The following is a 144,179-nucleotide window of genomic DNA, read 5'->3' on the forward strand; positions in this document are numbered from 1 at the left end:
GATTAAGGGTTAAAGCAACTCACAATGTTTAGTTCCAAAGACTTCTTGAGAATTGTTAAGCCAGCCATTCATAAAATGAAAACATGTGGACAAAAGCAAACTATATAATTTATTTTTATGGGGGGAGGGAACACATGATTATTGTGTGTTTATTATAATAAATTAACAATAAATACAATATAATAAGTTAAAAGAATTTGATTTAAAATCAAATACACCTTTAAGCATTTGCCTGGTCCTTCATCAACCAATAGGAAGATGATGCGATTTGATGGTGACTCGTAGCTTAGGAAAGAGTAGGAGATATGAAAAAAGTCCATAACAAATAGACAAGAATGCAAAAATGTAGGGAGAAGCACCTGTTTCAGTCGCAGCAGTCCATCATGATATAGTTCTGTTGTTATGCCAAAGAGAGATGCCAAAAAGTACATTCTGATCACTTAGATGTCACCCAAACTTAACTAAAGAGTTTATCCTATAGATGGTGCTAATCAGTGCTAATGTACACAGCTGACAGGGTCAATCTTTTTTTCCATCAAATTTTTGTAAGTGTGAATTATTTTATGTTTGGTTTGAAGATGAACAACAAATGATATATGTACTTCTATGGATGGATAAATGGCACATAGTTGCTTTCCTTCAATCCTACCTTCTAATGAAAATAAGTTCTTATGCTTGCTTGTACTACTCAAAGATTGACTATGAAGCCTAGTACCCAGTATCTTCTCATGAATTGATAACTAAAACATATTAGCGAACAATTATAGATTGCATTATATTCTACTTATTAGAATTGAAAAAACCAGATTCACTAGCTTACGTCATCGCCTTGTGGTGAGATGGGCGGCAAACAAATTTAAGAAATGAAAAATAAATATCCCCATTCATTTCTTTTCATGATTTTAATACAGCCAATATTGCTCAGCCTAACCTTCATTAGAAGTTTGTGATGGTGATAAAATGAGGTAGGGATGGAGGTTCTCCTACATTGACTTACATGTCTTGGGGAAAAAAAGTCATAAAAATACATGCACTGGGGGAAAAGCAAAATCATATTTGGATCACTTAATTCTAGGGAAACATAATTTGACATTTGTTCCAATTTCATTTTCTTCTAGAGTACAGCTACATTTGAGTGCATCGAAAACTCTACCGCTGTTCCTTTCTTGAGAATGGGCCCAGGAGATTGGGACATATTTTAACGTACACATTACACTGAAATTTTGTAATGAAAAATTCATAAGGCTTATCATTGCCACCATATTAACTTAGAAATATTTAATATTCAACTGGGAACTTTCAAGAGAGGTACAAAAGAGCTGCACCAAATTGTTCTTCTTAGAAAAATTGATTAAAAACATAATGGTGTTTCCCTACACAAAGTAAATTATAAAGGCTTGCAATTCATCCAAGAATTTACTCAATCTACAGTCATTGTTTTATGCCTGAAACTATTGACAGTCCTGTCAACTGTTCAAATAGCATATGAGTACTCTATGTGGACAGTAAAGTGAACCATACACATCTGACAATTAACAGTATGATGGGATGGGATAGGATGGAATGGGATAGGATATTAAGGGTATTAAATTAATATAAAGAATTTTTGATGTCTCTTCTCTGTCCTGCCCATGACAGATTGTTCAGAATAACAATTCCAGTTTCTAGATCCCTTTTGAAAATTTGCAGGTTGCTGAATTTAGGTTCCTAGCTTGGATAGAAAACTTCTCTTCCATAAACCTAAGTTCATCTGAAGATCCAAGCTACTTTTTCTGAATACCCAAAACCAGGAGTCCTGGTTGTGTAGAAAGAACTCTTGCTCTTCAGGGATGTCTATATGGAGATTCTTGCATTACTCATCCTCTGCATAATTATTCAGTGAATAAGACAGCCATTGTTGCTCAACCTAACCTTCATTATACTTATGACTGCTTCATGGTACTTATGACTGCTGCAAGATAAACAGATGATAAGAATGTATCAATCTAGACACCTTATAGATCAGTGATGGCGAACCTTTTAGACATCGAGTGCCCAAACTGTGCATGCACATGCCCAAACTAAGGTGTGCATACATGAACGTACGCGTGCATGGGCATGCATGCATGTACAGCAGAGACCAAATGCAAGCTGGCAGGGAGCCCAGCAGCGATGGCTCAGCCCTGGTTTGCCTTCTCTGGCATCCAGCCGCAGGAGGAAGGTAACATCGCAGGACAAAATAAGAGGCGTTCATCAGGGTGGAAGCTGGGAGATTGAGTAAGGGATGGGGCTTCTGAAGAAGGGGAAATGGAGTGATGCGTGGCGAAGGGAGAGCAGGTGGTATGCAGGAGGAGGATTTTGACAGATTCTGAGTTTAGCCACCTCAGACCCTGGGCAGAAAATAGGTAGAAAGGCTGCAATAGCTGTAAATTCATTTTTTTTTTCCGACCGGTTCTGTGGGCATGGCTTGGTGGGGGTCATGTGACTGATCAGACGTGGCCAACTCGATGTCACTCATAGCAAGGTGCCGCCCCACCTTTCCGTGAGTGATGTTGAATTGGCCACACTCACTCAGTCACATGACCCACCCACCAAGCCACGCCCACCAAGCCATGCCCACAGAATTGGTAGGAAAAAAATTGAATGCCAACACTGATAGGATTGCCTTTAAAGAAAATGCAACACCTTATATGTTGACTGGCATTGAACGCTGCAAATCTATTACATTTGTGCTATAAACCTTCCATTAGCTGCCAGTAATTTTGTAGGGGCAATCTAAATGCTAGTTTTAACTTCTAAGGCCCTGTATCGTTTGGCACTCAGATATTAGCAGGTCTGACTCTTTAAAGCATAATCAAGCCATCTTCTATAGGCAACTCAGGGGGAAAAAAACCTATGACTAGTTGGCAGATTAGAAAGTTTGGCTCTGATCATACATATACCGTTGTACAAGCCCCAAATCTTTCTAACTTTGGTCCTTGTATTCAACCTTCACTATGGGAAGGTTTGTTTATAAGAAGGAAAAAAAGGACATTCAGGTTTCTGTAAGAATTCTGTAAACAGTCCAAAAATAATGTTTCTATTAATTAATAATACTATTCCACACCATGGCTCTAGCAATCATCTGAAAACACCATTGCAACTATGATCACAATTATTATGATGATCATGATAAAAATGATGCTATCCAAGTTATAAAAGAGTATGTTGCATAGTCTGTAAAAGTCACATCTTTCTTGCAAGCTGGCGTTAAGGAGGAGAAGCATAATCAAGGTAGTTTCTTCTTCAGGAACGTAGGTGACTGTACGTAGCAGAAGCTACAGTATGATTAGGCAGGGCTGAAGGACACAGTCAAGACTGGTGTTTCTCAGTCTTGGCAACTTTAGGAGATGTGGACTTCTGGCTGGCTAAGGAAATCTGGTTATTTATTTATTTATTTATTTGTTTAGTTAGTTAGTTAGTTAGTTAGTTAGTTAGTTAGTTAGTTAGTTAGTTTACCACCAATCTCACCACAAGAATTGATGTCCACACCTCTGAAAGTTGTCAACGTTGAAGAACATTGGTCAAGAGGGATAAGACCTCACTCTAGCGGTGGCAACTCCTGAGTATTCTTTCATTCCAATAATCTATTGGAAGCAAGTTGTATCTATAATCTATAATCTATAATCAAGCAAGTTGTATCTAGACTTCATGGCTAACATTCAGACTACGTCTCACTGAAAATAAATGACACTTTTTATTAGTCATTATATTTAAATGTCTCTTTGATTTCAGTGTTACATCTCATGAGTAATCTCACACTGAATGCTACTCCCTAATGAATAAGAATAACATTTTTTTAAAAAAAAGAAATAAGAAATAAAAGGAAACAACATGTAATAATGGAAATCTGAACTATGTAAGTTAAACTGAAGTTGCTATTTGCACTTAGAGTTCATTTCTACCGAGAAAAATGTACCTTTCGTTAACATAAATTAAATATTACATCTTAACCACTAAATAAAGAATAGTGTCTTGAAATATGGTACAGGTGGACAGTTTATGGGGAAATTTGTGCATCTGTGCACCTTTCTTGTATGTGCAGCTGTTTTCTGAGATTCCTCATATATCAAGTCTACTCATAGAAAGGAAGAGCAACACATGCTTCAAAACTGAGTTGGAAGAAGCACTTTAGACCAATTTGCTATTCATTAGTTGTTTATCTTTTCCCAGACTTCTGTTTAAGAAGAGAGGCAGCTGCTTTATGAAATATATTCATCAAAATTAAAGTGATTCTTAAAGCAGCTACCCCATTCTCAAGCTCTCATGGATGCCTGAAAAACGTTAGGCATTTTTATGAACTGTCAAGAAATATTGGTGTGAAGGTTGAAGTAATTCTTCTAACTCGTTTTTGGAACCTTTACAGTCCTACTGAAAACAATGTTGTCTACTGTTGAGCCAGGAAGGGAAATCCAATGCTGACTTTCTCTTTGGAAAAAAAAAAGTTTTCCTGAATGAAGGAGAAATTATTGATTTAAAAAAAAAATTGTCAAAAAGGAGTATTGGGCAATGGCTGATTTTCTTGGCATAAGTTCCATGAGCTTTTGCATAGCATTAGAACCATTATCATGATCAACTCTTTCTCAATATAAATTACAAACATTTCAAGCTGTGAACTTCAGTAGATAATAGTTGAGAAACATACTTCCTACATTTCTCTTGTAAAAAAACAACAACCACAGAATGTAACACAATGACAAATCAAAAAGAGTTTGACTCTTGCTGCACAACCATCCAATTTATGTATTGTGTAAAAATCAGCATCAATTCAAAAAGGAACTTTTGAAATCCAAGCTCCATAATTCAGGTAAGATGATTAGATAATTTAAAGAGTCATTAAAGGGTATCAAAACAAATATTTGTTAATTAGATGAGGTTGTTTTGATGACCTGGATCTTTGTAGAAATTTCTGCTTTTTTACTTTTTTCAATGTGTAGTCTTAATAAGTAAATCTTTGTCCATATTTAATTGGAGGATTTTCTCAGACTAAAAAGTGAATTTATTACAACTGACCTATAACTGACCAGGCTTTAACAGATTTTGTTGAATATATTTTGTTAAAGTGGCCTTATTACTAGCCTTGTAAAAGTATTTGTTCTGCATTCGGACAAACCTAATCCAACTGATCATCTATTTATAAGAAGAAAGGATATAAATATGGAAATATGGAATTTATCTATGTAAATTCAAAGGCAGAAAGTTGAACATTGCCACAAAAAGCAAAAGTGGAAAGATGAGAATTTATGAAGAGTGTCCATAACTCTCTATTTTTAATTGTGCTGATGGTGATCATATTATTTTACACCGCAGTCTGGATCAGTTACCCATTTTTGTATTGCTTTTGCTCTTGCATTAGAAAGGATTGATTTTTCTAAAATGCTCTAAGCTTTACAATTTCCACTTTCTGATTAACAGTTTTCACTTATAGAAGAGAATATTTGTAGCTCAAGATTGAAATGTGGGTTCCCTGGTGCTCTCTGATCTTGGTTGTTTTCTTGCAGACGTTTCATCACCCAGAGTAGGTAACATTATCAGTGCTAGTAGGGAGTGGATTTGCATGTCATCTTATAGTCTAGTGGCTTGCACTGTCAGTGTTGGTGGGGGTAGTTTTGGTTGTTCTTTGGTGTGTTTTCTGTAAGTTTGTTTGGGAGTTCCTTAACTTCTTCTTCATTATTAGTCTGGTGTTCATACTGCTGTTAAATTCTGCTCATTGTGATGTTGTTTGCTGTTGTGGAGGATGTTTAGGTTTTTTTGTTCCTTTTTTGGCTTGTTGTCTTTTTTCAATGGTATGTAGATGCTGTTTACAGTATGTCTATATGCTATTGATAGCCAATTTGCCATAGGAGTTCCAGGAGTTCTCTATCATTTTTGGATTTGGCTTGGCCACAGTTTTCCAGTTAAAACTATGATTAAGTCGGTTGTGAAATTAGGGAGTTTTCATCATGTCTTCTGACTCTTACTTGGTGTTTGTGATTGCACTCTACTAGACTTCATCTGTTTGTCCAATGTAGAGGCTGTTGCAAAGATGACTCCTGTTTTTGGGGGTTTGCTAGATCTTTTGGTTTACTTAGGATGTTTTGGAGGATTTTAGTTGCTTTATGTGCTATGCTGATCAGCAGACAGAATACAGAATGAAAACCTGCATCAATCAACACCTAGATAAACAGAGACTAATACCAAGATTAAACAATACCGCAATCAAGGAGCTGCCAAACAAGCTAACAGAAATCAGGCCAATCCAAGAACCCCCCAAAGACCACCCCCACCAGCTTCTAGAACAGGGATCCCCAACCCCTGGTTTACACCTGGGCCACGCGAATGGCAGGCTGGGGCACACACATGCACATGCAGCTTGAGTGCACGAGCAGAAGGCTGGCATGTGTGCACTGCACACATGCGTGCAGCTCAACATGTAAATCAAGCTGCACACGCATGTGCTTGCCCGCTAGCATGCCCCTCAAAGGGCCTGGTCTCCTTCTCCTCTCGCCAGGCCACTAGGCTGCTTGCAAACATTGGGGACCACTGCTGTAGAATATAAAATGAAAGCAAACCCACTCCCTACCAGTACTAATGATGTTACCTAGTTTGGATAATGAAATGTCTGTAGGAAAATGATGAAGCTCAGAGAGCATCAAGGACTCTTCATAACAGTTTTCAGTCAAGCTGTCCAATAGTATTCAGTCTCATTAGGAATAACAAAAGGAAATCTTTGTACTTAATCCAATGTTCTGTGCCTGAACTTTTATCTTTCAATTAGGTATAACACAAATTGTAGTAAAGTGGACAATATTCAGAGCTAGTGAAATGTAAGGGATTAAGGCTCTTGGCAGTTTGCCTTGCTGACATCAGGTAGGTGTAATAGATTTGTAAATGCACACACCTAATGACACGGTGGCTGAGTGGCTAAGAGGCTGAGTTTGTCCATTGAAAGGTCAGCAGTTCAGCGGTTCAAATCCCTAGTGCCGCGTAACGGGGTGAGCTCCCGTTACTTGTCCCAGCTTCTGCCAACCTAGCAGTTCAAAAGCACATAAAAAATGCAAGTAGAAAAATAGGGACCACCTTTGGTGGGAAGGTAACAGTGTTCCGTGCACCTTTGGCATTTAGTCATGCTGGTCACATGACCACGGAGACATCTTCGGACAGCGCTTGCTCTTCGGCTTTGAAATGGAGATGAACACTACCCTCTAGAATCAGAAACAACTAGCACATATGTACGAGGAGAACTTTTACCTTTACCTTTAATCTCAAACTCTGAGTTATAGGTTGGATATGCATTGGGACCATCTAATAGGAAAGCTGCATAAATGTCTCCAAAGTCCTATAAGGCTAACAAACCAATCTTAAAATTGCTGGAAAATATCCAAGTAACCTTAACATTTTGACTGCAGTGGCTTTTCTCTACGATAGTATGCTGGTCATGCTTTAATTTGTTGTGGGTATCATCTGTAATGGATTTTTCCCCTAATTTATATTTATTTTTTTCAATAAAGAACATTTGTTCCCTGCCTTCCCCATTTCCATTTTGTACTAAAAAAGGATAAAGATAACATGGAAAGGTACAAAAGCACAAAGAAAATGTGTAGATAAAGAAAGGGGAATGAAAATTTGAAAGCCAGAATAAAATGGCAGGGAATATTGAAAAAAGTAATCTTTTGTTCTTTAAAGCACAATTAAGACACATAGAGAATAGGCTGAATGTCTGACATTCAATAACAGAGGAAATAAATAAATCTGTCCTGGAAAATAACAATGTAATTTGCAGAGTAACATTGGATTTAGATGGATTACTCTGCCTCTAGAGCCATTTTCAGAGGTTTGTTGAAGCATTCGTATTGGCAGAAGGGTAGGGTGATAAAAAATCAGCCAGATGATAGACATAACATCATCATGGAAGCCATCTGTTTTATACGTGTCATGCCTGCATATTCCTCACTCCAATAGACATTGCTGCCCTGAATGATGGGCTATTCTCCTTGACTATAAGGACTATTAAGGAATGGAACAGCCTGTCTCCTGAAGTTGTGGGCCCTCCAAACCTTTTTTGGTGGTTTTCAAAAAAAAAGACTGGAGACTCTTTTGTCCAGAATGATGTGAAGATTCCTATCTGGGCAGGAGGTTGGACTAGAAAGTTCCTATGATTTTATGAATTTTTTCTATTGTTCAAGAACTCTATCTAAAAAGATGAACTGATAGAAAGAGGAAAGCAAGTCATCTTTATTATTAGGTAAAGGTAAAGATTCCCCTCGGACATATGTGCTAGTCGTTCCCAACTCTAGTGAGCAGTGCTCATCTCCATTTCAAAGCCCAAGAGCCAGCGCTGTCCAAAGACGTCTCCATGGTCATGTAGCTGGCATGGCTAAACGCCAAAGGTGCATAGAACGCTTGAGCCTTGGTAGTACAAGGGTTTAAGGCACCCTGTTATTAAGCTGCTTAAGACCAGCTGCCTGCAATTACTGCAGGGTTCGAATCTCGCCAAGGCTCAAGGTTGACTCAGCCTTCCATCCTTTCTAAGGTAGGTGAAATGAGGACCCAGTTTGTGGGGGCAATAAGCTGACTTTGTATAAATATACAAAAGGATGAAGGCTATTGCTGAGCACATTGTAAGCCGCCCTGAGTCTTCGGAGAAGGGCGGCATATAAATCAAATTAAAATAAATAAATAAAAATAAAAAACGCTGTTACCTTCCCACCAAAGGTGGTTCCTATTTTTCTACTTGCATTTTTATGTGCTTTTGAACTGCTAGGTTGGCAGAAGCTGGGACAAGTAATGGGAGCTCATCCCGTTACGCAGTACTAGGGATTCGACCCACTGAACTGCTGACCTTTCGATCGACAAGCTCAGCATCTTAGTCACTGAGCCACCACATCCCTTCTTTATTATTAGTTCATCACATGTTCAGCCAGGGTTTGGCATTTTTGTCCACCTCTCAAGACTTTCCCAAGGACTTCGGATAGGCAGATATAGATGTTTGATGGTGTTTAAAGGTATCATCTCAGGATGTAAATTCTTCCAAGTAAAGCTGTCTTTTGCAGTTAACTGGTGGTAAATTTCTTCATGCTGATCAAGAAGTGTTTCAGTTGTTTTGGGATTGCACCCAAGGCACCCATTACTATTGGTACTACCTTTGCTTTCTTTTGCCAGTCATTCTATTTATATTTGCAGCTCTTTTTATTTTGTTATCTTCTTGATAACAAAATATAAAGCTGTCTCCAATTATCATTATCCAGAGGTTTTTGTCTTCTTGTTCACAATTGTTAAACCTGTAGTGTGATGGTGCCTGTCTGCTAACATTCTAAAGTCCCTGAGCACTTTAGTTTCTTTGTTTTCTATGACTTTCTATATTTTAGTTCTTGCCTGCAGGCAAAAGATATTTCTTGCAGATCTTCCAATACACCATTGTTGCTACCTTGTCATGCCGTTGCTTGTTGTCAGTCTGTGTGATCTTCTTCCAGCAGCTATCCAGGTGGGCCAGTGGTGGGTTGCCCCTGGTTCTCACCAGTTCTATAGAAACGGTAGTAAAACCGGCGGGAGGCTCCGCCCACCGACCCTGATGTCATCAAAATGCTTCTGCACATGCACAGAAGCTTCTGCACATGTGCAGAAGAGTGCATGCATGTGCTCGCACACGATCCCATTGCGAACCGGTAGTAAAGGTAAGTAGAACCCACCCCTGAGGTGGGGCACTGTTTCTTCAGTTTCTTTGCAGAGGCGGCACTTGCTGTCTGTTGCTATCTTCTCAATTCTGGCTTTCTATGCATTTGTTCTTAAGGCTTGGTCTTGTGCAGCTAGAATTAGCCCCTCTGTGTCTTTCTTCAACCTTTCCAATCTTAGCCATTGCCAGGTTATTATCTGCTTTGCCTACTATTTTATTTTTTATTGTATTGGCCATGTAAATACTTCTTGTCATATCTATTTTCTGTTTTTCTTTCGTTCTTTGTTATAAGCCAATTTGGTTTTATAAGCCAATGCCAGTGCTCAGTAAGCCTTCTTGCTATACTAGTTTGAGTGCATCTTGGAACTCAGTTTGGCAAAAGCACCCAGTGAGAAAAAGGAAGATGGGGATTTTTAGTCATTCCTTAGGCATGAAAACCAGCTGGGTGACTTTGGGCCAGACACACCCTCTCAGCCTAACCCACCTCACAAGGTTGTTGCTGTGAAGAAAATAGGAGAAGGAAGGACCACTAGTTATGTTAACAGCTTGAATCATTTCTAAAAATAATAAAGGTAGGATAAAAATAAATAAAATGAATAGTTAGAGGGATTTAAAAAAGTCATAGCCAACAAGTCTTATTTACATTTCCTCACCCAAGCAGGTACCTATTACTGTTTATATTCCCACTAATCAGCAGATGACAATAGCCATGAAAGAAAAGCAGTGATAATAATAATAATAAAAAAAACAAACCATTAATACCATTGCCAACTACTTTAAACTCTGCTTTCTGAACCTTTATAAAATTTTAATTATTTTATACTGAGGTTCATGGCAGAAATGCTGATAACAAAAGCAAAAGTCCAGGGAGAATAAGAAAATGGATTGATAGGGCAGCTTATAGCAGGACAAAAAGCAAAAAAAGATCCACAGGTACTCTGTACTCGTACGTGCTAAATGCTGCATGACAGACACCTAGGATAAAAAAAAATTATTAATTAACTAGCTATTCCCTATCTGCAGCAGTTAAAAAGAACCAAGCAATCTGCTGGCATATGCCTAACTTCAAATGATAGCCTAGTTAAAATATAATGTAGTACATTGATAGCAGGTCAGTATATTAACAAGAGGCCACAAAGTAAATGATTCCTTTCACAGAACCATCTAGCAGTCTTTCATGAAGGAAACCAAGAGCCTTTAAAGGTATGCATTAAAAAATCATATTGTTCACTTTCTTTAATGTTCTAAGTAGCCAATGTGCACCTCTGTTGGCATAATCTTCATAAACAGAGAACGTTCATGTATTCCTCTTTTATTTGAAACTTTGAGAATATTGTTTGGTCACCAATAGCCATTTTCTACAGGAAATAACGTAGCTGTAACTTGATGCCACACTATCTTTTCTTCAAAAATGTTTTTAATATTTCATGCTTTCAGTCTTGCCTTGTGAATAACCTAACCTATAGAAAAATCTGCATGTTTATCAACCATAGAATTTTTAAAATTTTTATGTTTATATGCTTAGAAAATGAAAATCAAGGGAGGAGTGTACTAAACCAATCAAAACTCTGTTTTGCAATTCTTTGAGGAGGAAATATATGTTGTAATAACAAGAGCAGGAAATTCTCTCCACGTCCAAAAGTATTGTGCAACTTTGCTCTCTGTTATTCTAGGGCTACTGGCTCTGAGTTGCAAAAATCTGTACAGCAGCAGAGACAGACAGAAAATTCTACCACTTTACTTCCAGCTTGTGGTGAATCAGAGTTTTACAATCATTAATAATATCCTAACTGGATACTGAGATGAGTTGATGGAGAGAAAAAAAAGTTTGATCAGAAATTGAAGACAAAATAAATTGCAGGAAACAGAAATGAAACTGTATTTTATTTATTTTTATTTATTTATTTGTCAAGAACGTATTAGGTAATAAGTATAAACATGGATTGGATACATAAAATAGATACAAACAGAGGAAACATTAGGACAGGGACAGTAGGCACACTGGTGCTCTTATGCAGACCCATACAGACCTCTTAGAAATGGGGTGAGGTCAACAGTAGCCAGTCTAAGGTTAAAATTTTGGGGGTTTGTGATGAAACCACAGAGTCAGGTAGTGCATCTATATCTATATCTATATCTATATCTATATCTATATCTATATCTATATCTATATCTATATCTATATCTATATCTATATCTATATCATCTCTATCTTTATCTATCTATCTATCTATCTATCTATCTATCTATCTATCTATCTATCTATCTATCTATCTATCTATAGGTTCAAAATTTCCCAGGGCATCTGGAAACAGTCAGGTAGTGCATTCCAGCATTGACTACTCTGTCTCTGAAGTCATATTTTCTGCCATTGAGTTTGGAGTTTGTATCTATGGTGTGTAAAAAAATAATATAAAACTATTTTATGGAAGTGTATACTGTTAACTCAAGTTCAGAAAACTATTTACACCTTGGTCAATAATTTACTTATGATCTTTAAACCGCTCTTCACAGTTGGTAACGGTAACATACAATTCATAACAGTTTGTAAGTATAGCCAAACTTGGGAGGAAGGAGGGAAAGGAAACCACAAAACTAATATATTTATTTCATTGCTGAAATAGTTAAACATTTGGAATGTTTTAAAAACTAATTTAAACAAAGTTGGATAATTTGTCAATAACAAGCAAAGAAAAATGTAGCTCCTCTTACCTTACTAAGAAAAATCAAATAAGGCAAATGGTAACCTAACTGATTCCTTTTTGATCTAAAAATGCTTGATATAAGTATGAGTGGGTTGTAATGCTACTTACTGTTAAACACTGATTGTGCCATGTTGTTGTTTTTTATAAGGTTGAGCAGATGGCTGAGGAGCCTACCTCTTGGAAAGATAGTTTGTCAGTTATGGGCATAATTCCTAAGATTACTAATCAATCCTTGTCCTTAAGTACTGTATTTCAGCCAAGAGGAGCAGTTGCTAACATTTATTTTTTATAAATCTCAAGCTAAAGGGTCATGGTGGTGCAGTGTTAGAATGCAGTATTGCAGGCTAATTCTGCTGACTGCCAATTGCCAGCAGTTTGGCAGTTCGAATTTCACTAGGCTCAAGGCTGACTCAGCCTTCCATCCTTCTGAGATCAGTAAAATGTGGACATAGATTGTTGGGGGCAGTATATTGACATTGTAAACTGCTTAGAGAGGGCTGTAAAGCACTGTGAAGCAATATATAAGTCTAAGTGCTTATATATATTGCTATTGCTTTTGCTAAAGGTTTTTTCCCCTCATTGGTAGATTTATTCTAGATTCTGGTTGGTCTATTCTGTTTCTATGTATGTGTAATGTGTGCATGTGCATTCAGTAAGTTTTTCTTCAATGATTATCAACTGAAGAAAGGGACTAATAACAGGGAAAAAAAACCCTACACATATAAATGTGATTTTGCTTTCACTGAAAGAAGAGGTCTACATCTTAACCCTTGAGAGAAGCTTTAGAGATTAAAAATAAATGTGTTAAAATGCTAGTTTGAACAAAGATAAATTCATAATAAACAAAATGTTTTCTTGCAAGTTCTGTAGTAAAGAAAAACACAGGTTTAGTATTGTTGGTTATGTTTTGATTATTTGGATGAAAGGAAATATGTTTTGAAAGCAAGTGCTTGAGATGATTTTATGATGCATGTTACACACACACACACACACATGTTAATATCTATTTTTCTCTTTTCCTCTCTAGATGGGAAAGAAGAAATTCACTGGATTAGAAATCTCCCTGATGACTTTCTTCCTTTTGCTACTCATCGTAACCATCGCTTTGATTGTACTTCTAGCAACAGGTTATTCTGGTCTTAAAGGTAATGTTATTCACAGTTCCTTGACTTATAGCCAGAAGAATGCTTCAATGGCTTCAATGGCTCACACAAGATCTTTTAAAAGAATACTTAAATATCTCTCACATGTTTTTCAGATAGGTGTGAACATCTAATCATGCCTTTGGGAGAGCTTTTGTGTTTCTTCTGCCTTTGACCATTTGCCATTTTGAAATATGAAACCCATGGGAATTAGAGTCGGGTAGATACAGGGTGAAATGCTCTCGGTTCGGACTGGATTGCCTGATCCGGTAGCAATAGCAGCAGGTGGTTCGGAGAACTGATAGCAAAAATCCCTGCCCCCCCCCCCATGCCCAGCTGAGCCGCACAATCATCAGAGGCTTTTTTTTTTTTACTTTTAAAAGCATTTTTTCTTCAGCTGAAAAAATGCTTTTAAAAGTTAAAAAAAAAAAGCCTCTGATGATCGTGCGGCTCAGCTGGGATCATCAGAGGCTTTTAAAAGCATTTTTTCTACAATCTCTTCGGCTGAAGAGGTTGTAAAAAAATGCTTTTAAAAGGCTCTGACAATCCCAGCTGAGTTGCCTGATCATCAGAGGCTTTTTTTTTCCTTTTAAACTTACCCACCCACCAAGCCACGCCCACAGAACCAGTAGTGACAAATTTTACATTTCACCACTGGGTAGGAATATTGGGGTTACAAATTCAAAAAAAACCCACCAAAATTCTTTCCAAGCCCCAGTCTCATGTAGGTATGATGCAATTCCACCCATTTCATGACTTCCCTCCAAGAGTTAAATGGAGTCCATAAAAAAAGTGGTCTTATCCATTCTAAGTCATAGAATGGACAAGGATATTTCTCTATTTGCACCTAATCAAGTTACATATATCCCCTAGCTATTCTTTTTTTTTTTCTGCCAAGTTTCCATATGGTTGCCTTACCTGGTCTTCAATCTGTTTCTGAGACAGCCTAAAATACTGTTTTCCTTGTTAAATAAATAATAAACTATGGCAATTTTACCACAAATACAATCTGACACACTTCCTGACCATTTTGCAATAGCATTACCTAGAGAGTTGGATCAGCTTGGCAGCTATTAACCAATTTAGGTTGACTTTAAGGTATCATCTAACTTTCTAGTTCTTGGGTACTGCCTCTGGTCATTATATACTGAGCAATGGAAGGATTTGGGTATTTCAAATAAGTTATCTATCAGTAAATATCAGTAAAGTCACTAGCTAATCCTCAACTCAGGGACATGAATGGTAGCAGATCAGAGGGAGTGATAGGGATTCTGCAGGAAAAAGAGTGATTTTATTTACCTCTGCTCCCATGTTTCATCCCCACCCACATATGGTATTCATCAACTACTACTCAGAGGTTATGTTGTTGTTGTTTTTTAACATAGGCTTACTAGCTTGCTAGAAAAACAGCCCAAACCATAGTTGATGGCTGAGGAACTGCATAGTAAAGCAACAGAGATAGAATTAGCTCATGCAACCCTCCCACAATTTGGTTGCCAGCTGTTGCACAAGGTGCTTTTAAAATGTGCATTTACCCTTCTGGCAGAAGACTACAAACCCGGTATTCCAACTGTAACACTGATGAAGACCATTATAATATTTTCTTGCTTGAAGTCAATAGAGTTATTAAACTATATGTACCACTAATCACCACCAAAACCAGGAAAAACAAATTACCCATATCAATAAGAAAGCTCCAATCCCAAAAAAAAAAAAAAAAAAAAAATCCCTTTGGTGTAAAAACAAAACTACTATGTAGCTTTAAAAGCCGTTACAAAAATATATGCCACCAAATAAAGACTGAATGCACCAATTACCACATCAAACAAGAAGAAAACCTTCTGTGCACGAAATCCAATTGCGCCTTTTATAATTTTGTAAAAAACAAACTTAAAGACTCGAGATCCATCCCACCCCTAAAAGGACCTAACGTTAAAGAATGCAATGATGAAGCAGTTAAAGCAACCTCTTTAACACATTCTTTGGCTCAGTCTTTGTTAACAGCAATGGCTCATGCCCAACAACCCCTAGTTGTACTACTAATGACTACAATGATCTAACACAAATAGATTTCACAGAAGATTAGCACTCCTCTGGAAAAACAATAAACACATGTTCAAAAGCACCTCAGATAGAGGCTGACAAACCAAAAGTTGCTCTCTGCAACCATATATATCATCAGGTATATTTGCTCTGATAGCTATTTGGTGTGATCCTACTCAGGTGCACAGATCTGATGGGTAAAGTCTCTCATTTTCACCTGTTGCTTTTCAGAACTTTGTTTTTAGACTGGGTGAAGAGGTGGGTGAAGAGGTGGAGGGAGTTTTAGAAAAAAATTTAAACTTGTGAGTCCACTCATCCATCAAACCGTTGACATTACAACAGTGCTGTATTGATGGATCTGTTTTCCAACAACTGATGACAGTGAAAATGGAAGGGTGGGGGAAGCTGTCTTCCCTGCATAGAAAATAAGGACATCTTTAACAGCTAGCCAGAACAGAAACCACATTAACTGAGCTTTGGAGATGAGCCCTTAGGTGCAGTTGAGTTAGTAATGCCCTTGTATGAAACAACTTTCCAAAAATAAATAAATAAATAAATAAATAAGAGGGGGGAGGGCATTTGCCAAAAGGAATGTAATGCTTACTTACTATTTACTTGCTTATTGTTATAATTTTCATAATAATATAGAATGCATAAAAGGGACACGGTGGCTCAGTGGTTAAGATGCTGAGCTTGTCGATTGAAAGGTCGGCAATTCAGCGGTTTGAATCCCTAGTGCTGTGTAATGGGGTGAGCTCCTGTTACTTGTCCCAGCTTCTGCCAACCTAGCAGTTTGAAAGCACATAAAAATTGCAAGTAGAAAAAATAGGGACCACCTTTGGTGGGAAGGTAACAACATTCCGTGAGCCTTTGGCGTTAAGTCATGCTGGCCACATGACCACGGAGACATCTTCAGACAGCGCTGGCTCTTCGGCTTTGAAGAGCCGAGCACCGCCCCCTAGTGTCGGGAACGAGTAGCACATATGTGCAAGGGGAATCTTTACCTTTACCTTATAGAATGCATAAAGTTATATTCCTGTAATTAACCAAAGGAACCTTTGAGAGTTAAACAATATATCTAAAGTTTTCTGGAAGTTGAAGTAAATAACTAAAATATTGCTTGACCATAGGCCTATAGAAAGAGTGTCAGATATAGATAAAAAGGATAAAATAACAATTTTCACCCATTGGGCATAGAAAAGCATTTAAAATAAAAGAATAATAAACAATATACTGTGGCAATTTTTAGTATGAGTTAAATATCAGAACTTTATTTGTAATTTTACTGTGATAACATTTAAAATGCTCACATCTCATTCAGTTATTACATCATTATTTATATATATTGTATATATATATACAATACACTATAACATTGTGTGTGTGTGTGATGACATACTCACAAATTTTATAAATACTTATGATTAATTATTTTACAAAAACTGTTAATCTGGTTCATTGCATATTTCAGACAAATTGCTTAAATGCAAGTCATTTGTTTCAACTATGCAGTGAAACAGTTGCTAGTCTCTGCAAAAGTAATGTATCATGGTAGAATAAACAGATTATGATAAAATGCTCCCTAGATGAAAGTATGTACAAAATACTCTGGGACAGAACCAAGTTATTTATTTGTATAATTGCTTTAAAATGGGTAATCAAATTATGCGGACATGTGCTTATGCTAACATTAGAATATGTAGACTTCAGAATAACATTATTGCATTTTATTAAGCAGGAAAAAAAAAGAAAGGTATATTAGACAATCGTAACATTCATTTGTTTATAACATTTATTTCAACTATTTATTTCCAAAAATGTAATCAATAAAATAATACATTAACCCACATTTTCTGTGCACTGTGTATTATGTAATTGAAAATAGCCTGTAAGGGTAAGAAGTGGAATTTGTTTAAAAATAGGCATGATAACAGTTATTAATAGAGTGATGTTATTTATTTATTGTGATGGTACTGAGATCAAAGGCTGAGTTAATGACAGGCTGTAGGAGTAGTTGAAAACTAGTTTGGTGTAGTAGTTAAAGGCACCAGAGTAGAAACAAGAACACTGCAAATTCTTATCCTGCCTTAGGCACAACGGCAACTGGGTGACTTTGAGCCTGTCAGCTCTAGAAAGGAAGCAATGGCCACTTCTGAAATCTTACCAAGGAAACTTCAGGCACTAGTCCAGCTAGCCAGAGAGCTAATACTGACCAGAAGGCTACATAAAAAATGAAGATTGTATGTGTATGTTGATGTGAGCTCAGGAGGCCAGAGTCAATGTTGGAGATTGTTGAAGCCACAAAGAATATTGGAGTTGCAAATTTATGTAACAGAAATTGGACTGAGAGTTGAACATTGACTGAAATGCGAAGAATGCCATTTTTATGGCATACTATGTGGTAAACCAGTGGTGGAGCAAGAACAGCTGTGTACATCTGCATGTGGTATTGGACTGCAGATGGTCCACTGTTAAAGACTCTCGCAATAGGGCGCTCTCACTAATATAATTAAATATGGTTCTTGTCTGGATGGACATGGCATTTTATATCTGATCAGGTTCATTTTTCAATAAAAAAAAGTGGCATCTGGCAGCTTTGCCTTTGGCATGTTGGAGGGCTTGAGCACCAGGTTGCAAGTGGCTCCAACCCTGTTGGTCTTTTGTAGACCATGAAGACCTGGATTTTCTCCTCAGCATCAGGTTGGGTTGGTGAATGGAATGGCTTTAATACTGAATGATTCTGGGCTGGGACTTTTGGGAAGCTGATTTTGTATTAAGAATATGTAAACTGCTCAGAGTTGAAATTTGAGAGTTGGATTATTTTCTAAATGGAAATAAACAAATCAGCAAACAAGCTTAGTCTGCAATCCAGAACTAACTTAGGTAAAGTCACTCAACATACTGGACTTAATTCAGATTTAGTATGTTCTGCAAAATAAGGATGCTAATAAGGCATGGAGATTCATAGATAGAAAAGAAAGTTCCATTAACCTATTTGATTCTCTTCTAAAAATTAAATGTATTTTCTGTCTGATATCTGTATATACTGATACATGAACAGTCTCTGAATGAATCACCACAATTCTAGTAAGCATCTGAATATCACATTCAAAGTAGGGTTTGTTTTGTACAGTGCCTGAATCTGGTTAAAATGAATAATTGAAATAAACACTATTTTTTGCCATAGCACCTAGTGAGGATTACTCAGATTTGTTAACTGACAAAATACTTGATTGTTGCATTTGCATTGCCTATTTATTTCTATTGTTGTTATTCTATGACTGATATAATACATTGATTTATTTCTAGCCTTTTCACCTACTTGTCCAGTTATTCCTCTTCCTGAAAGAATAGATTGCATCCCGGATCAAGTGGCAACAAAGGTAAGTAGTGTATACAAGTAAAATAATAATAATAATAATAATAATAATAATAATAATAATAATAATAACAACAACAACAACAACAACAACAACAACAACAACAACTGATTGATACCTAGGACGCTGGCAGCAACTCGTATCAACCATTAGCACCAGTCAATAGTAATTGTGATGCATTTTTGAATGTTCAGTTGACTGAGTTTCATGTTTAATGAATAAAGTAAATAATAATAATATTTTTTTAAAAAAAACCTTGGTTGATACCTAGGATGCTGGCAGCAACCCGTATCAACCATCAGGCCCAGTCAATCGTATTTGTGATACATTTTTAAATGTCCGGTTGACTGAGTTTCATGTTTAATGAATAAAGTAAATAATAATAACAACAACTTAATGATTAAGAATGATTAAATTATTAAATTTCCATCCATTTTAGCTGAGTACCCAGCTGAGTATGGATACTCCTCAGCTTACAACAATTCATTTAATAACCATTTGAAGTTACAACTGCATTGAAAAAAGTCACATGACCATTTTTTACACTTACGACTGTTGCAACATCCCCATGGTCATGTGATCAAAATTCAGATGCTTGGCAACTGACTTACATTTATGATGGTTGCACTGTCCCTGGGTCAAGGGATCACCTTTTATAAACGTCTGACAAGCAAAGTCAATGGGGAAGCCAAATTCACTTAACAACCATGCGACTACCTGAACAACTGCTGTGATTCATTTAACAACTGGGGCAAGAAAGGTTAAAAAACTAACTTAACAACTGTCTCCCTTAGCAAAAAAAAAAAAAAAGGGCTCAATTATGGTTGTAAATCGAGGACTATCTGTAAAACTGTAGACTACCCATAAATAATAATTGGATGGCAGAATAGAAGAAAAAGAACTGGAGAAAATCAGAAAATAGGAAGACCTGCAAATAGAAGTCAAATGACTGTGCTAAAAGAAAGCAAAGGTAGCGTCACTAGTAGTAGGTGCCTTGGGTGTAATCCCAAAACCTCTGAAGTACCATTTGAACACCATCATTAGTGATAAAAAAAGACTAACCATCAATTGCAAAAGGAAGTTTTATTCGGCGCTGTATTGATACTTTAACACCATTCAAGAACAATATTTGCCTAACCATGTCCTTGGGAAGAACTCAATAGATATATAAAAATGCCAAATCCATCCTAAACATCTGGCTAATCAGAGGTTCTTTTTGGATAAGAATTGCTGAAAATATAAAGTTAAGAAATATGGGTTGATATTTTTTATATATAAAGGAAAAATTGCTGTCTCTTTCTCTCTTTCCTCCTATGTAAAGCAATCCTAAGAAAATACTGTACTTTGCAAGGGTGCAAAGTGGTTAAGAAAGGAAAACAAAATGCATGCCATTGGTCAAGGCAGAGTAAACATTTTCTGAGTACTGTATATTGTTCATTGGTAACATTATGGTTGATGAAAAATATTTATTTCTCACACTGGTGAAGATTACAGGTCCACATTTTTAAAGGGAATATTTGCAAAGAGTTGGAATGGTCAATGGAATTGATCACGCTCATTGAAAAAACTTGGCAGACTTACTCATTTCTTGATGCATGTGTGTGATCATTTCTAAAGGCTCAGGAAGGTTTACAAATGTCATGTTATTAAACCATATCATGTGTCATGATTGAATAAGCTAACACACTGAGTTATTTGTTGGCACTCAAGTAGAGCATTTATGCAGCTTTTTGTGCCTTCACCAATATGCCTCCCCATTTTTCCCCAAGTTAACAAGCCTATGCAGAGGAGTTTGAAATGCAGTAGGAGAATTTTGAGAAAAATTAAAAAGAAAATAGAAAAAAAAGTGTGGCAATAGAGGGAAAGAGGCACCAAGAAAGAAAAGGAGAAGAAGAAATCATTGTCATCATCGTTATTGTCATGATCAGATAGTTGGAAAAAGTTGGAACTACTATCATAAAAAATACTTTAGGATTGCTTGGAGAGGAGAGGTGTTTGGATAAACCCCAACAATTATAAGAGATGGGGAAGCCAATTAATATACATTTTTTTCATGAATTTGTGGGTGAAAATCCTGATGCAGTTTAATAAAGACTGAACGCAAATAAAGGCAAATACATGTGTCACAGTATAATGTGCAGGATACAATCTGAGTCAGTCACCAGGACCAGAGATTTAGTATCCTGAGCTTTCAGACTCATGCTGGAGCCCATTCTCAAGAGAACTTCGCTCTATCAGAATATGTGCTTTGGGTTATTCTATGCTTTATATTTATGTGGTGCTTTCCTTATGTGGTTGATTGATGTGTTGATGGCTGGCAATTGGCTGTTGTTTCCTTTTGCTGTTGTTTCCTTTTGCTGTTGTTTCCTGTGCTTCTAAGTCCTTGGCACATAAGTACTTGATTAGTTGGTGTTAAAATAGCACTCATGTTGATCGACAAAGGGCCTGTTTCTCAGGCTTCAATCATTTCCCTGGCTATCTTTGTAACTGCATGGCCATCAATCTTAGTAGCTGTGAAATGTATGACCTTGTTCATTGCAATATGAGTCTACTAATCAGTTTGTGTTTCCTTTATGACTGGTCAGACTTTGAACAGTTTTCTACCTATTATTACCATATTTTTCAAAGTATAAGATGCATCGGAGTATAAGACACACCTTAATTTTTGGGGAGGAAAAAAATTCTGCCTACCAGGTATTCATCTGGCTAGTCCCAGCACATTAGTTTGCTTGCTGGTTTTGAGGTTGGGGCTGGTTGGGACTGTGCTTCTAAAGCACAGCTGATTGTCAGAAAAAGCAGCAATTAGAAAAGCAGGCAAAGCCCGGAAGATCACTTTGCTCACATTGGGGCTGGAAAACAGCTTCAAAAACACAGCTGATCCTCGGAGGGAGCTCCGGTGACTAAAGCAGACAAAGCGCAGAATTTATTTTATTTATTTATTTATTAAATTTTTATACCGCCCCCTCTCCCGAAGGACTCGGGGCGGTGAACAGCCAAAATTAAAAACACACAATACAAATATTAAAATACATTAAAACAGAATTAAATTATCTTAGGCTTCTCCAATTTAAAACCCCATTACCCATAAAATTCACCAATTAAAAAATTTTTTAACCCAGCCCGGCTTGCTGAAATAAAAACGTCTTCAGGGCCCGGCGGAAGGTCCGGAGATCCGGGATTAGTCGTATCCCTGGGGGCAGTTCATTCCAGAGGGCGGGTGCCCCCACAGAGAAGGCTCTTCCCCGGGGGGTCGCCAGCCGACATTGCCTGACAGACGGCACCCTGAGGAGACCCTCTCTGTGGGAGCGTGTTGGCCGGTGGGAGGTTATCGGAGGCAGAAGGTGGTCTCGTAAATAACTGGGTCCTAAGCCATGGAGCGCTTTGAAGATGAGAACCAACACCTTGAAGCGCACTCGGAAGACCACCGGAAGCCAATGCAGCTCGCGCAGGAGAGGTGTCACGTGGGAGCGCCATGCCGCCCCCATAAGTACCCGCGCGGCCGCATTCTGCACCAGTTGGAGCCTCCGAGTGCTCCTCAAGGGGAGCCCCATGTAGAGAGCATTACAGTAGTCAAGGCGGGAAGTGACGAGGGCATGAGTGACCGTGCATAGGGAGTCCCGATCCAGAAAGGGGCGCAACTGGCGTATCAGGCGAACCTGATAGAAAGCCCCCCTGGCCACGGCCGTCAAATGCTCTTCTAAGGACAGCCGTGCATCCAGGAGGACACCCAAGTTACGCACCCTCTCCGTGGGGGCCAATGTCTCGCCCCCAATAGTCAGCGATGGCACCAGCTGACTATATCGGGACGCCGGCAGCCACAGCCACTCAGTCTTGGAGGGATTGAGTCGGAGCCTGTTCCGCCCCATCCAGACCCGCACCGCCTCCAGGCACCGGGACATCACTTCAAGGGCATCGTTGGGGTGGTCTGGGGTGGAGATGTACAGCTGGGTGTCATCAGCGTACAGATGGCACTGCACCCCAAAACCACGGATGATCTCGCCCAGCGGCTTCACATAAATGTTGAACAGGAGAGGCGAGAGGACCGACCCTTGTGGCACCCCACAAACCAAGTGCCTTGAGGTCGACCTCTGCCCTCCAGCCAACACAGACTGCGACCTGTCGGAGAGATAGGAGGAGAACCACCGTAAAACAGTGCCTCCCACTCCCAACCCCTCCAACCGGCGCAGCATGATACCATGGTCGATGGTATCAAAAGCCGCTGAGAGATCTAATAGGACCAGAACAGAGGAGCAACCTCTGTCCCGAGCCCTCCAGAGATCATCAACCAACGCGACCAATGCCGTTTCCGTGCTGTACCCGGGCCTGAAGCCGGACTGGAACGGATCTAGATAGACGGTTTCCTCCAGGTACTGGGGGAGCTGTCGCGCAACCACACTCTCAACAACCTTCGCCAGAAAGCGAAGGTTGGAAACTGGACGATAGTTTGCTAAAACAGCTGGGTCCAGAGAGGGCTTCTTGAGGAGGGGCCTCACCACCGCCTCTTTCAAGGCGGGAGGCAAGAACCCCTCACTCAAGGAAGCGTTTATAATCCTCTGGAGCCAGCCTCGTGTAACCTCCCGGGTAGCCAGCACCAACCAGGAGGGACACGGGTCCAATAAACATGTGGTTGCGTTCAACCTCCCCAGCATCCTGTCCACGTCCTCGGGAGTCACAGGGTCAAACTCATCCCAGATAACCGTCTCAAGACAGACCTCGGACAACCCGCCCGTACCTACCCAGTCGGAGTCCAAGCCTTCCCGAATCTGAGCGACTTTATCGTGCAGATAATGCGCAAAATCCTCAGCACGACCTTGCAAGGGGTCTTCCCGCGCTCCCAGATGGAGAAGGGAGCGAGTCACCCTAAACAAGGCAGCTGGGCGATTTTCTGCCGACGCGATAAGAGCGGAAAAGTAATTACACTTCGCCGCCTTTATCGCCACTAAGTAGGTCTTGATATAAGACCTCACTAGTGTACGGTCAGATTCGGAGCGACTGGCCCTCCAACTACTCTCTAGGCATCTTTTCCGGCGTTTCATCCCCCTCAGCTCCTCGGAGAACCAAGGAGCTGGGCAGATTCGGCGCCGGGTCAGAGGCCGCAAAGGCACGACCCGATCTAAAGCACCAGCGGCCGCCCTATCCCAGGCGGTCACCAGGTCCTCAGTCGAGTCGCGTGCCAGAGTCTCAGGAAATGGCCCAAGCTCCATTCGGAACCTATCAGGATCCATCAGGCGCCTGGGGCGGAACCACCTAATTGGTTCCGCCTCCCTGCGGTGGGGCATAGCGGTCAGGAAGTCAAGTCTAAGGAGATAATGGTCTGACCATGACAAGGGTTCAATAACTATATCCCCTGTATCTAAGCCATTCAACCACTGACCAGAGACGAAAACCAAGTCCAGCGTGTTTCCTCCTATGTGAGTGGGGCCCTGAATTAACTGGGTCAGGTCCATGGCCGTCATGGAAGCCATGAACTCCCGAGCCGCCTCAGATGCTTCACCGATGGACGGCAGGTTGAAATCCCCCATGACTAAAAGCCTGGGGGTATCAAGAATGGGTAAGAGAAGGCAGCAGCTATTCCGGGTAGCCATTTTGGGCACCGCGTAGGATTGCATTCGGAGTATAAGACGCACCCAAATTTTCAGCCTCTTTTAGGAGGGAAAAAAGTGTGTCCTATATTTCAAAAAATACGGTATATACTACTTATTAAATAGGCAGAATGGAATTTTCGTCTATGGATCTGTAAAAGAAATGATTTGGAGTTTACTTTAGTAAACTATCACTAAAGGTAACAGCAGCTTGTCAGCTGTTGAGCACACAAGGTTATTTAAGCAAAAGTTTCAGAATCTTTCGCGGCCTCTGAGTCTGTGGAGGAAAAGTAGAAACGTAGAAACTGAAGGATGGTATAACTATGGTTTATTATAACCTTTCCCAGTTTGATACTTGCCAGATGTGTTCAACGATAATTGTCAAAATTCCCAGGCAATCCTTCTTTAATACATTGGAAGAACCTGTGGTAGAGGAAATTAGTTTATTATGATATTGAAATGCAGCCAGTGATACAGAACTTTGGATCAATAGACTGCATGACAAAAATCTTATTTTGAAAGCCATTACTTTCTTTTTATTAAAAACCTTTAAAAGAAGTCAAGAAAATAAAAGTTTAATTCTCATGTCAGTTTCAGCCTTATGTAATTTAATACTTATACATAAATTCCTGAACAGGATAGTTTTCACATACCAGGAAATTACCAATTTGTATACCTTAAGCCACTTGTCAGCCATTGCAGGTCAATTTTTGTTGTGCTTCAATCTTTTCTTCTTTCAAAGCAATGAGTTCACATAGCTAGACTAGTCTTGATCAGTGATGATACTCTTGCAGAAGGTGCCCAAAAGAAGTAGATGGTAGTACATGCTGTTGGTTTTTAGATGGTTCTCTATATATTCAAAGTTCTCTTTTTTAATCCTGTAATTGTTAGAAGGGGAAATGTAAGAGATGAATCTAGTAGGCAGAAACTGGCAGTGCATAGTCCACATGGAAACGTTGTATGAACATTTAAAAGTGTCTGCCAATCTTAACACAGAGAAACAGCCCAACGACTGTTAATTCAAAAGGTTAGGAGAGTAGGGGTAAGAGGATTTTTGGGTTCCCAGAACACAGCAATTCCATCTGTCTATCTGTTTGTTTGTCTGTCCATCCATCCATCATCATCATCATCATCATCATCATCATCATCATCATCATCATCATCATCTCTCTGTCCCTTTCCCCCTCTCTTATCTATCATCTATCTATCATCTATCTATCTATCTGTTATTTATGCCAGGATTGAAGTTCTGGAGAGGAAATATTTACAGCTGTTCCTGGCCTCAGCCTGTGGTTCCAGTGGTGGTAGGAGCATTTGGGACTGTGATTCCTCTACTGAGACAGTGGTTCCAACAGATCCCAGGGATGACATCAGAGCTTTCTGTATAGAAGGATGCAGTGCTAGGAACAGCCAAGATGATGATGATGATGATGATGATGATGATGATGATGATGATGATGATTTATTTATTTATTTATTTTGTATTCCGCCCTTTTCCCGAAGGACTCGGGGTGGTGAACAGCCAGCAGATAAAATACAGAAAATACAAAAATTAAAACAATATTAAAAACCGATTAAATTAATTTGGCCCACAGTTAAAACACCCCCATATTAAAAAAACCCATGATTTAGCAATTTAAAATTAAAACAACTTAAAAAATATGGTCAGGTTAGCCCAGCTTGATGAAACAAAAACGTCTTTAAGGCACGGCTGAAAGTGCACAAATCTGGGATCCACCGTATCTCCGGGGGCAACTTGTTCCAGAGGGTCGGTGCCCCCACAGAGAAGGCTCTCCCCCTGGGGGCCACCAGCCGACATTGTTTGGCTGATGGAACCCTGAGGAGCCCCTCTCTGTGGGAGCGTACTGTTCGGTGAGAGGCTACTGGCAGCAGAAGGCGGTCTTGTAAATACCCGGGCCCTATGTCATGGAGCGCTCTAAAGGTGGTAACCAAAGGTGGAAGACCACTGGGAGCCAGTGCAGGAGAGGTGTTACATGGGAGTGTCGAGTCGCCCCCATCACCACCAGCGCAGCTGCATTCTGGACCAGTTGGAGCCTCTGGGTGTTCCTCAAGGGGAGCCCCATGTAGAGAGCATTACAGTAGTCCAAGCGGGACGTGACGAGGGCATGAGTGACTGTGACTGTGCATAAGGCATCCCGATCCAGAAAGGGAAGCAACTGGTGGAACCTGATAAACCTGATAAAAAGCCCCCCTGGCCATAGCCATCATATGCTCTTCCAAGACAGCCATGTATCCAGGAGGACACCCAAGTTGCGAGCCCTCTCTGTGGGGGCCAACGACTCACCCCCAAAAGTCAGCGATGGTACCAACTGACTATATCGGGATGCCGGAAGCCACAGCCACTCAGTCTTGGACGGGTTGAGCCTGAGCCTGTTTCTCCCCATCCAGATTTGCACGGCCTCCAGGCACCGGGACATCACATCAAGGGCATCGTTGGAGTGGTCCGGGGTGGAGATGTACAGCTGAGTATCATCAGCATACAGATTACACTTCACCCCGAAACCACGGATGATCTCACCCAGCGGCTTCACATAAATGTTGAACAGAAGGGGCGAGAGAACTAACCCTTGCGGCACCCCCCACACAAGGCGCCTCGAGGTCGATCTCTGCCTCCCTGTCAACATGAACTGCGACCGGTCAGAGAGGAAGTAGGAGAACCACTGCAACATGGTGCCCCCTATCCCCAACCCCTTCAGTTGGTGCAGCATGATACCATGGTCGATGGTATCAAAAGCTGCCGAGAGATCTAATAGGACCATGACAGAGGAACAACCCCTGTCCTGAGCCCTCCAGAGATAATCCACCAACATGACCAATGCCGTTTCCGTGCTGTGCCCAGGCCTGAAACCTGACTGTGGAGAAACCTCAAACTCCCAGGCCTGAGGCTGAGGAAGACACATACTACCCATAGGTTGAGAAGAGATTTTTTTTTAATAATAGTGATGATAGTTATTATTTAATGTGATAATCTGGAATACCAAAATATTTGTTCATCAAAATGTTAGCACCTCTTTTCTTTCATATGGAGAGCCCTTCCCTTCTGAAAATGAAATACTTTTTATAACCACTTCCTACACATTTTTTTTTTTGAGAAATTGGGTAGTGTATGGGGTGGGGGGAAACATTTGCTGCTTAGGCAACTGGCTTGATACTTCAATTCAGTCAAATGTGTCAAAAGGGAATGGGAAAGTGTATTCAGTTGCTAATTTGATTGTGTATAATAGTCCACATTTAGTCACGCCTAACTGCATGTGATTCCTCTTGGACTATATTTGACACTGAACCTCCAAGTAGAGAATACTAAAATAGTAAATCCTTATAACTCTTTATTATGCTTCTCAAGAGAAAACATGGGAAAACTTTCCTTGCAATCAGATGTTCGCATTACTAATTCAGAATTATGGTCCTGCAGTGTTATTATGTTAACTATGGGAATCAAGTGAAGGGTTGGAATTGTTCAAGGTAAAGTATTCTTTCTTTAAAAACAAAACAAAAATAAACAATCACAAAGTTAAAGACTATCTAGAGCAGGGGCCTCCAAACTTGGCAATTTTAAGACTTGTGGCCTTCAACTCCCAGAATTCCTCAGCCGGACAATTTTAACAAGCCTCAAAAAGCTAAACAGGATTAGGTCTTGTTAGGACCTAGATGGGAGACCAACAGAACCAATATACAGTAGGACAGTCTGGGAAATAAAAAAAAAAATCCTGAGAAAAAGTAAAAGATAAAACAAAATTGAATGAACAATGTAACGGGTACGGTTGAATTCAATTTCAAAATGTATCAGAGGTGGGTTTCAGCAGGTTCTGACCAGTTTTGGAGAACCGATAGCAGAAATTTTGAGTAGTTCGGAGAACTGGTAGTAAAAATTCTGACTGGCACCACCCCCATCTAGTCTCTGTCTCCCAAGTCCCAGCTGATCGGGAAGAAATGGAGATTTTACAGTATCCTTCCTCTGCCATGCCCACCAAGCCATGCCCACCAAGCCATGCCCACCAAGCCATGCCCACCAAGCCATGCCATGCCATGCCCACCAAGTCACGCCCACAGAACCGGTAGTAAAAAAATTTGAAACCCACCACTGAAATGCATGTTGTTGTTTTTTCCCTTTCTTTGAAGAGCAAATTATGGAAACATTAACAATATACAGGTTTTTTTTTTTTACAGTTTTTTACTTAAATCCTATTACACCATCCCTTTCAATTAAAAAAAAAACTTTTCCTGAAATTAGAAATAGCATAATTTAATAAATATGTGCATGTTGGCTGTGGAAACCATTAGAATTAATAAGCATATTTACAACCAAGAGAATAGTTTTGAAGTTAGTCCTGGAAAAGATAAGGTCATGTATTTAATAAATGTACACAGGAATTTAGCTCCCAAATGTTTTTTCCCCTTCTAATCTATAATTCTTTTGTGATAAGAAATCAACCTTTCAGTGAAGAAACATTTACATTAATGATTAAGAACTTTTATTTAAATTCATTGTTTTGTAATGTCTTATAAGATGAATCACGTAGATTCTGGGATAACATTCAAATGATGTTTGGTACTTGATGCTTGATTAATACACGACCCTCTTTAAAGATCAGTTATGAGAAAAGAGATAACTGAATCAAGGGAATAGAAAGGAATGAGTGAAGACTTCATCTTTGAATGTATTGCCAACTTCATTTTAGCAAAAACTTTTGCAGTCAATAATTTACATATCTGTGTGCATCATTCTTGTATGGAAGGATTGATTATATAAATGTATATAAATGTGAATGCTAGAGGGAAAATGTTACGTCCTGCCGATGTACTCATGATGAAGATACACAGCTGATTGGTCCATCAGCCAGCCAGCAACTGGTGGGAGAACAGGGAATGCGGATTGGCTGAGCCGCTGATAGCTCCAGTATAAAAGAGCTGTCAGCATTAGAAAAGACGCTCACACACGGTAGTTAGCTCAATATGTTAATTGTCCTTGTTAGCTAATAAAGAGCTCTTAACTGTTGCCTGCCTCACCTCTGTTTGTACCCACATTGTTATGAGAATAGAACAGATAAGAGTTGGTTCCTGTAACTTAGATGATGAACAGAGATATCATTTGTAAAATACCATCAATGTCTTTCTATTTCTGCTTTAGTGATGAATGGAACCAGCCCAATTTGCTTCAAAATTAATCCAGATGCAAAGTAGTTTCTTACATATGAAAAATTCTAAGCATGAAAGAACATGTTGTTCTGATTTAATGGGAAAACAGTATAGCATTAGGAGCTTCTTTCTCTTCTAAAATACTTAATAACTAAAGTGCTACTAATTAGTTACAAGACACTCTTTTTTTATTGAAAAAGTTTTACAAATACATTTTCTCCCGTTTCCCCCCCTAACTGTCCCTAACCCCCCTAATCCTCCCTAACCCCCCTAATCCTCCCTAACCCCCCCTAACCCTCCCTAACCCCCCTAACCCTCCCCTCCCCCATGACTTCCACAAAATATAATCCAAATCAAAATCACATTTTATAAAACTTGAACCCCTCCACCCCCTATATACTGTTTATACCTTCATAAAACTCAATTATTCTATCCCTATATAATACATTCAGTTAAAAGCTATCTGATATTTCCTAGTTTGATATTTATTCTGCACATAATCTATCCACTTTTTCCACTCCCATACATAAGTCTCTTGAGTTCGATCTTTTTAAATATGCTAAAATCTTCGCCATCTCTGCAAAACTGGCCATTTTCAAAGTCCATTCTTCAACAGTGGGCATAGCTTCATTTTTCCAATATTGACCTATCAGTAATCTCGCTGCTGTCACCATATACAATATCAGCTTTGTTTCACCCAATGTAAAACCCTTAACTAAAACCCTTAACTATACCCAGTAATAATAATAATAATAATAATAATAATAATAATAATAATAATAATAATAATAAAAACAATTGTGGAGAAAACTGAAGTTTTTTCTTCAAAACATTTTGCATGACCCACCAAATTTTTATCCAAAAGGCCTTCACTTTCTTACAAGTCCACCACATATGATAATATGGCATCTCAAGACACTTTTTATTTCTCATAAAAAGTATATATGCTGCTTATGAAATTAATCATTTCAAGTACAGGTTTAAATTAATATTTCTACTTTATATCCCCGGCAAATTTAACATTTTTCGGGGTAGATTAAAAAAATGCTGCAAAAAAGGTATTACTGAGGGGAGTGTACATGCAACCGTGGCCTTTTTTCTTAATTTGCCTTTGGGCAGTGGTGAAATCCAAATTTTTTTACTACTGGCTCTGTGGGTGTGGCTTGGTGGGCATGGCTTGGTGGGTGTTGCAGGGGAAGGATACTGCAAGATCCCCATTCCCTCCCCATTCCTGGGGGAAGGATATTGCAAAATCTCCATTCCCACCCACTCTGGGCCAGCCAGAAGTGCTTTTTGCCGGTTCTCCGAACTAATCAAAATTTCCGCTACCGGTTCTCCGAACTACTCAAAATTTCTGCTCCCGGTTCTCCAGAACCTGTCAGAACCTGCTGGATTTCATCCTACCATTGGGATTTGAGAGAGTTAAAGTAGGAAATAGTTATTTAATATTTATTTCCAGAAAAATCTGAATGAATAATTCTTGAAAAGGTCAGACACCAGCTAACTGCTTGCTCAAATTTCCCTCTTTAAATCAAAGATTCCTTCAGCATAGTTTAATGTCTTGGCACTCCTGAAAGATAAGTTTTGCAACATTCTGACATTGGATTAGGAGTCAGTAAAATAAATCTTCTGGGACATGTAAAGTTGTACTCGTCATCATATAAGGACCATTATCTATTTATACAACCTCTTGCAGCAAATATTAGAAGATGCATGGTTTACTGTGATCAGTAAACCCACAAAAGTCATCAATAACATTGCACAGTTCTATGTGAAAGCTAAAGTATTTATTCATGGTAAATATAAGCCTCAGGTGAGATGGACAGCAAACAAATTTAATAAATAAAATAAAATAAAATTATAATTCCATAGTACTAAAAATTAAAAAAGAGAAAAGAGAAAGGGGAAAAAAACAATGAATAACTAAATTCAGAACAATCAGAAATAATTACAGAAAGCCAAAATAATTCTCAGATAAAATCCAAGTTAGCTGCCCACAGCCAGCTGGGACTTAAAGTTCATGGAAATGCAACAGTCTTAACCTATTTATGGAATTGCAGTAAAGTGGGAACTGCCTGTACTTGATGGTGGTGGGTAGAGTATTCTGTAAGATGGGAGTTATTACAAAACAGGCTAGCTGTCTCATTCATTCCTTGCAAGCTTCATGAAGGAATGGAAGTTCCAGCAGGCACTCTCTTGGGAACTTGGCCAGATTGATAGATTTGCTTGTGGCAAGGTGTTGCCTGATGTGTCCGAGTTCCACACCATTTATGGTCCTAAAGATGATGAATAGCATTTGAAATTGAGATTGGAGACCTACTGGCAAGCAGTAATAATATAACTGGAGCATAGTGATAATAATAATAAGGGGACATGATGACTCAGTGCCTAAGATGCTGAGCTTGTTGATCGAAAGGTCGGCAGTTCAGCAGTTTGAATCCCTAGTGCCACATAATGGGGTGAGCTCCCGTTACTTGTCCTAGCTTCTGCCAACCTAGCAGTTTGAAAGCACGTAAAAAATGCAAGTAGAAAAATAAGGACCACCTTTGGTGGGAAGGTAACAGCGTTCCATGCACCTTTGGTGTTTAGTCATGCCGGCCACATGACCACGGAGACGTCTTCGGACAGCGCTGGCTCTTCAGCTTTGAAATGGAGATGAGCACCGCCCCCTAGAGTCAGGAATGACTAGCACAAATGTGTGAGGGAAACCTTTACATTTATAGTTATAATAAAGTTTTTACACCTATACTACAGTTATAATACCGTTTTATACCTGTAGTATAGATGTAGTATAGGTGTAATTCTTCATTGCTGGAGCTCACCTGCCAATTATATTGTTGCCATATTTTGTAGAAATAAGGTCTCTGTCAGGTCCCAGATATTTCTACAGGGACCCTGGCATACAGGGAGGAAGGTGGGAGGAGTGGAGTGATCTGTATATGAAGTTTCTGTTTCCTGCATTACTGTGTTAATCTCTATATGAAGTTTCTGTTTCCCTGCAATGATATAGTGTGGGAAGGTTTTGGTTAGCATTGCTTTAAATACCTGGTTTTAAGTGAGAACCTTCAGTTCTTGCCTAGATCTTTTGTTATCACAAACCTTTCAATAAAAGCTCCTTTTGGAACAGCTACAGTTTCAAGAGTCCTGCTTGCTTGGGAAGATTGGAGAGGCAAGATCTTACAGTCTCTCCAAAGACAGCCTCACATACAGTACAATGCAGTATTTCAAACAGGTGGTGAGGAAGCCATGAGTTACTGAGGTCAGGACATTGTAGTCATAGAGTCATTACTAGTACAGTAGCCAAAGCTGGGTGGACCTGGAATTGCAGGTCCAGAAGGGCCCACAAATCAACAGCTCAATTTCCTATTATGATGATCAAGGATGAACCAAACATAAAATACTTCAGTACAAAATATAAATTAAGAATTAAAACATGAACAACTCACCTCAATGAAGAGTAAACATGATTAGTACAAATTTAAATCCAAACAACTTATTGTCTAGCTACCTAAAGTATTATTTTTATGTTTTGTGTCAGCAGGTAGCAAAGAAGCAGGAAAGGAGGCAGATTTGCTCAGCCTCATGTGATATGTGGGTTCAATGGTATCTTCAGGAATTATGAAATTGAAAGACAATGCTCAAATGTTTGCAAAAGTTGGTCTACTCAATGTGTTGTTCATTACTTTGCCAATTATTTTTTATAACAACTTTTGAAGACTAGAATATTGATTTTTAATTAATGTAAACAATTTGTTTCCAAATTTCCCCCTTGACAGATTAATGCAGGGGTCCCCAACCTGTGGACCACAGCCCACTACTGAGCCATGGACTATTCACAACTGGACTGCATGAGTGGCACTTGTTCACACAGCCTGACTCACATGAGCAGTGGGTGCCACTGCTCACAGCCCAACTTGTGTGAGTTGTGGGTGCCATCACTTGTAGCTCTATTCACGTGAGCAGTGAGCACTGGTGCTCACAGGTCCATTCTCATGAGTGGTAGGTGCACACAGCCACCACTCCCACAAATGATGGTGTGCTCACACATGCATGTGTGCATGTCTGCCCTTCGCCACAAACCATCCTCACTCCATGCTGGGCCGCCAACCCGGAAAGTTTGGGGAATGCTGGATTAGTGCATATTTCTAAGAGCTCTATAGAAGGCTCTTAAATTGAAAATCAGAATATCACTCATATATTCCAGAGCTGAGATGGTTTGGATTTGTAGCAATCTTTGGAGAAATCAGATTTATGTAAGGGAGAAATTAGGGAACTAATGAAAATGGGTCAAAATTAAGTCCTGCCTCACTCCATATTAAACAAATATATGTTTGTTATATATCTATATAGGGGGAGACTAATATAGATCTATTTCAAGCTATTTAGCTCTCATCAGATAGCCATACTCTTACTCGGATTCGAACTTGGGCTGCCTGCATATTAGGCAGTTGTATTAACCTCTGAGCCACAAGTTCTCCTCCCTTTATCGGCTTGAGTGTTTTTCTGTCGAAGCACCTGGTCTATCCCAATATGGGAGGGAGCATACTGCTTCCCTTTCGCCTTTCGACTCCAATCCAGGAGCCCTCAAGCAGTCGCATTCACGACAAACCATTTTATACCAAATTTATACCAAATATATATATATATATGTTACCTAATTAAGATAATAAAATGTTTGCAAGAAAACAAACAAGCTCAGACAGCACGAAGGACCCCTCAAATCTATTTTTGATCAAATGTTCCCAAGAAACATATCTTATTCACATAGAGTTCCTGTCATAAAGGCTTCTGATAAGAATAAAGAGCCAATGATCCATTGAAGAGGTCTCAGGTTTTTGCCATTCTTTGTCCTTTATAATATCAAAAGCCAATTTAAACTCTGGAGAGGGTTCTTTGTCCATGTCATGCATCTATTAGTCAGATATCATAAAATCAAGCCTTCTCTGTCTGTTCATCTGCAATGATTTCCTCATTATCCAACCAGTCCCTGAATTTATTACAGAGGTGCCCTGTGCAAAGCTTTCCCAATTAGGCTTAGGAAGCTAATGTAGTAATAGTTAATTAGATCAAATGTGATCCCTTTCTTCTAAACCAGAACAATTACAGTCATATCAGTCTTCTGAAAACTATCCAGAAGAGTTAATAAATGTGAAGAGGACAGCCAGAATTGGAGTCCACTAGTCAGCATTATTCTTTATCATTTCTACGGGAGTATAATTTATAGCGAATGGCTTTGCCAGTCGTCAACTGGCCTGTCGAGCCTTTCACCTTCTGAGTTTATTTATTTATTTTATTTATTGGTTTGTCAAACATGTACAGGATAGCAGGTGTGAACATGAACATGGACATGAACGAAGGAAATGAATATAAATAAATGGTGATAGTAGGACAGGGATGGTAGGTACACTGGTGCGCTTATGCCTGCCCCCTTTATGGACCTCTTAGGAGTGGAGTGAGTCCATGGTAGACAGTTTAAGGTTGAAGCTGTGAGGGTTTGAGGATGTAACAACAGAATCAGGTAGAGCATTCCAGGCATTAACCACCCTGTTGCTGAAGTCGTATTTTCTGCAATTGAGTTTGGAGCAGTTTACCTTGAGTTTGTATTGATTGTTTGCCCATGCATTATTGAGGTTGAAGCTGAAGAAGTCATTGACAGGTAAGACATTGTAGCAGACAATTTTGTGTACTATGCTTAGATCAGACCACAAGCAGCACAGTTCCAGATTGTCCAAGTCCAAAATTTCGAGCCTGGTGGCATAAGGGATTCTATTGTGAGTAGAGAAGTGGAGTACTCTTCTCATGAAATACCTCTGGACCTGCTCAATTGTATTAATGTCTGATATACAGTGTGGATTCCAGGCAGATGAGCTGTATTCAAGAATTGGTCTGGCAAAGGTTTTGTATGCCCTACTTAGCAATACAATGTTGCCGGAGAAGAAGCTTCACAAAATTAGGTTAACAATTCTTTATGCCTTTTTGGCAATGCTGTTACAGTGAGCTCTGGGGCTTAGATCATTTGAGATGAATACTCCTAGGTCCTTGACAGAATGAGGGTCATCTACGAGGTCGTTTCTGCCCAACTTGTATTTGGTGTTCTGATTTTTATTGCCAATATGTAAGACAGAGCATTTATTAGTTGAGATTTGGAGTTGCCAAATGCGCAACCATTCTGACACATGGTGAAGGTAGCTTTGAGGGCAGCAGCATTGTCAGTGGTCTTAAATAATTTTACATCATAAGCGAAGAGGACACAGCTACTTTTAATATGATCGCATAGGTTGTTGATGTAAAGCAGAAAGAGTGCAGGTCCTAGAATGCTGCCTTGGAGGACACCGTTGTTAACTGGTGCCAGATTTGATAGGGCCATCCCTATTTTGACTACTTGTTGCCTGTGTGACAGGAACCCGACTATCCATTTGTGCAGGGCTCCGGAAATGCAATAGGAAAACATCTTGGGAACTCTCTTTTGGTGGTGAATTTCCAAGTCATGACCCTGTTTAGAGTAGCTACTGGGATCAATATCCACTCCCAGAATGTATGGTGAAGATATTACTTAAACTCCATCATCGAAGCAGTTTTGTAAATTGTACCACTCCAAAATGGTATCCTCTGTCAGGGCATTGATTAATCCCATATTTGGCTCTGGGACAAATCACCATGATTTAATTAGGGGATGGATCAAGGCCTCTCCAAGTTGTAATATTCTGAAAAGAAACGCGAAGAAAAGTTCTCTAATAAAACTCATTTATTTGTTATAAAGAAAATAAAACACCTCACTAACTAAGAAAAGTAATTGCTACATTTTGAAATAGTTCTTGCCGGCTATTTCTCAGCTGGACCTTTCTGGCAAGAGACCAAAGGAAAGAGTGTGTGAAGGAATGTGAAAGAATGTGGACATGCATAGTAAAATACTGATAAGGAACTTGGCAAACTACGGAAAGTCAGACAGTCCAGAAATGATGAGTTCAGCTGGCAAATAAAATAATGCACTGACATCCTCATTGTATGAAAGGAATAGGATCTATTCCTGTTTTCATCCAGCTATTAGAAGAAAGTGAATTTCCATATTTCCCTTTACTAAAGGCTTGTAAGGCTTTTCACAGCTGACTGAACTGAATGCACTCCCCCCCCAGTTCTCAGAGTTCCCTTTTAAAAAGTGCATTAAGTTTAGAAAAGTAGCAGCACACATTTTCCATCAAGTGAATTAATTTTAAATTTAGAATTAATCCCAATGTATATTAAAACAGAGACTTTCTGAGTTCTAAGTAGGAAAGGAAATTCTTTTTAGTAGTTCTTTATGTAATAGTTGCTTGAATGCTTATAAGTCTGAAAAGCAACTCTTACTGGTAATTTGGAACATCTATAATTAAAAATCTGTTTTCAAAAGATATATGTGAACATTACAAATCCACTTAAAAGGTCAGTGATAGTTGATTTCAAATTGTGCAGCTTGCATGTCATTGATTAAAGGTAAAGGTTCCTCTCACACATATGTGCCGAAGAGCCAGCGCTGTCTGAAGATGTCTCTGTGGTCATGTGATCGGTATGACTCAATGCCAAAGGAGCACAGAACGCTGTTCCCTTCCCACCAAAGGTGGTCCCTATTTTTCTACTTGCATTTTTATGTGCTTTCGAACTGCTAGGTTGGCAGAAACTGGGACAAGTAACCGAAGCTCACCCCGTTACACAGCACTAGGGATTCAAACTGCTGAACTGCCTACCTTTCGACTGACAAACTCAGCATCTTAGCCACTGAGCCACCGTGTCCCTTTCATTGATTACACACATGCTGTTGTCCAAAAATTAATCTGGAGTTTATTTTGATGGTCACAGTTCTAATTTCCTTTTTAATGCTGATGATACAGGATCTCTGTGTACTCCGTGGCTGTTGCTGGGATCCTCAGAATGAAACACATGTACCTTGGTGCTACTTTTCAAAAAATCATGGGTACCAAATTCAAGGAAGAATGTCAGACACAAATCCAGGTAAGCTGAAGAAACCTAAACTCCAGACTTATTCGATATTTATAGACACAGCATGAAAATAAGGAAATGAACATAAAATGTAAAATAAAAGTATTTTCAGCATGTGGATAAACTCAGTGCTTGATTTCTTTCCTACTAATAATCTTAAAATCGGATAGATCAAGTATCTGCTTCATGTCTGCACCATTTAACATGGGAAAGAGAAACAGCCATTCCTAAATTCTTAAACTTTCTGAGTCAGGAGGCTAAGTTAGCATGTTTGTTAATAAACTTTTGCTATTTAATAAGAAATTGGGGTTTGTAGTTATTTTAGTTAGGAGGTGGGGTTAAAATTAAGAAGTTGTTTTTTACTATTTTTGTCACTTCTACTTATAAAATTAATACATATAAAAATAAATTATTTTTCCAGTATTTTATTATGCATTTTAATTGTTTACTATGACTTCATCTTGGACCATAAAGAAATAAATAAAAATAATTGTTAATTAAGTGCCAGAAAGATGAGATATTAATGATTCATATGGATCTGAGAATTCACAAGTTGTGACAGAACTAGGAAAGCATCTGAGAATGTTTCCAAGAATTAAGCAGATCTTCCTTTTATTTCATGTACAGATTCGGTGTTTTTTAGAAGCAAAAACTAGATTAAACTTCGTCCAGTAACAAGTTTAAGTCAGTGCAGTTCTTTCAATCATTGTGCAATTTATCAGTGGCTAAGTGCAATGCAGACAATTCTTACAGCATTTTTCAGGGGCATCAGCTTCCATGCAATGGAGAAGGCGAGTATAGATCAGAGGTGGGTTTCAGCAGGTTCTGACCAGTTCTGGAGAACTGGTAGTGGAAATTTTGAGTAGTTCAGAGAACCGGTAAATACCACTTCTGACTGGCCCTGCCCCTGATCTATTCTCTGCCTCCCGTGTCCCAACTGATCAGGAGGAAATGGGGATTTTTCAGTAAACTTCTCCTGGAGTGGGATGGGAATGGAGATTTTACAGTATCCTTCCCCTACCATGCCCACCAAGCCATGCTCACAGAACTGGTAGTAAAAAAATCTGAATCCCATCACTGGTCTAGCTGCTTCCAGAATGAAGTGGATCAACTAAAAGGACTGCACAATACAGAGAGACAGATTCAAAGCCTGTTTTGCTCTACAATTCATTGGCTGATTTTGGCTCAGAAGTTCACCCTAATCAACCTCCTTTATTCGATATAACCATCCTTTATTCGATGGTTTTATATATATATAAAATAGATGCTGGATTGAAAAATACTTCAGATATTTTGAACACAGATTTAATCTAAAGGTCAGAATGGACAGAATAGTTTATCAGTAAACTGCATGCCTTATTCTCTTACTTTGCTTTGTCCTGAATGAGGATTACCTCATATTACTATTGTTATTGTCAATATTGGAAGTAACACCCTTCCTTCTTTTTTAGGATTTGAAGCTACTCTAATAAGACTACCTTCTCCATCCCTATTTGGAAATGATATTGAAAAGCTTCACCTCACTGCAGAATATCAAACAGCAAACCGATTTCATTTTAAGGTTAGAATGCTTTTTTTTTTTAAAGAAATGAAATATTTTCAACCAGAAGATCAAGGAATGCAAGTGGGTGGCAACTAAATCTAATAAACTTAAGTTAATAATAACAGGGAATGAAAAGATGAATGAATGACAAGCTGATGCCATAATGTATCACTGGGCTAAAAGATTACTGTGCAGAAATTGGAAGAAAATTTTCAGTCTGTACAATGTGATTATTTTTGTTAAATATACTAGATCTGGATTGGTAAATTCCAGATGTCCATTAGATAACAGCAAAGAGACATAGAAAGCACTAAATCTTTGCTCGCATATGGTGAACACCTGGTATTTTGCAGCTTAGATCTATTCTGTATCTTCAAAGCAGTGGTGAAATCCAAATTTTTTTACTACTGGTTCTGTGGGCGTGGCTTGGGTGTGGTATGGTGTAGCTCGGTGGGCATGGCAGGGGAAGAATACTGCAAAATCCATTCCCACCCCACTCCAGGGGAAGGATACTGCAAAATCTCCATTCCCACCCCACTCTGGGGCCAGCCAGAGGTGATGTTTGCTGGTTCTCCGAACTACTCAAAATTCCCGCTACCGGTTCTCCAGAACCTGCCAGAACCTGCCAGAACCTGCTGGATTTCACCCCTGCTTCAAAATAAAAATAAAATATTCATTTGAAAGGGTGTGTTGTCCAATGATAGAATATTGTATATAAAGCAAAACCAACCTTACAATTCATCATCTTAAAGTAAAATGTTCTGCAAACGACCTTAAGGCAAATGAGTATAAGCATAAAAATAGGCATTTTTCATACCTATTTAGGAACAATCTCCTTAAATATATATATTGAAGGATACTTTCTATGAAAATATATTCCATGAAAAACTGTCTTAAGGTCACCATTCTCATGTTGATTCACAGGCAATATGAAATTTCTCAGGACATTTCAGATATTCATTGAGAAACCCATCTGTCTGGTTTGCAAGTTTTAACTATTAGTAAAAAGCAGGCATGAAACCTTTATAAACTTTTGAATTGAATGCTTGTAATGATGTAACAATGGCAATAGCACTTAGACTTATATACCACGCCACAGTTCTTTACAGCATCTCTGGATGATCTACAATGTCAGCATATTGCCCCCAGCAACCTGGGTCCTCATTTTACAAACCTCGGAAGGATGGAAGGTTACATCAACCTTGACCTCTGTTAGGATCAAACTCCTGGCTGTGGGCAGAGTTTACCTGCAATACTGCATTCTAACCCCTGCACCATGGGAGCTCAATGTAGGGTTGGGTATTGAAGTATGAAATATTTAAAACATGGTCCACAATGATGAAAACAGTTTTAACATACTTTAAATGTTATAAAAAGACATTGCTTTGAATTTCTGATAACAGGATGATGAGACAACTAAAAATGATTTTGATTTTTGAGAACAGAGAAGGCTTAGTCAATCTAAAAATCTGCAGCTGTAGAAATTTCTCTAACAAATGCCATCTTTTACAGGACAGGGGACCGTAGAGATCAGATCATAAATACATTGAAGCACAACTTTTGATATCAGAATCTGAAGCTTAAAGGGATGGAATTATAAGCCTTCTTTATGGTCTTACACAAATCATATTTTATTTGATTGGTTACAATAGTATGCATTTTATTGTACATAGACAACACCTCAATTTAATCAATTATGGGAATTCTATATCTTTATTGAGTAGCTGGATTGATTGATACATAAAATGAATAATAGGAGATGTGGAACATGAAGTAATACATTCTTTATACTTACATGTAAAAGAAAGGCCCTAGAATTTGTTTAAAACTGTTATGCTCTCTGAAAGACTGTTGCTTCCACGACTAAATGTTAATTCCCTGGGACCTAGGCTTCCATTCTTATAGCTAAGCTGTTACCTATCTTATTAGTGCTTGCTATATTATCTACACCTGAGGATTCTCAAAGTATAGTTGCTTTCTGGCATCTTATTTGGACCAAAAAATATAAGTGAGTTGGGTTGATGTTGGAACCTTATTTTCTTTTATTACAAGACTAATATAATTGATTACATTTATTAAACCTGAAACAGGTTTACCACCAATTAAGAATATTTCAGATGAGGGAAAGTTGTGCATTTACTATGTCAAAATTTATTTCATTTTAAAATTTTATGTTACTGTTTGGTTTGAACAGATTACAGATCCTGCCAACAAAGATAGATATGAAGTCCCACATGAAAACGTTCAACCTTTTCAGGGATCTAAAGCAACCAATTTAATGTATCGAATAGAAGTCACAGAAAATCCTTTTGGAATCAGTGTGATCAGGAATAGCAATAATAAAGTTCTGTAAGTTACCTTCTTGTTATTTGAGTTTTTTTTATAGGTACCCACAGTTCATAATTGTTCAACCACTTTCCCACCCTATGATGAATTGTATATTAATTGTATTTTAATTGTAATGAAATGAATCTGAGATGAATTCTCAAATATTTTGATCTCAGGCTTTTTTTAGGTTCTTAAAAAAGATTGAGAATCTCAAACAACTTTGATTTGTGTGGGCTATATCTGTCAATATTTACTGTATTATAAATTTACATTGAGAGATTATTTTTATCTTTACAGACTCTCTGAAAGGGTCTCAGGAACTGTCAGAGGTCCTCAGACCACATTTTGAGAACTGTTGCCAATATAGCAATAGCACTTAGACTTATATACCACTTCATAGTGCTTTGCAGCCCTCTCTAAGTGGTTTACAGAGTCAGCATATTGCCCCCAACAATCTGGGTCCTCGTTTTACCAACCTTGAGTCAACCTTGAGCTTGGTGAAATTTGAACTGCCAAATTGTAGTCAGCAGAAGTAATCTGCAGTACTGCATTCTAACCACTGCGCTACTGAGGCTCCTATTGTCAATATATTGACAATTAATTTTTAAACATTTTTTTTAAAAATGAAGTAAATGCAGTAATTTGAACTGTACACATCTGTAATAAAAAACATTGCATAGCCATAAGATGCTTGCATGTTCAACAGCATCCCAGAAGATCAGAAGATGCTTTTTGCACTGTTCATACCAGATTTTGTAATCTGTTCAACATGAAATGTAAGTGTATCCATTAGCACCGTGATGGCGAACCTATGGCACATGTGCCACAGGTGGCATGCGGAACCATATCTGTGGGCACACGAGCATTGCCCTAACTGATTTTCGGGCCTTCCGAGCCCACCAGAAGTTGGGAAATGGGCCATTTCTGGCCTTCAGAAGACCTCCATGGGTGTGGGGAAGGCCATTTTTGTCCTCCTCCGGCTCCAAGAAAGCTTCTGGAGCCTGGGGAGGGCGAAAAACAGGCCTACCGGGCCCACTGGTAACCTTTTACCGTCGCGTGCCAAGCACCCGGGGGGGGGGGTCATGTGCACATGCACGGGGTGCAGGGGGCATTGAATTATGGGTGTGGGCACACACACACATGACCCCCGCCCTGCGCTCCCCCCGCTTTTGGCACGCGACATCGAAAAGGTTAGCCATCACTGCACTAGCATATTCATTGTTGTTGCACATTTTAGGCAAGAATCAGAAGTAATCATCCTTCTGGGAAGTTTGACTGCCATCATTTATTTATGTAATATCCTTATCACAATATTGAAAAGGGGTAATTAAAATAATACATCAGCAGCAGTCAAGAAAGTGAGCAATGCCTGTTAAGGAATAAAGACCTATTATCTATTCTTCCAAATGTTTCCGGTGTCCTGTAGTGTCGTATCTTGGTGACTATAGCTCTTACTGGTGACCCAATTTTGAGCTCTTATGTCACTTGAGACAAATGCTGGTCTTTTGCTTAGCTTTTTTTTTCTTCACAAGGAATGCTTAGTATGAATACAATGTGAATTGAATGCATTTCTTTTTTAAAAAAAATCCAGTTTATGAAAAGCATAATACCTTTGATCATTCAAACAGCTTCAACACCAGTATAGGACCTCTGATATATGCCGATCAGTTCTTGCAGCTTTCCATTAGAGTGCCTAGCTGGAATGTTTATGGGGTAGGAGAACATGTACATCGACAATATCGGCATGATTTTAATTGGAAAACATGGCCTATTTTTACTCGAGATGCTTTTCCTAATGGGGTAAGTATCTTCTGATTCTGTATCAGGTTTGGTCTTCTGAAGTAAAACAAATAAAAACATAATAGATTCTGTATGAATGAAATGAAATGAAATGAAATAATGAAATGGACAGAACAGAACAGAACAGAACAGAACAGAACAGAACAGAACAGAACAGAACAGAATAGTTGGAAAGGACCTTGGAGATCTTCTAGTCCAATCCCCTGCTTAGGCAGGAAACCCTACATCACTTCAGACAAATGGTTATCCAACATCTTCTTAAAAATTTCCAGTGTTGGAGCATTTACAACTTCTGGAGGCAAGTTGTTCCACTGATTAATTGTTCTAACTGTCAGGAAATTTCTCCTTAGTTCTAAGTTGCTTCTCTCCTTGATTAGTTTCCACCCATTGCTTCTTGTCTTGCCCTCAGGTGCTTTGGAGAACAGCTTGACTCCCTCTTCTTTGTGGCAGCCCCTGAGATATTGGAACACTGCTATCATGTCTCCCCTAGTCCTTCTTTTCATTAAACTAGACATGAGGATGAAAGAAATGAAAGGAGGAAAGCAAAATAAATAAATCAAGAAGCATGATTCTGACGTTGCTGTGAATAAAATGATAGGACAGCATTACTTAAAATTCAGGCAAGGCATAAAAGAAGTATCACAAGGAAAGAAAGCACAGTTTGCTTGCTAGAAATACAGGTGGCCCAGAACTTACGGCCACAATTAAGTCCAACATTTCTTTTGGTAAGCAAGATAGTTGTTAAGTGAGTTTTGTCCTATATCATGACCTTTTTTTGCTTTAGTTGTTAAGTGAATCACCGCAGTTGTTAAATTAGTGACATGATTGTTAAGTGAAGCTGGTTTTCCCATTGACTTTGCTTGTCAGAAGGTCATAAAAACTCTCACAAAAGATGGGACACTGCAACTGTCATAAATACACGTCAGTTGTCAAGCATCTGAATTTTGTTCACATGACCATTGGAGATGCTAAGTCGTGAAAAACAGTTGTTGTTTTTTCAGTGCCACTGTAACTTTGAATGATCACTAAACAAATAGTTGTAAATTGAGGACTACCTGTACCCTAGTACAGTATTATTATTTTTTTTGCAATCCTTTTTTTCCTTTCTGTAGAGAACTGGTGGTGGAGGAGGAGGGGGATGAGGAATTATAAAGATATAGTTATAGGTCCTGTTCCAGGTGTTTTGTTTTCTTTAAAATTTGGACAAAGAAGACAAATGTTGTGTATTTTAACTTTCTTTTACTTTATAACTTTCGCAATCTGGTCTTCAAAAAGAGTTTTCCCAATAGAACTTGTAGCACATTAAATCAAATAACACCCCTCTTCCAGAATAAGTAAAAATTAGTGCAGAAATGTGCACAAATGTCAGGGATGAAATGCTCCCGGATTGGACTGGATCGCCCGATCCGGTAGTGATTTTTCCCTGTAGTTCAGTGATCCGGTAGCGATTGCCACCCGGGTGTCATTACTTCCTGGTTTTAACCAGGAAGTAATGTTTTTTACCTTCTGCACACGCACAGAAGGTGTGCGCGCGGCGCATGTGCTTCCGAACCAGTAAGGAAGGTAAGTAGATTTCACTCCTGACAAATATGTATGAATAAACTGAGAAAACAAAGGCAGCAGACATAGTTTAGATTAGAAACTTAATTTATAGCACCCATTTATAATATCGACATATTATATTAGAAAATCTTGAGAAATTTTTTTAAAAAAAACTATTAAATTGGAAACAGAAAAAATGCTCATGAACAAAAACAAGCAAACTGAAAATTTTTGCAATGGAGTGAGTGAGTTATAATAAGGGAAGGGTTGGTGGTAGCAGCAAGAATCTAGAACTGAATAGGCTACATTTTAGACCCACTGTAGCTTTTGGATGGTCTTCATAGACAGTCTTATGTCAAGTGCCTGAATAAATTATTTATATTGTTATAGAACCAGTAGATCCACTGATTCTAGACCAAGGGTGCCAAACTCACATTGTCACAATGTCGTCACGTGTCATATCACAACTCCCTCCCCTTCGCTAAATTGGGTAATGGCTTGGCCAGCGCAAGACACATCCGATCCACAGGCCGTGAGTTTGATACCCCTGTTTTAGACAGTAGGGTAAGAAGCAGATTAACAATAGATATTGAAAAAGCAGAAAACACTGGATTTCATTAATTATCTTTGGTCTAAATTCAAGGACACATGCTGTGTGGTTCTTCATTCAAATTAAAGGCCAATATCTAATTATGGATCAATTAGTCTGGATTACCAAGCCACCAGTGTTACCAAGTCACATATACTATTTAGCAGTATGACAACTTGATAGAAATATTATACATGTTCAAGGCAGTTTAAGATATTCCATTTCAACACTTAGGGATTCTAATGAACTTTAATATTTATATATGGTTATTGTTTCCTTCAAAGGATATGAGCAACCTGTATGGTGCTCAAACTTTCTTCTTATGTCTGGAAGATAAGAGTGGACATTCATTCGGAGTGTTCCTTATGAACAGTAATGCCATGGGTAAGGAAATTATTTATGGTTTTGATAAAAATCACCTGCCTTTCTTAAATAATTTTCTACACATGTATTTATATGATAAATGCACAAGAGTTAATCAGCAGGTATGTTTTATACTACACATTTTTTCATCTAATACATGTATTCTGAGAAAGTTGTGTTCCAATTACATTCTTCTAACTAACAATAGTGAAAATCTAATTGTGAAACAGTATGATCCTATCTATTCAAAATTAACCCCTTAATCTTGGTGAGGCAATGCCGTGGTAGATTAGCAGATATAAAATTACTGCTTTTCCTTCCGAAATCATACTGATAGTTCCATTTGTAAGCATTCTATCAAGGCAGTATAAATACGTATGAAGAATTCCATATTGTTTCTATGTTGTTTTTCTTTCAGATGTGTTTCTATGCAGCTCCACTGAAAACTGTCATTACAGCTTCAGATAACGTTCTCTAAAGTAAATTTATAGATGTTAAAATGCAATTGACCTCTGTGTATGTAGTTACATTGGAATCCTCAGCATAATTTTCTTCTTTAAATTACTCAGTCTCCCTAAACACTGGTGGTCGTCCATTCAAATTTATGAGATTCTCAAGAAACAATTAAGAATAGTGCATATTTTATTAGACAGTTAAAAGGATATTGGGATTCTGAGAATTCCAACAGAAATCTGAAATATGCAAAAACTTTGAAAGGTACATGCTAGTCCTGGGAAGATTCCTATTCATCCATATATTAAATTTACATAATAATTTAGGAGTAAAAATAAAGACAATATTCTTGTTTTTAAGTCTCAATTAATTCTAAGAATTTCTCCTAACAGATTTTGCTCTTCAACCTGCTCCTGCTGTAACATACAGAACAATTGGTGGAATTTTAGATTTTTACGTCTTTTTAGGAAATACTCCAGAACAAGTAGTACAAGAATATCTATTGGTATGTTTTTCTATCGTATTTCTACTTGGTCCTTATAGAGTAGAGCTCTATACAGTATGTTGTTGTCTATGCTGGCAAGAGCAGATCTGCTTTTCTTGAGAAGAAATTCTAGATTAGGAGCACTGTAAGTGAAAATACTATCTGTATAGTACTTTCTGCTCTGTTTCTATCCAATAATAAGAGATGCAAAGAAAATCCCCAGAAGAAGAGTGAAATTGTCATATCAGTTTATATTAAAAGATTTATAAATTATCCTTGTCTACAGTCATAATGTCCAAGTCACTTCAACTAATCAAAGTTAGTAACAATAGTTACTGTAATTGTTAGGACTAGTATTAGATAATCTGATGTACAAATCTATATATATAAAAGCCAAATACCACTCACTCATCACGAAACCTCCAGAACGGGACAGCCTACAAACTTGAAATTTGGCACGTATGTTCTTCTTGGCTTCTAGGTGCTCGCTAAGAAAGGATTTTTCGAAATGACCATCAGATCATTAGTATTTCATACACAGTATTATATTCACACACTCTGATGCTAAGGAGTTGGACGTTCTACTCCCCCTCCCCACCTGAAAGGAACTCTGGCCCAACTGCCAGTTGCTTTATATTAACATGCTCTGATGCTAAGGAGCTAGACATTCTACTCCCCCTCCCCACATGAAAAAAACTCTGTTCCTACTGCCAGTTGCCTTATATTAACACGCTCTGATGCTACTCCTTCGCTAAACTGGGCATGGGTGTAGCCAGCGCGTCACTCATCCAGCCTGCAGGCTGGGACATTCTATTTCCCCTCCCCCTCTGTTCCAACTGCCAGTTTCCTTATATTAACATGCTCTGATGCTACAGAGTTACACATTCTACATTAAGTTTCAGGCTTTAAGTGTCAATTTATCATACCTGATCACATAGTTTTGTAGCGAAGCGCAGGCATTCAGCTAGTTCTAGATATAACTATAACTGCCTGAAATTTAATCATAAAAATCCAGCTAAGTTTAAAGAGCTTTGCAGAGCATGTTACAGTTACATTTTATTGAACTAACAATAGAAAATATTCATAGACATTATATTATGAAAGACATATCAGATGCACAAGCAAAAATTATAAAAGACACCCCTGGTTGTCACTTCCATATGAATATCTCTCCGAATTAGATCAAATCCCACATCTCATCTCAGCCAACCTCTCTTACTAGTTAATGAAAATCCTTAACTAGTAGTTTTGGGGCATTATCCGAAGGAAGGTTTCTGTTGCTATTGTTGTTGCTGCTGTTCAATCTCATGCAACCCCAAAGTACTACCAAACATTGATACTGACTCCTGTATCCCTAGGTTCAGGCAATGGAAAACAAAAATCTAAATTTCTTCTGCATTCTGGTGGCATCTTAAAACATCTATGAAAACCTTTTTCATAGATAACTAAATCAATATGAATATGTCTTGTCCAGTAGCATGATGGTACAGAGATTTCAGTAGTCTTCCTCTCTGCCTTCATTTCAAGAAAATATTGTCCTTCTCTATAAACAATACAATGCAAAAGGAAATGCTCCCCTCTTAAATTTTGTTTTGTATTTTAATTGTAAAGTTAATAGGACTTCCATGGATGCCTTCCTATTGGAATCTTGGCTTCCATATCTGTCGATGGAATTACACTGATCTTAATGATGTGAAAGCTGTAGTAGAAAGGAATCGAGCAGCTGGAATACCTTATGTAAGTAGAAATATACGGGTGGAGAAGGAGTGGAATCACTGTGTGAGAATTGGGTGGCTGCATACATCTGTTTAATTAATTTAGTACATTATTGATTGGAGGGGAAAATCAGTTATTTTGAAGACTGGGATACCATTTGACTGTGCTACTGTGTTCAGTAGAAAGATACATAATGTTGAAGGTAGAATTTCTACCACATAGCTCCCAGCGACCGGTAAGATCCCACAGAGTTGGTCTCCTCCGGGTCCTATCAGCTAAACAATGCCAGCTGGCGGGTCCGCGGGGAAGGCCTTCTCTGTGGCTGCCCCAGCTCTCTGGAACCAGTTACCTCCTGAGATCTGGACCATCCCCACCCTATTGGCCTTCTGAAAAGCGGTGAAGACCTGGCTTTTCCGGCAGGCCTGGGGCCGTTGATCTCGCTGTTGCGATCTTGTGAGATATGGCCATGAATGGTGTGAATGGGTTTTAATGTTTTAATTTTTAAATGTTTTTATAATGTTTTTTTTTTTAAATGAATTGTAAGCCACCCTCAGTCTCCAGAGAAAGGCGGCATATAAATTGAAATAATAATAATAATAATAATAATAATAATAATAATAATAATAATAATAATAATAATAATTTGATGGCTAGTTTCCCTTGAAGTATGAGCATGGGAAGCAAATCCATGCTCATTTAATAAATTTGATTTTAATCAAATTAAGGTCCCTTTCTTACCTATATCTAGGACTTTTGCTATTTTTATTATGAGATCTCATTTTCTTATGATATGCATGAACCGTCTGGTAATCTTTTGTTTGTTACTCTGATGGAAGAAGAAACTATGAATTATGTGGGAATTTTTAATGTCATTGTTCCAATTTTAATTCAGTGACAACACCATGTTTTGGAAAAACAAGCCAGCAGAAATACCAAGTAAGGAAAGAAGTTGTAATCTAGGAATGGATACATTTTGGGTTTGGATACACTTCAAATTTTTTGGTAGAAAATAGGAGGTCACAAAGAGTAGGTTGATTTACAAAGTGGACAGGGTTAGGATATAATACCCTTTATTTCCTGATTGAGGTAGCTGGATTTAAAAAAAAAAAAAAAGTTTGTAACTAAAATGTAAACATATTTTAGGACTTTTTAAAAGGATATTTTGTATTTGATTTTTATATTTTTCAGTGTCAAGTGCAGGAAATCAGTAATTTGTGCAGTTTATTGCATGCACTCTAACAGAATCTGAACTACTAACAGTCAAAGCAAGTGATAGATAAGTGGTAGATAATAGTCAGTGGAATTCAAGAGGAATTGGACTTAAATCTCTTGTGGGCATGAAAGGACTCAAGACTGATATACATTTGATCCCTCAGCCTGGTTATCTTCTACATTTAGGATATTTTAGGATTTAGTACAATCTTTATGTGCTTCCTACTTTAACACATTGGGAAATGTTTCCATTGTCCTTTAACTATGTTGTTTACTAGAAAAGACATTGGGACAACATACAATTTTGGTAGTAGGTTGCCTATTCTTGATATAACTGGTAGATTTCACACTGGCTAAGGAAATTACAATGCTTTTTTGTTTTTTCCACATCAGCTATTCTGAATCTCGATCCAATCAGTGGAAATGAAATATTTCTATAAATATCTCCTAGAATCCTGGTGTTTTAGTAAAGGATCATAGTTAGATAGGGTTTCAATAAAATTGTCAACGTTTAGGCAATACAGAGAGGACAAAATCAAGAATGTCATTTTACAATAATTTTTAGTTGCTGGGAATCTAGTTTAAAAAAATCTATCCTGGACCCTGCAGAATTAAAATGAGAACAGGTGCTGAATTTTGTCATACCTATGAATATTTAACTTAGCTAATGCAAGGAACAGTTCCTTTAGCTAAAACATCAACGTCATCAGATAACAACGTATACATTTCTTTCCACCGTTAAAATAATGTGTTGGGAGAAACCAATTTTCTTTGCAATATTAAAGGATAAATCAATGTATTTTACTTGTTTATATACATTACAGAAAAAATTAGGGTGGCTACATAGCAAGTTATTATGGTAATGAAAATTGGGGATGGGGGTATTGGCTTTTATAATGAGCCAGAGTTGCAGTTTCAGAGAAAATATAATTTTCTGAATTGTTAACAGGATGCCAGAAACCAAATGAACCTTTATTCTCAGTCAGAATGAGTTATATTATAGACAGAACAATAATCATATTTTATATACCCTTATGTCCAAGGGAGACTTAGATATGATATAGAATTAATGTTTCCAATCATTTTATTTGGATTAAAAAGCTCATCAGCACCAATTCTCTTTCCTTTATGCTTTTCTTGGTATTCATCATATAGACTATGATGATCTTGGTGTTGGTGATAATGATGATTCTTCACAGTTACGCCTGGGTTTCAATAGTGTAAAAATTCAACATTTACAATGACTGCAATTTTCTTTCCAGGATGTTCAATATACTGATATTGACTACATGGAAGATAAGAAAGATTTTACTTATGACAAGATAAATTTTGCAGGCCTCCCTGAATTTGTCCAAGACCTTCATGACCATGGACAGAAATATGTCATCATACTGGTAACTCTGATTAATTTAAACAGTTCAAAGACAAGTGAAACAATTATTGAAACAGTTTATCAGCAATTATTTGCATCAGTGGTGGGTTTCAAAACTTTTTACTATCGGTTCTGTGGGTGTGGCTTGGTGGGCATGGCAGGGGAAGGATACTGTAAAATCTCCATTCCCACCCCACTCCAGGAGAAGGTTACTGCAAAATCCCCATTTCCTCCTGATCAGCTGAGACTTGGGAGGCAGAAAATAGACGGGTATGGGGCCAGTCAGAAGTGGTATTTACCGGTTCTCCGAACTACTCAAAATTTCTGCTACCGGTTCTCCAGAACTGGTCAGAACCTGGTGAAATCCACCTCTGGTTTGCATATAGCAATAGCACTTAGAGTTTTATACCACTTCACAGTGCTTTACAGCCCCCTCTAAGCAGTTTACAGAATCAGCATATTGCCCCCAATAATCTTGGTCCTCATTTTACCAACCTCAGAAGGATGGAAGGCTGAATCAACCTTGAGCCAATGAGGCTCAAACTCCTGGCAGTGAACTGAATTAGCTTGTAATAGTGCATTCTAACCATGGTGCACCACAGTTCATATATATTATAGCTCATATGCATTATGTTATAATGCCAAATATCATGTCTATCCAGATCATTACAATTTCTGCGCCTTCCTGAAACTTTAAGAAGTTTTTGTTATTATTACTTATAAACTTCCCTATTTTTCTTCCTTATTTGTACTAAAATTTATCTCCATCTCAACTGTTTCAGTAAAAGTAATGGGAACCTGATGAAACAGTATTATTTTATTCAAGAACAGAGGAGTCTAGTAATTGTTTATCTAGTCCCTGCAACTTTCTATAAACCTTCCTTGACTTATCTATTTTTTGTTGCTCAATGGATCATAGATCAATTTTAAAACAAAAAGCACAAGAAATGTGTGATGGAAGCGTTACAATGTTTTTAAAAAGTTAAAAATGAACAATTTTTTGCCAGCACGGACTCACCTGTTTTACATCTTCATCTTTAATGATGGTCCTTGATTTTCCCACACAATTAAATATACCAAAAGGTTGCTCACTCTCTCTGCATTATAATCAATAGACAATGGATATTGTAATTCCATTCCCAGATTTTTTTAAAAAAAAAAACATCCAACAGATGGCAAAAATAAACAGAATGTTAATTGGTCCATAGCAGCTGGCACCTGGCAATTTAGTGGCAGAAAGCAGGGCTGCAAACAAGAAACAAGATGGCTTTTACAGGACCAGAGCATGTTCTGTGATGTCACCTTACAAGTCCTGCCCTACAGTGTCATGATGAGGGAATGTAAAAGTAGGGTGACATCACTGAGGAGTAGAGATTATTAACTTTTTTATGCTTTGTTGCACAGCAAAATACTCCTGCTTTCTCCTACAGGGTGTACAATCAGTTCAGTGGTGGGTTACTACTGGTTCGACCTGGGTTGGACAAACCGGTAGCGGCAGAGGCAGGAAGCTCCACCCACCCACCTGGATGCTTCTGCGCATGCACCGAAGCATCATGTGTACACATAAGCGCATGCGTGCCCTCGAACAAACTGGTAGCGACAGGATTTTCAACCCACTACTGAATCAGTTACATAATTGTGCAAAGGTTTAGAAGATTTAACATTTTTAATTCTGTTTGTTAAAGGATCCAGCCATTTCTGTCAATAACCTCATGAACAATACCCCTTATGAAGCCTATCAACGTGGTGAACAGATGAAAGTGTGGATAAATGAATCAGATGGAATAAGCCCTCTTATTGGGGAAGTAAGTTGCTGTTTTTAGAAATCAGTTGTGGACCACTTGAACATTAACATACAGTGTCTAAACATAAGACACTTAACATAAGTGTCTAAAATGGGGAAAGAGAAAGGAGGGGGAAATTATACTAATCCAGAATCATCTGCAAAATTGGAATCTCTTCTCCACTCCACTTATTTTATTTATTCAGTACTCTGAAGAAACCTACTATATTTTTTCTCTCTGGCATGAGAATCTTAAAAAGAGAAAGGCATAACTCCTTTGATAAATGTTATCCATGTTGATTGTTCTGACCGTGTAGTGAACCTACTTTTCTTTATCTAATTCTGGAATGTAAATATTGGCACAATCATCAAATTGAAAATAAATCACAATGTTGAAAATAGTTATTTTATCAGATATATTCCAAAAAATAAAATAACTTTTTGTAAATCTAAGAAAATGACAAGAGAACACCTGTCTGATCTTGATGAATATAAATCATGGGGGCCTGATGGATTATATCCCAGAGTTCTGAAGGACCTGATAGATGTTATCTCAAAACCATTATACCATATTTTTCAAAAAGTCCTGAAGCACCAGGGAACTATCAGAGGATTGTGAAAGAGCTGATGTGGTTCCCATCTTCAAAACAACAACAAAAACAACAACAAAATCAAAAAAGAACCAGGAAACTATAGACAAATTAGCCTAACATTAATACCTGGGAAGACCTGGAAATAATAATAATAAAACAGATCTGTGAACATCTAGAAACAAAGTTATAACTAGTAGCCAACACGGGATGTTATAAAGCAGATCATGCCAAACCAATCTTATTTCATTCTTTGGCAAAGTGACCAAATTAGTAGACCAGCAAAATGCTATGGACATAGTATACTTAGACTTCAGCAAGGCATTTGACAAAGTAGACCATAAGCTACTTCTTGGTAAACGAGAAAAATGTGGGATAGGCAGCATTATCACCAGATGGACTTGTAACTGGCTGACAAACCATATTCAACAAGTAGTTCTTAATGATACTACATTAACATGAAGAGAAGTAAGCAGTGGGGTGCCATCTTAGGTTCAGTGCTCTTCAATATCTTCATAAATCTTAGATGAGGGAATAGAAGGGGAATTCATCAAATCTGCAGATGACACTAAGCTGACACTGCAGAGACAAGCTCAGAATCCAAAAAGATCTTGACAGACTTGAACAATGGGCCCTATTCATCAATATGAAATTTAATATAGAGAAAAACAAGGTTTTACACCTAGACAGAAAAACCAAAGGTACAAGCTCAAATTAGGCAAAATTTGACTCAAAAACAGAAACTGTGACAGGGAGTCCTGGTGGATGATCACTTAAAAAAGAGCCAGCAGTGTATAGCAGCAGCCAAAAAAGCTTGTCCTTGGTTGTACAAAAAGAGGCATAGAATCAACATTCCATGACGTATAAATCCTTAGTAAGAATCATTCCTGGAATATCACATCCAGTTTTGATCACCACATTACAAAATAATAATAATAATAATTTGTTGAGACTTTGGAAAAAGTACAAAGAAGAGCAACTAAGATGATTAAGGGTCTGAAGACAAAAACATATGAATGATTGCAGGAATTAGGTATGGCCGATCTAGAAAAAAGAAGGACTAGGGATGACATGACAGCAGTATTCCAGTATTTGAGGGGCTGCCACAAAGAAGAGGTGATTAGCTTATTTTCCAAACCATCAGAAGGCAAGACAGGAAATTATGGATGGAAACTAATCAAGGAGAGAAGAAACTTGGAAATACAGAGAAATCAGTGAGGACAATTAATCAGTGGAACAGTTTGCCTTTAAAAGTTGTGGGTGCTTCATCATTGGAGGTTTTTGAGAAAAGACAGGACAGCCGTCTATCTGAAATGATGTAGGGTCTCCTGTTTGAGAAGGGTGTTGGTCTAGAAGATGCCCAAGGTCCCTTCCAACCCTATTCTGATTCAATAGAGCTTACTAAGAATCTTCCTGCTCTGTTTAGTAACCTACAAGTTATTTTATTATATTATTAGTAACTTCTTACATAATGTTCAGGTCTGTCACTATGAAGGTATAAACATTCCATTCATTCTATATCATGCTCAATAAGTCATGAGGAATGGCTCCAGGCAGAAGTGTAACAGTCATATAAAATATTTAAATTAGTATATCAATGTTATCTTGCATTTGATAGTAACAGATTCAAATTTCTTCACTCCCTCAGCGCATTTATTTCTTTACATTATAGTGAAAATATTTACTAGATGAAAAATTTGATGTTTTGAACATTGTCTTCAGAAAAGGAAAAAAAATATTTACAAATTAATGCAAGCAGAATTTTCTACCTACCTACCTACTTACTCGTCCTGGAGGATGAGATTTTAAAAAGTTGGTTTCTTTGATGGTAGCCATTTGCTAAGAATTAACTGATTTGCATTGCCTTATAGTCTATGATTTCTAGGTCTCTTTCACTCCTCCCCCGTCTCTATATACATACCAAAATATATATGTACACACACACACAAACACATGTGCATGTGTATGTATATCTATACATATATGCATACAAAAATTATGTAAAAAAAACAGATGTATATGCATGTGACAGATATATCCTATTATGGAGACATATTTAGATGTCAGTGTTTTGTGGGTGTTCTTAAGAAAAACTAACTCGAACAGAACTCAGCAGTATGTTATATATACCATAAATAAAAACACAGCAAAGCCGAATGTCATTTATGATATCCTCTAAGTTGTCTAGATGACAATTTCTTGAAGTAGTACAGTTATGTGAAAAAGAAACAATTCAATAAAAAATGTTTTTATTCTTTAGCCTTTTTCTATTTTGCTATCTTCCCATACACATAAATAACAAGTTTTGGTTTTAATAAAGATTACTCAGATATTCCACTTGTTTCACTTTGCTTAGAATCTTGCAAAACCATTTTTAAGGAAATATTTATATCCTTTGGTAGACCAATTTTATACTTTTTTTGTTTAATCTGCAGGTGTGGCCAGGAACGACTGTCTTCCCTGATTTTTCTAGTCCTGAAGCTGTTCAGTGGTGGGCTAGTGAGTGCAACCATTTTCACAAAACGATCCATTTTGATGGACTTTGGATTGTAAGTACTATTTAGCACAGTGAAGAAACAAATATTTAGTAGCAAAAATACTTAGCAATAAGCAAAAAATATGCATTTCTAAGTTCTTTTCATAGGCAACAATAAATTCTTTCCATAGGAATATAAACATTGTATAATGTTTTGATTTTTTAAATACGTGTTATCCATGCCTAGCGCATTCAGACATGTTCAATTGTCTAAGCAAAGAATAGAAATGGAGGAAAGTATGCAATTCATGAGCCTGAACAACAGTAAAATGTTGCTGGTAAAATCTAGTTGCTAAATCTAGCTCAGTTCAAAGGGATTACATGAAAACATCCATTTTGTTTTTCTAGCAACAATATAGCAGTATAGCCTTGTTCCAGGATGTTATCTTAGCTTCCCAGTCTAAGCCTGAAGGTTTAGAATTTTCTTGTGGTTTATCAACCCAAACACTAAGAAAATTTGATTTCTGGTTACATATAAAATCAGCCAAAGTCTGTTGTTGTGATTTATTGCTCATAGCAACAGAAGTCTCCTCTTGAAGGAAGAAGGCTGTCTCTCTCTTGTTAAAGAGCTAGAGAGCTGAGACGGACAACAACATTTGAAAAACTAGATTGATAACACCATTCAGTTCTGCTACTCACTACAGAATTTGATAAGCAGACATTGAAAATTCTCTGTAACTGGCTTACAGATTCAAAGATTAAACTTGCCTACTCAGGAAAATTGTTGCCACGATGGGCTTTGTCAGTCACAAAACACCCATTTATTAGAAAGAGGGTCATACTTTTAGAGAAAAATATTTGTAGCTCAGGGTTGAAATGGCAGGTCCTTAGTACACGCTGAGCTTGGTTGTCTTTTTGCAGACATTTAATTATCCAAATTAGGTAACATCATCAGTGCATGGATGATAATTACCTAGTTTAGATAATGAAATGTCTGCAAAAAAAAAAAAAAAATCAAGTTCAGATAGCACTAAGTACCTGTCAGTCATATACTGTATCTCAGGGGTGAAATTCAAAAATTTTCCCTACCGGTTCTGTGGGTGTGGCTTGGTGGGCGTGACAGGGGAAGGATATTGCAAAATCCCCATTCCCTCCCCACTCTGGGGCTAGCCAGAGGTGATATTTGCCGGTTCTCTGAACTACTCAAAATTTCCGCTACGAGTTCTCCAGAACCTGTTAGAACCTGCTGGATTTCACCCCTGCTGTATCTTCTCTATTAACCCATGGGTACCTTCGCTGGGCCGAAAATTATTATGGCAGTTAAATATGTTACTAGGAGTGGTTGCTTTTTAAAATTATTTTTTAAAAACTTGAACAGAACATGGGTCCTGATGACATATGTGTGAAGTCCACAATTACTAATCTATGAATTTCTATGAATCTTTTCTCATAGGACATGAATGAAGTATCCAATTTTGTCAAAGGATCAAAAACTGGTTGTGCAACAAACAATTTAAACTACCCACCTTTTACTCCAAGTAAGTTCTCAACTGAAACAAAAATTATTTAATTTCTATGCTAGATTTTTCATATATCTGTGTATATAAGATTGTTACATAGAATATGTTATATAGAATAATTAAAATTATTATAAATAATTATAATATTCTGTTTTATATATAATAAAATAATAACAATATATATATAATAAAATAAAATATAATAATATTATATTTATTATATAATAAAATTATAATAAATATAAAAATAAATTAAAAATTATTTAGTTTCTATGCTAGATTTTTCATATATCTGTGTATATAAGATTGTTACATAGAATATGTTATCCAATACATGCTTGACAAATAAATAAATAAATAATCAAACGAACAAATTTTGAGAAACAGATTCCTTTACCAATTGTTAAAGAAATCCTATCTGCTACAACATAGTCAGTGGTGGGTTCCTCCCGGTTCAGCCCGGTTCTGCCGAGTCGGTAGCGGTGACGATATGTCATCACCGAACTGGTTCTGCCTCCCTGCCCCCCACCCCCGCATTATTCTAACCTTTTATTTGGCCCCACCCCCAATCTATTGCTGCCTCCTGAGTCCCAGGTGATGGGAAAAAAACTGTTTAAACTCTTGCCCCGGGGCTTCAAAGGGCCGCCCTATAGCTGATCAGTGTTAAAAGAAAACAAATGAGTAGACCGGTGCCTGCAAAAATAAATGGGTAGACCAGTGCCTGCAAAAATAAATGGGTAGACCAGCACCTGCAAAAATACATGAGTAGACTGGTCCCTTCAAAAATAAATGGGTAGACCAGTGCCTGCAAAAATAAATGGGTAGATCGGTACAGCTCTGCAAGCAGTTAAAAGCCTGGTAGACCAGTACCTCTGCTAAATCCTAAATAATTGTCACATGACCATCAAGCCACGCCCACAAAATAAGCCATGCCCACAGAACCGGTAGTAAAAAATTTTAGAACCCACCCCTGAACATAGTGATTCTTCTGGAAGAACAGAAAGAACTAATTGCTAAATTGTCAGATGACTGTACAACTTGTCACTTTATCTCTAACTAAAAGAATTTTATTTGGGGATTTTAAAATCCAAACAAATAACTTCACTTACAGCAAAAAGTGCCGCTATAATTTATAACTATATGAATTAAATCAAGTCTAATTTGATACAGAATACAGACTAACAGAGGTAGAAGCAACCTGGGAACTCTTCTGGTCTAACCCTCTGCCCAAACAGGAGACTTGATACCATTGATTCAATCTAACTAGAAAATTTTATTCCTTTTTATTCAGATATAATTGTGTTGCAATTATTTGTAAATAACATTTCTTCTAATAAGAGAAGTATCTGAATTAATTAGGAAGCATCTGATTTGATACGAGCTCTGATTGTATTCAGAAAACTGATTTAGAGATTTGATCAAGTAATTTTCAATTAGCAAACTCAATATTGAATATTAACCTTATTAAAAACTAGCCTAGTGTAGTGGATTAAAGAAAAGAGAAAAAAAGGTAACTTTAAAAAAAAATGGAATTTTTTGACATTTGTTTGTCTATTCTTCCAGAAAGCTAAACATTGAAATGTTCTATAGAGATCTTTTTAATTTAATGGGTTTTTAAAATCTCTTTGTTTTACAGAAATTCTGGATGGAGTTATGTATTCAAAAACACTTTGTATGGATGCAGTCCAAAAGGCAGGGAAACACTATGATGTTCACAGCCTCTATGGCTATTTCATGTCTATAGCTACTGATAAGTAAGGAATTATGCATTCTTTTTTCCCTTTAATTCATCCAAGCTAATTTGTACCAGATTTCCTTTGTTTCAGTTTGGACTGCAACAGCTAATCAAAAAGAATACAAATCTAAGAATGTGTATTAGGGGAAAAGTGATTAATTTACTACACAACAATTCCACTGATCTCTCAACTAGTATCTCTGGTAGATCTTGTTCCCTTGTGAAGCCTAAAACCATCCGGGAGTGAAACCTACTTTTAAAAGTTTTGCAATTTGGACAAAACATGGTTATTGACATATGTTGTGACCCAGGCCCAAGTAGTTAGTATTAAATACAAACAGTTCGAAAACAAACAGACTTTATTAGAACAGCTGAGAGTTAACTCATTCTCAGCGTAGTCCAAACTAAATTAAAACAAATTCTTCAAAACACCATTTCTCAGTTTATCACTGACCTTGGGATAATTAGGCAAACTGCCAAAAGCTTTTCTTGGCAAAAGTTCAGAAGCAGAAGACGCTGACAAGAAATGAATACAGTGAAACAAGAAGCAAATCTCTCAACGGTGTTTTTCAGCAGAGAGGCCAAGAGCCGTTGCTGGTCTTTTAAGCCTTATGGGAGGGGCCAATCATCTCTTGGCCCTAGTCCTGAGTCATCCTCTCTGCTTTATCTGCTCCTGCCTTCTGGCAGCTCTTCTCATATGTGCACTAGGAATAGGCTCTTCCTGTTCCTCTTCCTTTCTACCGTCAGCCTCTGGAGGCTCCGAAGTCCGCACATCACTCCCCGATGGCCCTGGCCCCATCTCTGCCTCTGATGCAGATCCCTCATCCAGGCTTTCCCCAGCCTCCAGGACTGGGCCATGTTCTTCCTCAGCCTCATTGCTGTCCAACTCCGCTGCGAGCTCTGCAGGCTGTGGGCGGACCACAACAACATAATCCTTCTCGTGGATTGAAAGGCCATCTATTTACTACACACAAATGATAAGATGTGATCTGAAAGTCTGGCCCATATTTTAGTCTATTCATAAGTTAATTTTGCAAGAATTTGTTGGATTTGTTGTAGGCACAAATGCTATGTTGAAACCTGCCTTTCATTTTCTCCAAATTTTTCCTCCCAACAAAATAAAGCTATTCCTTAATGCTATACATTTGTATGTTGTTTTCAGAGCACTCAAGACTATTTTCCGTGATAGTAGAAGCTTCCTCCTTTCCCGATCAACATTTTCTGGTTCTGGAAAATTCACAGGACATTGGCTGGGAGATAATTTTGCAACTTGGAATGATATTAAATGGTCTATACCAGGAATATTAGAATTTGGTCTATTCGGATATCCTTTTGTAAGCTATTTTAACTGTAATAGTAGGTTTGGTCCAACTGTTAAATTTTGGCATAGTAAAGTAAGAAAAAGTTTTGGATTAATGTATCCCTTTAGGTGAGATCTATGCATACAATTCTTTAGACTTGCTTTGCACAACATATGATTTAGTAAACTTCAACTATATACTTTGGAGTGCCTCACTATCTGTTTTCTATTGGAGTAATCCTTTGGTAAGCTGTATGATTTGAGGAATTCTTGGTCCTCTATCAGGTTGGTTGTTTACTTGCAAATGTTTCATTACTTGACTATGTAGCATCATGCTGATAATGTCACTTAGTTGGGCAATGAAACATTTGCAAGCAAGTTCAAACAGCACTAAGGATCCATAATTCAACCCTGAGCTACATATATTCTCTCCTGCAGTATGATCTGCAATTCCAAAACAGTACAGCTTCGCAGTTTGGCAATCCAAAGAATAAAGATGAGACTGAAAGATGTATTCAGAAAGCAAAATTATTTTTAAAAGCAAAAATATGGATTTAAAGGTATCTCAGAATAGATGGGGCAATAGATTTTTTTATAAAACCGCTGTTATTATTTTCTTTCTAGTTTTAAAAGTGGCTCAGAATCAAAGTTACTGAAAGCAACAGCAATGTGATATGAATTTCCTTCTCTCTTAAGGAAAGCTAAAGTAGATTCTTCCTCTTTTTTTTTTTTTTTTACTCTGAAATGAGGCTGATTGTTTGTTTGTTTGAAGACACATTTATTGCAATGGCTACTATACCATGCAATTCTTTATAGCCTGAAGCTTGTCTTCTTTTTGTACTTGTGCTTTTATAAAAATATGCATTGAAAAGCTGGCTGTCTCTTATAACTTTGATTGATTTTTCATAGGTCTTAATCATAGAATGTATATGTATATACATTCATGCATATACATCCATATATGTGTATATATGTACATACACGGTGGTTCAGTGGCTAAGATGCTGAGCTTGTCGATCGAAAGGTCGGCAGTTCAGCGGTTCAAATCCCTAGTGCTGTGTAATGGGGTGAGCTTCCATTACTTGTCCCAGCTTCTGCCAACCTAGCAGTTCGAAAGCACATAAAAAATGCAAGTAGAAAAATAGGGACCACCTTTGGTGGGAAGGTAACAGTGTTCCGTGCGCCTTTGGGGTTTAGTCATGCTGGCCACATGACCACGGAGATGTCTTTGGACATTGCTGTCTCTTCGGCTTTGAAACGGAGATGAGCACCGCCCCCTAGAGTCGGGAACGACTACCACATATGTGCGAGGGGAACCTTTACCTTTACCTTATATGTGTATATGTATGTGTACATATACATATAAATATATTTAGAAAAGTTAGATTCAAATATTTACATAGAGTAGTGGCTGATCTCATTGCTATTCTATTCTATTTCTCTTTGCTCAATCATCCAAACATGATTTAGATTTTTTTAAAATCTCTATCAAAGACCAATATAAATCAATTTATATTGGTCATCTGAGAACTGATTAATGTAGAATTTGTGAATACATTAGCATCACAGCTTATGCAGATATATCATACAGTATGTCAATGATTTTTAATATGCTTCCGTTTTAGATTGGAGCAGATATTTGTGGCTTCATTGAAAATGTCTCAGAAGAACTTTGTAGACGATGGTTGCAACTTGGAGCATTTTATCCATTTTCTAGGAACCATAATGCTGCTGCACATGCCGTAAGGCCAATTTTAAAATTAGATCAAGCTTCTAAAATTGTTTGAAGCCTTTTTTTTCCCCCAGTAACTTTATAAATATTTATTTCTAGCCTAAAGATCCAGCACATTTTGGACACAACTCACTTTTGGTGAATTCAACAAAACACTACCTGACAATACGTTATACTTTGTTGCCATATCTCTATACCCTGTTTTATAAAGCACATGCTCGGGGAGAGACAGTTGCAAGACCTGTTCTACATGAGTAAGTTCTTGCTTTTAAGATTTTGGATGATGGGAAAGAACTTTGCACTTTGCATATTTATGTATCCCTGTTTTTATATTTATGTCTTACATGCACAAACACATAGACAGACACACATATGCACAGTATTTATTAGCAATAGCAATAGCACTTAGACTTATATACTCATAGTGCTTTATAGCCTCTCTAAGCGGTTTACAGAGTCAGCATATTGCCCCCAACAATCTGGGTCCTCATTTTACCAGCCTTGAAAGGATGGAAGGCTGAGTCAACCTTGAGCCGGTGAGATTTGAACTGCAGCTAGCAGTCAGCCAAAGTAGCCTGCAGTGCTGCACTCTAACCACTGCGCCACCTCAGCTCTTATTAGCCTTTATAGACTCCAAGTAGTTGATCCCAATACTATTTCAGATTATTAGAAAGTTAAATTCTTTAAAAGTCTTGTCCCAGATGAACGTTTTACAGATTAAATTTTATGAAGGTTTCCAAACAAGAAAGTAGGATGCCTCTATTCTGCTGCAAATTAGAACAATGAAGTGTTAAATATTATCAGGTCTGACTTAAGGATTTAAGGAGGCACAGTGCGATGCTTGAGACTGGATACAACAGGTTCTTCAATTGGCTAGCTTCAATATATATATTGCAAGCAAGTAAGCAAGCAAGCTTTGGAATTCTGAAGGGCGTAGCTGGAGTTCTAGATTCCATTTCCATGGAGGATTATAGCAAGGTATAAGGCTTATTCTCACAGGAATAAATAGACAATTATCATAATTAATCATTATGGATTGTGTTAATAAACTCCAGGAGAAATACTCTTAGTTTCCAGCAAGCTAAACTGCTGAAAAATAAAAACCATCTGTATGCCTAGAGCTCACTGATGCTTGAAGATATCTGGAATTTGTTCACAATAATCCAAGCATTTCCTAACATTCTAGGGATATTTTTGGAGATACTAAAGCTGTGTTAAAATCTGACTTTGCAATTGCTCACTGGAAAATTTTTTTCCAGTGCAAAATAGCTTTTACCTTATTCTCAGAAGGAGGAAGGATTTTTTTCTCTCGTTTATTTTGATAATATATTTAATCTGATTTTTTTTTATTAAGGTAGTAGATAGTGCTGTTGCTTTTGCAACTTTCTGACACATAGGCTTTCTTCATTCTTATGTCTCCTTACTTACCTTTGCTTCCTATACAAGAAAACAACTTCCTTTGTGATGCCTTGTATCTGGATTTAATCAAAGCAAGGAAAGGCAGATAGGTTGCAAAACATTGGTGAGATAATGGTACAATGAAAACCAGACATTTACATACATAAAATAGAATATGCATAATAGAATGCCGATGTATATGCATACACACAAACACAATTGCATATTTAAAGTAGCTTATGACCTTACAGCCGTCAGTAAGAAAGAGGAACAGTATAAAAACCTGCTTATATCAATATTTATGCATTAATCCAAAATACGGTCTGAGTGACAAAACTAAAAGTGTCTCAGCTTCATTAAGGCATGGGATGTTTAAAAGCCTTAATAGACAATGTTTAAGAATATATTGCATATTGAATCCAACTGCGTTGATTTCATCAAAGCATAACTAAGTTTCTAATCATACTATTTTTCATGTGGCAATGTCAACTTGTGAGTTGTCTTAAAATCTGAAACCTTCTCTTTACTCTTATACTTGAAATTGTCAATAGTGTCCCCAATACATAAATAGTTGTTTAAGATTCAACAGTAAGAAAAACATAACTTTAATTCTGTAATACTTCTTTAGATTCTACTCCGATGAAGCCACCTGGACTATAGACAGACAATTCTTGTGGGGACCTGGACTACTTATTACTCCAGTCTTAGATCCGGTATATTTAATTTTTTATTAAGTTGCAATATACATAATTGTATGTTTTGCAGTGAGTACATACTAACGTGCACCACAATCTCCGTTACATGATAAATAGAACAGTAGAAATAATAAAATAATTTAGATAATTGAGTGAAAGAGATGAGCACAGAGGTGAAATCCAGCAGGTTCTGACAGGTTCTGGAGAACCGGTAGTAGAAATTTTGAGTAGTTCAGAGAACCAGCATATACCACCTCTGGCTGGCCCCAGAATGAGGTGGGAATGGGGATTTTGCAGTATCCTTCCCCTGGAGTGGAATGGGAATGGGGATTTTGCAGTATCTTTCCCCTGGAGTGGGGTGGGAATGGAGATTTTGCAGTATCATTCCCCTGCCACACTCACCAAGCCACGCCGACAGAACCGGTAGTAAAAAAAAAATTGAATTTCACCACTGGATGAGCATGTCCTTTTTCATCATAGTTCCTTCCTATCTCCTTTTGTGTTAGACCTGCCCCAGTCTGATACCTTAGGAAAGAAAGATTCTCATTGCATTTGGTTAAAGTAATAGATTCTTTTACGAAAACATGCTGGCTGCAGTAATGTCAGACTAGAACTAAATTTCCCATGCTAAAAAGATACAGAAAATTTCTCCTCATCCCAGCCTTCCAGTTATGGTCAGTTTGTCTTCAAGAAATGAAGAGTCGCCTTGAGGTTTTGAGAATGCTGAGATGTTTGGGGTAATCCACATTCCTTTTCAGGGTAAATGGCCTTGAGTACTGGCACAAACTGAGCTTCTCTGTTCTTTGTCAAGCTGTCATTTTTCCAACTCCCTATTTTCCATCATATACTGACAGGTTTATTGCTCATTTGTTCATTCACCCCATGCCAATAAGGTGCCAAGCCAAAGATGGCAGACCTGACATTTTGTGTGAACAGTTGCTTTTCAAGTAATATTAGCTTTTCAAACTTCAAGTAGTACTTTCACCCTTAGTTTAACTAAAGGAAATTTAGCAAATGGTTTTAGAGGAAGCCAAATATTAAGTTATTGTGCTAAAATGTTTCTGTTTGATGGAATAAAATAAATCACTTTTCCCCCTTCCTTCCTTCCTTCCTTCCTTCCTTCCTTCCTTCCTTCCTTCCTTCCTTCCTCTCTTAATTTCTTAATTTCTCAATTTCTTTCTTAATCTCTTTCTTTTTTTTTGTTTGTTTCACTGTTGCTTCAAAATGACACGTATTTCTGTTACAAATCCACCAGCATATACTATTGACAACTTGATAATCACTTTCCATTCTTCAAACTTTCCAAGTCTACAGTCAATTTAGGACATTTTGTGGTGGAAATAGCAATTTACATTATAATATGGGAAAAAAATGCTTGACAAATAATTTTTCCAGTAGGAAAGTTAGGAAAGAATCAAAGAGAAAGACTTTCACCCTCATCTACCTCCAGCCTAGAAAAAAATACAAAATAATATCAAGGTATTTCCCTTTGATGTTGCTAATAAATGAAATATTTTCTTGTTAATATTTCAGGGTGTTGATAAGGTAACAGCATACATTCCTGATGCTGTGTGGTATGAATATGAGACGGTAAGTGTATTATTATTATTATTACAAAATGTCTCCCCTAAAAGTATATTATTAACATTTCAAATTAACTCTGCTGTGTAGCAATCTGTACATCATTTTTTATACACTTTAAAATTCATATGTGTCAAAGGTCTGGAACTGCTTAGAATTTTGTAGGGGTACTCAGTTGCAAAGTCTACACAAAAGGTCAAATCAAAATGCTTAGATATTTTGGATCAAAGAAAATATTTCACTTTCATTGAAGCATTGCTTTAATCAGGTTACCTTTGATGATTAAAAAAGTAGTAGTACATCAAACAAATTGTCTAGCCTTTCTAAGAAAGTTGTGTAGGGTATGAGTGGGTTGTTGAGCATTTTATGTTTTAAAACTATCCCACCAAAAAACAAAAGCAAAACACAAGTTGCAATACAATCATTTTTTAAAGAAGCACATTAAGATATCCAAAGCTAAAATTCGTAGATAAATTTCAAATTCCAAATTGAGTCAAGTTGAATGTCTCTGGTTTTCCCTCCCCCCCATAAATGTGACAGTTGAATTTACTCAATACAAATGGAAGAGTTGAATTACTGTATACTAACTTGGTTTTTTTAATTGACTTGAACTTTAACCATTTTTTTTTCATTTCGTATAATACAAAATACATAAACAGAGTCATGACATTCTTCCTCTTCCAATTACAATTATAAAAGGAATATATGCATTCTTCTTTGTTTGTAGGATTATCAATCCTAGTTTGTACTAACAATTTTATGAGGATAGTAAACCTTTATTCTAGTTTCCTTATAAAAATAGGGTATAAAAGCACCTTGCAGAAAACAAGAGTGTCAAATGTTCCTTCCAAAAAACAAAATTGGACTTCATCTTAGAGGAGGATACATCTTTCCTATTCAAGAACCAGCCAACACAACTGTTTACAGGTATTTTCTGATATTAGTGTATTCTTAAGATGCAGCTGTGACATCTATTTAATTTGTTTAAAGCACCGATGATGTATGAAGGAAAAGACAGTTGATATTTAACCTCACAATAACAAATTGCAATATAATGCCCCATTTTGGGCCTAGGAGGCCTCCCTGAAGCCTCCTGGGAGCAAAAACAGGCGTGAGGGGCACCCATTCCGCACCCTGTTTTGGGCCTAGGAGGCCTTCCTGAAGTCTCCTGGGAGTGAAAACAGGCCACGGGGGGCCCGCCACACACGCTGCACCCATTTTGGGCCTAGGAAGCCTCCCTGCAGTTACCTGGATTGCCAAACTGGGGCACGTGGGGACTTCTGGAAGGGGCGATGTGGGAAGGGGTGGAGCCAGCCAGAAATTTAACTACTGGTTTGCCCGAACCCGCCCGAACCAGCTGAATCCCACCACTGACAGTAACACAAAAGATATCAGATACTAAAAGAAAATATTAATTACTTAAGTTAGATATAGCAGAGGCCCTGATAGGCAGCCCAAGTGCTGATGACCCAAAATATATGGTAGGAACATCAGGATTTTTTTTTCAGACCACTATTCTTGAGGGTTGAAAGGTTTCTTCTGTCATCTAGGAATTTAGGCAGACTTTCCAGTTCTTGGGTACAATATTACAAACACAATTCCAACATGATATGGAAATCTCCTTTTTCTGGCATAGATTCAGCTTATTGTTTCCAAATATCCAACACCAATTAGTGTTGCTTGGAGGAAGTCAAAATATTCACAATGCATGAACCAATTCTACAGATGGATTAAACATTTCTTTTCCAAGTTTAGAACATTTAAAGTTTTGTCCAGAGGAAATGCAACTATTGGTATGGAGAGAAATTCTCTGCATGTTTTTTTTATTAGTTCTTATTTCAAGATGATGAAAGGAGAATTTGCTCCTTTGAAATCTCATTCCAAGAAGGAACTTGGGAACGTAGTATTACATTTATTTGTGAAAAGGGAGTCAAGGAGGGTATGTTAATATCTTGTCTTGCACAGTGGTGAAATCCAATTTTTTTTACTACCGGTTCTGTGGGCGTGGCTTGGTGGGCATGGTGTGGCTTGGTGGGCATGGCAGGGGAAGGATATTGCAAAATCTCCATTCCCACCCCATTCTGGGCCCAGCCAGAGGTGGTATTTGCTGGTTCTCCGAACTACTCAAAATTTCCACTTCCAGTTCTCCAGAACCTGTCAGAACCTGCTGGATTTCACCCCTGGTCTTGCATTATACAATCACCTCTACAGTAGCTTTGTGGCTACATTATTTTTCACACTTCAATTACTTCCTAAGGAATAATGTCACAAGACACAAGGTAATTTCTGCCATATTTTTTCTCTTCCCCTATTATTACTGTCCTATTATTCAGAGGCCAGACCCTTAAAAAACTATTGAAGATTTTGTTTCCCGTTTGGGGAAAAATGTAGAAATACTTCATCCAATTTTTCTGTCCAAACTTTGATTAACAATTTTGGAAGGCCAATTTTTTATACCTGCCTGCCCATCACCCACCCATTGTCTGTCTGTCTGTCTGTCTGTCTGTCTGTCTGTCTGTCTATCTATCATCTATCTATCGATCTGGAATAAAACAGAAAAATCATGGTAGAAAGGACAGTACTACATTTTAACAGAATAACAATATAACAGAGTTGGAAGGGGATCTAGGAGATCTTCTAGTCTAACCCCATGCTCAAGAGGAAACACTATACCATTTCACACAAATGGTTGTCCAATGTCTTTTAAAAACCTCCAGTGATGGAGCAGCCAATTTATGAAGACAAGCCGTTCCACTGGTTAATTGTACTCACTGTCAGGAAATTTCTCCGTAATTCTAGGTTGGTTCTTTCCTTGATTAGTTTCCATCCATTGCTTCTTGTCCTGCCTTCATGTGCTTTAGCAGCATTTTGCAGACAATGTGGTCTCCAGAAGCTGATTAGAGATACATTTCTGCAGTTAGAATTAGTTCTAGAACTTTTGTAGATATCATATCCAGGGATCTCTGACCAATAAGAATGGAGGTGAAGTATAGTAGAGCCTTTTTGCCACTATATTTTTCTCCAGAAGCATTGAAATGCATTTATTTGCATCTGTATGCAAGTCATTGATTGAAAAGAGATTGACTGACTTTGCATTTGTCTGCCAAAATGCGTGCACAGATTGTGAAATTTCAAAAGCATGTGCTATAATTGATTGCTGCTAATCACATTGACTACTGTATGGGCAATAAAATGGGATATAATTGGAAATTACAAACAACATACACCTATAATTGGTTTGTGGTTATGATGGGATGTCCCCCTTGTTTCATAGTAAATAGACCTCAATTGAAACAATTTAGCTTATTTTCTGTGAGAAAGCTTAATTTAACACAATGATACTTATTTCCAAATAAACATTAGTCTTTCACCCCATTATTATTCTCCTTCCCCATCACAAATCCCTATATGCTCAATTATTTCATGATATCTTTAGAAGAATAGAACGGATGAAAATGTAGTCTTACTATACAAGCTCTCAATATCTGGGCCAATAAAGACAATATGTTTTTTAACAGCCGTACAAAGCCTATGGGACTTATAATTGCTGTAGATGAGAATGGAGAAGCAACTGGAGACTTATTCTGGGATGATGGAGTAACAAGAGGTAAATTTACTAACAGAAATAGATATGTGATAGATATAATGATAGAATGTTAGAAGAACAATAGAAAGGAAGAAAGAAAGAAAGAAAGAAAGAAAGAAAGAAAGAAAGAAAGAAAGAAAGAAAGATAGCAATACCAATAGCAATAGCAATAGCACTTAGATTTATATACCACTTTACAGTGCTTTATAGCCCTCTTGTTTTACAGAGTCAATATATTGCCCCCAACAATTTGAGTCCTCATTTTACCTACTTCGGAAAGATGAAAGGCTAAGTCAACCTTGAGCCTGGTGAAATGGCAGTCAGGGGAAGTAGCCTGCAGTACTGCACTCTAATTACTGTGCCACCATGGCTCATAATAGATACCATAATATTTGTGGGGGAAATAAGACAACCCCTGAAAATAAACCCCAGTGCTTATTTTGGGGCCCAAAAGAAAATAAGACCCGGTCTTATTTTTGGGGAAACATGGTAGATGATAGACAGAAAGATAGGAAGATAGATAATAGAGGCGGGCAAGCAAACACATTTTTTTTCTAATTCAAAACAAAGTATGCCAATAATCATGGAAATACATCTTCAGTATGTTCAATTCAACATTAACATCATGGGCACTTATGTGTTCAAGTATTTCAGCAAAGACCTCATCTTATCAAAACTACTTGGAAACAAAGGGTCCTTTGTGCTCTCTGAGCTTGGTTGTTGCCTTGCAGAAATTTCACTACCTAAAGTAGGTAGCATCATCAGTGCTGACAGAGCAAACCAGTAGAATATAAACTGAGAGAAAACACCATTCTTTGCTAGCACTCATGATGTTTATTTATTTATAAAATTCATTTGCTGCCCATCTCATATTCAACAACTTGAAGAGGTTACCTAGTCTGGATAATGAAATGTCTACTTCAGGGGTGAAATCTACTTACCTTCACTACTGGTTTGGAAGTGCACACGTCGCGCACGCACGGACCCTCTGTACATGCGCAAATCCTTCTGTGCATGCGCAGAGGGTAAAAAACCAGGTTACTTCCTGGTTAAAACCAGGAAGTAACGACGACCGGGCAGGTGGGTGGAACCTTGTGCCGCCATCGCAACCGGTTCTCTGAACCACCCACCGCTATTGCTACTGGTTCAGCCGAACTGGTTCAAACCGGTAGCATTTCACCCCTGGTCTACAAAAAAACAACCAAGCTCAAAGAGCACCAAGGACCTCTTATTTCAACACTGAGCTACAAATACTTTCCTTTATTGGTATTTCAAACTCCTGATTTGTAGCAGTGATATTTATGGAAATATGGAAAGGATATCAAATTTAGGAGATTCTCAGATATCTTAGTGCTTAGCAATAATTCAGCAGTTTATTTGCTTGCCAGCAATGGTTTCTAAAGTGCTGGAAAATACCAGTTATCTCTTAAATTACCTTTCTCTCTGATTTCAAAGACCTTTGTGTTGTACCATATATAATTGTTGGTCACCAGTGGTTATTTAAAAAAGCAGGCAAAATAATGAGATGATTTTTAAAAAAGAGAGCAAAAGAAAGAACAATTTGGGTGATAATTGCTGCAATGAATACTGAATGCCTTTAAGGTAGACTGATGATATTGTATCCCAAAGATATTGGACTCTTTTTCAAGATCTAAAATAAGCAGGCGTTCATTGCATTCATTTAAAGTAAAGTAATATAAATGTTATCTTTTTATTAAATAAAATGTAGGTGCAATGATTTTACAATCAAAAGTACCTGCCCTTTAGAATTTGCTAGCAAATTTCCTACTTTTTTTTTCGTTAAGAGCAGATAGTATTTAGCAATTAAGTTTATGTCTAGAATTTTAATAGGCATATATTGTCTATTCTGTATAATAAAGCAGTTTGGGTCACATAGTTTTATAAAAGGTTATTGTGGAAAAAAAATGTCTTCCACTTCAAAAAAATTCAACGGATAACATCTTTAGAATAGAAAAAAAAAAGATACTTTAATAGTTTATTTTTTCAGTAATTTATTTGACAAATACCAACCCAGGCATGTCATTTCTTACTGGTTAATAATTTTTAAAATCTCTTCTTTCACCATGAACAGCCTTTATTGTTAATTTTTTTCTGTGATTTATTTTAATTAAATTAAATAAAATTATCTTGAATGTGATAGGAAATCAGTGTCCATAATAGCAATTCTTTTTGGAATGGAGGCATTCAGCTAATTTGGTCTCATGACCCCAGGATTTATAGTTTAGATAGATTGGAACTCACATTTTCCCAAACACCAATGTCTTCAATTAGAAACTATGCATAGATGACATGTATAATGACAGCTGATCTTTTGTAGCCTCTGGTGCCTTTCTGATACCCTAGAACATGGGTGTCAAACTCATGGCGTCACATTGCTGCCATGTGACATTTCATGCTGTTTTTCCCATTCATGGATCTGGGGTGGGTGTGGCCTGCATGTGACGAATCCGGCCCACAGGCTGCCATTTTGACACCCTGCCCTAGAATCACACCACTGAATTTCAGCAACATGTCATCAAAATTGGTGGGATATAAAATATTCTTTCTTTGTTATGGCATTTCTAACATTGATTGTTGTATGATTTGTCCATTGCTGAGAGTTCTATATCATTTACAGAACATTTTATATCACTTTACCTTAGATTGCACTGTAGCTTGGAGTATATTTTATTTATTTTTCCACAGTTCTTTCAGTTGTTCTATTGATATTATGTTTTATTGTTCCATCTGTTCAATTATTTATAGGTAGATATTTAGATGGACATCAAGACCAGTTATGAATGGATCTGCCAAATATCATTCAGAATTTTAATAATATATATTTATTACATGCATATTACATAACTCTTTAAAATATTTTATTTGATTAATTTGCTTTAATATTTTTCTTTGTTATTTAAAAGTGTATTTCTCCATATGTTTTAGATACAGTCAGAAATGAAAAGTATCTCTTATATAACTTTACTGTCACAAATGTAAGTATGTTTTCATTAGTGATGGAGATTCCCAGAAATTTCATTCAGTTTTTAACTGGATAAATATGTTTAAAATATATAAATTCTTAAAGAAAAGTAGTGGATAGTATGTGACCTGTTATGAAGAATGAATATCTGTTTAAAGAAGTGCATTTTTTGATATAAATATATTCCTGCCTATGATTTATATGGAATAGCAGAATGAAGGATATTTAAGAAATGTGTGAGTCAGAGCAAGAAGTGTAAAAAATGAATGGGTTAATTTAATACAATATGTGGAAAAGTGAGTGCATTTTTGGTGGACAGAAATATAGTTTGCAAAAATGAAAAGCTATAAAGTGACTAGTGAATAGTGTTGGATAAACTAATATTCGATTTTATTTTATTTTATCTACAGCTCTAATGTATTTTCCTCATAAATCCTTACTGTTTTTCTGCATCCGTGAATCTAATTTAAACAGTTCCCTTATTTGTAACAAATACAATCAACAGGTTTAGTATTTTTTTTTATTTATTTATTTTTTAATTTGATTTATATGCCGCCCTTCTCTGGAGACTCAGGGCGGCTTACAATGCGTTAAGCAATAGCCTTCATTCTTTTGTATATTTTATACAAAGTCAGCTTATTGTCCCCACAAACTGGGTAAGATTGAGGAATCTTACTGAATTTAAATGCTAGGTAAAACTCATTTCATTATAGCAATTAAATTGCATGATGTAACACATTTTCTTTTCCAAAACATGTTGATTGTACTTTATTTACAACAAGCTATCATTTATATCTTAATTACATGGTTTTAGCTTTAAGAGATATACAAATTCATGGAAAATTATAACTAAGATCAGTGAACAAAAGTGTTTTGTTGTCTTCCAGAAAGTCTTAACTATGGCAGTTATACGTAAAGGCTACATAGATCCAAATAATCTGATATTTGAGAACATCAAGATTCTTGGGCTACCCCTTGAGCCTTCAGATGTCAAAGTAACCTCAAACAATGTGGTTCAATCATATAATTTGACTGTCAAGTACAATGCTGCAGACAAGGTATAGATTGCTGAGTGTTTTCATAAATTTTAATGAAGTTTTTTCCCCACAGATAATATCTTTGCTACTCAAAAATAAGCACTAAGGGTATATTTACCAGATTTATAATGTAATCAAAAACAATGTTTCAATAATATATTCCTTTAGATATTTCACTGAGACACTTAGATAAGTGTATTTTCTTTTCTTTGAAAGCTACCCATACATGCATGCATATCAGATAATATCCAATGGCAGTCCTAGTATTAGATGTGTCCACACAGCCAAGCAGAGGCAGTTTTTGAAGGTGATAAATCAGGGCTGTCAAACTCAAAGCCTGGGACCGGATCCCGAGCTCAATTTTCTCTGGCAGAGAGCTAACAAAACAAACTATAAACAAAACAAAAGGGGAAATGTATCCTCTTTTGCATTTGAGCATGCAAGAAGGGACAGGAAAGGAGAAAGAGAAAGAGGAAATAGCAATAGAAATAGCACTTAGACTTCATAGTGCTTTTACAGCCCTCTCTAAGCGGTTTACAGAGTCAGCATATTGCCCCCAACAATCTGGGTCCTCATTTTACCCACTTAGGAAGGATGGAAGGCTGAATCAACCTTGAGCCAGTGAGATTTGAACTGGAGCTAGCAGTCAGCCAAAGTAGCCTGCAGTGCTGCACTCTTAACCACTGTGCCACCTCGGCTCTTAAAGAAAAAGAAGGGAAGATGGGAAGAGGAAGGAAAGAAGGAAGGAAGGAAGGAAGGAAGGAAGGAAGGAAGGAAGGAAGGAAGGAAGGAAGGAAGGAGATTATAATGAGAGTGAGGGATGGTCTGAGGGAAGTCCTGCCTTAGTACTTGGCCACCATAGGTGCCCCTGACATGAGTGATGTCGAGCTGGCCATGCCCCCAAGCTACACCCCCCACCCCCCAAGGTCAAACACCACCTTGATGCAACCCTCAATGAAATAGAGTTTGATACACCTGTGCTAGATTAACTTTGCTAGCTGCCATAATGCTTTAAAAAGAAGTATTTATTTTATTAATGTTTTATTTTGCAATTTTCAAGCAGGATCCTTCCAAGCCTTGATAAATGTCATAGTCAAACTGAAGGTGTCAAGTCTTAAATAATCAAAACTCTGAAGTCAGAAATATCTTCTACTAGATCATAAGAGCATGTCTATTCTTTGCTAATAAGATATTTGTTTAGAAGAGCAGACATTAAATAAGCTACAAAGCAATGTATCAAACTATTAAGGAAATCAGCTACGCCGGTTTTCAAGGAATGGCAAAATAAAGCTTTGCACAGTTAACTTTGCACTTAGTCTAAGACATGCAACTGTCAGAATATCTGAATATTCAAATACAATTTTGGATATTGAGTATAATAAAGAATAATTCATGGCTTGGGAACATTGCTAGGTTTATGATCCTATAAGAATTACAGGCTCTTAGCAGTTAACAATACAAACATAGAAAGAGGTCAAAACAAAACAGTAACATTGTATAAAAACTCACCAAAGAATAACAATCTGAAGTGAGCTAAGAAAGCCCACCTTCTATTCCCTGAAAGCTTCCTTAAAACAGAACTAGTTTCAGTTGCCTCCAGAAGGACATCAGAATGTATGCTTGTCTTGAGAGGTGGGATGCTTCATAGGATAAGGTTTATCATCAAGGAACAATGTTTCCAGGTTTCTGCTCTCCTCACCTCAAAACAAGAGACCAAAACTAGATTTTCACTCAAGAAAAATATCAGATAGGTTGATTATACTTGAAAAATGTGGTCATTTTTTTTTAAAGTAAAAGTTTTCTCCAGTCATGTCTGACCTTAAGAGGCAGTGCTCATCTCCATTTCCTAGCTGAGGGAACCAGTATTGTCTGAAGATGCTTCTATGTGGCCAGCATAATTATATACTCAGACTAATGGAATGCAATTCCCACTGAAGTGGTACCTATTTATCTACTTGTATTTGTATGCTGTTAGGTGGACAGGAGCTAAGGCAAGAATGGGAGCCCACTCCATCACATGGTGCTTGGGTGTCAAAATCCCAGTTGACAAACCCAGCATCTTAACTGCTAGGCCATGAGCCAAACCATATAGGTCAAATTTGACTGGCACACAAAGAAAAGACACTTTATTTTAAGAATTCGATTCTTAATAATATTTGTAACCTTTTTGTTGTTTTTGTTCTTGCTTTGAACTTTGATATATCCCTTAAAGATTGACACAAAAAGAGACATGGAGTTTAATATGCATTCAATATTTCTCTTTATTTTGCATATTGAACTAAAAAGAAAATTTTGAGACTAATATAGTCAACTTTAATATTCATAACCAGGTGGCTAGTAGGGATTTGAAATCAATATTCATACAGTCACTTCTAATTTGATTATGTGGCATAAGTTAATATTTTCCCAGTACTGCTGGTCTCAGCATTTTCCTAAAATAATTCTGTCTTCTCACTTGTCCTGTCTACTTTGAAAAGACCCCCAGAATATCTGTGTCTTGCAAATCCCTTTGAATTACAGTCTTGGTCTTCAATATTTTGTTGACAAGTCAGTTTCTCCAGATGATTAAAATTGCCAGTTGTACATTATTTAACAAATAAAAAGGTAAAGGTTACCCTGACAGTCATAGTAGACTAGAATACTGTTTCTATTTAATCTGATACTTCTAGAATATGCTTTTATTCATATTTCTTTATGGCTTTTGTGCTATAAATAAAAAGACATTAAGCTGTTATTTATTAATGTGGTGAAACCCATTTTTTTTAAAAAAAACAGAGTTACACATGTGATTTACATGGGATACTTATGTGATCCGTATTTTGGTTTTTATTATGAATTTCATAGGTTGCTCACATAACTGGTCTTCATCTTAAATTGGGGGAAGAACATACAATATCTTGGAAGCAGACTTTAAGAGATATTGACAGATTTGATTGTCATCCTGAAGAACATGCATCAAAAGAAAAATGTGAAGCTTTTCGCTGCATATGGAAAGTAAGGGGGAAAAATCCATTTTGTCCTTCTTAGGTGTTTTTTCTTTTTGAAGTTCTGTTTGTAGAGATTTCGTGTTTGTAGAGAATTTGCATTTCTTTTCCTCTTTATCTACAGCCACAAATTGGAGTGAAAATAGCTTATCAACTGAGCAGCTCCCCATCAATTTTTCCTAAATGTCCTGTAGAATTTTGCTGAGTACCATTTGTTGAATTAATAGTTGACTGTGAAGTTTCCTAACTGCCTACTTTTGAACAGTATAACTGGATTAAATGAAGGTGTAATGCCACAAGGAGGCATTTTTGAAATGCTGTAATTGAAATGCTGTTCTATAACCTTAATTAGAATTGCACTTGATTGTGAAAATAAAATGTAAAAAATCACATTATAATGGATTATAATGGTGAATCATTTGCACTTTCTCCCCACCTAGAAATAGAAAATAATGCGGAAAAATGCAGATAGTTGTATGTTTCTTATTAATTTGAAATACATCTAGGAATGTTTCCATGTGACCTAAGAAAATGTAAAGTGAACAGAATTGTGGAGTCCTTGGTGCTCTCTGAGCTTGATGGACATTCTTGCAGACATTTATTTGCCAAACTATATAACATCATCAGTGAGCTGATGCTGTTAACTAGTTTAGTAATGAAACTTCTGCAAGAAAATTCCCAAGCTCAGAGAGCACCAAGGACTCCACAGGTTAACTGAGCTACAAATATTCTCTTTTATAAACAGAATTATTTCTGGATAGATTACAACTCTTGTACCTCTCCCGTCTTTCTCTCCAGCTATGATCTATGTTTTCTTTTTCAATACAAGTCAAGTTTCTATATCTGATGGCATAATGTTGCTTCCCTTGGCTATCATTACCAACAGCAAAAGTTGTGCTGCTTAATATTTGCAGTCCCATTATAAGTGTTATAGGGCAACTAAAACAGTCCATGTAGGATGAATATGTGTTTTTCTAAAACCCTTGTAATCAATCATTGAATTGGACAGAAAGAGACATAATACATTCATTTTTCTATATATGAGAAAATTTAAGGGTATGGCTATTGCCACGTATGTTCCTCTTGGCTTCTAGATGCTCACTTTCAAAGGATTTTTCGAAATGACCATCAGAGCATTAGTATTTCCTATATTATTATAACACACCCTGATGCTAATTGTTAGACGTTCTACTCCCCCTCCCAACTTGAAAATAAATCTGGAGAGAATAGGATAACATAGGACAGGCTTCTGTGGGGCAAGCCTGAGGGAGAGAAGGGGATAGGATATGTTTCCATGGGGCAAGCCTGAGGGAGAGAAGGAGATAGGATAGGGGAGAATTCTGTGGGGCAAAGCTGAGGGAGAGAAGGGGATAGGAGAGGCCGATCGTAACTACTCATTAATTTTCAAGCTGTAAGTGTCGATTTATCAAGCCCGATCACATAGTTTATTGATTTTGGGTACAAACCAACTAAAGCTGAGCATTCCTGCAGAGCTAAGTAGACAGAGATGTAGCTACCTGGTATTCCTCCCCAACAAATTTCTCTTTAATTCCACAAAAAAAATGCATGGAATAGGACAATATTTATTTATTATTCATGAAACTCCCTGCATTTCTCAACCTGTTCCATAAGAAGCAAGATATTGTAGGGAGAAAAAGACATTGCATAAAATCATTTTGCATTCTTTTGGGTGCCCTCAAAGGGCCTCCCTCCTGCAGAGAGATGCCAATCATCTTCAATCTCCATTTAACTCTCAGTTACTTGAATCAATAGTTCTTAAAAATCCATAATTATATTGGGTTCGACTCTTTCTAAATAACTTGTTATGTTTGTTTCCCATAGTAATTCCAAGAAGTATTCTTTCAGCTGTCTGTAAAGCAACTGCAGAATCATTTTAATCTGATCAAACAAGACTTGGTGGTCTTTTTAACATTAGGCTATGATTCTATCTTGAATATTATTTCATGTCACATAGTAATTATGAAATTTAATGCTTCTTGATTCAATTCATCCGTGGGATAGGCAATGGAAATTTTGCCATTCCAATGACAAAGGATGCTTCTAAAGATAGACATCTTAACAGTGGCCTAAAATTTTTATCCAACTATCCAATTTCACTGCTGACAGTGCTACAGTTGACTTTGAATTTTTAATCATAGTTCAAGTTCAGATTAGATCCTAGCCTGTTATTTATTTTGTTTTTCTTTATGGTCTGCAACTTTAAATAAATGATTTTGTTTGATTGTTTTAATTCTTGTTTTTCATATTTTGGTATTAATTGTTACAATATGATGCCCCTGTAACCTCTTCTCCAATAAGCAATTCTAAGATCCTTTATAAGGAAAAATAGTGTAGAAAGAAAATAAATGAATATATAATTATGGAACAGGGTAAGACAACAGTATGTCTAGTCATATGGACAAACCCCCCATTTTTATACAATTCTATGAAGGCATTCAGTAGTAGCTGTGGAAAACCTGATTTGGAAAAGTTTTGCAAACTAATTGTAAATATTGACTCTAATAAATTCAGAAATTATGGATTTAATCTCTTTCCAATTCTATTCACTCATTGATATATTCTTTTTCATTTCTAAAAAAACTAGCCTTCTCCTGTTGCTGACGTTCCATATTGCTACTATCCTCCTGACAATGGTTACACAGTTGACCAAATTGAATATACATCATCTGGTTTAACAGCCAATCTTGGTGGAAACATTGACTCTATTAGACTTTCAGGACGGCAAATCCCTCTCATTGACAAACTTTGTTTGGAAGTAAAATATCATGACAATAACATGCTTCAATTTAAGGTAAACCTCTTTCTAAAATTTTATAATGGGTCACTTTGGAAACAGATTGATGGTTTTGTCATTATTAATAAACAGTTTGATTCTGGCTATCTGGTTAGAAGTTTGCCAGACTATCTGATTTAAAAATATGAAACATAGAATATCGAAAAAATAGCACTGTTGATATATTGTATCATGGTGGATACATGTTTAATTCTTATTAGCATCTTCATCTAATCATTGTGTTCTCTGTTTTATAACATTTTAACTTTTCTGCACAAGTTCATTCCAGCCTATTTTTGCAGTAGTGATTTTATTTTTATTTACCTGTGAAGAAATATCAATATTCATTTTCTTTTCAATTTTCCAATACAGACATTTTTTTGCAAGTTTTGTTCCATCAGAAATGCATTGATATGCAATTTGTTCAGTGCAGCTATATGCAATTTTCTTTATAATATTCTTTTGGTTATCCAAATACACACACACACACACACACACACACACACACACTTTGCATAGCCCCACTGTCACCCCACCACAGTTGCTTTATGGCTCTAATTCGAGAGAAGTTGAAAATAAATAGAAATATAAATCTCTTAATCCTTGATTCTTTACCATTTTAACTGGAGTTTATTGACCACATTTTCTTAAGGGAACCCACTCACCTCTTCATATTGATTAGAATCTCTTTTCTTTGTTGGAAGATCACAAGTAAAACTTTTTGATGTGTTAAGAAACTTTTATCATCATTAAGTGGGAGAATATTATAAAACGAACATGCAGTTCTCTGATATATGTTTTATGACCAGGTTTTAAACCTAATACTTTTATTTTCAGATTTATGATTATAGTAAGAAGAGATTTGAAGTTCCAGTGCCTCTGAATCTTCCCCAAACACCTGTAAGTACTTTGGAAAACCGTCTCTATGAAGTGTCAGTTCAGAACCACCCATTCGGAATTCAAGTTCGGCGCAAAAGCACTGGGACAGTCCTGTAAGTAGAAATGTGATATTATAGAGGAAATGTTTAATTGGTGAATTAAAACATCTTGTGAAGAATGTTGTGGATAGACTATAGCATTAATTGCTATGAACTACATATAAAATTGCACATATTTAACAAGGATTATTTAGCTATCAGCACTATGATACCTGGGGACTTTTCTTAAATTAATATCTCCCCTCACTATTGCTATGACCTTGATAGGAAATCAAATTATTTCTGGGTTAATTAATTGGTTGGTTGATTGACTAATGGACAGCTTCTTAGCTTCTTAGCTGCTTTTTCAGGAGGCAACTAGACTTTCTTGTTTTTTCTTTTGAAGATGCTTTGCTTTTCATCCAAAAAGCTTCTTCAACTCTGACAGGATAGTGGGGAGTGGAAGGATTTATATTCCTTGCAGACAGCTGGTCATCTGCATCCTTTTAGAGGGTTGTTGAAGCACTTGGAGGTTTATTTGTGTCCTCAGGGTCACCAAGAAACATCTTCAAAAGAAAAATAACCCCGAGAAAGTCCATTTGCCTCCTGAAAAAGCACCTTTGGGACAACCATGCCCTGGATGACCGAGAATCTCTACAGACTATCTTCTTAACTAGACAAGTTGAATTTCATTTCATTCCAATAAAAATTCCAATTATTTTTTTTTTCCATGAGCTGTTGAAACATCACTGTACTTTTCTTAAAATACCCTAGACTTTGCTTTACTCTAAACTATTCAGTAAACACCATGTTAATCAAAGTAATTGCAGTTTCTTTTATGCTCATCAGGTAATCAACTAAGTTTATCACCTCTTTTACCTCTCTTCTGCCATGATCAAACATCATAGAAAAATAAGCAAGAAAGTAGCACAAGAACATCAAAACCTCTTCAGTGCTTTATACATTTTTTTTTTTTTTTGAGAACCCATAGGAAAATGAAGAAGCTAATAGAAAAGGATGCTTGAGACAGGAAGAAAATAGATGCTAACCTTCAATGAGGAAAAAAGGAGAACTGTAAAAAAAAACCTTGGTGGAAGTCTAATTTAAAAAATACATAAAGGAAATGAAAGAAAAAGAACAAGGAAGAGTCCATATAGATATCTGGGTACTGTAAATGCAGAATTTGAAAGACTAAATCTCAGCATGAGATACAAAGCAGACGAAAATGCTAAGAAAAATAAAATGGGCTTCTCCAGATAATTCTAAAATAAAAGGGAAAGAATCAATGTATCAGAATTATGGAAAGAATAAAATAATGAATTTAAATTATTTAAATTGAAAGCAGATTTCAATTGTGTCTTGGAAAGCAACTTCTCCAGAGTCAGAACAGTTTGACAGTTAATTCAGTTCCACAGAGAATTGTGAATTGTCTTTCACTGGAGCTGTTCAATTGGAGGCTACTTTGGCGCTGATTTATTTTCAATTCCTGAATTGAGAGGACTTAAATTTGGCCTAAGGACAAATCTAGGCCTTTCTAAAATGTTAAAATACAAGTGCAATTGCTTAGTGTTGTTGATCTTTATTATGATGCATATGAGATGAGTGCCATTACAATTCTATCAACTGCTAATATTTCTGCATCTGGCTGTCCAGTGGTTTTAATGTACAGCTATCAGTAATCTGGCTTCTTTCATTTCTGCATTTTGGGTCTCTTTTTCATTAATTGCCTTTCAAGAACATGTCAGTTTTCTAGAAGAGCTATCTAAATCCAGAAATTAAAAGAGAATTGTTTCAAGATTTGAATGCTATGCAATTTTAAAATTCACTGATGAATCAGTGATGTATAGAAGTGAGGTCGATAGCTCAAATATATGTAAAATGGAAGAGCTGCAATGTTTTCCCCCCATTTCTCAACATCAAATAGTATTAAATACTCTTTTTGTTTTAATATCCCAAGGAAAGAACTTTGTGTTTTGATGGTATTAGAAAATGTCAACAAGTATTTGGCCTCTTTGCAAGAGCAATGATATTTTACTGCAAGGTAGAAAAATCTTTATTTTAGTATAGTCACACACTTTTTTTTTTTGCTAATAGCTGGCATATTTTGTCTATTTTATCCTGAAAATGATTGAAAACTCAACATCTTCATATTGCATTACTTTTTGTACATTATTAATATAATATAAGGGACACAGTGGCTCAGTGACTAAGACGCTGAGCTTGTCAAACGAAAGGTCAGCAGCTCAGTGGTTCGAATCCCTAGTGCCATGTAATGGGGTGAACTGTTATTTGTCCCAGCTTCTGCCAACCTAGCAGTTCGAAAGCACATAAAAATGCAAGTAGAAAAATAGGGACCACCTTTGGTGGGAAGGTAACAGTGTTCTGTGCGCCTTTGGTGTTTAGTCATGCCAGCCACATGACCACAGAGACATCTTCAGACAGCACTGGCTCTTCGGGTTTGAAATGGAGATGAGCACCACCCCCTAGAGTCAGAAACAACTAGCACATATGTGCGAGGGGAACTTTTACCTTTACCTTTAATAACATAACATAACATAACATAACATAACATAACATAACATAACATAACATAACATAACATAACATAACATAACATAACATAACATAACATAACATAACATAACATAACATAACATAACATAACATAACATTAGTCTTGTTTGGGTTTAATTATAGTTTAACATTTAATCATTGTTCTGACTGCAAGCTTTTTTTCTCCCTTTATAGCTGGGATTCCCAGTTACCTGGCTTCACCTTCAGTGATATGTTCATTCAGATTTCAACTCGCCTACCTTCAGAGTTTGTATATGGGTTTGGGGAAACAGAGCATAAACAATTCCGGCATGAAATGAATTGGAAAACCTGGCCAATGTTTGCAAGGGATCAGCCTCCTGGAGTGAGTCTCTTTTTTCTTGACAGAATTCACTTATTTATTGTAGATTTTAACTGACTAAGCGGCTAAATTAATGCCTCACAGTTCTTTTAAAATCAAATTTATACATTTATTTATCATTCTTGTACATCACCATATTTCATAATGGCTCTAGGTATTTAGCAACATAACAAAAGACATACTAAAAGGCTACAGTAGTCAATATTAATAATCAATTAAATTAAATTAAAATGACCATGCTAGTAAATAATAATAAATGAAACCCTTCGCACGTTACAATTTTTATTTTTATTTTTTATTTTTTTGGGATAGTTATACTGCTTAGAATATAATCAATCCCAAATAAAATAAATCAAGTAAGAAAGTAAGCACAAAGTATTATATGACAACAACACAGAGCATCATACAATCAAATTACAACTCTCTGGAAAAGTGCAACCTTCATCAATTTCTAGAAAGTGGTTCATAACAGGGAAAGTTCAGTTCCAGGGGAGATTATCCCACATTACCAGAGCACAACAGAGAATCAGCTGCCTAGCTTCAGTCACTTTAGGAATCACCAAACATTTTTCCTAGAATATATAGTAGTATGGGTCAAGTGGAAAGGGTAGTTCTGCATGTCTATCTGTGCCAAGATAAATACAGAAGGGCTTTATAGGTCAAAGCATTATTTGAAGTTGGTGAACTTGGAATTAACTTGGAAATCTACTAGCAATACAGGGCCTAAACATTGGTGTAATAGTGCTCAACAACAGTGCTAATTAATAAGCAAACCACTATATTCCATACCAATTACAACAGCCAAGTTGTCTTCCAAAGCAGGCCAGTAGTAGACTTTGCAACAGTTTAGCTAAGTGATATATAATTTTGTTAAATCCCTGTACTCCTGGTAGGGCTACATCTGAAGCTAGACAAAAGATTCTTGGCCATATCTCCACCAGCCCATCCAGCAATTACTCTGAGTCCAGAATGACTTCCTAGTTATGAATCTACTTCTCACAAGTAGTGCTTCCTTTTTAGGGAGTGGAAACCACAATAACCAAATAGTAATTCCTTGGGTTCATGCTTCAGACATCAACATATGTCTGTCCCATCCAATCCCAATCCTAACTATTTCCAAACACCAGGACCAGACTGGATGGGCTATGTAACTTTCAATATCATTTGCATACTGAGGACATATCATCTTAAACCAATAGATGACCTCTTCCATGTTTTCATGCAGATGTTGAAAAGTAATAGGAGAGCATTCACCCATGAGACATCCTTAAAACTATTCATTGGGTTAACCACTTTTCCCACAAAACCAACGCCTGGAACTATTCTGTTAGGTAAAAGTGGAACCATTGTAGAATATTGTTCCAGATCCCCAGCTAGAAGGCTGTTCAGGAGGATTTTAGTGGGCACTAAAATAAAGACAGGCAAGAAATCTAAAATATTCAGAAGAGGCACACTTGACTCAGTTAGGTCTACACAAAGATAGGCTGTATTGAGAATGTAGTTAATTGCATTCTATCGATATTAACATGCTAGCAATAAAATGCATATGCTAAACAATGCATTTGGTTATGACATTTTTTTTCTCTTTTGCCTATAGTATAAATTTAACACTTACGGAGTTCAACCTTTTTATATGGCCTTGGAAGAGGATGGCAATGCTCATGGAGTCCTATTGCTGAACAGTAATGGAATGGGTAAGTTGTTGTTCATTTCCTAGTGTCTATTCTAAACTAAATAAATTGCCTTCAGAAATCGGGGGCACTTCATTCCTTGAGTTTTTAAAGAAGAGATTGGACAGCCACTTGTCTGAAATAATATAGAATCTCCTGCCAAAGCAGGGGGCTAGACTAGAAGACCTCCAAGGTCCCTTCCAGCTTTATTCTATTCTAAACTAGTGCATATCATATTAATGAACATTAATTCATAGGCCAGATGAGACTCGACCTGAGTTTTGCCAATCCCTACACTGTTCATGATGCTAGTATGAAAACATCAAATACTTTTTTTTGCTAAATATTTATCTGTCTGTAAGCAAATAGCCTAAAACAATTTACCACTTCTATATAAAAAAAATAAGCCTGCCATCACAAATGTTTTTAGCATACGTTATTCCAAGTTAAACAATAGATTACTATTATTTATGAAATAGCTTATCCAAAGCAAATAATTTGATACAGTTAGATGGGTCCTCTTGCTGGGAAATATCTCTGTGGTTAGCAGATGAGATGCAGCACATTTCCTGCGATTTCAAGGGAGAAGATTGTACATCAGGTTGCTCATCTCAGAGGTGAAATGACAGAGAAGTGATTTTCATTTTCATTGATTGGTTTTATATAACAGTATTTTCAGGTCTATGCAATATTTATGTCTCCTTTGTGAATTTTCAGAGGTAAAATTCCAGCCGACTCCTGCTTTAACCTACCGTACAATTGGAGGAATTTTGGACTTTTATATGGTTTTGGGCCCAACTCCAGAACAAGTCGTTCAAGAATATACCGCAGTAAGAATCCATATTACAAAAAAATCTACTCTAAAATATGATTATAATATTCCTTATTATACCAACACAACATTTACCATATAATCCCTATTTCTTTTTGTTTGTTTGTTTTTATTAGCTTGTTGGACGTCCGGTTTTACCTCCATATTGGGGTTTGGGATTCCAGTTATGTCGATATGGATACAAAGATGATGCAGAAATATCTGAATTGTATGATAACATGAAAGCAGCTAATATCTCATATGTAAGTTATTCACAAATAAGCATTTTTTCACCGCTTTCTATCAAAAGAAAAAAAAAGAATATCATGAAATTGAGTTATGCAATTACTTGAAACTATGCATTATCGTTATGCTAAATTATGGTAGCATTAAACAAAAACTTTTCTAGACTTACTAAAACATCTAAAAGCTCTGAATAAATATTTAAAAAGTCAGCAATTCAAAAGAAATTTTAAAAGAGAAAGAGATCAATTGTCAATCTGACAAAATTGTAATATCAGTTATTTCTTATGGATAATAACAGCACTACCTGTCTAGAAACAAACATGTATTGGGTTTAACAGAAGTTCTAAAAGACTAATGTTAGTAGTGCAGTAGTCTTTTGTTCCTTGATGTTTGTTTCTTTTCTTATCTTTTCTTTTCTTTTCTTTTCTTTTCTTTTTTTCTTTTCTTTTCTTTTCTTTTCCTTTCTTTTTTCTTTCTTCTTTTTTCTTTCTTTCTTTCTTTCTTTCTTTCTTTCTTTCTTTCTTTCATTTATTTATTTGAAAATGAATAATTTTTAATGGGCTTGTTATAAAAAAATACACATCACTTCACAAAATTAACTGTTTTCCTTAGGATGTGCAATATGCTGATATTGACTACATGGAACGGCAGTTGGATTTCACTTTAAGTCCCAATTTTACAAATCTTCCAGCTCTGATTAACAGAATAAAAAAGGATGGAATGAGATTTGTCATCATTTTGGTAAGTGATAATTGTTCAGACTAGTTGGTTAATATAACAACACAGACACAATTATCCATCCATCCATCCATCCATCCATCCATCCATTTTTGTCCAGCATCCCAGTTATGTGTATCTCTGAATGGATTGCTTTGTTAGATATCTGAGCACAATAGTAATTTCCTACCGTTTCCTGAGAAGGAATATTTCAGCCTTCTTTGATTATATAATTTTCTTGACTATTTCCCCTAAAGCAGGAATGTCAAACTTGTGTCTTCATGGCATCATCACGTGATGTATCAGGGCTTTTTCCCCGTTCACTAAACCAGGCAGGGGTGGGGCCAGCACGTGATGCATCCGGCGCATGGGCGTGAGTTTGACACCCCTGCCCTAAAGTCATTTATCTGATTCTCTTCACTTATAGATATTTCTTTCAGCAATTTTAATAAAAAATTACAAGTACAGGAAGGTGACAATATTCAACCTTAGCATAGCCCCTTCCCAGTTTTGTAACATTTAGATTCCCTATATTCCATTCTAGTTGTTCTTCCTGATCAGAAATGTTTCAACTGGCAAGTCAGTATGCTAAGTACACGTCTCTCATTCATCCATCAGATATTATTAGTGTGTTCTTGGGTGCTTCTTAATTCAGTTTGAGCATCCAGCAGATTTCATTCCAGGTATTGTTGAGTAAGTTGTATAATGATTATCTGTTTCCTGACAACCATATCAACAATCTGTTTTCCTCCACTATTTTGATTGTAAATGTGACTGCCATTAATATGGTATCTGATAGGCTTCCTTTACTTTCCTTCCAATATTTTCTACCATGATTTTTCTTGTGAGTTTAACTGAGTATGATAGAAGTACATAGAAGTACAAGTACATCCATTCCTTTTATCAGCTTCTTCATCTGAATTGCGCTATTCTTTGATTGGGATTGATGCTGGAATGTTATATTTAAGCACTGAGGATTTTCCTGTATCCTGTTTTCACTATGACCATAGTAAGGATATAAAATCTCTTACATTTAATCTTTACTTCAGTTAAAATTTGGATGAAATACCACTTCTAAGAAAAAGAGAATCCACTGTGTCTTTTTTTTCTCCTCTGCTTCAAAGTCCCATTTACACTTTCTAGCTTATCTTGTGCTCTTCACTATAGAGTAGTTTATGAGGAAAGTATAAAGAGCTTGCTCTGAAAGCCCAAAAGTGGAAGCACTTTTGGACAACGTGAAGTTCTTCCAAGAGAAAGGTATGTTGCCTCTTTATAACATTGTCCTTCTACATCAGACTGACTCGTAAATTGTCAGGGAACTCTTTAAATAATCCCTTCCATTTAATTGATCTCATTATAGAGATATAGAACTCCAGTTCTCCAGTAATGGTTAAGACATCAGTCTAGGAAGAGAGGGATTATGAGTTCTAGTCCTGCCTTAGGTACAAAGTTATCTGGCTGACGTTGGGTCAGTCACTCTCTCTTAGACATAGGAAGAAGACAATGACAAAGCATTTCTCAATAACCTTGCAAAGAAAACTACAGAAACTTGTCCAGGCAGTCACTAGGAATCAACAATAATTTAAAGGAAGGAAGGAAGGAAGGAAGGAAGGAAGGAAGGAAGGAAGGAAGGAAGGAAAGAAGGAAAGAAGGAAAGAAGGAAGGAATAGCAGTTATATTTGCCATCTCCACAGTTGATATGTTTTCACTATACGTGCTATATGTTGTACTTCCTAAATTTAGATGTAAATCTAAAGACATACTGTTTTCATTTCAGGATCCAGCCATCTCAGGGAATGAAACTAATTATCCTGCTTTCACAAGAGGACTTCAGGATGATGTTTTCATTAAGTGGCCTAATAGCAGTGACATTATGTGGGGAAAGGTAATATTTTATAAACGTAATATTGTACCTTGTATTTGTGCCAAAGAATAGCACTCAATATAGCTAACTATTTTCCTTCCTTCCTTCCTTCCTTCCTTCCTTCCTTCCTTCCTTCCTTCCTTCCTTCCTTCCCTCCCTCCCTCCCTCCCTCCCTCCTTCCCTCCCTTCCTTTTTAGAAGTTGCCCAATTCAATTGATTCTGGACAGCTAATGATACAAGCAAACAATAAAAATATTCCCAGTAAGATGACATGATCTGATAAAATAGAACCAAACAAAAAGAACAAGTTCTGATTATAAAAAAAAAAACAGCTAAAGAAATTTCTTATTCCCGGCCTTAGGGAAATAATCATGTCCTTGAGAGTGATTTCATCTTCAGATTTCAGCACAGTCCAAGAAAAACTGAGTGACTCTAGGACCGTGATGGCGAATCTATAGAACGCATGCCACAGGTGGCATGCAGAGCCACTTCTGCAGGCACGTGAGCTGTTGCCTAGATCAGCTCCACCACACATGTGTGCGTGCCTCCTGCTGGCCAGCTGATTTTTGGGCCTCGACCGCACATGTGGGAGATTCATGCGCATGCCCCTGCTGCCCCTCCCCTCCCAGGAGTCTCCACGCAGCCTGTTTTGGATGCCAGGTAAGTATAGGGCTTGCGTGGAGGCTGTGGGATGGCAAAAAATGGGCCTACTAGAAGTCCGGAAATGGGCTGTTTCTGGCCTCCGGAGGGCCTCCGGAAGGCGTCTGGATGGCCAGGGGAAGCTGTTTTCACCCTCCCCAAGCTCCAGGAAAGCTTCCAGAGTCTGGGGAGGGTGAAAAATAGGCCTAACAGGCCTACCAGAAGTCCAGAAATGGGCCATTTCCAGCCTCTGGAGGCTTCAGGGAGGCTTGCTAGGCCCAAAATGGGGCATGGGGGGTTTGTGCGCGCATGCACGGGGGGCACGGGGCATGCACAGGAGGTGGGAAAGTGCAGGTGGGGTCATGCGCACATGCATGGGGTGTGTGGCATGTGGCGGAGCATTGCATAATGGGTGTGGACATGCTCGCACATGACCACCCCCATGCTCCCCCTGCTTTTGGCACATGGTGGCAAAAAGGTTTGCCATCTCTGCTCTGCTCTAGGCTGTTTTACCTAGTTTGATTCCACAGACCGTTAATTTTTGAATGTGGATATATATGATGGCACTATCACAGACAGACCCAATGTACAATCTGGGTGTCCTCCTGGACTTGTGACTGTTGCTTGGAGAACACGTGGCAGACGTGACTAGGAGGACCTTTGCATGATTATGTATCACTTGCACTTATTCCTGAATTGTGTGAGTTCCTGAATTGTCTGAGGCCACAGTCACTCAATCCCTTTTGATTGGATCAATCAATCCCTTCAGACTGGATACTGAAACATGCTATTTAAGAACTTTCAGAAACATCAGTTGATGCAGCATTCAGTGTTGCAGGCAGTGTATGGCATTGGTTATTTAGTACTGCAAGCTACAGTGGCCCTCAGTGTGCTTCTGACTGCAACTCAAGGTGCTGGTTACCACCTGTAAGGCCATTCATGGCTTGGGACTGGTTACTTATAGGATTATCCAGATGTTGTTAGTTGATGAAAGTCAGTTGGCAGGGACCAAAAGGAGAGGCTTTTTTGTAATGTGTCCATATCCTTGGAATATCATTCTCTCTGTGATTAGGTTAGCCCTTTGCTAATGGCTTTGTGTGGCCTTGAAAACCAATTTCTGGGCCTGGATTTGTGGCCATTAATGTGTGATAGAACCCATCTCTTGGTTTTCTTGTGATCATTTTATGATATGCTCATCTGTCTTTATTTTTATATTAGGGAAAGAAAGAAAGAAAGAAAGAAAGAAAGAAAGAGAGAGAGAGAGAGAGAGAGAGAGAGAGAGAGGAAGGAAGGAAGGAAGGAAGGAAGGAAGGAAGGAAGGAAGGAAGGAAGGAAAGAAAGAAAAAAGAAAGAAAGAAAGAGGGAAAGTGAGAGAGAGAGAAAGGAAGGAAGGAAGGAAGGAAGGAAAGAAAGAAAGAAAGAAAGAAAGAAAGAAAGAAAGAAAGAAAGAAAGAAAGAAAGAAACCAGAAACAGTCAAAAGCTGAAATATTTAAAGCAGATTGCAGACCCTTTTCTATGCAAGACAAAGACAATAACTAAGATAGCTGCTGTGTTATGTATGCCAACTACATGACAGCTGGAAGATACAGCTTTTTTTTTTTTTTGCTGGACCACCCATTTGTTCCTACTCCCATTACTGAACAGCCCCATAATCCATAAACCCAAGTTCTCTGACATACAAAGAATGAGCATCCTTGCATCACCATTCCGTCCATCGCTCAGGTAAGAGCCCAAGTTGGTAACAATGAAAGGCAAATGAATTTTGACAGTGGATTATTTCTAAGAAAAAGTCTTCCTTTCCTTTAATTATTTTATAAAGCTAATTATTTTAAATGTTTTTTTTTTAGGTATGGCCATATCTTCCTAATATTTTTATAAATTCATCATTCAACTGGGATGATAAAGTGAAAGTAAGTGTAATTTATTCATAAACTGCCTTGGTAAAAAGATCCCAAGCAAATTCTCATACTAATAAAATCTATTAACCCTTTAGTAGTAATAGTAGTAGCAATTATAGCAAAAACCAACATAACTTCAGTCGCATTGTAGAAAATCTGCAATTGGAAGAAGCTGGATGAATGTACTCTGATCTGTAGGTTGTTAAGTATAATCTCTGAATGCCTGAATGGTCAGTTCTCTGGGTTTATTTTGAGACAGATTAAAGTTAGATTAAAAATCACAAAGCTTATATCACATGGGGAAAGCATTATTAAAAAAACACAGCAAAGCTGCTGCTCCCTGAATCTCACAGCAAAGATACAAAGGTTAAGATTCAAAGAACTTTGGAACTCATTTATAAGCCCATTGGAATTTATATACATCCCTTCGCAATCCCCCTTATAATGAGGCAAAGTCTCTTGATTACCTTGTATAGTATTTAATACCAGTGTCTGCTATTAAATACCAGCTGCTCGGATGCAGCAGTAGAAAAGAACTATTGACATAGAATACTTGACCAGTTGACCCGATTCAGCAGGCTTTTCTTTCATACATATTGCATGAGAAGAGTTTCATAAAAAGTCTGGGGATTTGTTAGAGAATGGAAAACAGTTCTAGTGTGGGAACATTCAAAACCCCATATGGGTTTTATCAGTCCAAAACATGTTTACTCATAAGCAAGTTCTGCTGATTTCTGGGTGACTTTTTGGAATTGGGTCAGTCTAGTTTAATGGGAAAAAAAGTTCTAAAGGGTGATATGATAGCAGTGTTCCAATATCTAAGGGGCTGCCACAAAGAAGGAGGAGTCAATCTATTTTCCAAAGAACCTGAAGACAGAACAAGAAGCAATGGATGGAAACTAATCAATCAGAAAACCAATTTAGAAATAAAGATAAATTTCCTTAACAATTAATCAGTGGGGGATTGCCTTCAGAAGTTGTAGATATTTCATCACTGGAGGTTTTTCAGTTGAGATTAGACAACTACTTGTCTGAAATGGTATATATCAACAGAAATTTAGTTTCTAATACATGGAATGTTTTGTTTTTTTCTTTATATTTTTTTGCTTCTCTTCAGTTTTATAGTGCCTGGACTGCTTTCCCAGATTTTTTTCGGAAATCTACAGTTCAGTGGTGGAAAAAAGAAATTGAAGAAGTCTACAATAACCCCACCGATCAATCACAAAGCATCAAGTTTGATGGCCTGTGGATTGTAAGTTTCTATCTTTATTTTTTATTTTTTAATTTGTCAAGAATGTATTAGGTAATATATATAAGTATAAGCATGAATTGAATACATAAAGTATATGAATAGAGGAAACATTAGGACAGAGACAGTAGGCACGCTGGTGCTCTTATGCATGCCCCTCTCTGTTTTCTCTCGGTATTACTCCCCGAATGCACCCCCCCAAATATCTCTCTATGCTATCCTTTGTTAAATACAGATTGGCCTTTCTAAAGGCATGTTTTACTGTGATCCCCTCGAATGTCCTAGATAGCAGGTGCTCAGGGGGAGTGAAATCCACCCACTGTTTATGTGACGGCTGATCTCCGGAATCGTTGGCTCACATCGTATTTACATGCCCCCATTATCGGGAGGTAAGGTCAGAACTTATCTCTCCCATTTGCCAAAGATTTCTTGGATTATCTGAAAGTCTTAGTCTTCGCCTCCTACTCCAAGATACTGATTTTAAGATTACACTAAAGGTAGCAAAAAATTTTGCTGCAGTCCTGGGATTTAAGAGCCGGGGGAAGGGATGGGCTGGACCCATTGACTGAGGTTAGCTTTATTGATTGCCAGCGGTTGAGTTAGCTGGTGGTTGTAAAAAGTGCCGTTGTGTGGATTTTATGCAAATTGCAATTACAATTTTAATTGACTATAGTCCATATAGATTGGAGCTAAAAATTTAAAATACATGAACTGTGAGTTTGATGGAGTGGTTTCCACCACTGATCTTGTTGCCGTTCTGCAATTCAGTCTGGTCATGTGCCAGCTATGTGACTTGGATGTTCTGGTTTTTTTGGTCTATGACCGCAATAAAGTATGCTGCTGCTGCTTATGCATGCCCCTTACAAACCACTTAGGAATGGGATGAGGTCAACAGTAGACAGTCTAAGGTTAAAGTTTTAGGGGTTTGGGGATGAAACCACAGAGTCAGGTAGTGTATTCCAGGCATTGACCACTCTGTTGCTGAAGTCATAGTTTCTGCAATCGAGTCTGGAGCGGTTCACATTAAGTTTGTATCTGTTGTGTGCTTGTGTATTGTTGTGGTTGAAGCTGAAGTAATCACTGACAGGTAGGACATTGTAGCAGATAATTTTATGATAATCTTGCATAATGTTTTATTTGATAAATTTAGTAACATTATTTCCAGTTCATGTTTTCTACATTAATCAGCATTTTCAGACATCACATTTAATTTAACATTAAGAAAATATTATTTTCTTACTGCATTGGATACTACATTACCAAGGGGAGCTTGGTAATTCCCACTAATTTTCTATTCCCAGTCATTATTAATGCAACTCATATGGAAGGCTTTAGTTTGGGAAATGGTTTCTAAAATATAGAAATTTGATGACCAAACAAAGAAACCATTAAATAAAATGAATAATTCAGCTGAAATGAATGATTGTAGTTTGGTTTTTTTACTGGCAGTAATGGGTAAATCCATGTCCCATTTCAATATGCTAATCTATATGTGTATGACATTCTATTCCATATATACACTGATTTATATTACACACACACTTAAATATCCTTTGGAGCATTCTAAATCAAGTAGTCAGGCAGTTCAAATGAATGTAAAGGTTTATTGCAAACTTATGCTCTCTACAAGAATCTTTATTAATGTAGTGCCTATTTGCTAATGGTCAATTTCTGCTATCTTGGACTTTACAGTTTATTTCAACATAGCATATCATTCATATAATTTTATGAATAATATAAACTAGAAACAAGTAATATAATTTCATTCAAAATTTGCATACAATTTTCAAATGAATCATCTAGCTATAATATTAGGTATATACTTCATAAAAAGTCAGTGAAAATTTTAATTAACAGTCTGTGTGTCTTATTCATTTTATTATTTAAGGATATGAACGAACCTGCAAGTTTTGTCAATGGTGCAGTTACTGGTTGTAGGAGCTCTGAACTAAATAATCCAATATATATGCCAGGTAATTATAATTGTAATACAGGATTCTAATCTTTTGGAATGTTGATAAATATGAGGCCAAAATATTAACACACCCTGAATTTATATTAAGCCAAACTTTCTAAAATGAACATTTTTAGATTCAATCAGACACATGATGCTGGTAAAAGTATTTTGGAAATAGTGCTATTATTCTAGCTCAGTGATGGCTAACCTTTTTGCCATCGTGTGCCAAAAGCGGGGGGGAAAGCGGGGGGATCGTGTGCGTGCATGCCCACACCCATAATTCAATGCACACCCATGCCCCACCCTTCCGCAAATGTGCACATGCTCCCCCCGCGCTCCCCCTGCTTTTGGCACGCGATGGCACAGTGGGCCCATTTTACTCTCCCCAGACTCCAGAGGCTTTCTAGGAGCCTGGGGAAGGCAAAAATAGCCTTCCTCAACACCCCCCGGAGGCCCTCTGGAGGCCGGAAACAGCCCATTTCCCAACTTCCAGTGGACCCGGAAGGCCTGAAAATCAGCTGGCCAGCGGGCACATGTATGCTGGAGCTGACCTAGGGCAATGCTCGTGTGCCCTCAGATATGGCTCCACGTGCCACCTGTGGCAACCGTGCCATAGGTTCGCCATCACAGTTCTAGTTCTTCCATATACTTTTGGCTAAGTTTTGTCACAAATTTATTATGCATGTTGTGTATACAATATTTCACTGATGTAAAATCACTGAAGGCCAAGCCATATAAAATATTTTACCTAAAAGAGTAGAAATTTACATTTTTAAATTTCAGACATAGATTTATCTGGTTCTGTTAACTTTCTTGAATTAATTAATTAATTAATATTTTTATCAGCCATTCTGGGAAAACATGTGGGACTGAATGAGAAAACCATATGTATGGAAAGTGAACAAATTCTGCCTGATGGAAGCCCAGTTCGACATTATGATGTCCACAATTTATATGGGTGGTCACAAACTAAGCCTACCTATGAGTAAGTAATCTTTCTCTGAGTAGTAGCAACACTTTAATAATTATTTAGTAGTGCTTATAGTGGTTGTTTCATTTAATCAGTAGAATCCTAATTTACTTGAGTTAATTTGCATGAGAGATTAAAAGTTTATACATGTACAGTATATTAGTTTAATTCTTTTTGTATTGTTTCAGTAAAGGGATAATATCATTTAAATGTGTAGTTCTTTAAATTGTTCTGCGAATATTAAAATGCTTTAACATTATAGCTAGAGTTATAGGATGAATCGTATGATAGATACCTGCAATTGAAGATTTGTTGAAAAATGATCTGAGTTTTTGAGATTTAATTCATCTGTTTTTAGACCCATCTCTGTAACAGAAATTACTGACTATAACTGGCATATCCAAGAATGTAATACGAAGGGCAAGAATTTTTTTAATTTTTATATTTCTATCCTGCTCTTCAAGGAATTCCTCACTTTAACAAAGTCCAGCAGAAATAGCTTTTCCATAGACCAGATATCAAACAAGTGATCTTAGGTATATTTGTCATTCCTTAATATTATGCTTTATAGCATTTTGCAATATAGTCTGGTATCTGAAAATCCCAGTGAACTACTTTCTAAATTTATCACTTGGATCACTTACATTTATAAGGAGGAAATTGTCTTTAGTTGCCAGTAATGTGCAAAAGTTAGGCTAAACTATAACTTACTGTTCTGACCCAGCTTCCCAAATACGACAAACCCTCTGAAGTTAACTCAAAGATTCCTTTATTAGGAGTGCCAGCAGCCCCAGCAAAAAGTTTCTCTCTCACTGCAGGCTAACAAGTCTGTCCGGCAGGGAGATTAATAGTTGTCTGCCACATCTATTCATTTCTACCACCTGCCTTTTATCCCCAGAGCTAGGGTGGGGCTTCGCTAGCAGCAATGGCTCTTCCTTCCCATGGATTGATGCACAGATTTTCACTGTTCTCTTCTCCTCTGCCTTCTGCGCAGCTGCGCGTCAGGCACTGAACCCAGCTGTTCCTCCTCTTCCTCATCAGCCACCTCCGGACCTGGGGGCTGTTGACTCTCCATCTGGGGGCTGACGGATGGCCCAGGCTCTGCCCCTCTCCATCTCTCTCTCTCCCTCCCTCCCTCTCTCTCTCTCTCTCTCTCTCTCTCTCTTCAAGCTCCATTCCCTCTTCCCCCCCTTGGAGCTCTCAGATTGCCTTGATGCTGACCCTGACTCCCACGCCTCCTTCTCATCTGATTTTGTTGCTGGAGGGGCCAGTGGCCGATAGGCCACAACACTTACACACAAAGTTGGCCTAAGATACTTTGCTGTCTGAGATAACAGGCTGCTGCCACTTCATGGATTGAATATTTCTTTAATACTGATGACAGAATTCTCTCTTTTATTTGAAAGTAGCAGACTAGTTAGGAAGAACAAGCCATAATTCCAACTCTACAATCACAGCATATCGTAGCTGCTTTTTGAAAATAATATATCCTATGTGGTTTATAGACACGTTCTAGGTATGCACAGGGGGCATATGGTTATATTGAAATCTGAGCTCAGCTATGAAACTTGTAATGTTCATTCACTGTTTCCTTGTAATAACATTATTAAGAAAGAGCATGTCCCCTCTGCCCAATTTAGACATTCCAGAGTAAAAAAGTTAATTTCCTAGGTACCATGAGTACCATACAACTTCAACCTTCAATAGTAGCTGAGTGCTATGGGGACATTTACCTTTCCAGTTTGACTGGCCTTTTATGCTCTGCTGTCTTCTTACTAAATCTGCAAGTATGTTGGGACAGAATATTAAGAGACCCAGCTATTCACCTAGTTGTGAGCAATTATCTATACATATTTCCTCTGTAAAATGTTATGAAGTTGCTGACCTGTTTCTAAAATAAAATGACCGAGCTAATATTTTGAATACAGCTCTATGCGGATGTTTATGCCCATGTCACCAAATTGTCCTGGTGCTTTCAGATACAGTTTATTGCGTTTATGAGATGGATTCATTTTGAAACATAATCTGCAAAGGCCAACTTGAGACACTCCTGTGTGATGAACCAGCCATGAACTGTAATAAAAAGGGCTCTGTCATTCACCGACGACATGAAACAGTTTTCAACTTCTCAATGTGCCATTAAGAGTGTAGCACAAGGAATTGGAGAAGAAAATAATCTCTTGTTCCAAGTTTAGTGTGTGATGGACTGCTTTAATTAAAAAGCTGGTATTGTTTGTCTAGGATTCCATGTAGGATATGCAGAATGATTGTTTTAAATTAAGTGCTCTGTATACACGTTCATAAATTAATAATCTTAGCAATTCACTTTTTTTAAAAAAGGCAAATGTTAAAGAGGGGCAAGAGGGTAGATATAAAGGACAAAAACAGACAAATACTAGTGCTTTAACACTGTATTTTGTCTGTTCCCAAACATCTTTGAGACATGGTGGCTCAGTGGCTAAAATGCTGAGTGTGTCGATCGAAAGGTCGGCAGTTCAGTGGTTCAAATCCCTAGTACCTTGTAACAGGGTGAGCTCCTGCTACTTGTCCCAGCTTCTACCAACCTAGCAGTTCAAAAGCATGTAAAAAATGCAAGTAGAAAAATAGAGACCACCTTTGGTGGGAAAGTAACAGCGTTCCGTGCGTCTTTGGCATTTAGTCATGCCAGCCACGACCACGGAGACATCTTCAGACAGTGTTGGCTCTTTGGCTTTGAAACGGAGATTAGCACTGCCCCCTAGAGTCAGGAACGACTAGCACATATGTGTGAGGGGAACCTTTACCTTTAAACATCTTTATGACACACTAATTCCTGATTGAGATACTTTGTGTTTGAAACAATGCCAGATCGAAGGATAATATATCTAGGTTGTTTACCCTGCAATTCTGTGAACAGAGAACAGCCTTCCCTCCAAATTAGTCATAATGACCTTTGGATAAGTTTCCTATTGCATGAAAAAAGAGAGGCGGAAAAAGATTGCAGTGTCCACCTGAGTGAACACTGTATCTGGTGGCATCTAACATTTCATTGACAATCACAACTTTTATAAAACTGCTGATGAGAAAGGAATGAATTTCAGATTTGCCTGTTGCCAGCTAGATCAAATATTACTTGAATGTCATCAGCAAACAATAATTCAGCACTAGATGTAAATGGTATCTTAGATGAAGCTGAAAATGAAGGATTAAATTTTGGGTTTCTGTGTCCGTGTGCATGTGCAGTTCCTTCAAAATAATAGTATTAATATACAGAATACGTGACACTCCTCTGACTCTTATTTATTGATGAAATATTTCCTGATTTATCTTGTCCTTCACTCCAGCATGAATCCTATTTTGAAACTGCAAAAATAATATACAAAGGTTAAATTGTCAAACTTTAAAACAGAGCGAGAGTGAGGGAAAGTGCAAAGCTAAAATCACTGAAAGGCCAAGTGGTGCACCAACACAAAACACAACAACCTATCAGAAGGAAGGGAGGAAATTAGTCTGATCTCTTCAGATAAAGGTTAAGTAGGGAGCACAGGAAGGTTGGTTCCTGTGCTGTCACCTCTTAGCTTCTCTTGCTAGAGAGGCTTATAGGAAGGCTTTCAAAGGAAGTAATAAATTTTACAAAAGTTCAAGTGGGATGGAGGTGGGCTTTCATGTATCCCCACTGAAGATGTGACAATGGTTCACTTTTGTCTAACACACGCACACAAACAAACTGAAGATGTGTAATTTAAACCAAGGGAATGTAATAAGGTCAATCAAAGTATACGTTAGACAGAAATTCATTTGCTTGTGTGGAAGATTCAGAGAGTTGCTCAATTTTTAAAATTACAATGCCAGCAGCGTTCCTCAAACAGAAGTTATACAGACCAACAAAACTCCACATCATATATAATTAAAAAAACATATCTAATCAAAAGAAACCAAATGTATGTGTGTGTACATTTAGATAGTTATACGGCTATTCACCCCACCAATATGACTCTGGGTGGCATATACAGATTAAAAACTAGGGTAAGAGACCAATCAGAGACAAGGGGAAAAAAAATCTTTCAAAGGTCAGATACTGCCATAAGAAAGGTTCCTCTCCCAAATCCCCTCAGATGACATTGCTTCAGGGAAATGACCACGTCCATCATGTGAGAATTAGTAGGATGATCAGAAACAGCAGGTTCAACAAATAACACAGTTCTATACCATACAGACCTTGGTAGGCAATAATAACCACCTTGCTTCATACCCAGAAACATATTGGGAGTCAGTCCAATAGTACTGCATGAGTGTACCATGATATGTTCCCAATTACCTGCACTGCAGGTACATACCTGATATGCTCCTAATTACCTGCACTGTCACATGTGACCATCCTGTACCAAATGAAATCCAAAACCTGTAGAGAATTCCTGGAAGCTTGGCACTCGGGCAAATTGACCATCAACAGGCACATGGAAACAAAAAAAAATCTGAACTTTCTAGAAATGCAGAACACTTTACATAGGACTACCCTGGAAGAGTATTTGGAAGCTACAACAGGATTCTGGTTATTTGAGGAAGCATCTCATCCCAAAGGGACTGGTCTGTCCCCCCCTGTGCCAGCAAAGGGGGCATGCTGCATCAACTAGGAAATTTCTGTTGGCAGGATCCAGGAAAGCCTTCTCCACCATGGCTCCTGCCCTTTGGAACATATTCACTTCCCTGAAGTGAGATCTGTTCCTACTCTTTTGACCTTCCCTAAGAACTGAAGACCAGGCTGTGCCAACTTGATGCCCAGTGAGGAAGTATCACACTGGAGGTGGTTGATGAATTAAGAGAAAATCCCACCTTCACCCCCACCCCAAATATCCACCTCCTTTTCTCCCCATCTTCTAACTGCAACTTTACTTTGGATTGTAATTCTATTTTTCATTGTTTTTAGAAATATTTATATTTTATTTTTACATTGCTTTTAATGTTATAAACAGACTCACTTCAAAGTGAGATGGGCAGCCACCAGAACAAACAAACAAACAAATAAATAGACATCCATATACCATTCGAAGGAGACAATCACCAAGTGAAAAGGAAACTATTTCAGCAGCAATCAACACCCAGATGAGCAGAGATTAACACCAAGATTAACATTAGACCAACAATCAAGCAATAAATAATACCCCAATCAAGAAACAGCCAAACAGGCTAACAGTAAAATGCCCAACCAAAGAACTACCAAGATCACTCCCACTAAAACTGAAACAAGCCACTAGAACAGGAGTGTCAAACTCACATCATCACAGCATCATCATGTGATGTATTGGAATTATTTCCCCTTCATTAAACCGAGCATGGGTGTGGGTATCATGTGACACATCCGGCCTGCAGCCTGGGAGTTTGACAGCCCTGCACTAGAATATAAAATGAGAGCAAACACCACTGATAATGTTACCTTGTTTGGGTAATGAAATGTCTGAAAGAAAACAACCAAGCTCAGAGAACACCAATGACTCCTCAAACATTACCTTGTTTGGAAATCAGAATAATGTTATAATAGGTGTACTGTATGTATGTATGTATGTATTGATAACTTCCTTTTTTATTTTTATTTTTTCATATTGTTTCTCACTCGGTATTGATGAAAAAGAATATTTTCCTAAATTTCTTTCCCAGCAGAATAGAATTTTAGAGGAATTATTATGAGTAGAATGCTATGTGATTCCACTAATTTAGTTACAAGGTGGCTGAGGGCTGTGTGTGAATATCTTTTGCTATATAATCATCTCTCAGCAGTCTTCTTTAATTAAATCCCAAGAGACGATATAATGAAAACATTCCTCCAATTGAGCTTTTTCAAATTGGGAAGCGTAGGCAGTTGAAGAGGATTCAGCATGATAGAAAAATGTGTTAGAGAAAACAACAACAGGAATAGCACTCTGAATTATCTCCAACAATAAAATCAGTTGAAAAACACTGCAGGAAAAGATTCTGAGAGAAAGAATTTCTCTTCCTCATTCCGAGAGAAAGATAGAAATACATAATCTTTTGTAAGATTTTGTAAGATTTTGTAAAACTCCAGAGACATTTCAAGGCCCAACTGCCTCAGTATTTATGGATATGTCAGTCCTATAGGCTAGACTAGACTAAGGATCAATGTCATATAGGTCTACAACTACTTTAAATAGAACAGCTATAGTAACATAATCTTTCAAATATGTGTGTGCTACTGTCTCCATCATTTTTATCAGTATGTGAATTAGGGTAGAACCTGTGTGAGCTGATTTCTCAAGTTAATTTCTTAGAATGGGTTTAAACCATACTTGTTTGATCATCCCCTTATCATCCCACTGTCTTTCATTCAGTTTCTATCAGTTCTGTGTGACCTCTATATCAAATAAGTCTTTCAGCTTTGCCTTGCCAAATCCCATATTGCAACAGAGAATTTACTCTGAGCAGTTTCTCAACTCAAAGTTAGGGAAATAGCATACAGAACAAAAGGATATCTTTTCCTTTATTCAAATATCTGATTTGCAGGCATTTAGAATTTAAAATTTTGAAATTTAAAATTTAGAATATTTTATGAATTCTATATCCGCGTTCCTATTAACAATGGTTGCATGTCTGTATTTAAAACTCTTGCTGCACCCTTGTTGCAATGGTCTTAACTATTTGCATTGTATTTTTGCTTCTAAATATATATCATGGTTTTTAATGACTCACCCTAAATGTTGGTTTACTCCTGTTATTAGGGCTCTGCATAGTATCACAGGGGAACGTGGCATTATCATTTCTCGTTCAACATATCCATCGAGTGGCAAATGGGCAGGGCATTGGTTAGGTGATAACTTTTCAAAATGGGACCAACTTTACAAATCCATAATTGGTAAGTGAAAGCTAAATTGCATGCAGTTAGTAGGTTTTATGTAAACAAATACTGTTTATAAAACTTTAAGTAACAGACACTTAATATAAGTAATATAAAGTTACTCTTAATGCTTATCTACTCACTTTTGCAGTGGATTACATACATTTTTGTAGTCATCAGGTTTATTTATGTGCCTCATTTCTGGATATATCAGCAACGTATAATTAATGAAATAGGCTGTTTTTGAATATTACGAAATAAAAATCCTGAAAAATACTCATCAGGAACATTTAATCATCTCTGTTCCTAATGAATTAAACTTCAGTCTTAATACATTGAAAACTTAACAATTGCATTTTTGTCACCTTATATTTTCTTCCAGATGAGCACAATAGGTATGCAATGAAAGTATTGCATGTGAAACTGAATATTTTCATATTCCATAACACTATTCTTAGGTCCATTTAGCACACAAAGTATTTTTCCTTCCTCATTATACCATTATATCATGTACTTAATACATGATTAATTATATTTCAATGAGTCCAATTAAGGAAAACATTCAGGTTGCACTTTCTGGAATTTGCATGTGGTGTTATTATATTCTTCTACATTTATGAAACATGCCCCGAATAAATAGCAATAGCAGTAGCACTTAGACCTAATTCCTCTTCATAGTCCTTTACAGCCCTCTCTAAGCAGTTTAGAGTATTAGCATATTGCTCCCAATAATCTGGGTCCTTATTTTATCAATCTTGGAAGGATGGAAGGCTGAGTCAACCTTGAGCCAGTCAGGATCGAACTCCTGGCATTGGGCAGTGAATTAGCCTGCAATACTGCATTCTACCGATGCCCCACCACAGCTCTTAAGTACTTCTTTTTGCATTGTATCTTCATCAATAAACTTGTAATTGGGCATTTTTTTTAAAAAAAGAATCCACTGATAAATAATTTCTCTTATAAGAAAAAACCCATAAAGTAATATTAAATTAAATTAAATTTAAAAAGTGCATAATAATTCTAACTTGAAACATATCAAATTTGGGGGGAATCCTTCTAGTCTATCTTCTGAAGAAAAGCAGATGGATTTAGGATTTTCTGTAAGTTTCCAGTTTCCAATTCTGTATAATATGTATAACAGTTTTTTTAATGTAAAACATGAAATGTAACAAAATGGATATAAAATATGTAACAGAATTCATTATAATCTACCAATATAGCCTCCTGATCATATCATTTTGCTCTTAGAATTAAAAATTCATTGAATATCTTGAATATATTATAAAATTGCATATATATATATATATATATATATATATATATATATATATATATATATATATATATATATAAATTTGATTTATATGCCGCCCTTCTCAGGGCGGCTTACAATGCATTAAGCAATAGCCTTCATACTTTTGTATATTAATACAAAGTCAGCTTATTGCCCCCACAAACTGGGTCCTCATCCAACCTACCTTAGAAAGGATGGAAGGCTGAGTCAACCTTGAGCCTGGTAAGATTCGAACCTGCAGTAATTGCAGGCAGCTGTGTTAATAACAGGGTGCTTTAGACCACTGTACTACCAAGGCTCTATTATATATTAAAACACATACTACAGAAAGTTACATATATAAAATGTGTACATTGAGAAAATTATACTAAAGCCAAAATTTATTACAGAAAACTGCACTGGAAAACAAATGTTTTTTTTTTTTTTTTTAATATCTTGCAGAAGATTGAGTGGAACCAAACAATACTTGTAATTTTAATATAGACTGGCTTTAGACTGAGGAATGTACCCCCAATTAAAACCAAAACAAAATCCTTAATGTCCTATAAGAGGTTAATATAGTGATTATTAAAAGACAAATCATTTGCTAAAACAGTGTACTATTTTTTTTTTTCAGGTATGATGGAATTTAGCCTTTTTGGAATATCCTATGTAAGTTTAATTCACAATAATTTCAATTGTTTCTTTATATTGTTTTTTAAAAGTGAGACTAATATTTAAATATTTTTATTATGTACAGACTGGGGCAGATATCTGTGGCTTCAATGACAATACAACATATGAAATGTGTGCTCGTTGGATGCAGTTGGGTGCCTTTTATCCATATTCCAGAAATCATAATGGCATTGGATTTATAGTAAGTTTAGAAAATGTGGTTTTTAGTATTGACATTGCCTAACGTGGTGAAAATTTCCTTCAGCAGAACCTCTGGTTCATGCTTTAAAATGCTATAGCTGTATCAAGCCATTATTCATGTTTTTGTCTGCCTCATTAGAAGTGATAACACAAGAAGAAAATACTAAACAAAAAGTAATAACTGTGATTGGTTTAGTAAAATCTGCAACTAAATTAGGGACTTTGGCTAATTTAACATTAGCGCAAAGCCTTGGCTCACCTTAAATTTGACTCAATTTGACTTAAGGTTGATTAAATTTGACTTAAGGTTGACTCAGCCTTCCATCCTTTCGAGGTAGGTAAAATGAGGACCCGGTTGTGGGAGCAATAAGCTGACTTTGTATAAAAAAGAACACCACTTGTGGGGGGGGGGCAAAAGCCCTACTAAGCAGGTATATACAAAAGTATGAAGGCTATTGCTTAACGCATTGTAAGCTGCCCTGAATCTCCGGAGAAGGGCGGCATATAAATCGAACCAATAAAGTAAATAAATAATAAAATAAATAAATAAATAGGAGTAACAGCCCCCACAGCTGCTCTAACCTATTCTATCTTGTTAGACTGTGTCATCTCCATTTTCTTGATCTATATGAGAGATAGGATTGGCTCCCAAATCTTTACATATGAGTAGGGCATGAAAGTAATCAGAGTTAATATATATATATTTGCATGTACGAACTTCCTTAAAAATGCTATAACTAAGGAAAACTAATAACCAAATAATTCATGCAGATAATCATCTTCTGATCTGGGAAAGTCATTTCCCAGATTGGAAAGTCTGTTGTTTGGAAGATGAAAGTGACACATTAAGAAAAAAAAATGGAGTAAACTTCTCTCTGTTGGAAGGTCATCACTCTGCACATACAAAGCCAAGGGAGGCAACTCTGGATCAGAATAAAATTAAGACACTAGTCTTATGCAAAACAACTAAAATTTCCTCCAGCAAAGTGATTTATTCAATGAAGGTTATCTGATTTGTTTTGCTAAAACTAAGAAGCTACCCAATTTGCCATGGCAAAGCAATTTGGGTAGCCTCAAACTACTTTGGATCATTGATGCAGTAAAAAACAACAACATTTCTCAGCCTTCTCTGGAAACATTTACCAAAGTATTTCAAGTACTGGGCAGCTTCAAGATAGCCTATAGCACGTGCCAAAGTCACTTAGTCTGGAAGCCTCACACTTTGTGTGAGTGAACAGTTCAAGCTGGGTGATCCCACGATGCTTGCTGATGCAGTCAACTTCAAACATTTTTTCTAGGTATCATGTGTGACTGTGAATGATGGTGATAGACAAACCTCTACCTGTCCATGTCCGCTGGACAAAGAAGTGCCTCCTATGCATCTGTAAATTTGCTGCACAGACATCCCACTTTCACTCTATCCTTATCCCTGTTTTAGCTTGTTTGTTCTGCTCTTGGGGCGGGGGAGAGTAGTGCCAAAGTGGGAAGAAACCACTGAAGATATTAAATCCAGTATCCAATGCAGGACTCTAAACTCAAGACATTCTGGATAGATGGTTGTCTAGCTTCAATCCAAAAGCATCAGGGTACACAGCATATCTCTCAGTAATTGGTTTCACCGTTGAACTATACTTCCACATAAAAAGGTCCCCTCAAAAAACATTTAATTAAGGAAGTAGGTTAAACTATTGAATCTTAAGGATTGATATAGGACATGATTAATTGATATAATTATGAGATATAGTTAGCCTTGAGAAAAGTAGGATGAAGGGAACTATGATAGCACTCTTCAAATACTCAATGTCAATAGAAAAAAGTTAAGATCTGTTTTCCTTTGTTTCAAAGTGCAGGATGCAGAATAATGGATTTTAATCATACCAAGGCTAATTCAGATTAAATGTGAGAAAAAGTATCCTAACAGTATGAGTGACAGTAGACTGTTATTCAGACAGATTGCATTTTGAATAATCAGTTGACTGGTTGTGTTTGTGGTTGATAATAAATTGAGGATGTTAAAACCTGAAAATGACTGTGACACAGAAATGGAATGGAATATTGCATCCAGTTCTGATCACCACAATAGAAAAAAGATGTTAAGACTCTGGAAAGGGCTCAGAGAAGAGCAACAAGGATGGTTAGTGGGTTGGAGACTAAAACTTATGAAGAATGGTTGCAGGAATTGGTTATGTCTTGTCTAGAGAAAAAAGGGACTAGGGGAGACAGGATATCAGTGTTCCAATATTTATGAGATTCTCAGTCATCCAGGTCATAATGTCCCAAAGATGTTTTTTAAAAAGGCAACTGTACTGTGTTTTTCCTTGTAAACATTTCGCTTCTCATCCAAGAAGTGTGAAAGAGAAGCAAAGATCCAAGTGAAGAAGGAAAAACAAAGTCCAATTGCCTTTTGAAAAAACACCTTTAGGACAGTGTTCCAATATTGGTCAAAGATATATTTTTTTTTCTCCCTTTCTCAAAAAATTAGAACCAAGGAGCATCCAATTAAATGGATTTGGGGGGACGGGGACCAGCATTTACTTGTGGAATAATACATTAATTAGCCCATGGAATTTATTGCTACACAATAAAGTCATAATGAGACTGTCTACCCTGGATTTTTTAATATATAATTAAATTTTTACTAAAGAAAAATTAAATAATAAAAACCAATAATAGATAAAAAACCAAAATACATCCACCTAAAATGATAAAATGTACCTTCTTATTGTTCATACTTCCAACATAAATTGAGGTGGCTTTATACATTCTAGACAACTTCTCAGATGACATATACCACTTTTTTCTATCAGTTATTTTTGCTCTGCCATCTTCATATTTTTCCTAACATTTTTCCTTTTCTCATTATTGATTTAAAATCCACCTACTGCACCCAAATATTTTAAGTTTTACATTATTACTTTATTCCAAGAGATTTTTCCCAAAATTATTACCAAGTCATTGGCAAATACATCTAATTTAGGGCTGGTAGCAGGAGTGAAATCTAAAATTTGTTCTGTGGGCGTGGCTTGGTGAGGGTTTAATGTGGGCATGGCCAATTTTTTTTTTTTAAACTTTTAAAACAATTTTTTCTACAACCTCTTCGGTTAAGAGGTTGTAAAAAAATGCTTTCAAAAGGCTCTGATGATCCAAGCTGAATTCCCTGATCGGCAGGGGCTTTTTTAAAAAGCCTCTGCTGATCAGGGAACTCAGCTTGGATCGTCAGAGCATTTAAAAGAAAAAAAGGGTTTTTTTTTCTTTTAAATGCTCTGACGATCTGACGATCAACTTAGCTGGGATCGTCAGAGCATTTAAAAGAAAAAAAGGGTTTTTTTTTCTTTTAAATGCTCTGACAATCCAAGCTGAATTCCCTGAAAGCCTCTGCCGATCAGGGAACTCAGCTGGGATTGTCAGAGCATTTAAGAGAGCATTGTAAGCCGCCCTGAGTCTCCGGAGAAGGGCGGCATATAAATCAAATTAAAAAAACAAAAAAATAAAAACCCTTTTTTTCTTTTAAATGCCTTTGACGAGCCGCACAATCATCAGAAGCTTTTTTTTTAACTTTTAAAAGCATTTTTTCGGCCAAAGTTGTAGAAAAAATGCTTTTAAAAGTAAAAAAAAAAGCCTCTGATGATTGTGCGGCTCAGCTGGGCATGGGGGGGGGGATTTTTGCTACTGGTTCTCTGAACCACCCGCATCCATCGCTACCGGATCAGGTGATCCGGTCCTAATCGGGCACATTTCACCCCTGGCTGGTAGTATTCAATAATCATTGCTCAGCACTGTTATATTGATACTTTAATATTCTGCAAATACCAATTGCAGAAGAATTTGTCTCCATTATCTGCTGTGAGAATTCCAAAGCCATCTGATTGGCCACCATAAGAAACAAATGCTGAGTAAGAAGGTATATAGCCTGATCCAACAGATCATGTTCTTATGATGGATTCTGGTTAATTGGATATGTTCAGATGGAAGTTGATTTAAATGGCCAATGACTCAAACTATATGGTTCTATAAACCTTAGGGTCTGCTAGAAACACAGTGCTGACTTAAATCTGCAAAAATTAAGAAGTTATGTTTCCACACGTTAGTTGTTTATAACAAAAGGGGCAAAAAAAAAGAAAGCGAGTGGGAGATAAATCTCATAAATAGGCAGAAAAATTAACCGATCTGGCCTCTGCTGGCTGCTGTATTCCAAAGTGGAGAACAGCAAGGTTAGAAATATATTGTAGAAAATAGGTTAATGGAGTATGTGGGGAAATAAATTAAGGAGGAAACAACACTTGCATACTTAATAAGACTAGTGAAGAAAGATCTAGTTTTATTGCATATTGATAAAGGACCAGAAATTCTGGCCTGCCAAATTTTAAATATTTGCTGCTGAATTAGGTGGACAGAACTGTGAAGTGATAACTGCTAGTCCACCATTCAATCTGTTGCATGGTTTTTCTTTATGAGATAGACTTTGTTCTATTGAAATATTCTTTCCCACTAATTTGCCATCCGTGAATGGTATATTTTCTAGAAAATATATATCCTTCAGTGTAACGAAGACTGTGTTGTACTTGGTTTTGCTGTCCCCTTATCATGAGTCTATGTATTTGTGCTGGTCTACATCAGTGGTGAAATCCGGCTGGATCTATCTGGCTCACGGGAGGCGGTAGGGCTCTGCCCATCCGCCGGGTCATCATTATGTCCCATTTTTGACCCTCTGCTCATTTGCAGAAGAGGGGCACGCTTACATTTCCGATAGTGGAAATGTAACGAAAGTAAGTGCATTTCACCACTGGTCTGAATGTCCAGAAAACATAGCATAGGGTACATAAACTATACTCATGGTCACATGGCTAGGAGAGATGGTGGAGGAGAGGAGAGTGGGATAATTGTCACTACTTATTATTGCCCCTCTTTCTTTCCCTTAAGGATGGGGGTGGGATCTCAGGTGTTTGTTTGTTTGTTTTTTATCCCTCAATCAAGTATATTCAATGTCAACAGTTATTTTTCTGGATTCTCCCCTATTCCAAATTGGGAATTTTCTGCTCACGTTTTGGAAAGTTATCCTGAAGATTGGCAAACAGAAACTGTCTTGAGCTCCTTTACATAATTCATTCCAGCAGCCCACTGGGTTGAAAGAACAAAAAGAAACGGCTCAGTTTTTAAAGAAATTAGAAACATATTTTAAGTCCACAATAATCAGTAAGTGGCTCAGACAGACACATCCCTAATTCACAAGAGTCTAGGATAGCAGAGAAAATATGGTACAATCAGATATGCAAGATTCTGTTATACCAAATCGAAATCAAAATAGTTTTAACTTTCTTGTGGCATTGATTTTTTGGTCTGGTGTACCTAAGTGGGACTGACATCCATCTAGAAAATACAAATATATTATTTTAATTTTTTTCTAATGCATGTGAGAAAAAGCAAGGAAATGTGGATGTAGCAGCAGAGTGACAGTTTCTGAAAATCTAACTATTATATTTATTTGAAATTTTAGAGGCAAGATCCTGTAGCTTTTAATAAGGAATTTGAAGACATATCCAGGAACGTGCTCAATACTAGATATACTTTGCTTCCATATCTGTACACACTAATGTATGAGGCCCATGCCCATGGTAGCACTGTTGTGCGCCCTTTACTTCATGAGTAAGTATTGAATATTCTTGAATGTTCATTTCAGGTAGATGTTCTGTAGAAAATCCTTCTGTCATCTTGAAATTGTTCTGGTTCTTTTCTAGTTTATAAAAACTGAAGGAACACCCATCACCCACCCACACCCACCCACACACCCACACCCACACACACTCTTACTGATTAGTTATTCCAGCAATTATAAGAATACTCAGTATCAAATCCTTCCTATGATTACACAAAGCATTGCCATTTATAAAACATACATGGGGCTCCCCTTGAGGAGCATCCGGAGGTGCCAACTGGCGCAGTGTGGCCGTGTGGGTGGTAATGGGAGCGACATGGCGTTCCCATGTAACACCTCTCCTGCGCGAGCTGCACTGGCTCCCAGTGGTCTTCTGGGTGCGCTTCAAGGTTTTGGTTACCACCTTAGAGCGCTCCATGGGTTAGGACCTGGTTACTTACGGGACCGCCTACTACCACCAATAGCCTCCCACCGGCCGGTACGCTTTCATAGAGAGGGACTCCTCCGGGTGCGTTGGCCAAACAATGTTGACTGGCGGCCCCTAGTGGGAGAGCCTTCTCTGTGGGGGCACGTACTATCTGGAATGAGCTACCCCCGGAGATACGGAGGATCCCAGATCTGCGCACCTTCCACCGCGCTCTCAAGACCTTTTTATTCCATCAGGCGGGCCTGGCCTAATCTTTTCCCTCTTTTTTAATTATGTAAATTTTAATCAGTTTTTAAATGATTGGAGTGTTTTAATTTGTCTGGGCCAAATTGTCTAATCTGATTTTATTCTGTTTTTAAATTTTGAATTTATGTATTTTTACTGTTTTGGCTGTTCACCGCCCTGAGTCCTTTGGGAATAGGGCAGTATATAAATCAAATAAAGATAAAGAAAGATAAAGATAAAGATAAAACTATCTGACTAAAGTCATTTATTTTTCCTTCAACATAAGAAGCTGAGATGAGCTCCTTCTTTGACCTGCATTTTTCTGGGATAAAAATATTATACAGTTTCTATGTTATGGTATAATATAAACAAAATGCAATTAAACACAATTAAATATCTAAACTTCTACTATTCAGTGAATGTAAATTCTTAAAGTTTATATTTTAAAAAATAAATAAATAAGAAGCCCAAAGTTTGAATATTATTTTCATTCATACCATTATCATTGGGTGACACTCAATAGGAAAATTGTCTCGGATATGAAGGTGTATCAATAGGTGACTTTTAATTAATTAATGGTGTGTGAGCTTTCAAAGCTTAGTTTTTGCTTGCAATAAAATAACAACTGAATATGTCCTTTTTAAAAAGGAAAATATGCCCTTCCTTTTTTTAAAAAAAATAATTCAACAGGTTGGAAATTTAATCTCAAGAGCAGCTACATTTTTAAAACATTTAGAACAGTCTTTTCAAACCAAGTATATATAATAGCATTTTTGGCACACACCCAGGTATTTGATTTTTAAAGAAGCATAATGCTCTTATTGCTCTAGACCAGATGTTTAATCAGAATATACTGATAGTTTTAGATAACTTGAAGTAGATGTGCAAAAACTTCTAGTTAAGTTTTAATGGAGATGGAGGAGGAGGAGGAGGAGGAGGAGGAGGAGGAGGAGGAGGAGGAGGAGGAGGAGGAGGAGGAGGAGGAGGAGGAGATGATTAACGTTTTTGTAGATAAAGAGCAGAGCCAAAACCTGAAACCTGCCCAACCCTGCTCTACATAATGATTCAGTATGTTACTTTTAGATTTACCGATGATAAAGCAACATGGAGTATACATGAGCAGTTTCTCTGGGGACCTGCATTGCTCATTAGTCCTGCACTACATGAAGTAAGTTGAGAGAGAAAAATGAAAAGTAAATATTTGTCTTTTCTTCAAAAAGAACCATTCATATTTTATTTAATATTAATAATCTATTTAAATGTAGAACGTTACAGAAGTGGAAGCTTACTTTCCAGATGCCCGCTGGTATGATTATTACACAGTAAGTAATATATCTCTTTTTCTTCCTTGTACCTGTCTTATTCCTATGAATTTTAGGACAAACATCTTTAGTATTAAGTTTCCATGCTTTCTTCTGGCCTCAAATTTCAGTTGAATTCAAGAATAAGGCCTTGATGAAAAAAGGAGGGGCACTGAGCAAAATACTGATGGGAATTTGAATCAAATGTTAATGAAAGCAGCCAAAGAAACTTTATTTGAGTTATCCAATAAATGTGGAAGAGTGTGTGACTTTTGGGGAATAATAACATGGAAAATATTGTCTTCTTTACAAATAGGAGGAAAACGTTGACACAAGGCAACAGCAGAGAAGATTGCCAACTCCTCTTGATCACATCAATCTTCATCTCAGAGGTGGCTATATTATCCCATGGCAGCTACCTGGTTTAAACACCAACATCAGGTATGAGCAATATGTCACCATATTGGTAACTTGTTCATCAGTTTTGTATTGAGAAGTTGCTTTTTTGTTTTGTATAAAAACAAAACATTTAAAAATATATTAAAAAATATTATAAAATAGGTAATTATTATAATTGTTCACTGCCCAGAGTCACTGGGTTGAGATAGGCAGTTATAGAAATAGATAGATAGATACCGAGTTTCCCCGAAAATGAGACCCTGTCTTATATTTTTTTGAACCCTGAAATAAGCGCTCAATTGCCATGTGCTCAAAAGTCCAATTGGGCTTATTATTGGGGGATGTCTTATTTTGGGGGAAACAGGGTAGATACCGTGTTTCCCTGAAAATAAGACCCTGTCTTATATATTTTTTTGCCATCAAAAAAAGGCACCAGGTCTTATTTTTTGTGGGGGGATGTTGTCCACTGACTCACCTCACTTGTGCCCGGCATTTGTGCCCATCACCCCCAGCTTCCTTTTCACTGTCAGAGGACTTCAGGAACTTCTTAGGCTTCGGATACTTGCAGCCAGGCCTTGCACACCTTGGCTCATTTCTTCTGTAGCCAGCAAGGCTTTCTTGAAGGCCTCTGTAGCCAATAAAAGAGCTCTGGATCAATCCAGAGCTCTGTGATCGGCTACAGACACCTTCAGGAATTCTTGCTGGCTGCAAAAGAAATGGGCCAAGGTGTGCGAGGCTTGGCTGCAACTATCTGAAGGTAAATAGTAGGGCAGTTCCACCTTCCATTCCCACTCTAGCTTAATTTTTACCCATGCACCCTGGAGTGGGAGTGGTCTTAATTAGGGTTTATTTTGGAGGTAGGGCTTATATTGGATGCACATGTAAAAATCAAGCTAGGACTTACTTTCTGAGTAGGTCGTATTTTTGGGAAAAGATGATAGATAGATAGATAGATAGATAGATAGATAGATAGATAGATAGATAGATAGATAGAGATATAGATATAGATGATGATATAGATATAGAAATAGAAATAGAAATAGAAATAGATATAGATATAGATATAGAGATATAGATATAGATATAGATATAGATATAGATATAGATATAGATATAGATATTAAATCTTCTCTAAGTGTGGCTAGACAACAGATTCTTATGAAACCAACATCCTCTAGCCCAAGTTAGAACAATAATGGAAATAAATCAACTTTCTTTTTTTTAAATGTCCTTTCTCTTCTTTTCTTTTTTCTTTTAGTCGAAAAAATTTAATGGGACTTACAGTTGCTTTGGATGATAATGGGGCTGCTCAAGGACTTCTTTATTGGGATGATGGAACAACAATTGGTAAGTATAACCTTGATAAATTAATCAATAGATTTAATTGACTTCCAATATATATCACTCCCCATAGAATGCAAAGACACATTGAAGATAATACTGAATTATAACCCTGTTAGGGTGTTTAATTGTATAATGCACATTATTGAAAAGAGTGCATAACTTGAAAAAAAAATGTCGTTAATTCTAGGACAAGTAAATATTTTCTGATTTAAAGCATCATTTTTGCATGGCTCTCAAGAACTGTAGAAGATAATGTCAGAATGTAGGGCCTAAATTTTTGGCCCTTCAAACAAACAAACAAACAAACAAACAAACAAACAAACAAACAAACAAACAAACAGTTGCATCGTTCTGTTGGATGTTTACCTTTTTCTTTTAGCTTTCTTGTATCGGCAAATACATAGAAATTGTTCCAACCAAAATTTAATTTTTCTCCAGTTTTAGCAATGAATTCTGTTGCCCAACTATACTTAACACAAACATGTACAAGTATTTCCATTAGAAATTCATGCTTTTGCTCACTATTTATTTGGTTACTTGCTTGTTGCTGTTAGGAAGTTATTTGGTCTATACTTATAAATTTATTTTATTTGTGAAGAACATATTAGGTAATATATGTAAGTATAAGCATGAATTGAACACATAAAATAGATGCAAATAGAGGAAACATTAGGACAGGGACGGTAGGCACACTGGTGCTCTTATGCATGCCCCTTACACTTGTGTTTATTTAACTGGATGACACTGCACATAACATTTCCCATAGATTTACTTCCTGGGTTTCTTGGTAAAACTGATGTTCTATATCCATTTTAACATGGTTTCAGGCCTTTTTGGTGATCTCATCTCATTGGACTTTGCAAAGGACAGGTTGAACGTTAACAAAACAAAGGAGATCGTTGTTGATTTTAGAAAGAGCTGGCATAGTCATACTCCACTTTGTATGAAGGCTGCAGTTGTGGAGGTGGTCAATAGTATGAAGTATCTAGGGATGCAGATAAGTAACACTCTGACTTGGTCTCTTCATACGTTATCTTTAGTGAAGTGTGCAAACCAGCATTTACATTTCCTGCGCCGGATGAGGAGAGCACATCTTTCTCCTCTGTCCTGGCCACTTTTTGCAGAGGCACAATTGAGAGCATTTTAACAAACTGCATCACTGTTTGGTTTGGTGGCAGCAGTGCGTCAGATAGAAAGTCCATACAGAGAGTGGTAAGAACAGCTGAGAAGATTATAGAAAGCTCACTTCCCATTATTCAGGATACTACTTATAAACAATATGTGCTTAGAACTCGAAGCATTGTTAGAAACCCCACACAACCACTTCATGCCCACTTCACGCTCCTTTCTGGGAGGAGGTTTCAAAGTATCTAAAGCAGGACTTCTGTATTCTATAACAGCTTTGTTCTTTGTGCCATCCGTCTGGTAAACTTGCAAGATTCTGGTTTTTTTCCTGCCATTATATGTATACATTCAAACCAGACTGTGTTGTTTTTCCATGTCATATATATGTGTGTATGTGGGTATATGCATAAAGGTTATATTTTGAGAACACAACAAAATTTCATTTTAATGTATGCTGATTAGGGTACACTTAAAGTGACAATAAAGTGTTCCGTTCTGTTCTGTTCTGTTCTGTTCTGTTCTGTTCTGTTCCATTCTATTCCATTCCACTTTTTCTAGAGGACAGATTCATCTTATCTTGTGCTTGGAATGCTTTGTCAGATGGCAATGCAACTATTCCTCAAGGTTAAGGAATGCATTTCTTTATTTTAATTTTTAATTTTAATTTAATTTTATATTTTTATTATATTCTTCATTTTTTAGTGTGTTTTATTGTAAACTAAACCAAAACCATGGCTATTGGGCAGTTTAAATATTGAATGAATAAATGAATGAAATGGTGGGAAACAGCCTGTCAGAAACATGGATAATATAATAATCATATATTGCAATTCTTTTATTACAGATGCATATGAGAAAGGACTTTACCTCCTACACACGTTTAATGTCAGTCAGGTATGTACATTTTCTAGGCATTATTTCCTGATTGAATGAACCAATACAGGTAGTCCTTGACTTACAGTTCATTTAGTGACCATTTGAAGGTACAATAGCACAGAAAAACCTGGCTTTTGACTGTTTTTCACACTTACAACCATTACAATATCCTCAGGGTCACATGAGCAAAATTTGGACGCTTGGCAACTGATTCATATTTATGATGGTTACAGTGTCTTGGGGTCATGTGATCACCTTTTGCAACTTCCTGCCAAGCAAAGTCAATGGGGAAGCCAGATTCACTTAACAACCATATGACTAACTTAACAATTGCCGTTATTTGCTTAACAACTGTGACAAGAAAGGTTGTAAAACGGGGCAAAAATCACTTATCAAATATCTCAGTTAGCAACAGAGTTCAATTCTGTTCAATTGTGATCAAGGATTACCTGTACAGAGAAATCAATTAGGTTTCTATATAAACCCCCCAGATGCAAACAAGTATCACCAAAATGGTTTCTTCGAATCAATTACTTTCCAATAACATTTGTACATGTCTGTGTACAGAGCAAAAGAGAGAAAGAGGGAAAGATGAAGCAAAATGTGTTTGGAGGGAGGGAGGGGGAGGGAGGGAGGGAGGGGGGGAGAGAGAGAGAGAGAGAGAGAAAGAGAGAGAGAATATTGAGATTTTTTTTTCTCTCAGATTACTTTCATACTTGCTGCTGTCTCATTCTCATATATTTTCAAACCCTACAAAATGTAGTCCTCTCATTCCATAGCCACACAAATCATTTTTACACCCCATTCTTCCTGTCCCACCATTAGATGGAATGAATTTCAGGAAGGGACTCATAAGTGATTGACAAAATTCAGGTGTAATATGTCAAATAGTAGTGTCTGTGTAACCAGAATTAGTTGAATAAGAAAACTACAAGTGAAACAAGCAATTAACTGAGTACCTTTAAACATGAATTATTCCTTGTCACCAGGGAGTGGAGTGGGGCGGGTAGGGGATTATTGTTTTTACTTTTTGTGCATTGAGTTTTTATTTTTGTAAGCCACCCAGAATCATTGAGAGTTAGTGGCCGTATAAATTTTCTTAAACAAACCAATTCTCTTAAACAAACCAATTCTCTCAAACAAACAAATGGAAAATACTTGCTGATTCAGATCTTACCTGCTTTCTGGAGTCCCTTTTCTAGCTTGCAGGCATTGTGTTCAATAAAAGTCAGTGGGTCTCAAATTTGTGTAATAGCTATTTGCATGGCAAATAATTTTTGTTCGTTTTTGATAGTAAATATAATTATGTCATTCTATATACCCTTGAGGTAGTGCTATTAAGATAGAAAGAATAAGAAAATTGTTATTTCAAGATATTTTTTGAGAATGCTATTTTTTTTTCATTTAATTTGATCCATTTGTTGGCACAAATCATTACATTTAGAAAGAAATACTTTGCAATCATTTGCTATTATAATTCAGAGATAAGTGAATGACTGCTTCTTTTCATAATAGTGAGAAAGCTCTTTGCTTTCTGGTGTTCTTCAAAGAAGTCTTGAAATATTGCAAAAACTTGAACCCCCCAAATGTCTCTTTATCAACTTTCCAGTGTTCATTCTTCCTAATCACTATTTTGTCCCTTTCCTGTTCCAAAGTGTATGGATCTAATAGGTTCTTTTCTTTCAAACTACAGCTGAAACAGTTGAAGAAGGTCTAAAAGACTTGTTTTTGCTATTGTACAGCTTTCAGGCTAAATTTAGATTTCCCAATCTGATATAACTGGAAGATCATTTTGAGGCTTTCAAGTTAAATTTAGACTCATGGCACAATTCTGCAATGTGGCGTACCTGCAAAAAATTATCTTATGTTCTCTTGAAGATTGGGTATGGGAGATGTATTTGAGAATGGGCTGTGCTTACAGGTTCAATCAAGGTTCAAAATATTGTGGATTCGGATAATAAATATACAGGTTTTCCTCAAATTTCAACTATTCATTTAGTGACTGTTCAAAGTTACAATGGCACTGTAAAAAGTGATGTATAACTATTTTTACTTAGACTGGATTTGGTATTTTTATTCACTTATTTATTCACTTTATATTTTACATTTATATTCTGGCATTTTTATCCACCTACTGCAATTATTATGTACACAATAATGTGAAATGCCAATGCCAATTCTTTTGGTGATATGGCCTTCATAAGCACTGAGGAACCTAGATGTCATATTACTATTGTTGCCTTCAAAATTCTTGGCGAGAATTTTGAGATTGTTTACTGTTGTCTCCTTCCTAGGACTATGAGAAAGTGACTGGTCCAAGGTCATCCAGATGGCTTTGGGCCTGAGGCAGAACTAGAATTCTCTCCAGAAACTAGCCTGATGTCATAACCCCTACACCAAATTGTCTTTACATTTTTTTATTGCAGTCCAAATTATTAATTTTATCAGTTAAGTAGCATATGATTTCAAATATGATTGAGAAATGAAAAAAATAGATAAAGATTAACTAATTTATCACTTAAGCTATCTTGCTGAAAATTTCAGTGATATAGGTTTTTTGTTATTGATGCTTTAGTAATATAGTGCAATTACAGAACTATTTGTTCATATAATGACTTAGAATGTTAATCAGTGTCCATTGTTTTCATTTATACTAGAGAAAATTATACATTATTTTTGTGGATATAACATATTAAGAAGGAGGAAGATGAACAGTTAGGAAACATGAAAGATAGATAGATAGATAGATAGATAGATAGATGGATGAATAGATAGGATAACAGGGTAACAAGGTAACAGGGTAACAGGGTAACAGGATAACAGAGTTGGAAGAGATCTTGGAAGTCTTCTAGTCCAATCCCCTGCTCAGGCAGGAAACGCTATACCAGTTCAGATAAATGGTTGTCCAATCTCTTCTTTACAACTTTCAGTGTTGGAGCATTCACAACTTCTGGAGCAAGTTGCTCTAAATGTCAGGTAATTTCTTCTTGGTTCTAGGTTGCTTCTCTCCTTGATTAGTTTCCTTTCATTACTTCTTGTCCTGCTTTGGAGCATAGGTTGATTCCCTCTTCTTTATGGCAACCCTTTAGATATTGGAACACTGATATGATGTCACCCTAGTCCTTATTTTCATTAAATTAGACATATCCAGTTCCAGCAACCATTCTATATATGTTTTAGCCTTCAGTCCCCTAATATCTTTGTTGCTCTTCTTTGCTCTTCCTCTATTAATTAATTAATTAATTAATTAATTAATAATAGAAACCATGAAAGAAGAAAAAACCCTACCCAATAATAAGAAACAAGCCACTAACTATAATAGCTATATTAATGGAAATTATATATTTTTCTTTGTATATACTATAGGTATTTTGAATATTAAATATTTTGAATTACATATTAAAACATTTCAGTATTGTTTGATAATAACAGCAAAATGAAAGAAGGAAAAAAACTCTAATCTATACCTGCTAATCGATATGAATTAGGGCAGGGGTGAAATGCTCCCAGTTCGGACCAGATCGCCTGATCCAGTAGCGATAGAGGCGGGTGGTTCAGAGAACCAGTAGCAAAAGTCCCTGTCCCCCACCCCCACATGCCCAGCTGAGCCGCACAATCATCAGAGGGTTGTGGTTTTTTTTTTGTTTTTTTTTACTTTTAAAAGCATTTTTTCTACAACCTCTTCGGCCAAAAAATGCTTTTAGAAATAAATAATAATAAAAAAAGCCTCTGAGCATTGCACGGCTCAGCTGGGATCGTCAAAGGCTTTTAAAATAAAAAAAAAAACCCTTTTTTTCTTTTAAATTCCTCTGACAATCCAAGCTGAGTTGCCTGATCGGCAGAGGCTTTTAAAAAGCCTCTGCCGATCAGGCAACTCAGCTGAGATCGTCAGAACCTTTTGAAAGCATTTTTTTACAACCTCTTCGCTGAATGGTTTTAAAAGTAAATGGTTTTAAAAGTAAAAAAAAAATGGTTTTAAAAGTAAAAAAAAAAAAAAAAATTGGCCATGCCCACCCAGTTACATTATTCCCCCACCCACCCACCAAGCCATGCCCACAGAACCGGTAGTAACAAATTTTAGATTTCACCACCGAATTAGGGCATCTACCCTACTTTATCTACATGTGAATTATACATAGGAAGATTCTCAGTCATCCAGGTCATAGTTGTCCCAAAGGTCTTTATTCAAAGGCAACAAGAAGAGATGCAGAATAGCATGGTTGCCCATAGTGAGAGTTGGGCATGTTAAACCAAGTACAATAATAAATAGGCAAAGCTACATTTAGGTTTACAATGATCAGTAATAATCTGTAAATTCTGGTCAACAACTCAAGACATTGAGCTTTTATCTACAGATTATTAGAAGCCACCACCATTAAACCTTTTGCCAATATTCCTATTGCTGCTACTTTCATTCTCATCATATTGTCCCAATAATAGATGACATGGTGGAACCAAATGTAGATGATGGCAAATTATGAAATAACTTTATCAATAAATATATTGGGGAACTGTCTTTCAGAATGTCTTGGATATCAGAATTGCCCATCAAGGATTTTTTGACCCAAATAACTTAAAGTTTGGTGAAGTAAAAGTCTTAGGGGTCCAATTCAACTCCTCTCAAAGTGTGGTTGTACTCCAGAATGATGCAATCATTCCATCTCCTCACAAAGTGATGTATAACTCTACAAATCAGGTAAGGAAATAATAATAATTTTAGCGTTAAGAAGAGCATAGTATTATCCCTGTTCTATTAGACCAACACTTTTTGAGATTCAGGATCCAGTTTCCCACAGCGATTATGTGGCTGCCTGTGGAAAAACACCAAGCAATATATGATGGCTTCTCCATTTTGTGGTTTTCTATTACTTGCATTAAGTAATATGATATCAGTGACCCTCAAGACAACATGAGGACTGATAAATATCAATAGATGAATTTTCCACGAACTCAGTTAACCCTGTTCTAAAACCAGCTGTGCCAGCCATAACTATTTAGTGTGGACACAATTCACTAGTGTTGTGATGCATTGTAGTCTTCAGATAGTGACCTAAACTGATGAAGATGAAGCTATGTGGAGTAACAGAGCCATCCTGTTATCTGTATATTATGGCACTGAACTGGCAGACCTAATGAGAACAGGATGAATGTGTGGCATAGTCAATCAAAGGAGAGTTAATTATAGTGAGAAACAAAGTGATTAGATCTGAATGGAGATGAAATGTTTCCTTCCCCAAATTCCATTGTTTTCTACTGCACTATATATACTTGTACATCTTTTATATGAGAAATCAATTGTACTTCATATAAATGAATTTCTATTTATATACAGGAACATTTTATTAAGTTGATCATTTCCACTGTTTTGTTTCCAAAGGCAATGCACATTACAGATCTTCACCTTTTCCTGGGCCAAGCTTATGCGCTGCGATGGAACTAGCTTCTCTTATGCGACACAGAGAAACACTTTTGTCATCTGTACTTATCACAAGTTTATCATTTCTTAAAGATGATCAAGAGTTCAACTTTTTATGCTTTCAGAATACAACTATTCTGGAAAACAGTGATAACCATAGAATGACTCCATTACTGAGTAGTTTTGACTTTACTTGTTTCAATAATCAAAGGGAAGAAGTCCATACTTCATTCAAGATTCATCTGTAGTGTAACTTGTTCAACCCAATGCTGACAAAATGTTGATAAACTTCAGCTCAACGTCAACTTTAATCATTGCATAAATGGTCCGTTGCGATTCCTGTTCAGCACTTTAAAATGTATGAAAATCCTTGTGAGTTTTAAATGATCTTCTCAGTGAAGACTCCAACAATAAGTAATTTCTGAATTTAAAAAAAAAAGGTTTTCTAAATGGAAAACCAATTTATGTTCTATATCTGTTAATGGTGCATTAGAAGTGCCAGTCTTTGCATTGGGCATAACTTGATATATTCACTATTCATAAGGTCTGGTGAATGACTGCTATTGGACTGTATTATTGTAATTTGAGTAAAAGTCAATATTGGAACCAGAGCTCTTTTCTTGTATTATTTTTCATTAAATACATTGTATGAGTAAGACTTGAAGATTCAGTTAAGCCTTAACAGCTTATTCCTAAAGAGATCTGTTATCCCATCATTTGCTCAGCTTATAAAGAATCACTCAGTTAGTTTTTTTGGTCAAATATTTCATTTTGGATCAAAAAAACAAACACAAAAAACTTTTAAAAATTATGGCTGCCTATGGGAGGTAAACATTAGGGAACCAATAAAAGGATTCAGGGAATTGTTCCTTATGTCAGTAGATAGCTGAGGATGCCTCCATGCATATTTGAATTCAATGGAACTTAGTTCCACATAATTAAAATTCAATTCTTCACACACCTTTCAGGAAGAAAATCCTGATAAGATGAGAATAACTTTTGAAAAATGCATTTGGCTTGTCTTTAAGATACTTTTTTATGTCATACATTTATTTTTTTTCTCGGCTTATCAATTAAGTAATTCCTATCATTTTACTGTTTGTGTGTGATAGAGCTGTATTTGAATATCTTTTGGTTTAGCTGATTTTGAAGGAGAAGTTGGAATATTTCCTTTAATTATGTCATTAAAATCAAATTGGTCTATATTTTTCAGCTGCAATTAAAGGTAAAACTATTTAATTTGCTTTTGGAAATTATTTCTATATAGTTTTTATTAATGCTGTGTTCTGGTGGATTGACTGAATTTTGATATTACTAATTTTAATATAGGATTTTCACAGACCATTTGAATGGAGCAATAACTAGGAGTATTTAAGAATTATTAAATGAATAAATACATAGAAAAAGTGGTTTTGTTTTTTTTTTTTTTTTGTGGAATTATGCCTGCATTGCCATGAAGAAAAGTTCAGGCACTCTATAAATCAAAATAAACATTCATAAATCATTAGCAAATAGAAATAAGGCTATAATATGATTAGCATTATGTATGCACACACACACACATACACACATTAAAGGGGGACACTTTGTACCAAAGCTATAATGAAAAGACTATAAATATGATCCTTGGACGAATGATTGGTAAAGTCTTATTAGTGCATTTCTGGCACATGGAATAAAGGAACAAGGGGAGGGAATGTCTAAGTAAACACAAAAAGTTTTAGAACAGTGTAAACAATTCATCATAAGGTTATTGATTTTGATTATTAAAAGTAATATGGTTACTGGAAATATTTGATATTTGATATGAATTAAAGCTATCTTCCTAAAACAGAAAAAGGTTTCCTTTCTTTGAGAAACTTATTTGGCACATTAATAATAGTATTATCTGAAATGCCCTTCAGTGTTGTCCAAGCCTGAGATTGGCAAAATTGAAACCAACCACCTAAGAACTCAATACTGGGCCAGTCCCTCCTTCCCAACCCAACCCAACCCAACCCATCCCATCCCATCCCATCCCATCCCATCCCATCCCACCCCACCCCACTCCACCCAACGCCACCTCATCCCACCCCAAAATGTCAAGAAATAAAAAATAAAGTTCCCCCATTTTTACCCAGTCTGTTCTGATTTGAAATCATGTACATTGACTTTAGTCAAACTGATAGCCCTACCTAGCTCTAGAAGTTCTTATGTAGTTCTGTGTAACACCCTTATATAGAATAACAGAGTTGAAAGGGACCTTGGAGGTCTTCTAGTCCAACCCCCTGCTTAGGCAGGAAACCCTACACCACTTCAGACAAATGGTTATCCAACATCTTCTTAAAAATTTCCAGTGTTGGAGCATTCACAACTACTGCAGGCAATCTTATTAATTGTTCTAACTGTCAGGAAACTTCTCCTTAGTTCTAAGTTGCTTCTCTCCTTGATTAGTTTCCACCCATTGCTTCTTGTTCTACTCTCAGGTGCTTTGGAGAATAATTTGACTCCCTCTTCTTTGTGGCAATCCCTGAGATATTGGAACACTGCTATCATGTCTCCCCTAGTCTTTCTTTTCATTAAATTAGACATACCCAGTTCCTGCAACCCGTTCTTCATATGTTTTAGCCTCCAGTCCCCTACTCATCTTTGTTGCTCTTCTCTGCACTCTTTCTAGAGTCTCAACATCTTTTTTACATTGTGGCAACCAAAACTGAATGCAATATTCCAAATGTGGCCTTACCAAGGTATTATAAAGTGTTATTAACACTTTATTAATCCTGAACTGTCAGATGTAAATGCCTTGTTCTCTAATGTGTAAATAATGTATATATGGAACATCAGGGGTTAACTTATTCTTTGGACTTTAATGTATTCATAATTTACCACTCCCATTCCTGGCTCCACCCCTTGTATATATAAGGAGCCACCCTCACCATTTTTCTTTGCTTCTATCTTGAATATTCAGCGAATATAGAATGCCTACTATGATTAAAGAGAAATATATTTAAACCTCTAACTCCTATTATCTTTATTGAGTCTGATCCTGAAAATATTGCAACAAGCTGGTAGCAGAGGATGGTTAATTGACTCAATAAGTAATTAAAAATGTCCAAGAAAGATAGGCCCAACACCAGGGCCTACAGCAAAGAAATAGAAACTGATCAAGAGATGATCAACGAATCCACTAACGCGATTTCGAGAGAATCCGAAGAATACACCACTGAAGAAGAAGAACTGATGAGTGAAAATAATGACCAGGAAGAAATTGAAATAGAAAATAACGAACTCAGGTCAGAGATATTAAAGATATTAAAAAGCCAGAAAAATGATGAAAGCCTCATCGCGGACCTCCAGGAGATGCTGAGGAACAGCGGAGCAGCGAGAGAGAAAAACGTCATTAAAGAAAAACCCAAAGATCAAAAAACTGTGAGTGAAATGACTACTGAGAAAATCGTTGTAAAAAAGAAAAGATGTGATCCCGCGCGAAATTTTGAATGGCAGCCATCTTGGTTTCAACGAACTTCAAAAGAGAGTGAAGCAGAGCCAATCAAAACGCTCAGTTCAAAATTTCTGGCGCGAAAAACGCTATCAGACGAAGAAAGTGAAAAAGAAGTCTCAAACTCTTCAGATGAACCAAAATCAGAAAGTGAAGACGATTTAACAAAATCTCAAGTAAAGTCAGCAATGAAAACGCTTTTTGCTGCTTTTGGGCCAAGATTGAAAATTTCCAAGACATCAACGAAGAAACAAGAAATCAAACCAACAACTCGAGACCTGCACGCTCCCATCCTGACTTCGAAAGCGACGACACCCGAGCCCAGAGAGCCATGCCGATTCCGTCCTACACCGCAGACAGGATCGAGTGCCAACGCACACAAAAGAAAGAGAAGAACCGTCGCCACCACCAGAACCCCAAAAACCGAACCAGAGACCGACTCATCTGAAGAGGAGCGGATCGAGAGAGCTGAAATGGAGAGAACCTTCCACGACGACGCCAAGGAAGAAATGAGCAACGCGCATGTGCAAAACTACGTAAACGGCCCCGAAAGACTTGAACTGGCCAGAGAACCGCGCAGACTCGTTGCAAGCATCCCAATGCCGTTCTGTAATTTCCTGCACTTGAGAGACCACGGAATGCCTCAGGTTGTAAGTAATGGACAAAATAATGTGGGGAACTTACCCAGTGACTTCCCAAAACTTAGAGTTGATGGCATTAATTTACAAGAGTGGTATCAACAGCTTCAGGTTGTTTTTATGAAAGAAAATTTACTATTCTTTATAACTAGTCCTCCAAGAAGACCTTGGACTTTAAAAATAGATTGTTTACATCATAGAGCATTTTTCATAATAATATCTAGCGTGTCTCCTGCAATGTATCATAGCATCAAACCAAACCTAACTGTATCAGAAATAATTCAATGCATGTTTAATCTATTTCACAGCGATAGCGTAGCTACAACTACAAGAATGTCTAAGGATTTCTTTTCTTCTAGAGTGAAACCAGGGGTTTCTATAAGTGAGCATTTGATAAATCTAAACAAAATAAGAGCTGAGCTGCAATTAAGGGGGGAAGTGATCTCAGATCAAACAATGAAAAGTGTTATTATCAATTCACTTGACCCATCATGGGATAGCTTTATGTCACACTTAGATACCATTAATTTGGGATATTTATCCATAGAAAGTCTATCTAACAAATTGATAGCAGAAGACAATTCAAGAAAAAATCGTTCCAGTAACCAAACAGAACACAAATCTTTTAGGAAAGTAGTCTTTCAAGATAAATATAATGAGGCCTTTAGATGCCACAATTGTGGATCCAGGGAACACAGTAGAAGAGACTGCCCCAAAGTCTCAAGGGAGAGACTTAGGCCAGAATATAGGAGCAAATACAATTACAGACAGTCTTCCACAGATAGACACAAATATAGAAGTCCACCAAATTACAGAGAAAGTAGAGGGGGTAGAGAAAATTCAAAAGAGAGAAAATCTGGGTCACTAAATGGGCTAAATAAACAAGACAGCACCAGAACACAACAAGATGAGAACAATAATTGGCTTATTGATTCTGGTGCAACAAATCACACCACTAACAACAAAAGTATATTATCTTCATTTACAGAAGATAAGTTTGTGATAAAGGTAGCTAATCAAGAAAAGGTTCAAGTATTAGGCAGAGGAAATGTAACCTTGCCTGGTTTAGGGAAAATAGAGGGGGTATTATTAATCCCAGAAATACCTCACAACATACTGAGTGCTATAAAACTAAGCAGAGAATCTGACATCAATATAGTTTTCTCAAAGGGGAAAGCAACTATAGAGAAGAACAAAACAAATGTAGGCACTGTGATGATAAAAGGAGGTCTACCCTATCTGATAACTAAAGAAAGATGGTTACATAACATTGATTCAAATATGGAAGATTGTATTGAAGCAGATGATGAAAATGTCAGTAACAGTGACAATGATGAATGTAAAATAACTCATGATCACAAAAATACACACAATGAGAAGAAACCAAAAATAGGTAAACCAATTCATGATGAGTGTGCTCACATCTTACATAGGAAGTTAGGACATGCAAGCTTTCCTGTAGTACAAAAAATGACTGAACACGCAGAAGGTGTCAAAATAAAAAATTGTGAAAATTATTTGGAATGCTCAGTATGTAAATCCACCAAACTAAAAACCAGTCCCAGACCAAAAAAATCTAACAGATCAACTAACAATATTTTTGATTTAGTACATATGGACTTAGTTGGTCCATTAACTCCATCAATCACCTATAGAAAACGTTACTTTCTAACAATAGTGGATGATTACAGTCGCTATGGTTTTGTTTACACATTAAAGCACAAGGATGAAACCTTTCAGAAATTTAAGGAATTCTACAAACGCATAGAAACACAACATAATATCAGAATAAAACAAATTATGACAGATAGGGGATGTGAATTCATGTCTAAAGAATTCTCCCAATGGTTAAAGGATAGAGGAATGCTACATTTCACGTCCAATCCATTTTCTGCATTTCAAAATGGGATTGCAGAGAGAAAGAATTCCACACTACAAACCATGATTAGATGCACATTAGAGGATGCTGGTTTAGGCAAACAATTTTGGTCAGAAGCCTTACATTATTCAAATTACACTCAAAATAGAACCTGGTCCAGTATTGTGAATAAGACACCATATGAGGTGATGTACAATAGGAAACCTAAATTAGCACACATGCACATATTTGGAGTCACTGCAGACGTACACATACCTAAACAGTTGAGGAGAAAGGGAGAAAACGTATCCAGAAGATTAAGATTCATGGGATACGAAACTGGAACCAAAGGGTACAGATTCATTGATAATAATAACAAATTTATAGTATCCAGAACAGCTGTGTTCCATGAGCAGGCCAATTGGTCTAAATTGCACCTTAATGAAATATTTCCAAATAAATGCAAAGATACGATATCTTGCGAGGAAGGAACAACAGAAAATCAAAATATTAACAAAAATAAGAACAAAACCAAAACTTGGACAAATAGTCAGCATAAAATAAAGACAGACACATTAACAAAAAAGGAAGCTAGATATTTGCATGACAACCATAGCAAGCCTGGAAGAACTATTAGAAACAATAGAAACCAAATACCAAATAAATACAGAGATTACATAATGCATATGGATGGAGAACAAATAACACCTAATACATATGAGGAAGTATTGAAACTTCCCCGTGAAGAAAGAGAAAAATGGGAACTAGCTATGAAAAAAGAGATGGAAAGTTTGCAAGGATTAAATGTATTCACACCTGCGATCGCACCTAAGGATAAAACAATTATAGGTACCAGGTGGATTTATAAAATTAAGAACTTAGAAGGAGGCAATACCTTATACAAGGCTAGACTAGTTGCACAAGGTTATGCACAGAAATATCCAGAAGACTATACTGACACATATTCACCCACAGTGAGAACAGAGAGTGTCAAAACAGCTCTTGTAATAGCATCTGCACTCAATCTGGACGTATTTCAATATGACATACAGACTGCGTATTTACATGCAAAATTAGATAAGGAAATATATGTAAGAGCACCACACAGCCAATACACTAATAAGAACGAAATTTGGTTATTAAATAAGAGTCTGTACGGATTAAAGCAATCTGGCAAAAGATGGTACGATTGCTTGGTAAAAGTACTTAAGACCATGGATTTCAACGCCACCACTGCTGATAACTGTTTCTTTGTAAAAAAGAGTAATGATCATATTGAATTTGTATTAATTTATGTGGATGATATTTTATATATTGGAAAACATAAAGAGAGCAGGGAAACCTTTGTAAATAAGTTAAACGAACATTTCTCCTTAAAATCTCTAGGTAAAGTGAATAAATACCTTGGTGTACAAATTAACAAAACTAGAAGGGGATTCAAACTTACTCAGAAAGATAAAATCATTGAACTTCTAAACAAATGTAACTTAAATAATGCCAAAACCTGTGACACCCCTATGCAAACTGATTTTCTTAGAAACACTGATGAATCTTCCCCTGAGTTTAAAGACAACACATTTTACAGATCAGTTATAGGTTCACTCCTTTATATATCTAATTGGACCAGGCCAGATATTGCATTACCTCTCAATTTATTGTCAAGATATGTTAGCAAACCAACCATGTATCATTGGGAAGCTGTCAAAAGAATTCTAAGATACCTGAAAAGTACATTAGATTTTTGTTTAGTATTAGAACCTAATAATGACAAAGAACCAAAAATTACTTGTTATGCTGATGCAGATTGGGCTGGTGATACATCATGCAGAAAGAGTACCTCTGGTTATGTTTTTCTATTGAATGATTGTCCAGTTTACTGGTATACTGGTAAACAAGAACTGGTAGCCACTTCTACCACAGAAGCGGAATATGTTTGTTTGTCCAAAGCTGCAAATAACCTTGTATGGTTCAACGATTTGATCACAGATGTTTGGAAAAAACCTAATTTACCATTTATTATGCATGAAGACAATAAAGCGGCCATTGAAATATCCAGATCCGATGCAATTGGACAAAGGTCCAGGCATATTGATATAAAATTTAAGCACGTGAGACAACTATCTCAAGATGGATTCATCAAAGCAATACATTGTGATACTTCTGAACAATTAGCTGACATATTAACGAAGCCTTTGCCTTCTAAACAACACAAATATTTAACTTCTAAATTATATGTATTATATTGTCCTGAATCTGAATGTAATTGGTGTTGTATAACGAACCGGCATTTAGAGGGGGATTTGTCAGATGTAAATGCCTTGTTCTCTAATGTGTAAATAATGTATATATGGAACATCAGGGGTTAACTTATTCTTTGGACTTTAATGTATTCATAATTTACCACTCCCATTCCTGGCTCCACCCCTTGTATATATAAGGAGCCACCCTCACCATTTTTCTTTGCTTCTATCTTGAATATTCAGCGAATATAGAATGCCTACTATGATTAAAGAGAAATATATTTAAACCTCTAACTCCTATTATCTTTATTGAGTCTGATCCTGAAAATATTGCAACATGAACAATGTTAGGCTGCATATTTGAAGTAATTTTGAGAGAGAAAACAATCTTGACAAGATTTTTTTTTAAAATGTTTCAAATCTTTTGTGTTTACAAAAGATGAAACCCAGAGTTTTAGAAATGGTTTTGGTACCATTTCATACTGATAATCATCAAGAAATTTAACTAAAATGAGATTTTCAGAAATTGTGATGATGACCATTAAAGTTTGTGAGAATTATGTAGGGTGGGTCTGAAGAATATACATACATAACTGCCCCCAATCATACTTTAAATAGAAATAACTGAACTATAGCAATGATTTATCTTTTCATACTGGCACTTTACGAGTTGAATATGCTGCATTTGAAATACATGATAAAAGATTCATGTTTGTTTATTATTTATTTTAATGTATTTTATATATGAATCAGACCCAGATGTCCAGTTTATGGATCTTACTCTCGTAGGTATTTTGTAAAATCTATATATACTATTAATATCTAATATGATAGGGTGCTTTTAAGTGATAGAATTATTTCATGCTTTTATGATTCATTCTGTATTGTTTACCATATCCTTTGTGCTGGAGAAAGACAAATAAAATTGATTGATTGAACATTCAATAGCAAAGATATGCAAAACTTAAGAAAAAACAAATGTGAAGAACACATTTGCACAGATAGAACAAGAGAGGGAATGGAAAAGGGAATAAGTATATAATAAATTATAAAATTGCATAGTTAATTTACCAGTAAAATAATAAGCAAAATGTATTATTCTTACTATAAAAAGATAATCATGCAAATACCCATAAATGTTATTTTTGCAAAACAGTGATTTGTATGTATGAGTGTTTATGTGCATAATTTCATGAATCTTAAATCCTGAAGCCTATTTCAGTTATTTTGATTCAAAGGTTGATCGCATTTGATCTTTCTCGAATGCAGAAAATACTTAATATATCTGAAGGAATCTACAGCTGCCTCAATTGGTGCAAGATATTATATTCAGAAATTGTATTTATAGTATATTACTGTTGTTGTGTGCATGAAGTTGCAGAATGCAAACAAATAAAAGGAATTAAGTCTTCAAAGTTGCACATTTGCAGAATACTTCTTACTGCCTTTCAAATTAAGTATGAGTCAATTGTTCCGAAATCAAAATAATTTCTGTTAGCACATATAATTTCTAGGATTTCTGTTAGCACATATAATTTTCTTAATAAATTTAATTTTTTTCTTTAGAATCTATTTGGTACTCTTAGGAGTTTTGGTTTTATTATACATAGAGATGTTCTGCTTAATATTTATTTATATTTAATTATATAATAATTATATTATATTATATAATATAATTAATATATTATATTATATGCAATCAGAGTTACATCAATCTCTTTTCTAAAAGAAAGTATTACAAGCTAAGAAATGAGAAGACTGCCCACATTAAACATCAAACAGTTAGGAAATTCTTGAATTTGAGCAATGATCCTTTAAAGAAAAATACTTTTGAAGGGCGAGCAATAGCATCTTGAAAACTCTGTGGACTAGCAGAGCTGATAGAGGAGTAAAGAATTTAAGATGGAGCTAATGAAAAAGCAACTGGAATTCTTTGCCTGGCAATGAGCAATTCAATTTTGGTTCACTTTAGGAAATAAGAGATACGCGAGGCAATTGTTGGAAATGCTGAAGGGCCTAATGAGAAAATGTCCTCCTTCTTAAAGAATACCTTGTCTGAGAATCTGAAAAGAAAGAGCTTATCTAATCATGTGAGAATCAGCTTTGGCATGCTTGGCTTATGCAGATGAGAAATGGAGGAGTAGGGAAGAGAGAAGAGGCATCATGAAATAGTCTCCCTCCCCCCCTCAGAAAAAAACACCCAAAAAGGAAATGATCCAAGTGACTTTCAGAACAAGCTAACATGAAAGCTCTATGTAACAAGAAAAGTGGTATAATGATCAATATCAAGGAAGAAAAGAGAAGAAAGTAAATCTCTTTGAAGAACAACAAATAGAGGAATATAATCAGAAAAATGTCTGGTGTACAATAGATTTGGACAGGTGGCAGAAATTATGGGAAAGAAATCATAAACTCGCAATGTCAACAGCATATAAAGAAAACCTCTATAAAATGTTTTATAGATGGCATTATTCACCTGCAAGGTTAGCGAATATGTATAGGAAATAATCTTTTAAATGTTGGAAATGCAACCAAATACCAGGCTCATATTATCATATGTGGTGGACGGGTCCCAAAGCAAAAAAAATACTGGAAGAAAATACGCATATGGCTGGAAATTATGACAGAACAACACATAGATTTGAAACCTGACTCATTCTTGTTGGGCATGCTTCTAGGAAACTATAATAAGGGTAACACATATTTAATTTTACATATCCTAACAGCAGCCAGGATTATATATGCACAATACTGGAAAAATCCAGAAACCCCTACAGATGACATTAAAAAAATTCTGGAATGTGCAGAAATGGATAGGTTAACCCTAAAAATCAAAGGAAAAGAAGACTCGGAATATTTTATAACATGGGAACAGTGGTGGGATTCAGCCAGTTTGCACCACTTCGGGAGAATCGGTTGTTAACTTTCTGAGCAGTTTGGCAAACTGGTTGTTGGAAGAAATCATTAAGGCAAAGAACCGGTTGTTAAATTACTTGAATCTCACCACTGATGGGAACTATTCTATAAATGGTTAAGTGACAGATACTGAGGTTAGAGGAGTGGATGTATGTGAAATATGGACTACATGAGAAAGAAAAATGGTTATATGATGCCCTTGATGTGATATCCCGTTGCCTGGAGGCCATGTGGATCTGGATGGGGAGGAACAGGCTCAGACTCAACCCCTCCAAGACTGAGTGGCTGTGGCTTCCGACGTCCCGATATAGCCAGCTAACACCATCGTTGGCTATTGGGGATGAGATCTTACCCCCCTCAGAGAGGGCTTCCAACTTGGGCGTCCTCCTGGATTCACGGCTGTCTTTAGATGATCATATGACAGCCATGGCCAGGGGGGCTTTTTATCAGATTTGCCTGATTTCCCAGTTGCGTCCCTTTCTGGATCAGGACGCCTTGCGCACAGTCACTCACGCCCTCGTCATCTCCCGTCTGGACTATTGTAATGCTCTCTACATGGGGCTCCCCTTGAGGAGCACCCGGAGGCTCCAACTGGTCCAGAATATGGCTGAGCAACTGATAATGGGGTGACTCGTCGCTCCCATGTAACACCCCTCTTGTGCGAGCTGCACTGGCTCCCGGTGGTGTTCTGGGTGCGATTCAAGGTGTTGGTTACGACCTTTAAAGTGCTCCATGGCTTAGGACCTGGTTACTTACAGGACCGCATTCTGCCACCGTTTTCCTCCCACCGACCAACACGCTCCCACAAAGAGGCCTCCCCAGGGTGCCGTCGGCTGGTGACCCCCAGGGGGAGAGCCTTCTCTGTGGGGGCTCCTGCCCTATGGAATGAATTGTCCCTAGACATACAAAGGATCCCCAACTTCCATGCCTTCCGTCGTGCTCTGAAGACCCTATTATTTCAGCAAGCCAGTCTGATGGGATAAATGATTTTAAATTGGGTTTTAAAGTGGTTTAATATGGTTTTAATTAGAAGTTTTAATTTTGGCCAAAGATTGAATTCTTTTAATATGTTTTTAAATTTTGTCTTGTATGTTGTTTTATCATGGCTGTTCACCACCCTGAGTCCTTCGGGAGAAGGGCGGTATATAAATATAATAAAAACTAAAACTAAACTAAACTAAAATATATAATTGATACTATAATAGAAGATAGTATACTTTTCAATAACAATTGATACTATCAAATATATGTTTATGTATATATGATTATAATGATTATGATGATGATGTTTATATGTTAACACTTTGGACACCTAGAAAACACACTGTTCAACATAGAAATGGAATATGTGATATAAAACAATAAAAAAACAAAACAAAAAAATGTCTGATGTGAGGCTGTTGGAAGATAGAATATGCATACACACAAACACTGAAATAATTTAGAACACAGGTTATAAAATGACAGAAATAATTATAGAAAAACAGTTTAGTCATGAACTGACTAAACTAAAAATGTGATAATAGTCAATAACCTAGTTGTAAAATGGCAAAGCATCAAGAGCAAATGGAATACCTCCTAAATTGTTTAAAGGTCATGGACAAGAAGCAGCTAAAGTGCTAATAGCTTTATGTCAACAAATAGGAAAAAAGATTCTATGCTTCAGACTTCAAGGAGGAAAAAAAATCACAGTATTTACTTATACTGAGATTTAGGAGAGATTTCAGATTATGAAAAATTATACTAATCCATATATGGAGAGAGAGATATCAGATTGACAATCAAGTTACGGAGTAGGTAGACACAAGACTGGTAACAGAAACAGATAATAGAATAACAGTTGGAAGGGACTTTGGAGGTCATCTAGTCCAACCTCTTGCTCAACCAAAAGACCCTATACTCATGATGGCGAACTTATGGCACGCGTGCCACAGGTGGCACGTGTAGCCATATCAGTGGGCACGCCAGCTCAGCTCCTGATTTTTGGGCCTTCTGGGCTCACCAGAAGTAGGGAAACAGCCTGTTTCCTGACTCCAGAGGGCCTGGGGGCGGGGTGAGAAGGCCCATTTTTCTTTCTCACCTGGCTCCAAATCCTCTCTATGCATCTAGGGAGGGCGAAAACAGCTTTTCCCACCCCTCGGAGGCCCTCTAGAGGCCCGAAATGGCCCGTTTCCCAACTTCCTGTTGGACAGGAAGTGACTTTTTTTCTAAGGCTGGGGAGGCTGTTTTCACCCTCCCCAGATGCACAGAGAGGATCTGGAGCCAGGTGAGAAAGAAAAATGGGCCTATTGAGCCATCGCATGGCAGGAACGGAAGGGAGGGGGGGTCACACACGCATGCGCAGGGTGGGGTGCATAGATTTATGGATGGGGGCACACACACACATGAACCTCCCCCATCCACCCTCTCCTGGCACACGATGGCAAAAAGGTTAGCTATCACTGCCCTATATCATTTCAGACAAATGCTTATCCAATCCTTTTTTGAAAGCTTCCAGTGATGGAACACCTACAAATTCTGGAGGTAATCCACTGATTACTTGTTCTCACTGTTAGGAAATGTCTTCTTATTTCTAGATCCTTCTTTCCTTGATTAGTTTCCATGCATTGTTTCTTGTCTTGTCTTCTGGTGCTTTGCAAATAGGTTGCCCCCCTCCCCTCTTTGTGGCAGCCTCTCAAATATGGGAACACTGCTATCATGTCACCCCTAGTCTTCCCCCCCCCATTAAACTAGACATACCCAATTCCTGCAACCGTTCTTTACATGTTTTAGTCTCCAGGACAGCCCTTAATAATCTTACTTGCTCTTCTCTGCACTCTTTCCAGAGTCTCAATCTTTTTTATAATGCAGTGACCAAAACCCAATGCAATATTCCAACAGTGAACTTACTAAAGTTTTATAAAGTGATGAGCTTCTGTGAGATGAATGCTAAAGAGACAAAGAGAATGTGATAAATAATTATTTTTACCTGAGCCACAAAGGCCTTTGACATATTTTTTTTTTTTTTAAATTTGATTTATATGCTGCCCTTCTCTGGAGACTCAGGGCGGCTTACAATGCGTTAAGCAATAGCCTTCATACTTTTGTATATTTATACAAAGTCAGCTTATTGCCCCCACAAACTGGGTCCTCAATTTACCTACCTTAGAAAGGATGGAAGGCTGAGTCAACCTTGAGCCTGGTGAGATTCGAACTTACAGTAATTGCAGACAGCTGGTGTTAATCACAATGCTATCAGTCTGCTGAGCCACCAGACCCTTATGCTAAATTATGCTAAAAGGGGAGACATATTAAGGTTTATGTGTATGCCTGAGCATCTGAGCATGTCTTACCATGGACAAGAATCTATGGAGAAAAAAAAATAAGTTTGGAGAAGCATAGTTGTTCAGAACAGCAGTGCCAAAAGGAAGTATCTGCTTTTGTAAAAGCACTACTCCTTAGGGCCATGATGGTGAACCTATGGCACGTGTGCCACAGGTAGCACGAGGAGCCATATATGTGGGCACACAAGCATTGACCTAGTTCAGCTCCAGCATGCATGTGTGAACCAGTCAGCTGATTTTCAGGCCTTCCAGGCCCACCGGAAGTCAGGAAACAGGCCATTTCTGGCCTCCAGAGGGCTTCCATGGTGGTGGGAAAGGCCGTTTTCACCCTCCCCAGGCTCCAAGAAAGCCTTTGGAGCTTGGAGAGGCCGAAAAAACGGGCCTTCTGAGCCCACTGGTAACCTTTTTGCCGTCGCGTGCCAAAAGCAGGGGGAGCGCAGGGGTGGCATTGAATTATGGGTGTGGGCACGCACGCGCGATCCCCCATGCTCCCCACGTTTTGGCAAGCAACGGCAAAAAGGTTAGCCATCACTGCCTTAGGGTATTCATTCAATGTCACAGTACACACAGAAATAGAGCAACGCAGCAAAAGCACAACACCGCTGATATCAGTTTGGCCCCCATTGCTCCCTGCTGCAGTTGCCTTCGGTTTAGATTAAGGAAAGGGAGTGAGAAGCATACTTGCTTATCTTTGCTTAACTTGTTCAGTGAATATATTTTAAGAAAAGCAGGATTAAAAAGGTTGATAGTTGGAATCAAAACTGGGGGGTGGAAATTCTAATCATCTGAAATATGTTAATTATACTATTTTAATAGCTAAAGATAAAGAAGATTCAGAATTCATTGTGAAAGTAAAGAAAAAAGAAAAATTGGGGTTAATGTCATCTTGCTTGCTAAATCAATACATAACGGACAATAAAAAAAGTGAAGGAGGCAGGTAACTTTGTTTTGTTTCATTCATGAATACATAACTATTGACAATGGAAAGAGGAGCTCTAAGGAAAAGGACAATGATAAACTCAAGGTAATGAAGGATAAAAATGTTTCATCAATAACAGAATAGAACAGGATAGAAACATTTTGTCCCCAGTAGTAGTGTATATGATTAAAAGAAAAAAAATTGAAAGGAATCCTTGTGGGTTTTACTCCATTAATCATAGATGCCTTTAGGAGGTGATGTTCATCTCCTTTTCTTTAAGCCATTAAACCGGCACTGTCCAAAGATGTTTCTGTGGTCATGTGCCCAGCATAATACCATGCCACAGTGCAAAGCATATGACAAAACACAGAACATCAATATCTTCTCACTGAAGTGGTACCTGCATAGTTATTCAAGAGCTAAGGTAAGTAACGGGAACTCACTCCATCACTGCTTGGTAGTACTCAAACACCTGGACTATAGACTTTCTCTGGCATCTTTTAAGTTCCTGAGCCCCTATGCTTTTTAATGTATGTGATAACGTAAAGGTAAAGGTTCCCCTCATGCATATGTGCTAGTTGTTCCTGACTCTAGGGGATGGTGCTCATCTCTGTTTCAAAGCCAAAGAGCCAGCACTGTCTGAAGATGTATCTGTGGTCATGTGGCTGGCATAACTAAATGCCAAAGGCGCATGGAATGCTGTTACCTTCCCACCAAAGATGGCTCCTATTTTTCTACTTGCATTTTTTACGTGTTTTCGAACTGCTAGGTTGGCAGAAACTGGGACAAATAACGGGAGCTCATCTCATTATGCGACACTAGGGATTTGAACCGCTGAACTGCTGACCTTTTGATCGACAAGCTCAGCGACTTAACCACTGAGCCACCATGTCTTTTTTAATGTATGTGATAGCTGGTACTAAAAAAAGTAAAAGTATACCTGGAACCAGATAAACAGTGAGTATCAAGAATGGAAAATACATTGGACAGGTAGAGTGGGAGCTAGGAAGAAAAAGGTTTATTCTTGACAAGATTGAGGAAGATAGTGGAAGGGGAAGGCAACAGAGAAGGTGCATGGAAGGCATCAAAATTTCTGGAAAATCAGTTTAATGTCCATGGAAAAGTATTGATGTAGGGAATGGGACTGCCCAAGGTCACAAGCATTTCTTTTTTCATGCAAGCATTAATCAACAGGAGATATTACATCAGCTAGAAGTACCATGAGAGATTGCACTGCAGCTTAAATTAAATTAATATTACATAGGCTCCCACATCATATAAAGCTGTTGTAAATATTCTAGAAATGAGGGAAGATGCAAAATTGCAATTTGTGTTAACATTTACATTTACAACACTTTAATGTATACAAGGGTGCAGCAGGGAACTCAGCAGTTGTATTTAAAATCAAGTGGAAAGAAAGATTATACCTCTTCAGCAGCCTTAGGTATATAAATTAAGGGCCTGAAAGAAAAGGAACCACAGGTGAGAAACAAGTCAAGTCAATTCAGAAATTAAATTCCAATGAGGCTACCCACATTTTTTACAGTAGAAGTAATATATCAAAATGGTGGTAAAGACAAATAGAAGTATACGTTACAAATTGTGAAACTTTGCCTACAAGTTTTAATAATTATTCTTTACATAAATAATCTTTCCCAATGTTTGGTTATTGCTGCCAGTAAAAAAATCAGGGCAACAGAAAATTAGTTGATGGCCATTTAGCAAGAAAACTTATCAGTATTTAATTGACCCTGGTCATGAAAGCCTACACTGTTATTTTAAAGGGGTTCTTTGCTTTGATAAAATATCACCTGAAGCATCTTTTAAAATTTGTTTTATGAAGCAATGTACCCTCATTCCTAAAAGCAAAACTAATGAACCACATTACTTTGCTTCCTCTTATTTCAAATTCTTCTCTAGCAATTCCAGCTGTGGGAACAAACATGGTTACCAGATATGGATTGCAAAAATCCAAGACTGCTGGTTATCATCTGTTATCTTGGCTGACAGTTACTTGATAGAATTAGAGAACCAGGTAGATATACCACGTTTCCCCAAAAATAAGACCCAGTCTTATATTATTTTTTGCCCCAAAAGACATATTAGGGCTTATTTTCTGGTTAGGTCTTATTTTGGGGGAAAATACGGTACTAAATGCATCCATCTGGCTGACAATCTTAACTGGGGCTTATTTGGGGGGTAGGGCTTATATTACGAGCATCCTGAAAAATCATGCTAGGACTTATTTTCTGGTTGGGTTTTATTTTTGCCGAAACAGGCTAATGGTTAAGAGATCAGGATAGAAGACCAGGAGATAATGAGGTAATCCTGCCATAGGCATGAAACCAGTTGAGTGACCTTGGACCAATCACTCCCTCTCAGACTTTTTAAGACGGCACTTATAAAATTTTGCAAGAAGTCTATTCAGTCACCAAGATCAACACTGCCTCAAAAGTACCTCCACCACCTAAAGAATGTACTTGTATTAGAAAAAACATCCTAATGATAACCTTAGTTTAACAGTAGATAGTTGACTATCCTGTCCTGAATGTGTTTAAGCAAAAGCTTGATAGACAATTACTGTATGTAGGATGCCTCAATTTAGATTCTCATAGTGAGTAAGTGGTAAGACTCAAGCATCAATGGACTCTTTCAGCTTTATAAATTTATGGATATTCACAGTACTTGGGCTATACTTTCAGAACTAAAGGATTATTTTTTCCATTCTCCCCATCACCCCCATCATGTAATAATGCCATTATCATAATCTCCCTTCCATTTGAGATACTAAAGAGTTGAGCTCAGTACTCAAAATTATTTCATTGCTAAATTAAATCCAGTCAAAGAGGTGATGACAACTACTTAACAATTTCTGAAAAACAAGCAACATGAGGATGACTCCTAAGCTGATGAATTCACATTTTTCCCAGAAGCATTTTATGAAGAGATGGCACTGATAGGCAAATTAAAGAATTGATTTGTCTTCTCTATAGGTGATATTTCTCAAAGTGCCTTCATTTTTTTTATTTTTTTTACTTAAAAGGGTACTTATTATATATGACAAATCTGGAACACTGTTTTGGCTGTTAAATTAGACAAAATGAAAAAAAAAAGAATGCTTATTTTACTAAAGCGGGGGGGAAAGATAATAGCTTTGCAAAATAGTGAATATTATGCATTTAAAAATAATTCTAAAAAGGCAATGTGTATGAGATTGTCAGTCAGATTTTCCCCCCTTTTTTTCTGTTTTGCAGTGGAATTAAAATGTCAGCATAATGGCTAAGTGCCTGGCATGATAGACTATTTAATTTTTCCTTATGATGAAGTTTATAAATCTCTGAGCAAAAATGTCTCATGAAATAGAACAGACCACTTTCTCTGTTGTTGTATTCTTCTGTCTCTTAAATTTATAAATCAATAAAAGTATACCGACACTGCATGCAGGCATCTGTATGTTTATCTTGTGTGTTTATTAGTTGCTTATTAGTTTATAAACCACTGCAATCAACCAACTCTAAACTGTGTACAAAAACAGCAGGCATGGCCAGTGCAACAGCAACAACAATAACTTACAATGATATGTTATATCTAACAAATACAGTGATTGCTTGTGTTTTTGTGTGGGAAGCACTGAGGTGTTTACATGTTGAAGGGACTAGCCTGTGACATCACCAATGACTGGGGGATGTCTGGTCTGGTTGGAGACTTCTTTCAGGTCCCCACTAATGTGCCCACTGAAGTGGTACCTATCTATCTACTTGCAAGTACTTGCTTTTGAACTGTCAGCAGGAGACAGTAAGTAACAGGAGCTCAGCCCATCACGCAGCAGCACTTGGGTCTCGAATGCAGACTTGCTGATTGTCAACCCAGCATCCTAACCCCTGAGCCACCATGCAGTGATAAAAATAGCAATTAACAATTGCAAAAGAATTATAGCACTTCTGATAACAGGAGCTCTACAAGACAAATATTCCAAGAAGTCAAGTTTTTTATGCGTTTCCAGAAGGTTATATGACTGAGAGCTACCTTTGCCTAAAGAATAGAAAATAGCTGCTTTTAGACCCTCCTCCCCTCCCATAATATCTCTTGATATCTAGGGGCATTCCTCAGGACTTCATCCCCTCATATTTGGTGGGCAAAATCTCAATTTGATAGATAGTCTAGAAATAATCCAGGGTTTGAGACATATAAACTGTCTAGAACAAATGTGCATACAAGCATGTTACTAATATCCTAGACAGGCAAGGGTCATAATTGTCATCTCAAATATAAACTTCAAATCATTAAAAAAAAATCAGATTTTAATCTGAAGTACACTGAATTTCTTCTGTCCAATATATCATGTGATCTGGAATTCATCTATTTCATTTCCTGTATATCTCATTATTACGACCCCTTTCCTTTGCAATCTACTTTCCAGGATGTTGTAGTTTTCTGGAAGACTAATAGAGAGAATAGTATGAAGATTTATTATATTGACAAGAAACAAAACATTAGGGAAGTGAAAAGAATCAGCTCCACTGCTCAGAATGAATTTTCAAGATTATGTAAAAACATAGTGTGTGATAGGGAGGGAGGGAGGGAGGGAAGGAGAGAAATGGAGAGAGAGAGAGATGGAGAGATGAATAGAGATGGAGATATGGATAGAGTTTATTTATTGGTTTTATTTATTGGTTCGATTTATATGCCGCCCTTTTCCGGAGACTCAGGGCGGCTTACAATGCGTTAAGCAATAGCCTTCATACTTTTGTATATACCTGCTTAGTAGGGCTTTTTGCCCCACCCAAAATTTTATACAAAGTCATCTTATTGCCCCCACAATCCTGGTCCTCATTTTATCTACCTCAAAAGGATGGAAGGCTGAGTCAACCTTGAGCCTGGTGAGATTTGAACTTGCAGTAATTGCAGGCAGCTGGTGCTACTTAATAGCACTTTAGTCTGCTGCACCACCAAGGCTCTTTTAGAGTTGGAGATAGAGATGGAGATGGACATAGACATAGATAGATGTAGTGCAGAAAATATAAATTTGTCTAATTTTCATCCATGGTCCCTGATCTGAGAAACAAGCTAGAACAAACATACTCATAAGCATGGAACATCTTTTTGAAGATGTTCAGATTCATTTCTGATACTGGATACTTGCCCGAATAAATCACTTGTAGATGTAATATCAGTAAATTAGCATGACTTTGGGTACCAGGTGTCTTCAGCAATTCTTTCTGAGATGTATTTCTGTTTCTCAAACATGAGAATATAAGTAACTTCAGGACTAGGCGACTAAAGGACATACCCCAAATTAAAAAAAAAAAAATGTTCCTTATCATTTTTATTTCTTCCATGGAAAAATGCCCTGGGCATTCATAGCGAAAATTGTTGCTGTTTGCAACGCTTTTGGAATGCTGAGGTGCCTCAATCAGGGGGCCTTGGCATGAGTAGTCTTCTATCTTTGAAATGCCTTGCATGCTTTAAGTATGGCACATTCGATACATCTGTGTTTTGTGGATAAATGTAATAAATTAACATATTGGTTTTAAAACATGATTGGTGTATGTATCATTTGGTGGATTTGTTATTATGCATTTTCAGTACCCTGTTTTATTGTACAATTGTACAATTGTTTTAGAATGCTAGTGTTTGGTAATAAGTTATTCTGATCTAATATGATTATTAACAGCACAGATAAAACAGGAGAAAAGACTATGATACCGTTATTTTACATTCTACAATGGAGAGAAGCTCAATACAAAAATAAATCTATTGTTTAATATATCCTTACTCCCTTAACAATATTTTGATATAAGCTTTGACACACTTCTTGTGCACAATTAAGCTTAAGATCAATAGTAAAATGCAAACAAAGGACCGAACTTTCATAGAAATAATGGCAGAGGGAATATCCTAATATTCTGGTCAGGAGATCAGTTATCAGCAGCATTCAAGACAACGCTGGGTACAATGATCCACAGTCTTAACAAACCTTAAATAGTGTAAATAGGAAAAAATCCAAGCAATGTATGTTTGTGTTCAGGTAAAGGTCAGTCTTATTCACTGATGCTTAAGTGGTGAGGCAAACATCCAGTAAAGTTAAGGGTGCATTGCAAAAAGCAACAAAAAAACCAGCAGTACACTTGTCCTTTTCTAAAACCAAAAATGATCATAACTATTGTGTAGTGGGCTTCAGAAGGCAAGAATCAGACCAGCATAGCTACAACCGCATTTATTGACTCAAAACTGGAACTGAGGAAGAGCAGGCAATTGCCTGTAATTTATACTCTGGGCCCACCAATCTTGGTGAAAAACACGCCCAAATACAAATGTTCAAAGTTTTCTTCCAAAATAGTTGGAGCTAACAGTTAGTGTCATCTAAAGGTTAGTTTCACTTTACAGTAGCAGGGCTTAACACAACTATATACATTCAATACAGAGGTGGTATTTAGTGGGTTCTGACCAGTTCTGGAGAATCGGTAGCAGAAATTTTGAGTAGTTCAGAGAACCAGTAGTAAAAATTCTGATTGGCCCCGCTCCCATCTATTTTCTGCCTACCCTGAGTCCCAGCTGATTGGGAGGAAAGATTTTCCAGTAACCTTCCCCTGGATTGGGGAGGGAATGGAGATTTTACAGTGTCCTTCCCCTGGAGTGGGGTGGGAATGGAGATTTTACAGTATCCTTCCCATGCCACACCCACCAAGCCACACCCACAAAACCGGTTTCAAAAAATTTTGAAACCCACCACTGATGCAACTTTTCTAAATATTCTGGGCTTTTTTTTTTTTGCAAGCAACTTTGCAGAGTATTCAATATTTTTTTTTTTAATGTGATGTTTAAGCCTAGAACATCTTGAGATTAATGCTAGCAGACTCCACAAATTATGCTTGTGTTGAATTCCCAGTCCTGATGAATTTGGCAATTTCAATCAAAAACCATATTTATTAAACCATTTAAAAGCTTATAAATGATCAGCAAAACCTTCAGCATTTTTCCACACTATTTTGAAGGGCAACTTACTTTTCATGATAGTTTCTGTACTGTCCTTTTGAAGATTGGTGTGATATGTTAGAAACATTTACATGGCTTTGAGAAGAGTTCATATTTGCAGACAATGTTCAATCATTGCAATTGCCTACTGAGTTATCTACAGTTGCAGGACAAAATGTGTCAGGTTTTAGGGTCACATGATTATGAACAGACATGATATATTTCGTTTCATGGCGGCAGAAGTGTGTGGTAATGTTATTTCTGTTGTAAGTGATTATGATAACATTCAGCTTTGGATATGAGACTCCCAAATGTGTGGAACACTGAAATGAGTAGCTAGGGATGATTATCTCCAAACAGGTTTTTCAGTGACACTTCCAACACTAGAATTTGAGAGGCACTTGGCCTTTTGCTTAATATTTAAAAGGCACTTACCCTTTATTCTTAGACTATCTAGCATTCACATAGAAGCAATGTGTGGTTGAAATAGACACTATGCTAGCACTTAGATGCTGTATTTACCTTAAAGAAAATAATGGTCTTTTATAGAAGGATGAAAATATGGATTAGCTGAGAATTTGAGAGGCAAAGAAGGAGTATTTTTTTCCTACCATCCCACCTTCTTTTAATGAGGTGAGAGAAATTTAAGTCATGTTCCAAAGTTTTCTCCCTGTCATCTCACCTAGGGTTCAAAGACCTTTAATTATGACAACTATATTTTATGTATATGTTGCCTTTCTTTTATAAGGAAGGCAAGATGAAATGATGCTTCTGAAAAAAGAACATGATAAAGAATAGAAAGTGATATTATAATAACAGTTGCCCTTAATTCAAGCTGGATGTATTTTAAGTAATTTTAAGAAGGAACCCGTACTGGGAATTGAACTTGGAACCCATGGTAAGCACGGTGGATGTTCTACCTTTGCACTTTAATCAAACATCCAGGCTGATGAAAAAAACATTTTTCATTACTTCTTCTGCTGCAGGTA

The 144,179-nt window shown here is 37.1% G+C and overlaps 1 protein-coding gene across 1 annotated transcript; it reads left to right on the forward strand.

Annotated features, from left to right (window-relative positions):
• The first annotated feature begins 13,402 nt into the window (after nucleotides 1-13,402).
• Nucleotides 13,403-120,884, forward strand: SI (sucrase-isomaltase). The gene is made up of 47 exons (XM_070946468.1): nucleotides 13,403-13,520; nucleotides 18,870-18,943; nucleotides 37,545-37,665; nucleotides 39,105-39,214; nucleotides 41,391-41,545; nucleotides 43,153-43,324; nucleotides 45,740-45,839; nucleotides 46,664-46,776; nucleotides 48,367-48,492; nucleotides 50,946-51,077; nucleotides 52,741-52,860; nucleotides 55,864-55,977; nucleotides 57,358-57,442; nucleotides 59,061-59,178; nucleotides 60,322-60,493; nucleotides 62,085-62,201; nucleotides 62,291-62,445; nucleotides 64,218-64,302; nucleotides 65,818-65,874; nucleotides 66,668-66,792; nucleotides 69,384-69,472; nucleotides 72,398-72,447; nucleotides 73,322-73,492; nucleotides 76,316-76,465; nucleotides 79,061-79,267; nucleotides 80,087-80,241; nucleotides 82,915-83,083; nucleotides 84,678-84,774; nucleotides 85,468-85,580; nucleotides 85,699-85,824; nucleotides 86,420-86,548; nucleotides 88,302-88,409; nucleotides 90,876-90,938; nucleotides 92,044-92,178; nucleotides 94,064-94,148; nucleotides 94,979-95,117; nucleotides 101,813-101,946; nucleotides 103,839-103,873; nucleotides 103,962-104,078; nucleotides 109,572-109,720; nucleotides 111,466-111,550; nucleotides 111,648-111,704; nucleotides 112,000-112,124; nucleotides 113,341-113,429; nucleotides 115,396-115,445; nucleotides 119,950-120,123; nucleotides 120,805-120,884. Exons 1-47 carry the CDS (start codon nucleotides 13,403-13,405, stop codon nucleotides 120,865-120,867), a joined length of 5,433 nt encoding a protein of 1,810 aa, XP_070802569.1. The 3' UTR covers nucleotides 120,868-120,884.
• The last annotated feature ends 23,295 nt before the right edge of the window (nucleotides 120,885-144,179 follow it).

This window comes from Pituophis catenifer, unplaced genomic scaffold (genome assembly GCF_029215685.1).
Source record: "Pituophis catenifer annectens isolate HBS135680 unplaced genomic scaffold, rPitCat1.0.hap2 SCAF_6, whole genome shotgun sequence".
Taxonomy (NCBI): domain Eukaryota; kingdom Metazoa; phylum Chordata; class Lepidosauria; order Squamata; family Colubridae; genus Pituophis; species Pituophis catenifer.

Coding starts and splice junctions, on each gene's coding strand:
- SI (XM_070946468.1), top strand. CDS start 13,403: ATGGGAAAGAAGAAATTCACTGGATTAGAAATCTCCCTGATGACTTTC. Junction 45,840..46,663: donor TATGAACAGTAATGCCATGG/GTAAGGAAATTA, acceptor TTCTCCTAACAG/ATTTTGCTCTTCAACCTGCT. Junction 113,430..115,395: donor GGATGATGGAACAACAATTG/GTAAGTATAACC, acceptor CTTTTATTACAG/ATGCATATGAGAAAGGACTT.